Source organism: Chrysemys picta, chromosome 6 (genome assembly GCF_011386835.1).
Source record: "Chrysemys picta bellii isolate R12L10 chromosome 6, ASM1138683v2, whole genome shotgun sequence".
In the NCBI taxonomy this organism is placed as follows: domain Eukaryota; kingdom Metazoa; phylum Chordata; order Testudines; family Emydidae; genus Chrysemys; species Chrysemys picta.
In genome coordinates this window covers 71,821,432-71,965,610 of record NC_088796.1, presented here as the reverse complement: position 1 = coordinate 71,965,610, position 144,179 = coordinate 71,821,432, and the positions used below count along the sequence as shown (strand labels likewise).

At 42.8% G+C, this 144,179-nt stretch overlaps 2 protein-coding genes and 1 long non-coding RNA gene across 6 annotated transcripts in view; all 3 read left to right on the top strand.

Annotated features, from left to right (window-relative positions):
* The first annotated feature begins 35,078 nt into the window (after positions 1–35,078).
* On the top strand, positions 35,079–65,226 carry CCDC112 (coiled-coil domain containing 112). 3 transcript variants are annotated; one of them, XM_065550337.1, is made up of 11 exons: positions 42,887–42,950; positions 46,923–47,044; positions 55,418–55,539; positions 56,370–56,573; positions 56,696–56,785; positions 60,167–60,242; positions 61,184–61,574; positions 62,508–62,924; positions 63,747–63,842; positions 64,887–65,005; positions 65,083–65,226. In XM_065550337.1, the coding sequence occupies exons 4-11, from the start codon at positions 56,543–56,545 to the stop codon at positions 65,111–65,113; spliced, it is 1,251 nt and encodes a 416-aa protein (XP_065406409.1). In that variant the 5' UTR covers positions 42,887–42,950; positions 46,923–47,044; positions 55,418–55,539; positions 56,370–56,542; the 3' UTR covers positions 65,114–65,226. The 3 variants fall into 3 exon arrangements, with proteins under 3 accessions (XP_005300186.2, XP_005300185.2, XP_065406409.1); XM_005300129.5 differs by lacking the exons at positions 42,887–42,950; positions 56,370–56,573 and adding an exon at positions 35,079–35,125; XM_005300128.4 differs by lacking the exon at positions 56,370–56,573 and having other exon boundaries at positions 42,804–42,950.
* Positions 65,227–68,329: 3,103 nt separating this feature from the next.
* PGGT1B (protein geranylgeranyltransferase type I subunit beta) lies at positions 68,330–131,251 on the top strand. 2 transcript variants are annotated; one of them, XM_005300127.5, is made up of 9 exons: positions 68,330–68,571; positions 76,647–76,765; positions 95,505–95,572; positions 104,064–104,215; positions 115,931–116,063; positions 122,690–122,735; positions 125,213–125,397; positions 125,690–125,798; positions 130,141–131,251. In XM_005300127.5, exons 1-9 carry the CDS (start codon positions 68,438–68,440, stop codon positions 130,320–130,322), a joined length of 1,128 nt encoding a protein of 375 aa, XP_005300184.1. In that variant the 5' UTR covers positions 68,330–68,437; the 3' UTR covers positions 130,323–131,251. The 2 variants fall into 2 exon arrangements, with proteins under 2 accessions (XP_005300184.1, XP_065406410.1); XM_065550338.1 differs by lacking the exons at positions 68,330–68,571; positions 76,647–76,765; positions 95,505–95,572 and adding an exon at positions 101,246–101,489.
* A 10,855-nt stretch (positions 131,252–142,106) lies between these two features.
* LOC135972395 (uncharacterized) overlaps positions 142,107–144,179 on the top strand; it is a 2,614-nt gene continuing 541 nt past the window's right edge. Inside the window, exons 1-2 of the long non-coding RNA XR_010588833.1 lie at positions 142,107–142,246; positions 142,858–144,179. The exon at positions 142,858–144,179 is cut by the window's right edge and continues 541 nt beyond it. This is a non-coding gene — a long non-coding RNA (uncharacterized LOC135972395). The remainder of the gene's footprint in view (positions 142,247–142,857) is intronic.

Sequence of the window (144,179 nt, the reverse complement as noted above, 5' to 3'; positions counted from 1 at the left end):
CAACCCAGCACCATAAAAGGTAATTGGTGTGCTCTGGAAAACGTGAAAATGGTGACAAAATTATAGTACAGAGCATAATTGTAGAATGTAACAGAGCAAGTTTTCATGACACTTTAATAGCTGAGGGAACAGTTTGCTCCTTCCCCGGCAATCCCCCACTTATTGTGTCTCCTGTAATTTTTCGGGTGCTTCAGAATCCTTTCACACTGCTGTCAGAGATGTGCTCATTATGCTGCCTTCATCTCATTTCACTCAAAATAAAAAATTAAAAACCTTGCTCAAATGTGTGATAAGAGAGGTTGCTTTTCCAGTGGTACCTGTCGGTAATTATTAATGAATTAAACCAACTCAGCACTTTGGATACGCTGAGTAGAGGGTATTGATTTCTCTGCCTAGCTGCAGTAGGTATGACCTCTTCTCTACTGACTGCAGAGAGTTGGCTAGTATACACAGCAGAGTACATCACATGCTGCAGAATAGTGAAAAATTAATGAGGTGGTCTTTCTCTATTTAAATTTTTTTTAACTGCAGGTTAAAGTAATCCCCTGCCCACCCACTTTGTGTTGCCATTGGCTGGGTTCCCTGAGACTGTTGGTAGGAGCTACTGGAAGGTTTGCTAGTATTTTAACTTGATTTGGGGGGAGGGGTATCATGTCAAAGGCACTGAGAGTAATACATAGCAGTCTTTTTTGTGTATATTCTAAGAAATTTAAATAAGTAGTTTTTCATCCCAACACAAAAGGATGTTTTACTGAAAGAATAAAGAATATCTAAATTACAACCTGATCTGCCAATCTGCGTAAGGTCTGTTCATGTAGGGAATCCGATTCACTTCAGTACGATTACTTGCATGACTAAAGATTGCTCAGTTCAGTAAGGTTCTGCAGAATTGAGTCTTGAGGTTGCGATTTCTTTAGCTATTAGTTGCTTTCCTCCCAAAGCACACAAAGTTTTTGAATGTTTGAATCACAAGTTGTAAAGATAACAGCTAATCATTTAATCTCTCTGAGCATACACCGTCTTACCTTTCTTGTGTCTCTGTGCACCGTAGTGTGGGTTGCCGGTGGGGTTTTTTTCACTGGTGTGCTGTAGAAATGAAGGACAGCTGCACTGTTTGCGAAGGTGGGCCTCTTCACATCTGATGTGGGGATCACCATGGAATAAATAGCTTTGGGTTTTATGTGATTCTTTTCTTTAATATTTTAAGGCACTTTACAATGTGATAATGAGTGAAGTAAGCTTAGTGCAAGGACTGCAAAGGCAAAACCCAAGAAGTCCTTGACAATTGAATGTGTGCTGCCTAGGACAATGTGAACTGCTTTGCTGAGTGGTGGAATGGCAGGTGGGAGGCTATGTCCTGTTTTAGCAGAATCAGTAACTATTCCTCATCTTCAAGTTGGCCTCTGCATCTTCTCACTTGTAGGCTTGTTCCTCTAAGGCAACTGAATTTTTGGGAACCTTCTAGAAGAGCAGCACGTGTTGGGACCACATGGGTCATGTTTACAGACAAATTTATAAAAGACTAGGTGGTCCCCAGCTCCTTCAGTTCCTTCCTGCTCACAGCTAATTGTGTGGATAGGGGCCTGCATTCCATGACCAAAGACGAGTGAGTTTGTTGTTGACACAAATCACCTGATATCTTGTAGCGGCATTGTAGTTTTACACAGAATAGATTATTTACACAGGCTTTGGGTAATTTTAGGTCATTTCTGTGCCATTACAGTTTAAATTCCTGGCTCCTCCTGTGATTCTGGGCTCCTCCTATCTGAACTGGACCCCAAAGATTAAGAGAAAAAGGCCAGGTTTAAGCTGTGTTTTGTGCCCTTCTGTCCTCCTGAAGTTGGACACACATTCCCACTGATTGATGTGGCTTAAAGAGGGCCTTTTTCTGGATCATTGTTCTTTGTCCCATGCCTTTACACCTTGATCCTGAAAGGACAGGCACTCTCGCCTTACGGCTTCCCCAAAGACAGAGTCTTTATGTGCCAGACCCATTCTTGGGTCAGGGTCCCATTGCCCTGCTAGAAAAGAGTAGGTCTTTGTCTGGTTTCAAATCCCCTAAAAGTAGGGAAACAGAAAACTTTGGCAGGACTGGCATCCTCCTGCAGCTCCAAGCCAGCAGAACACAGTCTGTTTCTGGGGCTTCCCTCAAGGAAACTAAATCCATTGCCTGAATCTATTAGTGCTGGGGTATCCTCAGTGCCAAGGGCTCTGAAAATCCTTGGTTCCAAGGCTGGAACTGGCTAGTGCAATTCCCTCTGTGCCAGAGATCATCTCAGCGCTGGGGAAACCTCTGGCTTAGCATGCTTTTGTCAGTGCTGAGCCTCCCTCAGATCCAAGGTGTCAGTCAGACCTGCTTGCAGGAGACTTGGTTCTACTCTCCTCTGCCCACAAGAGCATCAGCACCAGGGGATATGGTGCTGTCACATGGGAGAATGTAGAAACACCACCACCCAGGGGTGCATGGGTGGATTAGATATCTCAGTTCCAGCTTCCTGGATTCTGAAAATGTCTCTGGCTGTTCCAGTAAGGCCAATCCCTAGGGCATCCTCAACATCCCCTCCTTTAGGAGCAGTGCAGTCCTTCAGTGCCAATGCACTTCCCTGGGGCGTCCATTCTTAACTGGAGAAATTCACGAGTAGTACCTGAGTCTCCAGATGCAGGATCTTTCTGTTCTATAGTTTTTGAAGAATTCTATAGAATTCTATTGCAGGGATACTATGTCCTGCTCAATTCTACAGAATGGCTGAAAAGCCTAGAGAAATGGCTTTTATTGGATTCTATAGGACTCTCCTATAAGGGTAACTTTCAGAGCAACTGACATGTCTCCATTTGGTCCCCAAACTTGGTGAGCATTAGAATGATATATAATACAGTGGAATATGCCAGCAGCTTTATTTTTGGTGGTTGTGATCAATCACTGCTGCTCTAAATGTGTTGAGCAACCTATGCACTTAGGTCACGCTATAAACAAGTATTGGTCTCTTAGTGCTGGGATACTTTTACCTCATTACACACCCTCACTTGGTGTCTTCAATTACAGTGATGCTTCCCTGGCAAAGGTCAGCAAATAACTGCTCAGCTCAGGATGTTCACATGCTATAATTCTCCTTCAGATCCCTCCTTCCCTCCCTGTACCATGCACTGCTCAGCTCTGGATATGGGCACGTTCTAATTCTCCCCCATCTCCTCTTTTCTGCCCTTCCCAAACCAGGACTAAACATCCTCACTGTTCTTTAGTTGAGTCTGACTCCTTTGCTGCTCTATTTAAGTCCCTGCTGTAAAGGATCAGAGTGCTAGACCTTCTCAATGACATGGGTGTAATATTGTTTTAATATAGGAAAAGCAATGTGTTTTGCCCTAATCTCATCCTGAGAAATGGCAGGACTCTTTGTGCTGCAACTTTCAAAAAAAATATCAGCTTCCTTCGACCTAACTCTGTAGTGTAGATCAGGCCTTAGACATGGTGTGGGGACAGCATTGTGAAAAACAACAGAGAGGTGACAGCACCAATGAGGTTCCGCATGACCCCATGAAATCACTAAGCATTGGGCTAAGTGGTGAAACCTCAGAAAACAGCATTGTAGCTAAAGGCAATGGTTGTCAGAGGTGGCAGTACAGTGACTGGGGTGAGCGATGATAGAGGTGGAGGTATCACCCAGCTACCTCCTAACCCCAGGGATGGGAGGTGAATCAACCCAAATGCATTGCTGGACTCTGGGATTTCGCTGACCTTGGACAACAAACCATGAGTGAGGTGCAGAGGAGGGAGTGGTGTGTTAAAGGAACATTTGTCCATTGGACTTCTACACTGCACTGTGGGTGTGATGGACTGAACCCCCAACACCTGCCAGAGATGGGGAAAAAAACATTAGAGACATTCTCCAGCTGCAAGGTGATTGACCAATTGCCTCCTGACCAAAGGGGTCAGAGCTAGGGGATGAGCTGTTAGTCACCTAGGCCTTATGGGGAGCCTGAGGGAACTCAGTTTGGGGAGAGGCTGGAGAGGAGGCAGGATTCTCCTTCGGGGAAGGCCCAATGATTTGGGGCTGGCTGTGGCTAGAGAGCTGAGCCACAGAAGCAGAGCTAACTCCTGTGGTGGGCCTTTGGAACAAGAGACCAGGCAACCAGGGAGACAGCCGTGGGGTAAGAGATCAGAAAGGGGAACAGGGCACAGAAGGGACCCATAGGGAGCAGGGTAGGCTTCTGTGGGGAAGCCCTGAAATATGGCCGACAAGGAGCAGTCAGAATTCCTGGGGAATCTTGCTGGGGAGAAAGCAAGGTAAGAACTATAGGGGCCGAAGGAGCAGTGAACTTCACTGGAGCCTTAGAGGGACAGAAGAATTATTAGTTTGGGTGTCTGTTTTTGGACTTCTCGTTAGACCTTTTGTTACCCCAGAAAGGGTTGAAATTTTAAGTGATTTGGCAGAGGGCCAGGCTACAGAGGACCCCAAGAAAGACAGGCTGTTGTCAGGCCGAGGAAGGGGGCACCAGAGATGAGGATCCCTGGCAACATCGCACCCTGACACAAGGGGACATTTACACCCTTACAGTATGAAACTGAGGCAAAGGACTACTGCCCAAAAGACTGTGTGTGGGGACAGGGTGTTTACCAAGTGTTTGCGTATTTTTGAGTCATCAGGGTGTTTTCCCAAATGAATACTGTGTTTACCTCTCCCCTTAATTAATTGTTTCTTTTGTTATATATAGACTCAGCGCTTGTGAGTGGGCACATATTGTCTCTTAGAGGTGCCCAGAGTGGTGGTTCATTTTCTAAATTTTCTGGATTGGGGCTCAAGCTGGTTCTGGTCTGTAATATTAAGAGGGACCCCTAGATATTAAACCTGGCCCTTGTTGCTGTTGCCCCACATGGCAGGGTTACAGAGCTTTTACTTTTGGTCTTTCTTCCTTAGTTTCCTTCATCTACAATAGGTCATCTAGACTGACAGTCAGATCCTGAGCCCCCGTTTGTCCCCTTTTCATCATGCCCAAGGGCTTGTCTACACTTGGAAACTTACTGGAATAGCTATTCCAGAGTAATTACTCTAGAATAGTTATTTTAGTGGACCATGTGGACACTCCAATTCCAGAATAAGTGTGTTCACACAGGGGTTACACTGAAATAACTATTCTGGAGTAATTACTATTTCAAAGTGTAGACAAGCCCTAAATGAGTAGCTCAGGAATTCTCCACCATGGGGGGGATCCCTGGCTCTATGCCTCTCACTCCCGGAATAAGGGGACTTCGTAAGGGAAGAGAAATGGGCAGAATGCTGATGCACCACAGCAATCCCCAGCTGACATAATTGCTCCCTGGGGGTTACCACTAGCCAACATAACATGTTCCAAGGGCCAAACAGGCCCCTAGCAGCCCTGGAGACTGGAAAAGCATAAGGTTTGTGTACAGCCACTATTCCCACCCTTTTACTTTGAATGTGGAAGAACAGCAAGAAAGTACATATTTGCATTTCTTCGCTTGTTTATATATAAAACAAGCAACAAAGCTAAGAGCATAACAAAGGTTTTACTGTGCTATGCAAAGCAGAGCAAAAGACAAAATTATCCTTGCTGCCTTCCTGAAAGGGAGTAACCAATTTCCTCCTCTCTCTCTCTCACTATTGGCATGAGAAATTCCAGATCTCAGCATCTTCTTTTGCCAACAGCTGGAAAGTCTCATAGATTTCGGTTTCTGCAATGCAAACAGGAATAGGCCTGAGTATAAGGGTTTCTTTTATTGTTTTTGAGGTTGTTGGATAGTGCTTTAATATTTTCCCTACAATATCATTAATCTCCTGACTAACAACCCAAATACAATTTCCTTCTGATTATTGATGGGCTTGAAGTAAACCTCCAGTTTAAAATATAGTAACTCCTCACTTAACGTTGTAGTTATGTTCCTAAAAAATGTGGCTTTAAGCGAAAGATGTTAAGCGAATCCAATTTCCCCATAAGAGTTAATGTAAATGGGGGGGAGGGTTAAGTTCCAGGGAAATTGTTTTTTGCCAGACAAAAGGCATTATGTACATTTTAAACAAGCAATTTAATACAGGTATTAAACAGCCTGGCAGCCCCCTATCAGCTCCCCTACGCCCCCCCCCCCACATGCCTCCTGCCCGCTGGCAGACCCCACGGATCAGCGCCTTCCCCCTGCTTCCCCTGCCTCCTGCCTGCAGCAATCAGCTGTCTTGCAGCATTCAGGAGGTTGTGGGGAGGAGCGAGGATGCAGCACGCAGCCTTCCCCCTCCCTCCCCAGCCTCCTGAATGCCGCAAGACAGCTGATTGCTGCAGGCAGGAGGCAGGGGAGGGAGGTGGGAAGGCATTGATCGGCGGGTTCTGCCGGTGGGCAGGAGGCGCTGGGGGAGGGGGGGGCGTAGGGGAGCTGATAGGGGGGCTGCCAGCCATGGACAAAGCTGGCAGCCAAACGACATTATAGCGAAGCATTGCACAACTTTAAACGAGCATGTTCTGTAATGGAGCAGGGATGTAACATCAAAACAGTGTTAAGCGAGAGGACGTTAAGTGGGGAGTTACTGTATAAGCAGACTTTTCGGGTGTTTGGAATCCAAAGGTAGCTCTAGATGTGAGCCTGAGAGGAGATAACTCTTGCTAGGATCATACTCAAGGTTTGCAAATTGTCTTAGTGGACAAACAACACCCCCAGGTCTAACACCCCTGTAAATTTTAGGGGGGGTTGAAATTGGGTTCTGAATTTTTCATCTTAGGTCCATCTTGACTTTTGATTTTTTGGGTGTGTGAGTTTGTATTTTTAGACCTGTTCACTTCAACAACAGAATAGGCACTTTGAATAGTAAAATGATAAAGGAGAATTGGTTTAGCTTTTTACAACACAAGTTGTCTTTGTTCTCTGTTTCCTTGGATACTGGAGAGTCCATATCATAGTGTATTTATGGCTGAACTAACTATCTATTTCATTATAATTACTGGTACACGAATGAAAAATTTTCCAGCAATTGAATAGCATTTTGCTTTGTTAATAGTCTGATTTGAGGAAGGTTCAAGAATGCATTGGCTGTAATCTCAAACTGAAATCTCCTAGGAAGGATCAGATCAGAGTTGAGGGACCAGCTGAAGGACTTAGCAGGATCATGACCTAAGTACACAAATGCATGCATGTTCTTCCTTTACTCCTGGAGAGTTCTGAAAAATCTGTCCCAGTGTTCCTAGACTCTCTTTAGTTAGTTATTATGAATATTCTCCCAAAATAGAGAGAGTACTGAAGAGTCACACATTTTTGGTAATGAGCTGAAGAGGACTGGTTTATCCACAGTCTCTACAGAAACCATTGGATAAGCTTCAGATGGTTTTGTTTTCATCTGAGTAAAAGTGATAGGACTGGTCTAAAAAAATCTGGTAAGTACTTTTCATGCTTTCCAAAGAGTTCTTTAGTCTTTCAGAATTTTCCCCCGGGTCTCTACATTTCATATCCTTTCCCTCCATCATCATATCATGAGAATAAAGTAATAGCAATTAATAACTTCTTACACTTATATAACATCTGTCATCTGAAAGGATCACAAAGTGCTTTAGGAATTAAATATGGGCTTCACTTACTACCAAAAACAGGTATGAGGGGGACATAGGAGGAGGCAGCAGCTATTTAACAGTGCACCGCAAAATTTAGAATGAGAAATGAAAACTATCACGCTGAAAGCCACCAAAACACACGTTCTGAAAAGTCAGCATCAGATCACACCATTGTTAACTGAGAAGATGTTTGAGCTGGAGGAAAAACAACATAGGATGAATGAGAATGGCTTGGAGACTGAAGAACATAGGAGAGAGTATAAAGAACTGAGCAGACAGATCCAAAGGCAGACTAGATGAGACAAGAGTGAATACAGCAGGGCAAATTGTGCAGAACTTGAGAATTACAAAGAGAAAAATAATACAAAAGGTATGTTCACAGTGGCCAAACTTCTTACCAAAAAGTTTTCCCTGTGATTGAACATAATAAAAGATTATGATGGCAGAGTCCTCACTGAAAGTGATGATATCAAATGCTGGTGGAGAATTATTATGCCAATCTGTATGCCTCATCTGAAGAGCCATTCATAATACACAAAAACAGAAAGGAGAGTATGGAGCTGGAGCTATCAAACCTGCCAGAGGAACGGATGCAGGCTATGATGAAAATGAAGTCTGGGAAAGCACCAGAGTAGATAATGTACCTGTAGAATTGCTAAAAGTGATTGTTGACTGTGGTATTGATCTCGTGGAAAACATGCAACGATGTATGAATGACTAGAAATTGGCCAGACAACTGGCTGAAAGGAAACTTTCTACCCTCACCAAAGAAGGGAGACGTAACAGTGTAAACAATCATAAGATCTCCCTGTATCACATGTGAATGAAGTGCTGCACTACATAGTCCATAATCACATAAAGTGATTGATAGAAGTGGAACTACCACCACAACAAGCTGGTCTCAGAGAGAGATGAGGCACACATGGGGATTCCAAAACATCTTATTGAACACATTGCAAGTGTCTATTATCCACAACAGACAAGAGTGAGAACAAACCACTCACTGTCACCTGCTGGGAAGGGTGTGAGACAAGGCTGTATTCTGTCCCCAAATCTTTTCAACATGAAAACAGAATTTATTATGGGACAAGCCCTGGAAGATTTTGATAAAGTGGAAGGAGCTGGGATTTCCACTGGTGGACAGCTCTTAACTAACCTCAGATATGCTGATGCCACCACACTCTTTACTACAATCTCTGATGCAATGCAACCAGTGCTAGTCTGTAAAAACCATTAGTGAGGAATATGGACAATCCCTGAATGTGGTGAAAACAAAATGCATGCTCATTGATGTGATTATCAAACAGGATGCGAGCAGACATCATTAACAACAGTCAATCTATAGAGGCAGTAGATGAATTGAATTATCTGGGATCAATCATATCCAACCAAGGAGTCTGTGCCAAAGAAATTGGAAGACTAGAGATGGCTTGCTCAGCCTTGGCCTCCTTTCTGAATGTTTGGAAAAATGGAGGCGTCTTGAATTGCACAACGCTTCAGCTTGTGAAGCTTAATTTTTTCTATAGCGAACTATGGATATGAATCATAGGAAATTAATGCTGCGGTTAAGAAAATTTAAACCTTTGAGATGTGGTGCTGGTGAAGACTCTTGTGTATGTCCTGGATGGAAAAGAAGATGAATGCTTATGTTAGAAATATTGGAGAGAAGCAGACCCTGCTGTGGGAAATCAACGGGCACAGAGTTGGACATAACCTTGAGAAAGTTGCCAGAGAAAGAATGGTGATAGGTCATCATAGTAGGGGATACCCAGTGAGGACATGGATAGATGGTGTGTAGCAGATCACTGGAAGGTCAACTGCTGAGTGCTCAGTCAGCAATGGATTGAGAAGGCTTCCAAAAATTCTGCTATGATGTCCTCAATATTCAGACATGAATAAATGGATTTTATTTACTTACTATTTAAATTCCAGCAGCCAGGAATAGGCAGAGAACAGTAGGTTTGCATCCATGGCCCCTCTTCCCCCAAGAATGCACCAACATTGTAATTTTTGTCATGTGGGGATCCAGTTACACTAGGAAGAAGTTCCCTAGTGAATCAGTTATGATAGCCTTATAGCCCCTTTACACTGGCAGAGTGTGAGTAAAGGGGCCATGGGAAACCCTCTGAGCACTGCCTTAAAGCTAACCAGCCAGATTTTCTGAAGCCCTCTTTATTGAAAGATGTCAAGTGTTTGTATGAATCATGGGGTTGCACTGTCCTAGAATACAGATTATTGTATAAAAGAGCATGGCCACTTCAGTGGAAAGAGTATTTTTTATTATCGCTTTTGCAGAATGCCCCAGAAGCTGTAACGACAGTCAGGATCCTGTTGTGCTAGATGCTGTACAAATGTATAGTAAGAGACTGTCCCTGCACCCAGAAGTTTGCTTAAGGAGGATGATTACTAATCAGAGAATAGATCCAGTGTAATTCCTTTGAAGGGCTTATTTCATAACTAAATGTAGGCTATTTAAATGGCACACCTGGTGTTTTCTGCAAAGCAATTCCATCTTTTTAGGAGTTAATTGGTGTTTGCTAGCATAAGTTTCCCACTGTGTGGACCTTTGTTCACTTCAGACCACTTCTTTGTTCTGTTTATTGTATTTAAACTAATCAATTTTACTACATTTTAAAATGTTTTAATGCATCATGCTATTTACTAATGAAACAGAAGTGACTATTTCCCCACACAGAGTATTCTATGAGTTCTTATAATTGGGCTGATCACTAAATTGGCATGCTTCTCGTTCCACTCTGGTGTTGCTAATTTGGCGATTCTGCACTGCTTATGAGCATTTTCAGTTCCAGACTGGAACAGGACTTTGCTACGCAGTGTATGCTTCACATGAGCTGTGGACTCTGTGCAAAACAACTGAAACCTTAACATTGTGCCAGAACTGAAACTCAGTATGGTTTTCGACTGCTTGGCAATGTCACACTTGGAACAATGACATTTTCATTTGTACAAGTACCCTTTACATAAATATGCTTGGTCCAGAGGCATGTGTGTGCGCACACACACACACACACGTGCACACATATACACACACACACCACCACACGCACACAGATCAGCCATGCCTTGGAATATTTACAAGCTAGAGCATTGTATTTATTCATGAAAGCCCAACTCTCACTTTTCTGAAAAAGTCACAGAAATATTCCTGGCCAGAAACGAACAAATCCAAGTTGCAGAACAAACCTAAAGAAACCATCATGGTTCTTTTGTGCAAAGACAGTGTTTAAGTTGACTCCTCAACAATGAAATAAAATATAGATAGGGATTCTATCCATGATTTCAGCATTAAAACTATACTGGAATGTAGCAGTAGCCTTTCAGGCAACTTCAAGAGAAGTCTGAGAAGGAGCAAATTACACTAATTTAGCCTGCTGACAGTGGAAATGATCCGTATGTGTTCACATCTAAGAGGAAATGCAAGACTTTCCAAATAACTCAGGCTACATCTACACTACAGGGGGGAGTCGATTTAAGATACGCAAATTCAGCTACGTGAATAGCGTAGCTGAATTCGACGTATCGCAGCCGACTTACCCCGCTGTGAGGACGGCGGCAAAATCGACCTTTACGGCTTCCTGTCGACAGCGCTTACTCCCACCTCCGCTGGTGGAGTAAGAGCGTCGATTCGGGGATCGATTGTCGCGTCCCAACGGGACGCGATAAATCGATCCCCGAGAGGTCGATTTCTACTCGCCGATTCAGGCGGGTAGTGTAGACCTAGCCTCAGATGATCACCAGAGTGATAAAATGTGGTCCTCTGCTGAGAGCATAATCTGGCATGTATGTGAGCTCCCAAAATGCCTGGTTTGCCTAGTCAGCAGCAGACTTGCCCCTGAATAATGTGGGTACAATGTCCATTTTTGAGCTCCTCAAAGTTTTCGCTGACACTTCAGCTAAACATCCATATTCTCTAGGCTGAGAACAGTCCATTACCCAGAGACTGTTCTCAGTGGTAGCAGATGACAGAACAAGGAATAATGGTCTCAAGTTGCAGTGGGGGAGGTTTAGGTTGGATATTAGGAAAAACTTTTTCACTAGGAGGGTGGTGAAGCACCGAAATGGATTACCTAGGGTGATGGTGGGATCTCCTTCCTTAGAGGTTTTTAAGGTCAGGCTTGACGAAGCCCTGGCTGGGATGATTTAGTTGGGGATTGGTCCTGCTTTGAGCAGGGGGTTGGACTAGATGACCTCCTGAGGTCCCTTCCAACCCTGATATTCTATGATTCTATGAAATTGGTCGAATGACAGCATAATCTTTGTCACTGGCCACGAAGGAGAGTAAGCTGTGTTAAGCAAACTCCTGATGTGCTCCACTTCCTACTTCCTTTTGTCTTGTCTCTCCACACAGTTATGCAGTGTGCTATGGACTCACTTTGTGTTTGGCTCCTACTCTGCATCCCAGAAGTGGCTTATTTCAGTGGAGCTCTGTGGATATAGTTATGGTGGAAGTTGCTGAGGGGATGAACTAAATCAGCACAAGCCCAGCTGTTCAGGCCATCCTTCTTGCCGAGACAGTGGCATCCACTTTTTGGGTTGTACCAGGTCCCATGAGTCCCTCCCACAGGGTAGGAGAGGTTGCAGCCATCTGCAGTATTCCCCTGCCCTGTAGACATTTCACCCCATGGGACCTTCACTTGTTTGTTCTAGTGTAAAGGTGAATTTAGATTACTTTTTGTTTCTTCTGCAGCATTAACATAGCTACATTGCTCCTCTTACATATCTTGTAAAGAAGTTAAATAAACTAAATACTTATTCATTAAGATTTACATTTTAAATGCAAACCCACTGATTCACAAAGAGTTTTTTTCAATAGAGAGAAGCAGCTGGGCTGTCAGGATAGGGGGGAGAGGAAGAAAAGGTATAGGCATTTATATGAGTAAGAATAGCTTGAAGTCACATAGGAATAATTATTAAACTTGCAAGGAAAATCTAATATGTATGCTTTAAATTTGAGAGCATGAACTGATCACTGTCTAGTGTCAGGAAGAAATTTCCCCATGGCGTAGTAGTATTGCACAGTCTGTGACTTATGTGGGTTTTTCACCCTCCTCTGGAGTATCCAGCAAAAACCACTGTTGGAGATAGGATACTGGACTAAATTGACCATCCTTCTGTTCGGCTATTGCAGTTCTTACACTGTGTGTTCCTTTGAAACCCAAATAATACTACATCATTGACATTTGGGCTCAGAAACAGTTTCATATTCAGTACTTATGCAGATTTATGTATGTCCTTGCAAGGTAATAGCTGAAACTAGGAAGTATTATGGTCCTTTTAGTACGGCGGCTCTACTGTGTACGATCTGAAAAGTACACAGTGCTAAATACCCTTCTGCAGAGATCTTGGCATTGAACTCTTAGACACGTTATAAGACTCCAGTCCCAATGGAGTTACCCTCCTTATAATTGCAAATTACTTGACAGATATTTTTAGAATCATTATACAATATATCCCCTGTAGGAACAAAAGGGTAGAACAGTATGTTGTTTTGTGTTTAAGCTCAGATATCGACAGAAAAATTTCATTTACTTTTATTTTTTCTTCTGGTATCCTAATAAATGGGATTTCTGCTGATTTTGTGAAAAAGAAAGTAAAGTCTTCTGAATTAATAGTAAAAATACAAAACCAGGAAAGAAATTACCATAACGATAATCATTTAATGTTGTGAAGGGATCTTTCATTCTAAATTGCTTTACAAACACAGGACCCAATTCTGAGACCTCTACTCTTGTTGAGTAGTAATTAGATGCATATTCCCATTGAGGCAAATGGGACTACCCACATGAAAAAGTACTATCCAACTTGCACAGGGCAGCAGCAGCATGCCCACAAGAACCTCTTCACCCACCACTAAAATACAGCCATTTCTGAGGTAGTTTAAAAATACCCAGCAAAATAATATTTCACAAAAATTTTCCAACCAACTATAGTGTTTAAAGGCCTGATCCAACTCACATTAGACTACCACTGAACCAGGCCCTAAAAGCGCACAGCAACACTACCTAACAGTTTGAGACATGAAATGAATAATACTGGGCTTGATTTTGATCTCACTGACAAGTGTAAAAATTAGGACAAACTCTTTTGCAGTCAATGGAGTTACACCAATGTAAAACTGGTCTAGGTTAGTTCAGAATTAGGCCCCTTGTTTATAGTTGATACCCCACAGGAGACTTAGGCAGAGAGAACGGAATGTGATAATTACAATACTGAAGTAAAAATGTAAAATCTATTCAATGGAATTGTGCCTACATATGCCAGATAGTGAAATTGATCTGACCTGCATTATTTTACACCTGTTTATTCCCGTTTTTTAATAACAACTATCTGTGTTAATCTAACCTCTCCCTACTTTGAGCCACAGCAAGTCATAAATTTTACTTCAGTTAGAAACATTTTTTGGTTTGCCCTAAGGAAAGGTTCAAGGTGTCCTGCTCTATAACAATTCAGATACTCAGATTTGTAGAGACAGCTTGAGCTGCTCCCCTTTAAAAGTGAACTAGAACAAGCTTCTGGTAAAGTTCCCTTGGATATAGAAAAATACCTTTGCATGCCCTTTTTCTCTTGTAAATGGAATTGTTTCCTTGATTAAATACCTTCCCCTTCATTCTGAAAAACTAGGCAGGAAACTTGCTACCTCCCACCCTTTTTTTTCCAGCTGTTTGAAAGAGCTCAGAAGTTGTTACAGTTTCAGGCTTTTATGGTTCCTTTGAAAATACTGAACGTTGTGTAGGAGCAAAAGAAATGAGGATTCTAGTTACTTCCATTAGAACTCTTTCTGAAATGCAGCAATTCTTTTGTTCTCAGAACAGATAAACACATCATTTGTTACAGAGGTGCTGACTTTCTAATTTCCCCAGGGGAGCTCAATCCCCACTTCACCCCAGGCCCTGGCCCCACTCCACCCCTTCTCCCAAGGCCCCCAGCCCCACCCCACCTCTTCCTGCCCCATTCTGCCCTCTCCTCCCAGCGCCTTCTGCATGCCGCTGAACAGCTGATCTGCAGCAGGCGGGAGGCTCTGGGAGGGTTGGGGAGGAGCTGATCAGCTGGGTCCACCGGTACGTGGGAGGCGCTGGGTGGGGGGGAAGAGCTGGTCAGTGGGGTCACCACTATTTTTTCCCCCGTGAGTGCTCCAGCCCCATAGCACCCACGGAGTTGGCGCTTATGATTTGTTAGCAAGCTAGTTGAGTCCTGACAAAAAACAAGGGTGAAAAATCTGTAGTGGTTCAGAACAGGGTTTAAAAAGAGGAACATTCACTTCAAAATCTCCTCCCGCAGAAGTGCTTGTGAAAGCAATGTTCTTCAAAGAGTAAAGGTTTTATTTTTAGGAAGATTTGCTCTGCTTAGAATTTTAGAGCCCAAACGCCCCTTAGAGAAATAGGGGAGAAATTTTTACACAGAAATTTGGATTCTTTGACAGAGGGCCTATATTCTTTATCTGTGGGCCCGAGTCAGCTCCTGTTGAAGTCGAGGGTTTTGCTAGAGAGTTCGGTGTAAGCAGGATCAAGCCCCGGATCAGAATTTCCCATTGCTAGTCATGACTCATAGGGATTCCATCCAGTGCTTTTGATCAGATCTTTTGAATCTCAGTGCCCAGGGTGAAATCAAGTGATAATTGTATGTATTTGATTGTCTCCTTGTCCTTCACCCTCTAATGTTGATTTTCTGCCTTGGCCCCTGTAATTGCCTGCATGGGCAGACCTCCTGCTCCTTTACAGAGCCCTGTTGTCTGCATGGAAGCAGGGAGCTGCACATATGCAACAAGTTAGATTGTAAGTTCCTAAGGGCAGTGAGTGGGTCTTCCTTTGAATAGTGCAGAGGTGGGCAAACTACGGGCCACGGGCCACGTTCAGGCCTGTGGGACCCTCCTGCCCGGCCCCTGAGCTCCTGCCCCGGAAGGCTAGCCCCCGGTCCCTTTCCTGCTGTCCCCCTCCCCCACAGCCTCAGCTCGCTCCGCCGCCGGTGCAATGCTCTGGGTGGCAGGGCTGTGAGCTCCTGGAGCAGTGCAGCTGCAGAGCCCAGCCTGACCCGGTGCTCTGTGTTGCGCAGTGGCATGGCTGGCTCCAGCCGGGTGGCGCGGCTCCCTGTCCTGGTGCTCTGGGCAGCGCGGCTGTAGCGCTGCTGGCCACCAGTGCTCCAGGCAGCGTGGTAAGGAGCTGGGGGGGAGGGGGTTGGAGAGAGGGCAAAGGAGTTCGGGGTGGTGGCCGGGGGGGGTAGATAGCGGTCGGGGCGGTCAGAGGGCGGGGACCACAGGAGTTGAATGGGGGCAGTAGTCCCGGGGGGAGGGGCAGTCAGGAATGAGAGGTGGGTTGGATGGGGCAGTCTGGGGCAGGGGTTCTGGGGGCAGTCAGGGGAAAGGGACTGGGGGGGTGGATGGGGCAGGGGTCCGGGGGGGCCGTCAGGGGGTGAGAAGCAAGGGGGGGTCAGATAGGGGTCGGGGGCTGGGCCACACCTGGCTGTTTGGGGAGGCACAGCCTCCCCTAACCGGCCCTCCATACAATTTCTGAAACCTGATGCAGCCCTTAGGCTGGAAAGTTTGCCCACCCCTGGAATAGTGCCTAACACAATGGGGCTCTGATCCTGATTAGGGTCTGTAGTCACTATTGCAATGCAGATTATCACAATAATAAGAGTGCCAGTGAGTCCATTGCCTCATGAGTATGAAGGTCCAAGTGTTGACATTCACCTATGCCTTTATATTTTACAAATTATTCCACTCCAAGAAGTATTGAGACCACTTGATAAGGAAAAAGGCTCTGAATAGTCAAGGGTGATTTTAAATAAGGGCTAATTTAAAGAATATCTGTTAAAAGTATAAATTGGACCACACTGCTTTGTGCCGCAAAGTGAAAGCTGCTTAGAAGTATAATGAGGCAGCTGTTTATCAAGAATGGAATAAACCTTACTGGGCTCCAGATGGTAAAATAGAAACTGAATCTCTTTCTGTTAAAGACATATATGTGTTAAATAACTAAATACCATTCACAACACACATTACAAGACAATGGAGCCCTCATTTATGAACATCTGTTAAAAGAATAGACCTGTAAGAATATATCTGTCAAGTTTATGTTCTTAGCACATTTCCACTCTATTTATCAGTTTTGACAACTATTTCAGGCCATTTGTTGGCCAGAGCCATGTGTCTCTGGGCAGTCATTGTACTAGTTACAGATTCCAACAGCAACCCAAAGGATTCTACTCTTGAATTGCTTAGCTTATACAGTCCAATTTTTGATTCTTTTATTCCCTAGGCAGTTAAAAATAACAAGAAGACTTTAACTGGATTTGTTCCTACCTTTAGTGTCTTTCTGATCAACATAAGAACCTGATCCTGAAAATCCTCCCTCCTATAAACTCTCCATTTGAAATCAGTGGAACTACTCGTGTGTGTTTGCGGGCTCTGGCCCTAGCACTTGCTGGCAACAGTGCCTCTACATTGTGGTAGGTTATCATTTTTCATGGGGGCAGTTTCTTACCACTAGCCTTTGCCTTCCTTTTCTTCCTTTGGAAACCCTTCAGAAGTCTCATGCATTACCATTAATGGATTTTCCACACAGTATCCAGAGGTGCTTATATTTTCACTGTGGTGGGAGCCCTTACCTTGTCTGTCCCATAAACTATCTCATATGACCTTAATACCAGGGATAAACTAGTTTTTTTGAGCCAGAAGTTAACATGTATTTTAAAGCTGTAACAGTATAAAAAATAAAATAGAAGTTAGAGCAATAGTTTCCGCTGCTTTCTGGTACGGCTATAGTTCATGGGTAGGAATCATTACATTGATTTTTGTTTTGAAATCATGGTTTAATGGGTAAGCTCTGATCTTATTATCCTTCCAAGAAAGTTTCAAAAAGACTTTTAATATGTGGACTTGAAACAAAGCCAAGAAAATAAAACATTCAGGCCTAACAAAACAGGGAAGGTGGACAACAACACTGAACTTGCCTATTCATACAACTATTATATACTTAGTCCCATATTCAGAGTGTATGATATCCTTGGAGAGGTGGTGCACATAAACTGGAGAACATTGTCTCCTATACCATATTAGGATGTTATATAATAATTAATAATAAACCTCACCCTGCTATTGGAGATGTGTGACAGGATCCCCGGGGTACAATCTGGAACTCGGGTACTGCTGTGCCCCCTTAACTCTCCAGCCTGGGCTGTCTCTCTCAATGCTTTGCTAGTGACAAGCAGCAAACCCCTCCAGGCACTGTCACTTAGCCCAACAGCCTGTAGAGCCCCACACTCATCTAAATTGCATGAATGCTCCCTGACCCACTCACAAATCACACAGAGAAAAGCATCAGCAAATCTCCCTAGCCCCCTGCCTTGCACCCTAGAACTGTACCGTCTTGCCCTGGTCAGAAGCCTGACCAGTATACGTTTATTACCCAGTCATCCCTTCCCTCGATGTGGAGAGGACACACGCTAGCCTTTGTAAACTGAGATGAGATTTACCTAGCATTTCAACCAGAACACACTGTTTTAGATAAAATATAGAACAGATCTATTAACTACAGAAAGATAGATTTTAAATGATTATAAGAGGTATGCACAAAAGTTCAGAGATAGTTACCAAAGAAAATAAAAGGTAAGCACACAGTCTAAATCTTAAACCTTATTAGAATGGACAGTATTTGGATCAAGCAGTTTTCTCACCCTAGTAGATGTTATAGTTCTTAATACATGAACTTCCCCGTTGAACTGAGGAGACTGGTCCCAGGCTTAAGTCTTTGTCTTCCCAGCATTCTTGTTGCTTCCAGCATAGGTGGGTAGGAGAAAGGAGACAGTGGCATCATGTTTTGACTATTTTATATCCTCCTATCCTATGTTTGATATGATCTCCTTTTATATCCTGGAAAACACTAAGCTAGATATGTCCTGGTGGGCTTTGCTGAGTCACAGAGTTGAGCAATCCCTCACTGTGTGATGCTCGCATAACTCTCTTACAGAATTGTAGATCCCTAGTTTACAACTCCCCTTCTGATTAATGGTTGTTTAACACCTGCCTGGTTGTGGATCACCTCCTGTGTTGTTACTGGAGAAGGAGCAGTGGGAGACTCTCAAACTTACAACATATTTCAATAGCAACCATACCGCAAAATCTCATAACTTCATACACACAAATAATTATATGACGGGGTGGATATGGAGCTGCTTATGCAGAGTGTATGATATCCTCAGAGAGGTGAGCACATAAACTGGGGAACACTGTTTCCTATACCAGGGGTTCTCAACATTTTTCCTTCTGAGCCTAGCCTCCGCCCAACATGCTCTAAAAATTCCGCGGCCCACCTGTGCCACAACAACTGTTTTTCAGTAGATTAAAAGCCAGGGCTGGCATTAGGGGGTATCAAGTGGAGCAGTTGCCCAGGGCCTCACACCACAGGGGCTAAGTTGCTCTGACTTTAGCTTCAGCCTGGGGAGGAAGGGCTTGAGCTTTGGCTTCAGGCCCAAGGAGCACGGCTTGGGATTTGGCTTTCTGCCCTGGGCCCCAGTGAGTCTAACGCTGACCCTGCTCGCTGGTTTATTTTGATGGACCCTCTGAAACCTGCTTGCGGCCCCCAGATCCCTAGTTGAGAACCACTGCTCTATACAATATTAGGATGTTATTAATTAATAATATACCCTACCAGTTTGCTATTGAAGATCCAAGGACTTATTTTGCAACTTTAAATTGTTTATTTTGGTCTTTATAAAGACTTATACAATATCAGGGTTGGAAGAGACCTCAGGAGGTCATCTAGTCCAACCCCCTGTTCAAAGCAGGACTAATCCCCAGACAGATTTTTGCCCCAAATCCCTAAATGGCCCCCTCAAAGATTGAACTCACAACCCTGGGTTTAGCAGGCCAATGCTCAAACCACTAAGCTATCCCTCCCCATTTTAAGAGACAAAATCTATTATGGATTTTATTTTGTTAATATGCCATGGGCAATTATGAAGGTAATGGGAGGTAAGCCTCCTAATTCAGTATGTACCAAAGTGCTTGCAGACTAGCTTAAATATACTTAGGGTAGCCTGCATATGGCATGAACATGTTTCTTGTCTGCATAATTTTTTGAGTAGTTATGCTGAAAATGTATAAAAATCTGTAATACTGCTATTGCTCTGTCACTGTCATTTGGACATGTCAGAGGAGATGCTTCAAAGGAAAATGCATGTTTAACTGCTTCACACTGACAGTTTTGGTGAGTCCACTACTAATTCTGATCTTCATGCTAGTGGAATGTATTATTGTACAGGGACTAGTGCCCACTAGAGCTTGGCCTATGTAAGATATAAGCTCTACTACTACTGCTAATAGTCAAGGGGAAATCTTTTATAGTTCAAATGGTAGAGCCTTTGGTTTTGGAACAAAACAGCCTAAGTTGATTCTACCTTCCATGGTGCAGGCTTGTGCAATAGGTGACAACTATGATGCAGCCACAGATTTGTTGCAATGGGAAAATTGAGCAGCTGGTATGCAAGAATTAAAATATCCATTAAGGACTCTTTTGCTCATGATAATATCTATTAACATCTAAGTTCCCCCCCACCCCCCCAAAAAAACCTGCCATTTCTGAGTCTGACTAAGATTTAAAATAGTAAAGAAAATGCCTTACTTTTATTCCAATATAATCCTCAATAACTCTTGGCACTGCATAGCTGACATTCTGTGGACAATATATCTGTTACACATGTATAACAGCTGCTTCTCTTTGAGGCAACATCCAAAATTTTATTCCTCACAAGATCAGAATCTATATAATAAAAGTTATCTGGATTTAATCATTTGGTATATCATAATCACTGTCTTTCTTTGAACTCCATGGCTGCTCTGTAAAATAATCTTTCTCCTCTGTACTTTAATCTTCATATTTTGTCTCTTCTTGTATTCCCCTTTCCACTCCTGTAATGCACTGATATACAAGTGAAATAAATCATGTGCAGTTTTGTAAAGTTCCTTGTTATATCTATTATGCACTCAGGTGCTCAGCTACAATGATAGCGCCAAAACCTTGATAATGACTCAAATCTCAAACCAAACCTTATCCAAAAAGGACCATCTTAAGAGCCTGCATATTTTGTTCTTTGAATAGCTTACTCCTACTTTTTTAATATAGGAAGTGAAATATATTTGAAGAGTCACATGATCTGTCATTTAAGGGCCAAACTTTCAAGCTGCGGAGTTGGTGTTCCCCAAAGCCTGCCGAGTATTGACCTCCGCCCCCCCAGAGACTATGTGTGTATAATTTAGATGAGTTCAGCAAAATCTGATAGATGTGTCGGATCCAGCAATTGCCATAAAAACCAGGCAGCACACAGCAGAAAGAAACAATTAGACCTGCTGTGTGTTGCACTGGCTGTTAATAACACAAGCAGTTCCTACTTTTTCTACCTGTACCCCGTACACAGGTTGCAGGAAGAAGCAGGTGGTGTAGGAGTTAAGGATGGCCAGAAAACAAGAATTGTGTTTCGTTAAATGTTTTGAGTTTTCCAAATGTTTTTGTTCTGCATCAGAACAAAACCAAGACCTTTTGAAAAATGTTGAGAGAGAGAGGTGATGGAATGGTAGTCTCTCTTTATACATATCCTGGGCCTAAGAAACCATTCTATCCAAATTTTTTTTTTTTTTACTAGCTCTACTAGGAGCTGCTATTCCAGCTCAACCACACTGAAAGAACCCCTATTGGAGTGATTGTCCCAGGTCCAGGTATGCACACTTTAGAAGTACTTTGTGTTAGCTGTGTTGTGGAAAGCAGGCACAGCACAGACCAGGATCTCACCCATTTAGTACAATTTCGTTTCACCTTTATTGGGAAGACTACCCTCAATTATGGAAACATTTTTTCTGTCCGTTGGGTGGTTGCTTAAGGTGGATTTACTGTAGTGAGAAATATAGCCTGATTTGATATCACTACAGAACACCTTCTGACCAAACCCTAGCTGTTACTAATCTGCCACAACATCAGCTAGGTAAGTGGAAAGGATGTGAAAAAGCTTGATGTTTGTGTATTTTGGTTGGCAATAATTCTTCTATATTAATTCTCAGGAGCTGCACTGAGGAGACACAGACAATCAGCGTAGATTCCCTTGCTGCTGATTTCCCCTAATTGCCAATCGTGACCCCAGCAGATGGCTTTGTTTTTCTTCAGAAATACCTCTGGGATATTTATAAAGATCTCAGTCATTCTTCCAGGGGACAATAAAACTCAGGTTGAAATAAGATAAAATACCTTTCTTGAATTTTTATTAATTTTTCACATCTTCAAACGATAGCTGAATGCTACCCTCTGTAAAAATACAGATTAAAAATTTAAACTATCCCCTCCACAGGGCTTGTAATGTACAGCAACAGACCAGATGGATTAGAACAAGAGGGTGGGCAGACAATAATTGATTTGGATTTTAGTAAGGTACATTACTACAGAGGAAGCTCATAGGGACATAACCTTGTTGTATAACATCCAGGTAGAGAAAATAAAGGAATGATAGATAAGCTTATTATCAATGGTATTAAATCAGAATGGTCAGATGTACCCAAGAGGGGTCCCTTAAGGATTTCTATTGGGACTGGTGTTATGCAATGTACTCATTAATAACTTGGGGCACAACCTTGCAAATATTTATTGCATGTGCATAACTTTACTTATGTTAGTGATGGGGACTACTCAAGTGAATAAAGTTAACTGCGTGTGTAAGTGGTTGCAGGATCCAGCCTTTGGTATAGACTATAAATTTGACAACAATTAAATTTGTAGCTATAAAGCCTGGCAGCATAGGGAAAAAAAGATGGCTCTGCATAGTTTGAAAATTTGTCAGACTAATTTGTGAGAGGATATTTGGGGTGTGCTATTTGGGGACACACAATTCCATGCAGTTTTGCTCATGCAGTAAATTGTAAATGCAGCTGGTGGGGAAGAAACAGAGTGCACAGGAATAACCTGGTCGTTAGAAGTCTAAATTATAATGCATTGTGCTCACAAAGAGGATAGATTGAGACTAGTGTGGAAAGGAGTTCCCCAAACCCTGAGCTGCAGGTGAGCTGTGCTCTTCCTGGGGATGTCCAGCCATCTGGCTGCTTCCCATCATATAGTAGATCAACTTCAGGACTGTTCTATTTTGCACCAGCTGCTTATATCCCTAACCCAACCCTTTGGCAGTCAGTGCATAGGGATGCCCCAGACAAGCTAGCTTTTCCCCAGCCACATCCTCTGCATCATCAGCCAGGGAAGAAGGAACTCATAGGAGCCACTATGGTAGCTCTGTGCCACCTGAGGATCCCCCAACATAGGGTAAATCCTCCAGGGCCTGTTCAAGTGGCTTTAAGGCATGACACAAAGCAGCCTTACTTACAGGAAGATCTGACTTCAGGTCTTTAATGTAAAGATGTGTAAGATAATGGGACAGATTCACTACCACACTCCGTTCCTTTTGTGCCAATTGGGTGATGCAGAAAGAGTGGAAACCACCCATATTCCCCCAGCTGGGGACTCTCCAAGCATAGGAGATCCTCAGTGGGTTCAGAGCCATCATAGTCTACAAGTACCTACATATTTAATAATGGGTTGTTCAGTCTAGTAGAGAAATATATAACGCAATCCAATGGCTGGAAGATGAAGCTAAAGAAATTTATACTGGAAATAATGCAAACATTTTTAACCAGTGGGGGATTCTCCATCACTGACCATTTTAAAATCAAGATTGGATGTTTTTCTAAAAGATCTGCTTTAAGAATTATTTTGGGGAGTTCTGTGGCCAGACGAGATAATCACAATAGTCTCTTCTGGTCTTGGAATCCATGAATCTGAAGCCTGCAAGCGGCTCTAAACTAAACTGGGGCTGGGGCAGAGAATCAGGATCCAATAAGCATAAAGAACAATACAGAGCATAAGTATAAATGAAGGATCCAATCATACAACCATTTGAGACGTCCCCAGGACCTAGCAAATGGCTGTTTCACGTGATAAACTTTTTAGAAATTCTTCATGTATTGGTGTTGCAGCACCAAAACAAACAATCTTACAATGCAAAAGGTAAAGTTCAAAGAAGGGCAACACAAATCCTAAATGGTCTTGAGACCCTTACTTACAGGGAGAGATTGAAGGATCTGTATTTGCTTCTCCTAGGAAAACTATATTTAATGGGAGTGGACATGATAACTCTTCTTAACTAACTGAAAGAAGATGGTATAGAAGAGGGGAGAGCATTATTCATAGTGGAATGGATTGATAAAACAAGGAGCCAAGTTGGAAAAAAATAAGAATTTGGCTTGGATATTAGGAAAAGCTTTCTGTTGAGAAGATAAGGCAGATTAGAACAGTTTGCCTAATGGTGAGGATGTTGCAGCACAATCACTAAAGGTTTCTGAGGAAAATGTTGATAGGGTAGGTCCTTTTCTGCTTGAGTTAGATTATCTGAAAGATGCTTTCCAAATCTAGGATACATTACCAAATGAAATACTGCAGTCCTCTGCCATCAGTTTAATACCCTTTTTAACATAGGCTTTAATAATGCAAGTTGTCAGTCTGAATGGTGTTTTGTTTCAGTAAGTTGTTTTATTTATACAGCATCGAGAAGGGTCTAGGTGCTCTACAACTGTGTGCCTTTGGAAACGAAAGCAGGCCTATAAGTCTAGCAGCTGGTTCAGTAGTATGTGGATACCAAGAGCTGACGTGAACAAATCAGATAACTATTTCGGGGTGGAAGGCAGGATTGGGGCAAAGGCAATTTTAATTTCTTTGTACTTCTCATGCCCCCAGGACTGCTCGGGAAGTAGTTTAGCCCTGGATGTAACTTGGAGCAGCCTGAAGGCGACTCCAAATGATGACAATTTGTGCTGGACCCCAAGGGCAGAGCACTGAAGCTATACCCCCTTTCACCACTGGCATGTCCTCACCACACCTATTATTCTAGGGAAAATGATATGGAGGGGAATAGTGCCAGCATGAGACAGTCCTCAGTTATCGACGTAGAAGAACATTAAAACCCTTTTGTGCTGCCAAAACAGCACAAAGAGGTTCATAGTGTGAGCCTGGACCAAATCTGCAGGACCTGGTTCTTCTCTCACACAAGTGCAAATAAAATCACTCCTGATTTGAAATTGATATAAGTGAGAGAAGAATCAGACCCATAATACCTGCCACTAGAAACATCCTCATAGACTCATAGACTTTAAGGTCAGAAGGGACCATTATGATCATCTGGTCTGACCCCCTGCATGATGCAGGCCACAAAGCCGTCCCTACCCTTTCCCTTGACTCTGCTGTTGAAGTCCCTAAATCCTGTGGCTTAGAGACTAGTATTAATGGGGTGAGGACTTTTGTGTTTAATATGAATGGGAAATGTGAAAAACGGACACCTGTACAGGCCATCAAGCAGTTTCACAGACATCACCACAGACCGATTTAGCAGCTGGCTCCGTGAGTATATTGCTTTACCCTGCATTTAAACTACTAGCCTTCTGGTCTCAGTCTTTAGATTCCAGTCCACACTTGTATTCAGCTCACTACAATTAATTACTTTTATCCGCTGCAGTTCTGCTGACCCATTATCCTTGTGATTCCCTATTAACTGTCTCACCTGATTAACAGGTCCTAAAGCTGTACGGTAGAGTGCTCAACACATTTTGGCTAAAGCTATCAGTGAGCTATGCAACAGATGGCATGGTTGCTCATAGCCCCTCCCCACTCATCTCCCAAGAAATGTTTCGTAGTCAGATAGCGTCTCCTCTTACTTATGCCAGTGTAACCAGGAGTTATTCCTGATCAGGCTTAGAGTCCCTCATCTTTCCCCACTATTTGAGCAATTTTGCAGAATACCTGGTGACTGAAAATATAATTCAGTTTGCTACAACATTCTGTCAGTGCTGTGACGGGGGCAAATGAGCATACTTCACAGTTGCTGCCATGTCCTACAATGGCTTTTCAGTCACAACAAGTTTCTGCAGGTTATATAACTAACTGCTGTTGTTTCACAGAGGGTTTATGATACATGCTACTTACAATGGAGAGGCTACTGTCCACAGACTGCATGTTTGTCTGGTCCAATGTATCTTCTGCACAATGTGTTTCAGATGTGTGGCTGACAAGTAATACAGAGATACTAATCAGATAACGCAATGTCACTAAAGTAAGAGGGAAACTGCCAGCAATATTCAAAATGATTTGGTGTATTTGTATTTCAATCCACATAATCAAATAAAGTTGAGGCTCTTATTTTAAGGAGAACGACATAAATATGTAACAATAATAATGCTTAGTAATTACATAACATTTTCCATCCATAGCTTTCACAGTACTTCACAAAGAAAGGTATTTCCCTCATGGTAAAGATGGGGAGGGGTGCACACAAAGATTGTGATTTGTGCCAGATCACACAGCAATTCAATAGCATAGTTGGAGTAGCAGTCATATTTCCTATTCACTGTATTATGCTGCCTCTGCTCTATTCTAGCTACCTACAGTTCCTTATGTATTGGATATCATATTATGCATGTCAAGGAAAGATGCTCCTCCAGTGTAGGCTGAGGTATTTGGTACATCTTGATGCTCTCTTCATTTCCACTGAAAACATCAACTTGACACACAACTCTTTTTGCGACATTCGGGGGCTAGCCAAAAGTGCTTTGTTGGCCTGAGTTCATTTTCTGCTTTGAAAGGGACACATCTCTGACATAAGAAAAAAATAGTGAGAACATAGTCTTGTTATTGGAGTTGATTTGGCTCAAGAATACTCGTTGAATGTGGCATTAATTCACCCAAACAATTTGTAAGATAGACCCTCAAGGACTATACATTGGCAAAGGTCCACTAAGGACAATGGAGTGACACAGATTGACACCCATAGAGGATCTGGCTCACTATTTTTCATCCGTGTCTATGCTGGAGAAAATTGGTGTTTCCAGTTCCGATTCAGATACCTGAAATGCTTGTCGGACACTTACAGTATGTCTACACTGTGATCAGAGATATTATTGCATCTTTGGTAGGCATACCAGGGCTAGTTTTAATCTAGCTAGTGTGGCTATAAATAGCAGTGAAGACATGGTGGCACAGACCCCAGACCAAGCTAGCAATGCAAGTATGTACCTAGGATTCTGTGTGGGCTTGTACAGCCTGCACTGCTACACATTCATTGCTATTTTTAGCTCTAGCTAGATTAAAGCTAGCATGGGTATGCTTACCTAAGCTGCAATCACACCTCTGATGGCAGTGTAGACATACCCTTAGTTTCCATATACAAAAGCACTACTAATGTTTTACCTGCTTCCAGTACCAACATGAGCCACCATCTCTGACCAAAACTTTGGGATACCTCTGTCCTCCTCCAGTTCAGCTCAAACCATTTTGGTGCTGTTGTAGGCAGGAATCAGAGGTGTGGCAGCAGTACTGGTCCAGTTGGTCCTCCCACTACAATCCCATAGTGCTATCGGCCACCTTGCAATGACCACAACTGACAAGAATCCCTTATCACTTTGTATGGTTTTGGGGGCACTTATATAGGTAAATATTGTCAGCATACATTATTGCAAATAATATGCTGCCATCGTATTTTGCAAGTTCTCTCCCATGAGCCCCTGCTTCAGGAAGCTGTACTGGGAACTGTGGAATAGGCACTGTGGATAACCAAAATGCATAGATACAGCAATGGTTAGAAAGAGTGCTGTTGAGGAGCACAATGGGAAACTGAAAAGCCTGTGCTGTTCCTCTTGCTTGACCTGTTTCTTCTCATAATATTCTCTCACCTGTTTTTTTCCCCCCCTGCTCTATGTATTTTTAAATTAGGAGAATGGTGGAGCTCAAAAATTCTGCACCCTTCCTGCACTCTGTTTTCTCCATGTTCTGTTAATCACTGGCTATGGAGTCTGCTCTGGTGACACTTCTTGCAGAGGTAGCACCAAAACTCCCAAGGTCTGGAGGCAGTGCTGAGGACCTGAAAAAATCTTCCCACAATCTAATTCTTTGGTCAAAAACTTGAGATTAGGCACAGAGAGTGGGTATGCCAACAAGTTTACACAAACCAAGTTGTCAAACCTCCCATTGACTTCCTTGGGGCCATGATTTTACCCACAGAATCATTGCAGGAATTAAGTGTGTTAGGAGTGCTTAGCTGAAACATTTAACCTTGAGACAGTGTAGTCCTACCGTATAGATTTGATATCCATAAAACAATGGAGGAAGTGGATTATGTCCCCAGAGAAAACATGTACAGTTGTATTAAGAACATATCTTGCACCACAAATTGACACTAGATTCTCTGACCAAACACTCAACCTATATTAGGGCTGACGTGGGTCTGACATACCAGGGGGGACTGGGCCAACCCTGTCCTGCAACCTTGGGTGCTTTACAATGTCATGCTGTAATAGCTCCCAGCTGGGTCACTCACAAACAGCCTGAGTGTCTGCAGCCTCCCAGCTATACCCTGGCTCTCAGCAGCCTTGGTTTACTGTAGGGTGATCTCAATACACACAAGAGTCCCAGGTCTCTCCCCCCCCCCCAAAATGTACTGCCCAGCCCTCTCCTGATAGTACAAATATATTAAGCCCATTATTCCCTTAAGGGAATAAGATGCCAGTTTATTACCTTAAACAGTTACCCAAACACTTCAACTTAAAGATGTGGGGGAGATAGCTCAGTGGTTTGAGCATTGGTATGGTAAACCAGGGTTGTGAGTTCAATCCTTAAGGGGGGCCATTTGGGGATTTAGTTGGGGATGGGTCCTGCTTTGAGCAGGGGGTTGGACTAGATGATCTCCTGAGGTCCTCTCCAACCCAGATATTCTATACTGAATTAGATAAAAGAATAAAACAAGTTTATTAACTACAAAGAGAGAGATTTTAAGTTAGTACAAGTAATGAGGCATAAAAGTCAGAAATGGTAACAAGAAAAATAAAGGTAAAATGCTCACTGGTATCTACTTAAGAAACTAACTTAGTTGCAAAGCAAACTTTCTCACCACATGTTTCCAGCAAAGTTACTGACCAAACTCTTCAGTTTCCTTTTGCCATTTCAGGTGCAGAGAATGTGATAGGCGGGGGGGAAAGAAAAGGGGGCACCTTATGGATGTTTGTCCCTCCTTTCTATAATTTCAGTCCCCCTGTTGAAAAACATTTCCAGCTGAGACCCAGGAAACAGTGTCTATGTGGAAGGATGTTGCCTGATGGGGTTTTTTCCACCTGTTTGAACTTCCTCTGTTTTCTCTCTCTGCTTCATGACCCTGTTTACTGCTTAAATGAAATTAAAGCAAGCATACATTCTGTCCTTTCTTTGTTTAGGACAGACCTGACTTCTGCCTGGTCTGGCTGTAGGGTTTGAACATGTGTTAATAACATCATACAAGGAAATCTTATGACTTCACATGCAATGTTATCACACATATTTTATCAGGAGAGTACTGACCAGCAAATTATGAGTTTTCAAATGATACCTTACAAGACATACCTTGTACAAATATTATTACAGTAGTGCATAGGGTGTGCATACAGGGGTGTATTCTGTCACAATGGGATGCTGGGAACTTTTTTGCACAGACACTGGTCATGTTTTAAGATGCATTGTTTCTGGGGCATGGTGTAGTATTACAGGTAATATATCATTTGACCTAAAAGCTATTCTGTTTGATAAATGAATTATTGAACAAAATATTAGTGATAAGAAATTGCTAGCCAAACTGGGGAGTTGAGAGCTGTTGAACCTCAATATCAAAATAAATATAAATTAAATCTGGAAAATTGCCATTTACAGCCCTGATCGTTAGTAATTGCTGTTGCTATTTAGAGGTCAATCTTGGACCTGGATTTGGATAGTATGAATATTTCTTTACTATTGCTAAAAGCAGACTTTTAATTTATCGTTTCTTCTTTTGAGTTGCAAAGATTTGTATCTGTGAAGAATATTTTAAATGAAATTCACATGACTTGGTCTTTTAGACATCTTCAGAATGCATGCACAAAAACGGTTTGCTCACAATTTGCGGGTGTGGTTGCTGTGATGGTTTGCAGTCACTAATTGTGCACATCACTGATCAGTAAGTTGCCTAAGTGGTTATTTGCATGCAGATTTACTGTGATTGTAATGGAAATTATGGACACAGCAAATATGAAAAATTGGCTCCTCAGTTCCAGTCTCTACTAATTTAATCACTTTGTTATGCTCATTATGAAGCATTCTAGGAAATAGAGGAGAGAAAAATTAAAAGCATGTGATTAAAAACTTAGGACCTTATTCTGACCCCAGTGAAGTCAATGGCAAAATTCCCACTGACTTTACTGGGGGTAGGATCAGGTACTAAATCTGTGACAGAACCAGATGAATCTTTCTTTGCAGTCTGTGATATAACATTCCTAAACAGCCACATTTTCTTTGCTCTTCTTGTTAAGGTCAGCTGTTGCCTGTAAGCCATTTTCTTCACAAATTTGAAAGTAATTCTTTCTGCAGAGCACACTTTTCTAATAAATCTTTATGATGTTGCTGAGGAACTATTTTATCTATCTCTGACTTCTTGTTTATTATGTTTAGAGTTTTGCTCACAGTGATTTGAGGTGGTATGGTATCTTGCCCTTTAAATAAAAGAAGGAAGAAAGGATTCCAGACAGCCAAAACCTTTCAATTGAGAAGGCACCTCTTCTGTGAGGGTGCTTTAAAAGGGAGTCTTCTAAAGAGAAGGCACAAAGTGCATCAAGTTTGACTACTTTAGTCAGGAATGAAGACACACAGTTTTTAGAGAGTCATAGGAGCTGATAGGAGTGATGGTGAAGAAGACCTGAAGGAAACAACTGCTGAGGAAGGTGTTGAGGGTCCAACAGGACTGAGGGTCTAAGATGTGACCTATCAGATGTGCCAGTTTTAACTCCTGCAGCAGCTCAGGTTGCTGATTCAAAGAGTGTATACAAATGTGTGTGAGGGAGTGCCTCTGCTTTATTGTTTTGTTGAGACTTGGCTAAGCCTAAAGCTCTCTGTAGTTTTGCTTCAGCACTGTTTTATCCTTGGTTGCCATGCTGTTGTTAGCTCTAACATGAATCACTGTTGTTATGCAGCTCTCCTTGTGCATTGGACTTTGAAGCATTGCATTGCTTTTGGCACATTGAAAACAATTTATTTACAACTTGGAGATTTAATTTATGCTAGTTACGAAGTACTTCTCATGTTTTATTGTATACATAATACTCCATTTTTTTTCTCCTTCAGATATATTTGTAATAACTTTCTTGTTCTTTTTCTGGAGGAAGAGGAGTGAGGGGAGAGAGAGGAGCTAGAATAGTCCTGGGATTGCTTGCAAGTGAGGAGATGTAAGGAAATCTTAGAGAATGGACAGGGGGAAGGGAAGGATCAGGATGAACTAATGAAAGGCCTGATTCTGGTGTCAGTTACATGGCTGTAAACCAGGAGTGAGTGAGGCTTCAATTCAGCATTCCTTTATTCATTTGAGATCCTAGAAAGAATTTATTTATTCTGTAATTCACTTCACTTTTGATCTTCCACTTCACTTTTACTGTGAAATCCAACTTTCACTTTGGGTAAGCATAAAGCAGTTTTTGCCTGATAGAAAGACACTTCCTTTTGTGTTTAAAAATAAATAATTTTAAAAAATGAGAATAGACAGGTTGACAAAGATCTGAAAATGGTGGCCTAATTTAGTGGATATTCCTGAGGATAGTAGATGGCAGATTTATCTTATCTACCATCTAATTTCTCTAGGAATACTTGCTGAAACTAGGCCACTGTCTCCAGGCCCCTATTCGTTTTATCTGTTCTTTATAATACTTGAGCTTTTTGCAGAATGACTTTTAAGCAAAGCTGTACAAAAATGTTTCATACAAAAAGCCAACCCTGTGAAGTTTGCCATTACACAGGTAGCTGAACACATTCCCTTTTTACTAGTAGGAACCATTTCCCTAACTTGGCTTTATGTGAACATTTTCTGGAGCCAGTGGGATGGAGTGTGTTGATCTGGAGAAAGTCAAGGAGTGCCTGCAGTATAATCACTGACTAGTCTAGGGCTAATTGGAGTATGGGATTGTTTAGACACTGGCAGGACAGGACATACTCTGGGTTATGACACTGAGATGAAGGTGCAGCGCAGGGAAGGCCACCTTTGTGCCCCTAGTCATAGGGAGGTAGTTTGGTCTGCCTGAACTAATTGAAACATTAGAATGAGTAGACTAAGGCTTAGTCTCACAAAGTACTGAGTAACCATTGTAAAATGCTGAGCATCCTCAGCTCCCCTGGATTTCAATCTCGCTGTGTTGCAGGATCTGTACTGTACATATATGCGGGACATGAAACAAATTGGTCTGTGATGGATACAGTTATCAGGGGTGGCAGGTTTGTATAATGTTTGGTGGCGCACACACATACACACACCCACCCACCCACCCCTTGTAAGCCGATATATATATTTTAAAATAATGTAAAATGTGAGGGCTCTGAGGTGGGGCTGGGGATGAGGGGGTGTGGGAGGGGTGCTGGCAGAGGGTTGGGGTGAAGGCTGTGGGGTGGGGCTGGAGATGAGGGGTTCACAGTGCTGGAGGGGACTGGGGGAGAGGGTTGGGGTGTGGGCTCTGGCTGGGGGTGTGGGCCCTGGGGTGGGGCCAGGGATGAGGAGTTGGGGTGCAGGCAGGCTGCTCCTGGATGGAGCCAGAGAGGAGGACTCCCCCCCCCCCCCCACACACACACACCTACCCCTGATAGCAGCAGCGAGCTCTGGGGGAGGGGCCTCCTCTCCCCCCACCCCCAGTAGCACACTCACCTTGCACCACTGTCACTGCACATGCTCCTAGGGCCCCTCTCAGGTCCAGGAAGCCCCCTTGCCTCCCCTGTGGTGGGGGGAGGGAGGCTGCCATCACATCTGCGCCTCCTGCCCTGCTGCTGCCCCTCATTGTAGCCTCACTGGGGGGGGGGGAGGGGATGGGGCTGCTTCTGCCCAGCATGGGGCAGGAGCAGTGACTGTGGCAGGGGGGCCTGTGCTGGTGGAGAATCCTGCTGGAAAAGGGAAGGGTCCATCCGTCTGAGGCGGAAGGGCAGGGGCAGGATCAGGGTCAGCCTGCCCTGGCACTAGTGGATGGGAGGCACTAGGACCCTGCGGCGGCAGTTGATGCCGGGAGCTGGCAGAGCAGAGCGCAGTGCAGAGCGGCAGGGCAGCCGCCCACTGCCCCAGGGCGCAGGCAGGGATACTCAGGGGAGGTGCGTGGGGGCAGCAGGCAGGGCTGGGGGAGAGACTTGGCCCCAAACATTCGTGGATGCAGGCCCCCATGCCCTGAATATTGCTGGAGCATGGGCATCACGGACTCATATAACTTGCTGCCCATGACTGTTATCCAGGTCTTAGGGCTATATGTATTGCATGATCTAGCTGTCTTAGGGAAGGATCTACAGCCTTTATTAGTACAAATAGTAATTTTAAATTGGCTCCAGTGAGGAAGTGTAGTGTGTTAATATGGCATGTGAGACAACCTAACAAGTTTCAGGAATCCTGTATAAAAAACACTATTAGTGGACGAATGCTCTTTGTTATAGTGTCTGCTGCTGGACATTTGAAGGGGCTATTCTGGACAAAACAAGCAAACAATTAGTAATCAGTGTGACATTTCACGTCTTTCTCTTTCAACTATCATTTTGGAAATATGTCAAGGTCCTTCGTCATTTACAATCAACTGGCTATTTCTGTTACCATCAAAGCACCTCATATTGATTTTCCTCTGGCATTATGCCTTGCAGCAATGTTCCAGTTCTTAGTTTGCTGTTTATTACAGAAAAGCAACTTGCAACTTTTTTCCCATAGATTCCAGAAGATCCCCACAAAACCATTGCTTTGATTCCTATGAAGAAGTACTGGGAAAATGGAGTTTCCTTTGAAATACAATGGGAACCAGTTCAAAGACTTCTGGGGTACACTGGGGTGGTTCCATGTGGTACCAAATTACCAAGGATTAGTTGCACACCTATATTCAGACTCTTGTCCATTTTAAGTATTTATAAGGCATCTGATGGTGCTGGGGCATGTAGTAGCGAGGTGGGAGGGAGAAGAAAGGCAAGGAGGTTAGGGACAAGGTTTAGAACCTCTTTGTGTATTGCATATCAAGGAAACTTTAAACTCCCTCTTAGCAAACTTCCATTCAGAAATTTTCTATCCCATTTGGTTTTACATATCAGTATTTTATTATGTATATCGGAGACTGTAAAATATGTGCTGTTTGTTTCTATAAAGAAAAACTATCAGGAAATTCCATGCTGTTACAAGTGAATAGGTGTTTTTCAGATGGCATCTGGTGGGCAAACCAGAGAGACAGTTGGAATAGTAACTCCAGGAGATGTAAATCTCTTCTTCCCTTAACTCAGTATGACAGTAACCAGCTCTTAAACCTCATCTATGGTAAAGAATTGTACCATTATCAGTACTAGTTGTAACAGTGCAGTGCATCCACACTAGTGATCCTATTTTAGGTATACTTGGTGCTCAGCAAACATGCACAGTCTTCCTTGCTAGTGTTACAGGGCCTGTGGATTGTTGCCATAATTCCTGGCACAGCTCCTTGGAGCAAATGCTTATCATCTATGAATCTATAATGTATATTTACCCCTGTTCACATTTTTGTTATCCCAATGGATTCGTTGAATGGGTTTGTCCTGCCCAAGGGGCCATAAGGATTAGGGGTTATGCCCTGCTGTGACTTCACAATTGTAGATGGTAGAGGGTCACCAGCCTCCCTGGATGCTTAGGCACTCGTACAGTGAGTGCTGCCATCTCTTGGAGGTAAGGAGCTTAACTTCATTCATTAATCATAGAAGATTAGGGTTGGAAGAGACCTCAGGAAGTCATCTAGTCCAATCCCCTGCTCAAAGCAGGACCAACACTAACTAAATCATCCCAGCCAGGGCTTTGTCAATCCGGGCCTTAAAAACCTCTAAGGAAGGAGATTCCACCACCTCCCTAGGTAACTCATTCCAGTGCTTCACCAACCTCCTAGTGAAATAGTGTTTCCTAATATCGAACTTAGACCTCTCCTACTGCAACTTGAGACCATTGCTCCTTGTTCTGTCATCTGCCACCACTGAGAACAGCCGAGCTCCATCCTCTTTGGAACACCCCTTCAGATAGTTGAAGGCTGCTATCAAATCCCCCCTTACTTTTTTCTTCTGCAGACTAAATAAGCCCAGTTCCCTCTTTTTTTTTTTTTTTTTAAGTAACGTTCTGTCTTTAATTTGGGTTGACTTTTCTGGTCCTTGTTTTGTAGCTACTCTAATGGCTTACTCTTTGATCCAGAGATAGGAGTGGGTCTGGGCACTAGGTCCCCTGAGGAAGGACACCCTATCAGTCCCTTAAGCCAGCCCAGAGAGTTCCTTCCTCTCCTGCCTAATGCACTGGGGCTGTCAGGGGTTGTATCCCTCATTGGGTGCAGTAGGGCAGTGAGTGGGTGCTGGGGCAGCATGTTGAGATAAATTCATTTTCTTGGGGATATGGTGGATGGGTACATTGTTATGTAATCCCTTTTCTTTGTTCTGGTTTTAGAATATCAGATGCTGCTGAGGCAATCTTGTGACAGCTCTGCCATCCCAACATAGTAAGTATATTGTGGAGTAGCTGCTACCAAATCTTTGATTCTTTTTCCTTTGTGTTTCCAGCTTAATATTTTTTTCAAAATGCATGTTGTATTTTTTTATATGCTTGTAATGGGATCCCTAGGGTGCAGCCTGGGATCCTGGGACCATTGTACTCCCTTAACTCTCTCCAGCCTGGGCTGTCTCTCACAATGCCTTGCTAGTGACCAGCAGCAAACCCCTCCAGGTGCTGTTATCACTCAGCACAACTGCATATGGAGCCCCACACCCAGCTAGATTGCATGAATGCTCCCAGAGCCACTCAAGAATCACAGAGAGAAAGGCACCAGAGCCAAATCCCTCCAGCTCCCAGCACTGTACCTCAGGAATATATACTCTCTTGCACTGCTCAAGACGAGCAGAGCAAATTTATTAATTGGTTCACCACTTCATCAATGGAAAGTGGATATACACCATCCTTTGCAAACCTGAGCAGTTTTGCCACACACTTCATACAAACTCACTGGTAAAGATAAACAGTAAAACAAATTTATTGACTACAAAAGATAGATTTTAAGTGATTATAAGTGATAGGCAAAAACTCAGTTAGTTACCCAAATAAAATATAAGCACGCAGTCTAAACTCTCAACCCAATTAGACTGTGCAGTTTTTCACTCCACTGGATATTACAGTCCTTAATACACAGGTTTTGTCCATTAAACCTGGGCCAGTCTCCTCTGCTGGAGTGTTCAGTCTTCCCTGAGTGTCTTTGGCTTGTTTACACTGGAACTTTACAGCGCTGCAACTTTCTCGCTCAGGGGTGTGAAAAAACACCCCCCTGAGCACTGCAAGTTTCAGCGCTGTAACGTGCCAGTATAGACAGTGCACTGGTGCTGGGTAGCTATGCCCTTCGTGGAGGTGGTTTTTTTTTTTTTGTAGAGTGCTGTGCCCACACTTTAACATTGCCAGTGTAGACAAGCCCTTTGTTGCTGGCAGCATAAGTGTGGCAGGAGAAAGGCCAAGCGGGGGGCCCCTATGTTCTGTTTTATACTCTGTCCTATGTGCTTGGGGAACACAAGTCCAGGAATGTCTGGGGGGCATTGCTGAGTCTCCCTGCAATGTTGAGCAATTCCCCTGGTGTGGCCTCATGTAGGTGAGTCATTGAATTGTAGTTCCCTTGCTGAACAGTGGCTGTTGATGGTTTATTTGACACCCTGCCTGGGCGCTGGTTACTTTCCTTGCTGTTGCATCTGGGAAGCTAATATCTGGCTGATTCCCCAACTTCTAGCATGTTTTAGTGACAACCATACAACACAATTCTCATAACTGCATATGCATTAATGATATACATATATGGATAAATGACTTTCAGCAGACCATAACCTTTCCCCGATACCAGTAGCGTAGCTGGGGGGAGGGAGCAGGGGGAGCAGCTGCTCCCCCACTGAGCACAAGTGGCACCTTTTAAATTTTTTGGCGCCTTTTTAATTTTTACTCTGAACGGAGGGGCAGACATAAAAAAAGGCGCCACCCGCTGCGGCGCTTGTACTCACCGGTTGGTGCTCCAGGTGTTCGGCGGCACTTCGGCGTCGGGTCCTTCACTTGCTCCGGGTCTTCGGCAGCATTTTGGAGGCGGGTCCTTCAGTGCCAAAGTGCCGCCGAAGACCCGGAGCGAGTGAAGGACCCGCCCCTGAAGTGCCGCTGAACACCCAGAGCGCCGCCCGCTGAGTACCTTTTTTATGTCCGCCCCCCCTGGCTACGCCACTGCCTGATACTTTACAAGGCAAGCTTTATATGTAAGATCACGATTATATAAAAATGAAGAATATGGGGGTTACAGTATGCTCCCCCAAAGTACAGAATGTCACAATGTTAAAAAAATATTTTTTCATTGTGTTTTTGTGTCCTCCTTTACTACACTGAGGTTTGTTCTTGAGGATGGGAGGGGCAAAGCTGCGACCAGTTGAACATCACCTCAGATGCTCACAAGCCCACGTGCAGCCAATAGCTGAGTGGGTTGACAAGTGAGCGCTATTAATGTCAAATCTGTCACTGAAGGGAGGACTAATTGCACAATTGCAGCTGCAAAGTTTGCACTTCTTGCCTATACAGGCACTGTAACAGAGGAACCCATTAACTGTGGGATAGAATGGAGTTTGGACTTGATCAGAGTAAGTGTCCCTATATTTATCTTAGGTACTTAAATGGCCTCCATCACCCTAGTGTCTAAGCATCTTACAGTCTCGTAATGTATATATCCTCACAACAACCCTTTGAGGGAGGGAACTACGTGATCCTCATTTTAGAGATGGGAAACTGAGTCGCAGAGCAACTACCTGACTTTCCCCAGGAATCTTGGGTTTCCAAAGTCCTAGGCTAGCACCTTATCCACAACCATCCTTCTTCACCACTTGTGCACTACAGTAAACATTTTAATATGTGGACAGAAGGTGTGTTACAGGCATTTGAAGGGAGGTCAAAATGGTACAAGCAATGCCAAAAAGCTTTACTATTGATGGGACATTGTAAAGCCAAATCCTGAAGTACTTACTTAGTTTTCCATAGGAGTTTGCCTCAGTAAGGACTGAGTAAATGAACCTCAGGATCTGGTCCATTCTTCAGAAATTTGAACTACTCTAAGGCTCTCTATACTGAATTTTTTGTTTTTTAACTTCCTGCTCAGAGAAGGTCCAAATGACAATGTTAAAAATGCTGGCAGCTGAGGGAGCCTTGTCTCCTCGTCTGCACTAGCACTCCCCCTTCTGGACCTGCTACCACTTCTGGACCTGCATCAATGCTAGCAATAGCGTGTATGTTTTGTCACAAAACGGCAAAGTACAAAGCCTCATTGAAGAGGATTAAAATTCCTTTTGTCTGTTTTCTAGGCTGAATATAATGCATGTCAGGGCAGAGTGCATATCGTGAGTCACAGAAAACAAAGCAAGCCTGTTTTGATTAGACTCTGCCTACGTTACAATAGAAATCATGCTAGCAACAACTAAATATGGCTGTTGCTAGCATGGTTTCCATGACTATTCTAAACAAGGGCCTTTTCCAGTTACCCACATAATAAAACACTGTTAATATTTGGGTCCCCAGCTAGGCAAACCTTTACCTCCTGATAAGAAGTCATTTTAAAACAGAGTTTTCGGTACTGGTTTCTGCTACTGTGACTGTGCTGGGTGGTGTGTCTGGAGCACAGGTTTGTTAAAATTGCTTTAAAAAAAAAAAAGTCTCTAGACTAGATCATTACTTCATTTACAAACCTACTTTTTTATTACAATTCTGTTCCAGTCACACTGGCCAGCACAACTGAATTAGCAGAAGCCATTATTAACCCCGCCCCCAGATGAAGGTGCGGGGGTGCAAATGTGGTGTAATGCTCACCTTTGGATTCCCCCAGGCCTGGAGCTGCTGTCTGCCCTGCCATAAGTAAGAACAGTCTTAGACCTGATTTTCAGAGGTCCTAAGCACCCACATCTCCTGTTGACTTGAACTAGAGTTACAAATACTCAGTGTTTCTGGAAGTCAGGCACAAGGTATCTCAGGCTGGGCATCCAAAAACAGAGGCACCCCAAATCAGTAGCCACTTCTGAAAAGTTTGGCCTAAATATCCTCTAACTGGCAAATCCCTTTCTTCCCCCCAAACTGCCCATTCTTAAAGAATGTAAACTAACTGCAGTAGCATCGTGTGTCATGAATGCAATGTCATGCACGATACATATAAAGTAAACAGAGGGGTAGCGAATAAGATATTATCACATTTTCAGCAAGTGCATATCTTTCCTTCGTTACCACTGAAGGCCAATTCAAGCAGTCAATGGGAGTTTGCCTGAGTAAGATTTAACTAAGAGCTAAATCCTGACATCCTTACTCTTTTCTATGTGTTTAGCTGGTTAGTACTGGTTAACTAGAAGCAATTACTGCACACAAAATAAATGACACAAATTAGAACTATATCCCACCTCCAATGACTATTCAACCTTGTGATCCCCATTGGAACTGGGTCAGTAGTTCTCAACCTGTGCATAGTGATCACCCAAGAGGAGCACCAGCAAATGTCTCAAGGACTATGGAGACGGGCTGAGATGCCAGAAATACCTATGAACCACTACGTTTACCATGGCACCTCCAACTAAGTGCAGTGAGAAATAGTGCAAAGGATTCTGGGGCATATGGGGAATATATTGTGAATTGTTGTATATGGCTTTGCCTTTTGGAAATGGGTGAAAAATCATAGTATGATTGAGAGACCCCCAATAAATTGGCTTGCTGAAGCCTGATGTGTTGCACAGCTCAAGGCCTGAACTGCTCTCAATTGTTAACTCCACTAAAGGAGACCTCAGAATGGTTGATAAACCAGTGGTGGATGAAGCAAAGCAAATACAAACAAGTACTACAGGATACATCTTGTCTCTCTGATATCAGAGTAATGCAAGATACAGACAAAGAAAATTAGGAAACACTGTAATGGAAAGAATAAAGATATTTTTCAGACCACTGCAGGTAGCAGTCTATAAGAACAATCCTCAATTTACACAGATGACTATTTTCAGGTTTTGAAACATTTCCAATTCCTTGCTAATTTCTATTCAGAAGTTGATACATAAAAATCACCAACACAAAGAAATCAAATGTAATTGCAATCATAAAAAACAAAAAGGAAAAATACAGCAGGAAAATGCTCTTAAAAACATCAATTAGGCAATAAAATGTCTTCAGCATAGGCTATTTAGTTAGCATCTGTGAATGCTTTTGTGTTCTGCAGCTGGGAACAGCATCAGGTCCTGAAATCTCTTTAGCTAGCAAAACCACAATTTGAACAGATTATTTCCAGTGTGCAGAAAAATTCAGTTGACAGCTATTTAAAAGTTTAACCGGAATAAAGGATGTGAGCAAAAAAATAAGATCGTGAGAGTTTCACAAAATTTACTGAGTACATTTAAAACATTTTCTTCATCTTTGCAGCATAATAAAGGACATGCTCTGGTCTTCCTGGATCAATAAATCAATATGAAAACTTTTAAATTCACAAATAAATAGAGCTTGAGCTAGTAACAAACAAACATCTCCCAACTTCTTCAGTCATGAGATAATATGTATATATCAGCCATTTGTCTCTGGGTCCCCCTCAAAAATCTACCGGGGCTTACCCTGACTAACATCAGCCACAGACCTGTCATGAGGGGTTGAGGTGATGGGGGAGAAGAAAGTACAGGTAGTAGCATAACTTGCTGTTCTTACATTTCAGGGTTTTCTACTTATAGGGACCTAATTGCAGATTACATGGCTTTTGTACAAGTTACAAAGGAGATATTGTACATGATGGCGGCAACAGTGCAAGTCCAATAAACTACTTGAGAACCAAGTTTTCTAAAGTTTAAGGGGTAAAAAATTGAGACTTTTCCATCCTTGTATTTTCCATTTAATGTTGCCTGGTTTCATTCCTGGTTGGAGAAATTTATCTCCCCTGGATTCTTTCAGAGACTTTCAATTAGGGTTTAAGCTGCTAGTGTTACTCTGAAAGTCATCTGAGTGCAGTCACCTGATCTGTCTCCTTCCTGATACTGTCTGATTTTTTTTCTTGTTTTAAGTTCCATGACTGAGAGGCTGTCAAGGCCCAATCCTACATGGGAATGAGAAGAGGGCTCTCAACACCTTGCAGGATTGGGAAGTCAGTGTCCAGGAGAAGATTTTGTCCAAGAGAACCTCTTTTAATCATCTGGAGAATCCTCTGTATCACTGCATTTATTTTGCCATTGAAATCTCCTACTTCTCAGGCTTGGCCATCTAGCTACTATCCTCCCATTCAAGAAGTATTGGAGTTTATCAATAAACTTCTATTCCTCAATGAGCTGGAGAGGATGTTGCTGTACCAGATAATCCTTTATTACACTGTGCTATATTTTCCCAGCTGCTGGAGAAACGCACTAGAAAGTTGACCATTCTGGAGAAGTACTGAAACTACACAAGGCAGACTGTCCAATTAAGTCAAGGGGAGTCTTCCCACAGATTTCAATAGGCATTGGATCAGGCCTCTAAAGTAGTAATTGTAATGGAGTTGGCAGCAGGAATTCAGTGGTTTGACATCCTTGGAGCAATGGCAATTCAAGCAGCCTCAACTAGCCCTACCTGAACCAGCCACTGGTTTGACATTCCAAATAATTCGTATCAGAAATGAAAACAGATATAACGCAATCTCCATAGCCTTGTGTTAAACAAGTGCTGCAAAATAGTCCTCCTTTGTATGATACAACACAATGATAAGTGACAGGAGAAATATAGGGCCTTAAGTATATGGGTATTCATTACCTACTGGGGTAAGTACAGTAAGGTAGCATTCAATCAACAACACAACACCAATGCCCTTAGTCAGCAAGGGGCTGTAGTGCTGAATGTCCATGGCCACATTGCATACCTTTATTCAAAGTGTCTAAAAGCTCCACAGGGTTATTACTGATCTAGTGCAGCCAAGTTAATCACAGATGACTGTATGGCCACTGCCAATAGCCTTCAATCAACAGCAGTTGAATTACAGATGGAAAAATATAACAGGCATTGTAATCTGCAGAGAGGTTCATACAAAGATACATTTTTTCCTTCCACATCATGAGCACTAACAGCAACAGCATATTCTGACTGCAACTCTGACTCAGGTAGTTCTGTAGGAACATTTCTCTATTGTTAATCATTGCAAAGGCACAAAAAAACTGTACAAACAACTAAGCTGTAGTTGAACTCAAAAATAGATTCAATCTTTTTTTGAACTACAGCTGACCTGTGAAATAGGGAAGATGTGTCGAAAAATAGTATACTGAATATATTTTTTCAAAAAAACTAAATAGTTATTGCAAAATCCTTTCTGTATAAACCCCTTGGCTAAAATTAGCTATGCAACATTAATTTAAAGGATTACATTTTCCAAATTTGTAAATTTAACACACAATGTTAATGTAGTTTTTTTGCCAGTAAAGATCTGATCGCTGGTCCTTACTCAGGGGATGGAGGTACCTGGTGGTTAACACCAGATAAATAATCGGCTCAATTAGATTACACTCACGCTGAAGCTCTTGCATAAATTCTGCAAGACTAGTACTAAAAATGCGATCGCACCGATTGGATAAAAAGCATCTAAAAGCGCAGACAACCGCGTGGTATAATTTGACTCTTCTTAAGCAGTCCCCTAAACAGCCTGCGCTGTGCTTGTAACGGGTCAAAACGTGCCACACCGCAGACACCTGTCAACGCTGGCGTCGTGTGAGCACGGCACACGTTTGATGGGAGCCGCAGACCCCGGGCGCTGGCTATATCCGCGTAACTGGGACTTGGGAGAGAACCAGACGCACCAGGAGGGCAATGGTTGAAAGGGGCCGCAGCCCGGCCTGCGCCCCGGCTTCCGGCTGGCTCCACATGTGAGACTTGGTCAGTACCGGGCGTCTCTATGCATCCGAAGAAGTGAGGTTTTTACTCACGAAAGCTTATGCCCAAATAAATCTGTTAGTCTTTAAGGTGCCACCAGACTCTTTGTTGTTTTTGTAGATACAGACTAACACGGCTACCCCCTGATACTTGTCTCAGGTTGTGGAACGCTGACTCCCCCTGTGGGATGGGCGGAGCTTAGCCGCTCACGCCACCCCCGCTAGGAGCGCGCCGCCCGCGCACCAGAGCAAAGCCCCGCCCCCAGAACTGCGACCCTGCCCCCGCGCGTGGCCCCGCCCTGTGAAGCCCCGCCCCTAGTCCGTGTTCCTGCGACCCCGACGGCCCGCGCGTAACCCCCCTCCCCGAAGAAGGGAGTAGCGCTGGCCTCCAAGATGGCGGCCATGGTAACGGCGTCCGGGCAGCAGCAGGTAAAGGCCCGGCCGGCCACGCCGTTCCCGCCGTGCGGTGATGAGAACGGGCCCCGGGGCAGTGACTCCGCTGCGGCTCATCCTTGTCGAGGGGATTCTGGGCTGTTCCCTCCTTCCCCCCGGCCGGGAGAGAGCCAGGCAGGGAGGCCGGCCCCTGTGTCTGCCAGAGAAACAGAAAAACTGCTACAGCCCAAAGCGTGTCCCGCCGACCCGGTGCCGCCCTGGGGCCCCGCGCGCCGCCGTAGCTGGGGCGCGTGCAGCCCTGGGGGTGAAGGGAGGCGCCGCGGTCACAGCAGTACCGGGCGTTCTGTGACGTCAGGGAGCTCCTCGTGTCTTCGCGGCCGCCAGAGCGGCCACCCCGCCCCAGAGAGCGGCCGGCCCGTGGCAAAAAGCGTGAGATGATTAAAAATAATGATCCAGCCTGTCCCAGGTTTTGTCCTGGAACCGGGGCTGTGCCAGAGCCCCTCCCCCCATCAGTGCTGCACCCCAAATCACCCCGCGACCGCCTCTGCGCTTTCCCTACAAAGTGCCTGGGCCAGTTGAGGGCCTACGGAAGAGCTCTGTGGGGCACTGGAAAGCTTGTCTCTCTCCCCAACAAAAGTCGGTCTGATAAAAGCTATTACCTCACCCACCCTGTCTCTCTAATATCCTGGGACCCACATGGCTACAGCAACACTGCATATAGCTAGTTCAATCTGCTCGGGAACATTTGTGCCATGTTACCTGATTGTCCCGATGTTCATCACACTGCTATTACATGCCACAGTGATAGCCTGTTTAGAAGTACCTAAGTCAGTGGTCCCCAAACTTTTCACGGTTGTACCACCCCTTACTGCTGTTTCACACACACACACCCCCGCCCATTCCCGGGAGCTGAGGCCAGGCAGGAGCAGAGCTGCAGGAGGGGGGAGGGGGGGGGCAGACAGGAGCAAGGGGACTGTAGCTGGGAGCGGGGCTGGGGCCAGGAAAGGAGCCACAGCAAGGGCAGAGGCTGGGGGTATGGTTGGAAGCTGAGTTGGGGGCAGGGAGGGGCCAAGGCACGGTGGGGGGGCGGAGGCTGGGAGCCAGGTCCGGAGCAGAGCTGGGGCTGGGTGCCCCCCTAGGGAGGCGGAACCCACACTGATCTAAGTTGTATTCAGTGTTGTAGCAGTATTACTCCCAGGATATTAGAAAGACAAGGTGACAATATCTTTTATTGGACCAACTTCTGTATTTGGCCCAATAGAAGATATTACGTCGCCCACCTCATCTCGAAGTACCTAAAATATTTGATTCAATGTTAGTTCTTGGTTTCATCTTGCATTCTGCAGGGTTTTCCCATTATGATGTCGTTTTGTTGGCTTCCTACTGATAATCCTGACTCTGTATCTCCACTCCAGCTTTTGGATAATATAATGCAGGGGTTCTCAAACTGTGGGTCGTGACCCCTCAGGGGGTCATGAGATTATTACATGGGGGGGGTCACAAGCTGTCAGCCTCCACCCCAAACCCCACTCCGCCTCCAGCATTTATAATGGTGTTAAAGATAGAAAAACGTGTTTTTAATTTATAAGGGGGGGGGTCACATTCAGGCTTTCTGTGTGAAAGCCAGTACAAAAGTTTGAGAACCCCTACTATAGTGTAACTCACAGAACTGTAGGATTCCCACAGGTGTCACGTAGGTTTTTAATTCTACAGAGCCCAGAATCTCAGTAGTTGCTGAGTGACTAAATGTGGCATGTTGAATAAAAGTCAAGCTGGGTTCTTCTAGTGCATGATATCAGTAATAAAGGTACTGCTGACTAAATTATGCCGTCTGTGACTCCCATACCATCTCATGGTCTTCCAAACTGAGCAAATTTTATATGCAATCATGGAGACATAATAAATATGATATTACATGATGTCATTTTTATAGTTTCTGAAGAGTGGCCTCTTTAAACATATCATGGACATGGCCAAACTACATTTTAAAGTGGTTAAAAAACAAAGCTGCAGTCTAAATAGACATAGAAAATGCTTTGCTTAAAAATCCTATTATGACATAGTTTGGCATAGTACATGCTGGCTGGCCAAACCCTGTTATAATCCACTTTGATTACAGAGTGTAAACTTTTTGCTTGAGCATGGATGCTTTAAATAAACATGGTTAGATAGTGGTCAAGGAGCTGAATTTATTTTAACTTTGTTTGTTTTCAGCTTGTGATGATGCATTAGCATTCCATGCAGATGTTTCATATCGGCATGTAATGTTTGTTATTGATATTTATTTTTATAGCACCAACAATGCATTAAGCAGTTTACAGATCGATATAAGGATAGCATTCCTGCTCCAAGGCACACTCTAAATAGAGAAAATACTGGTGAAGGAAATGGGGGTTGAAAGATTGCAAGCAGAACAAAGCCAGTAAGCAGTCGGTTTAGTACACATCTTATTATTTCCATTTTCCCCCAGTTTGCATTTGTCCAACAGGAAAAAAAGTGGCAACCTTAATAGACAGAGTGAGGGGCATTTCTACCAATGTGATGCTAGTTCAGATGCTCCAATAAATACTCTTTAGCTGGAGTAGTCAGATTAATTCAACTGTGCAGCAGAGGAGACATGTATTCTCCATATATCTTAATAAGCCCCCAGCCAAATAATCTGTTTTCTTCCAGTTGCAGTGGTCATGGGGGTTTGAGTCTCCTCACCCTCCCATTAAGAAGTCATTGACTTTTAAGGACGATTTTTCCTATAGAGAACTCCTAATGCTTGTTAACCAGCTATCTTGTGCTGATTTTAGGTAGATTTAGGCCTTGGCTACACTGGCAATTCACAGCGCTGCACTTGCTGCGCTCAGGGGTGTGACAAAAACACACACCCCTGAGCGCAGCGCTGTAAAGTGCCAGTGTAATCAGCGCCTGCAGCGCTGCACTCTCGCAGCGCTGGCGGCGAGACTACACTCGCGCTTCGCAGCGCTGCTGAGGCCTGAGTCTAAGGGGGCAAAATGCTTATTCAATCACTGATCTTGGAATACTACTGAACCTGCCTATGGTAAGAGCTAAGGGCTCTTTACAACCATTACTCTAATTTAGTCTCACTTAGTCAAGTTGTCTATTAACTTAAATGGGATTACTCACATCAGTGTTTCTCAGTGTTCTTATTTACTAGTATTGCAATAGCACCTACGAGCCCCAGTCACAGACCAAGACCCTATTGTGCTAGGTGCTGTACAAACACAGAACAAAGATAGTCCCCTCCCCAAAGAGTTTACAATCTAAGTGTAAAACAAGAGACAACAAGTGAAACAGATGGGAAGGGGACACCAAGAAACAATGAGACAATGCTGGCCAGCATGATAGACAATGGTCTTAGCACATCAGCAGCCTAACTGTTGTCAACCTTTTAGTAGGCTGAGAGTGAGGATTGCAAAACTGCACACTAAATTACTAGTAGTTATGATATCAAGAATATCCAGGGTTATAACAAAAAATTTGGATGGGCTGTTAAACCTCATGCTTTGGGGTTTAAACCAATCCCCAATGATTGGAGGGATAAAACCAGGAAGAGACCAGGGGAGTGTGGGTGGGTGGAGGGGGGAGAGTATTATTCCACATTTGTGTACTGAGTGATTCTTGCATTTTCCTCTGAAGCATCTGGTACTGGTTGCTATCAGAGAGGATACTAGATGGACCCTGGTCTGATCCAGAGTGGTAGTTCCTATGACAGGCAACTACTGTTTAATTGTAGTGATATAACGTTGTATTATTGTTCGTTTTAAGAGCATATTACAAATACAATTCCCAGTTCACCACTGCATAACTCCAGCTTTACCCTGGTGTAATTCCACTAAAGTCAGTTGAATTACACAACTCAACAGCTGAGTTCAGTGTAAAACTGAAGTAACACAGTGGTAAATCACATCCACAGTATGTATTTGTCTTTTAGCTACTATGTTACTGATAATGAATAACAATAATAATAAAGAATGCCTTCTTTTGTGTTCTCTACAGAGTGACTGCTGTTTCAGTACTCCAGATTCTGGTCAACACTTTCAATTTCAGAACTGGACAGTTAAAGCTGATCAAGCTAAGAAAGCTGAATTCATAAGAACAGCAGAAAAACTAAAAAATCAGTAAGTTAAAGAATATCACCATAAACACATTCTGCATGGTATTGCTGTGGATGACAGGTTTTGAGGTGATTTAAGATTAGTAGTTGTGACTATCAGCAGGGGTTCCAGAACTGTGAGCCTCTGTGTTACCCCTCTCAGCCTCAGCAAGTGAGAGCTTTGCTGCTGCTAAGCTGTGTCTCAGGTTCCGGACACACCAGCTTGTCTGCCTTTCCAGCAAACTCTTCAGGACTCTGCCAGTCCAAACTTTACATAGCAGGTAACAGTCAGTGAACTCCAGTTCCTCAGAGACATCTTTCTATAGTGTACAGCCCCTACATACTGTAACTCACAAAACCATATCAGTTTTGCTGCTCCTTTAAAGAGACAGTACTCAGAAGGTTATTAACTTAAATGGGGTTGGCAAACCCTTTACTCCTATCACAGCACTGAGTTGGAGTATAGTAAAAGTAAAGTAACTTTATTCACAATTAGGTTTAAGTGATACAAAGTATAAGGATAGACATGGTTACAGACAAACTAAAGTAAGGTTTTAGTTTTAGAAGCATATTCTAACTTAACTAACTAGAGTCTTGATTTAAGTAGATTTCTCAACTATAGTCAGTTTCCAGAGACTTTCAAGCCCATTTCAACCCCCCTCTTTTCTCATATGTACAAGAGCTCTATCCTTTTGTAACTGCCCAGTAAAGGATACCAAAATGGCTCTCTGTCCTTGCTTATATCTATCTATCTATATATGTCCACCACGCAGCTGATGCCATGTTAATTTTTGAAGTCTCTTGCCCCCGTCAAGATAGTTAAGAGGATATCTCCCTGTGACACACCAGGATACAGTCCAGCCTAATGATTAGCTGTGTCACCCCTGCCCTCTAACCTGGGGTGCCTTTTATAATGCTTTGCTGCTGTAGCCTCCAGCCTGGACTGCTCACAAACAGTCTCCAACATTCAAGTAACTCCCAGTTATGTCTGTGTGTGTGCTGTAGCCAGCCAGCCATACCTTGGCTCTTACTAGTTTTGGTTATATTGTTGGGTGACCTCAAGACACTTCCAGTCTTAGCTTTTCGCTCAGAATGACCTCTACTGCCCACCCCTCTCCTGGACAATACCAGTTTATATGAAGTCTATTACTTCTTTAGTAGAAATAATATGCACGCAACTTGCCATCCCAAATGGAATTTCCCAGACACTTCAATTTAAACACACTGGATTAGATAAAACAATAAAATAGTTTATTAACTAGAGAGTTAGTTAATAAACAGTATTATTAAGTGAGTACAAGTAACGAGGAATAAAAATTAGAAACCGTTACAAGAAAAATAAAGATAAAACACAACTGCTGCCTAACTTAACAAACTATGATAAAGTCAAAGCAAAGTTTTCTCACCACATGATTTTAGCAGTCTTAGGTTATGTCTATACTTACCTCCGGGTTCGGCGGTAAGCAATCGATCTTCTGGTATCGATTTATCGCATCTTGTCTAGACGCGATAAATCGATCCCGGAAGTGCTCGCCGTCGACACCAGTACTCCTGCTCAGCGAGAGGAGTACGCGGAGTCGACGGGGGAGCCTGCCTGCCACGTGTGGACCCGCGGTAAGTACCTTGTAGTTCGAACTAAGATACTTCGACTTCAGCTATGTTATTCACGTAAGTTAGTGTGAACCAGCCCTTACTGACCAAACTTCTTAGGTCAGGACCGCTTCTCCCAAAATCCAACGAATGCTTCAGGTGCCATGAATGCGATTGGGGGGGAGATCTCGAGGTGTTTATCTATCCTTTTTATAGTTTCAGTCCCCCTCTTGAAAAACATTTCCAGCTAAGATTCAGGAGACAGCCTATGGGGAAGGATGTTCCCCATTGCTTTTCCTCACCTTTTTGAACTTCCTTTATCTCACCATCCTGCTGGATGACTGTTTACTGTATAAATGCAAATTAAGCAGAGCATACATTTCTTTGTCTGAGACAAACCTGTTTGCTAAGTTAGGAACATGTGTTAATAAAACCATACAGTGGAATCTTATATAGTAGAACCTCAGAGTTACGAACTTGAGTTACGAACTGACTGGTCAACCACACACCTCATTTGGAACTGTAAGTGTGCAGCCAGGCAGCAGCAGAGATAAAAGAAGAATGCAAATAGTACTGCTTTAAACATAAACTACTAAAAAAAATAAAGGGAAAGGAAAAAAACCTGACAAGGTAAAGAAACCGTTTCTGTGCTCGTTTTATTTAAATTAAGATTGTTAAAAGCAGCATTTTTCTTCTGCATAATAAAGTTTCAAAGCTGTATTAAGTCAATGTTCAGTTGTAAACTTTTGAAAGAATAACCATAATGTTTTGTTCAGTGTTATAATTCCATTTCATAGTTACAAACAACTTCCATTCCTGAGATGTTTGTAACTCTGAGGTTCTACTGTAACTTCACGTACAATGATGCCACACATATTTTACCAGGATAGTAATGAGCAGAAAATTATGAGTTTTCAAATGGTACATCACCAGGCATACTTTGAGCAATTATTATTACAATAGTGTGTAGGGTGTGGACACACAGGTACGTTCTGTCATACTCCTCCACTTGCTAGTTTATTGACTTTGCCCTTTATGTAAATGTACTTGCATTGCCTCTCCTTGCTCAATTTACACTGGAGACACTTTCAAGCAGGTGGGACCACATTCCTTTGTCTAGGGTGGAGTGATTTCAGCCTTACTTGCCAAACACATTTTAAAAATGTATGTCCAGCACATAGAATAGTAGGACTGGAAGGGACCTCGAGAGGTCTTCTAGTCCAGTTCCCTGCACTCAAGGCAGGACTAAGTATTATCTAGATCATCCCTGACAAGTGTTTCTCTAACCTGCTCTTAAAAATCTCCAATGATGGAGATTCCACAAACCTCCCTAGTCAATTTATTCCAGTGCTTAACCACCCTCACCGGAACTTTTTCCTAATGTCCAGTGTAAACCGCCCTTGCTGCAATTTAAGACCATTGCTTATTGTCCTATCCTCAGAGGTTAAAGAGAACAATTTATCTCCCTCTTCCTTGTAACAACCTTTTATGTACTTGAAAACTGTTATCATGTCCCCCCTCATCCTTCTCCAAATGTGGCACCCAGAACTGGACACAATACTTCAGTTGAGGTCTAATCAGTGTGGAGTGGAAGAATGACTTCTTGTGTTTTGCTTACAACACTCCTGCTAATACATCCCAGAGTGATGTTTGTTTTTTTTGCAAGAGTGTTACATTGTTGACTTGTATTTAGCTGGTGATCCACTATGATCCCTTTCTGCAGTATTCCTTCCTAGGCAGTCATTTCCCATTTTGTATGTGTGCAACTGATTGTTCCTTCCTACGTGGCGTACAGTAGAACTTCAGAGTTATGAACACCAGAGTTACAAACCAACCAGTCAACCACACACATCATTTGGAACCGGAAGTACACAATTAGGCAGCAGCAGAGACACGGGAAAAAAAGCAAATACAGTAGAGTACTGTATTAGAAGTAAACTACTAAAAAAAAAGGGAACGTAGAATTTTTCTTCTACATAGTAAAGCTTTAAAGCTGTATTAAGTCAATGTTCAGTTGTAAACTTTTGAAAGAACAACCATAATGTTTTGTTCGGAATTACGAACATTTCAGTGTTAAAAACAACCTCCATTTCCAAGATGTTAATAACTCTGAGGTTCCACTGTACTTTGCATTTGTCCTTATTAAATTTCATCCTATTTACTTCGGACCATTTCTCCAGTTCGTCCAGATCATTTTGAATTTTAATCCTATCCTCCAAATCACTTGCAACCCCTCCCAGCTTGGCATTGTCCGCTAACTTTATCAGTGTACTCTCTATGCCATTATCTAAGTCACTGAGGAAGATATTGAACAGAACTGGACCCAAAACTGATCCCTGCAGGACCCCACTCGATATGCCCTTCCGGCTTGACTATGAACCACTGATGATTACTCTCTGGGAACGGTTTCCAACCAGTTCTGCACCCACCTTATAGCTCCATCTAGGTTGTATTTTCCTAGTTTGTTTATGAGAAGTTCATGTGAGACAGTATCAAAAGCCTTAGTAAAGTCAAGATATACCACATCTATCACTTCCCCTTTATCCATAAGGCTTGTTACCCTGTCAAAGAAAGCTATTAGGTTGGTTTGACATGATTTGTTCTTGATAAATTCATGCTGACTGTTACTTATCGCTTTTATTTTCTAGGTGTTTGCAAATTGATTTCTTAATTATTTGCTGCATTATCTTTCCGGGTACAGAATTTAAACTGATCAGTCTGTAATTCCCTGGGTTGTCCTTATTTCCCTTTTTATAGATTGGCACTACATTTGCCCTTTTCCAGTCTTCTGGAATCTCACCCATCTTCCATGACTTTTCAAAGATAATCGCTAATGGCTCAGATATTTTCTCAGTAAGCTCCTTGAGTACTCTAGGATGTATTTCATCAGGCCTTGGTGACTAGGAAACATCTAATTTGTCTAAGTAATTTTTAACTTGTTCTTTCCATATTTTAGCCTCTGATCCTACTTGATTTTCACTGGCATTCATTAAGTTAATGTCCAATTTCTACTAAACTTTTTGGTGAAAACTGAAACAAAAAAGACATTTAGCACTTCTGCCATTTCCACATTTTCTGGTATTATTTTCCCCTCTTCATTGAGTAACGGGTCTAACCCTGTCTTTGGCTTCCTCTTGCTTCTACTGTATTTGTAGAATGTTTTCTTGCTACCCATATTTACAATTTTTCATATACTACTGTACATATACCATGCAATAATATTAATGACCAACATGTTACCAGTTTACATATGATATCTTACCAGACACTTTTTTTAATACAGATTATGACAACAGTAAGTTGGAATACAATCAGAATCAGCTGGTCACACCAGCTGAGGCTCATTGCTAGATACCCGGGAACCCTTTGTCCTCTGGGCTTGGGGTGTTCTTAGGGTCAGAGTAGTCAAAAACAATAAGGGGATGCTGTTATTGTTGGAACCCTAAAAGTTGAACTACCTTAACAGAAGCTATATTAAGAAGGTTTAATACTTAGGAATGCTTGTTGATTAATGAGGCTACTAAACAGACATAAAAACCTTCATGAACTATGAGAGAGTTGCCCATTGTTCAAATCCACCAAGGGCCAAATTCTGATCATCTTAATTACACTGAGTAATCCATTACTCCCCAAGTAGTTCCATTGAAATCAAGGTACTAAGGTGCTCCCACTATGAGTAAGGGTTTCAGACTCTGGCTGTAAGTACATTTTGTTACACTACTGACCAATCACAGTAAAGAAACAAAAATTACTTATGGATCTGTGAGACTAACAGATTTATTTGGGCATAAGCTTTTGTGGATAAAAAACCCACTTCTTCAGATGCATTTACCCACGAAAGCTTATGCCCAAATAAATCTGTTAGTCTTCAAAGTGCAACCGGACTCCTTGTTGTTTTTGTGGATACAAATTAACATGGCTACCCTCTGATACCTATGGATCTGTGTATTTAAAAAAAAAAAAAAAAAAGCCACTATCAAAGTTAGCAATTCCGAGCACCTTTAATATCTCTAAAGCATCTCATTTTCACATTCCAATCACACAGTTGTTGTAGAGCAGGGGTCTCAAACACGCGGCCCAGGGGCCGCATGCAGCCCACGGGGTTGTTTTCCGCGGCCCATGAGCTCCTCGCAGCCCCCCCCCCACCGTTTACCAAGAGCAGCTCCAGCCAGACATGCACTAGGGGAAGGGCAGTTCCCTGTTCCCGGCCAATGGGAGCTGCTGGGGGCAGTGCCTGAAGCAACAGCAACACACAGACCCCTGTGCCCCTCCTCCCCCAGGTTCTGGCCACTTCCCAGAGCGGTGCGGGAACAGGCAGGCAGGTGGCCTGCCCTGCCCCCGGAGCATGTCGGGCCGGAGCCCGCCCCCCGAGCCCCTCCAGCAGCCCAATCCCCTGCTGAACCCTGCACCCCTCCTGCAGCCCAACCCCCTGCTGTACCCCACACCCCTCCTGCACCCCACATCCCAACTCCCTGCCCTGAGCCCCACACCCCTCCTGCCCTCCCTGGGGGCAGGAAGGGGGCAGAATTGGGGTGGGGATTTCAGGGAAGGGGTTGGAATGGGGGCAGGGCCTCATGGAAGGGGTGGAGTGGGGGCGGGGCCAAGGGTGGTCCTCGGCCAATGTACTAGTCCTCATGTGGCCCTCGTGGTCATTTTAGTTTGAGACCCCTGTTGTAGAGGCATTGGGAGCACATTACTTTGGAGCAAATCTGTCCATCTACATTATAGCTCCACCTATGTATGGAACTACATTAGTGCAGCTCATCCTCCCTGCTGTCTTCCAGCATGCTGTGCTCAGCCTTTCAGTGATAGCTCTTTGTAAGGGTTGCTGGCACTGCACTATGCACCTAGATCAGTTCTCATACATTTTTAAAGTGTGAACTGCAGTCTTAGTCAACAAGATAATTTCTTTATTATCTCTGCCCTTGTTCAAGTTTACTTGGAACATCTCCCCTACTGTTCATGATCAAATAACAACCTTGTGGCAACTATATCAATTTGTCACATAGACAAGTAATAATGGGGAGGTATTTAATGTATTTTTAGCTTCTTTTAATGTGATCCAGCAGGAGGACATGAAAAGAACTGTCACTGTAAAACCAGACAGCTGACTCTGAAAGCATTCCAAGGACTTTATTTGTCTACAGAATTTGGGAACTGCTAGATGACAACCATGTTAATTTATTTTTAATCTAGTCTCCTGCAGACTAGAATTCATGTCCCAAAATGTATTTCAGTTTACCCCTGTGTTCTTTTTTCTTGGTTTAATCCGGGCATTTCCTCAGAAAACATCCATTCTCTCCTTTTCATTTGCCCAAGAACAGTATAAATGTTTTTTAGCAGGTTTTAGCTTTGCTGGGGAAACATCAGGAAAACTAAATAGGTTGCTGAACACAAATAATATTCTGTTATTGTTTTTAAATTAAATATTAAACACCAAACATAAAATATAAATGGAGCCCTGCAGGAATAGATTCCTTTGGCTCTATTATTTACAAAAACAGAAAAACAAAGTTAGAAAATAATAACACTACAACTTAAAGATATCAACTGAAAAAAATAAAAACCTTGAAACAAACATACATTACTGTAGCCACTTATACTAATTAATCTGGCCTGGGATTTGCAGCATTATCTGGGAGCAGTTTTATCAACAGCTTCGAGGCAGTAGACTTCCCCACCTCTAACTATACCTTAAATCCAAGCTTGCTATTTGCTTATGCTCAACCAACCACTGGTTTCCTTCCCTTCTATCCCCCCAGAGGACTGGTAAAATCCCTGACGTAGGTCTAATTATTGTATTTGTGCAACCCCCATCACTGTAGTAGCTCAGCACCTCCCAACTTTAATATATTTATCCTCACAACCCCCAAGTAAGGTAGGGAAATAGTGGTATCCCCATTTTACAAATTGGGAACTGAGGAATAGAGAAGCTAAATGGTTTGCCAGGGTCACACAGGGAATCCATGGTATAGCAGGAAATTGAACCCAGGTCTCCCAGTTCTTCGGCTAGTGCCCTAACCACTGGATCATCATGGCAGGGAATGTCAGAGGGGAGAGGGGGAAACTGGTTGGGCTCCTACATATGTAATGAGTTTCATCTGGTTCTAAAAATGCTTAGCCACACCCCTATGAGGTAGATTATGGATAAGTAAGACAACTTCATCTACCACTGAAGTGTGGCCACTTCTGAGGAAGAAAGTGGCATCTAACAGTTCATCGTCTATAAGGCTCATCTGATGCAGTATCTTGAGTGTAAAGAAAGTACCATAGTTATAAATTGAGGGAGAAAGTGAGACAGTTCTAAAGGATGTGAAGGACCCCAAGCCCATTAGAAATAAAATTATCATTTAGAATGATCTGTTGACGCAAAGAGCAGAATTGTACATCTGTCTGCCTTTGCTGAGTACCAGATTTCTGATTACTTCTGTCAGACTTACTGTGTGGCCTGCACTAAGCATAAATCTTGGAAAGGATGTTTCTGATTTTTTTAATTTATTGACATTTACCAACATTTACTGATAAAAATCTAATCCTTCCAAGTGATAACACACTAGTTACATGATAAATTGAAAGCAGGTATTCTGATTAATATTCCCTGTATTAAAGCCCAGTTTTTAAATTCTGTAATGATGCACTTGTCCGCAGCACTTAATGAAACTAACTTATTCAATCAAAAATAATGACCACTAATTAGAGTTAGTCTAAGTAATTTCTAAGTGGTAATGACTGTGAATTTATATTTTTAATTATTTTTCAAGTGATTTTAAAATGTGGTTTCAAAGCCAAGCAACATTTTTTTCCCCAGACTTGTGAATATAGAAAAAGACAAAAATGGTCATCTCTACAGCAAGAAGAGTGATTTCAGGGTGGAATACAGCATACTGGAAGAACTGGAACATAAAATGACTAACAACAGGAAAGCTGACAGTAGGATATTTGTTCCTTTCCTTGTCCACACTCACTCACTTAACTGGTGTATAAGCTCATAGAACAAAGCAAATTCTGATACTCGCCCATGAAAGTATTTTTGCTACTGTATATGTACTGTTTATAAGAGAGAGTGCACTATAAAAAGAACAGTATTGTGGAAGAATTAAAAATTATGAACCTAAACATAACAAGATTTAATGTAGCTTAGTTATTGTACAATAAACTTATGACAGCACCACAAAATAATCAAGGATTCTCTGTGTCTCCCACACTGATCACTTAAAAAAAGTAGATCTTTGAATATTTCAGTGTCTGGATTTGCAGAAGCATTGGAAGTGGGTCCTAGAGAATCCAGGCATTGAAATGTCCAGTTATGTATTCCAGGGCTGGTAAGGATAGATGACAGCATGAGAAGGTATGTTGGTTGCAGGGAGGACTGCAGAAGTTGGTTAACACTTTGAATGTGCCTGAAATAGAGGGTAGTACACTCAATATTGAGAAAAGACCTGATGTGTCGTTCAGGGAAGTTGACACCATCATTGGAGATAGGCATTTTCAAAAAGTCCCCAAACACAATATCTTTAAATTATTTTCTGCACTCCCAAAGATATGCTAGGTACCTCACAAAATAAGTAGACACATTACATATTCTGAAGAGCATACAAACTAACATGACCTAACATGTTAGCGTCCTACTAAACACACAAAGCAGGGAAAGGAAGGGCAAAGATAGCAATAAGATCATATTACTCAGTAAAGTTAGTACACATTTTGATGGTGCTGTTTTGTTTGTTAAGGATAGCTATTCTTTCCTCCACGTTTTATAGGCCTTATGACAGAGGTGAGTAGGAGGAATTTGAATGGGGCAAGGGAAGTGGCTAGAGTCAGAATTGGTGTTCCCAGCACAAGGGGCAGCAAGAAAGCATGGATGGCGCTGCTTCTATGAGAAGATGATGAAGACGGTATCAATACTGGCATTTTTGCTGGCATCATTGTTGGAATGGGAAGTTGTGTCAGAGAAGACATGAAAGGTGACCAGACCAGAGATGTCGGGGCTGAATGACTTAGAGGTTTGAGGGTAAAGGCAAGAAATTTCAATTTGATGTACAATTAGACTTTTAACATGACTGACTAACTTATTTTTCTTCCAAAGAAGCAAAAATCCAGCAACAACTAGCAAAAATACACAATAATGTTAAGAGACTTCAACGACAATTGAAAGATGTGAAGCCTACACCGGAATGTAAGTCTTGTTGATGGAGTTTGAAATACTTGCCTTTTATAGACAAAAGTTCAATTTTCTTGGATAATTGTCTTGCAGGGAAGGTCTCTGCTTATGCCATCAGTGCAGGCTCTGGATGTCCTTTCTCCAGTCTGCCTATCCTTCTGTGAATCTAAGAAAGGAGGGGAGTGTCAGGAAAGGCTGGAGGCTCCCTGAGATCATCTTTAGAGTGGAACCCCTTATTTTCTGTTGGCACTGGCCTGGGACCCTGGAGCCTATTGGGGGTGTGGTACCTTCTGTGCTGAAGTCCATGTCCTTCTGCTTGAATTGTACTGTAATGCCAAGTGCAATGAATATATTTTTGGGATTTAGATACAGTCGTATGCCTCTCTTCCATCAGATGGCTGAGGACGTTGAGCAAGGGCCATAGGGAATTACATTTTCAGGCCATCTGAACCAATATAAACTGGAATATTCTGTTGATAATAAAGCACACTTTGGGGATTAGATGAGTTGAAACACTTGGGGCACTGGTAATCAGAGAGACATGCATTTGTAGCTTACTAGTTCAAAAGTAGCCCAGGTTAGAGACCGAGATCTGTCACCAGCTCAAGGTTATGTAGTGCTTACATTCATTATGTTGTTGATCTGACCCAATTTCTATCTGCAAATGTCTGCATCTACCTTGGCCTCTCTGCTAAACTGTCAACAAGGATGCCAAGGATTGAAAAAACAAGAAGCTGAATGAAGGCCTTGTCTGATGAGAAATTGTACCAATTTAACTGACTGGTTTTTAAAAACAAAGCTAGTTAAATCGGTGAACTCCCTTGTGTCCACAGGGGATTGCACCATATTTAACTAACCACTTTTTAATTGTTTTACTATAGTTAAGAATATAAGAACAGTCATATTGGGTCAAACCAATGGTCTGTCTAGTCCAGTATTCTGTCTTCTGACAGTGGCCAATGCCAGGTGCTTCACAGGGAATGACCAGAACCGATAATCATCAAGTGATCTGTCCTCTGTTGCCCATTCCCAGCTTCTGGCAAACAAAGGCTAGAGACACTTCAAGAGCATGGTTTTGTATCCCTGCCCATCCTGGCTAATAGCCATTGATGGATCTATCCTCCATGAACTTATAGTCTGGGCCTTCACAATATCTTCTAGCAAAGAGTTCCACAGGTTGACTGTGCGTTGTGTGAAAAAATACTATCCTATAACTTTCTTATTAGACAAAGCCTAAGAGACTCACCCCTAGAGATTCTCTCTCCAAATCAAGACTGAGGCACATTGGCAGGGTGACATGAGATAACTGGTTCTTATGTTGGGAATCATTTAAAGATAATACAGAATGGGCCACTCTTACTCTGAAATAAGTGTATCCACACAAGGGTTTCCACTGGGTTAACTAAATCAGTTACTCCTGATGGAATTATGAGCCAAAAATTAAAAATTATGCGCACAATATTTTAAAATTCTGCAAATTTTGTCAATAAATAAATGTGGCTCCAGCATGGCAGTGGGGAGCACAGGCCATTGGCTGCATTGAGGTGGAAGATCACCATGAAGCCCCCACCTTCCCCAGTACAGGGACTTGGCAATGAGGCTGCACCTGACCCTGACACAGTGCAAGAAACACCCCAGGGCCCTGCCCCTCTGTGCCAGGCACATCAGGTGTGGGTGAACAGGCTCAGCTCAGCAGGATCCAAGTGTGAAGGGGCTTAGTGTGGGGGGGATCCAAGTTTGGGGTGAGAGGTTTCTGTGGGGCAATCTGGGTGTGGGCAGCTCAGTGGGAGATCTGGATGCACAGGGGCTCATTGTGGGGGTTCTGGGTGCAGGGGCAATGGGACTCTGCAGGGGATCAAGGTAATGGTGGTTGGGCTCAGCGGGGGGGTGTGGGGAGATGGGGCTTGGTGGGGAGGTCTGGGTCTGGCAATTTGGGCAGGGAGTCCGGGTGCTCGGGGAGCGGGGCTTGATGGGGTGTGGGTCCAGGTGCAGCTGGTTGGGGCTCAGTGGGGTGGGGCTCTGCATGTGTGGGGCTTGTCGGAAGGGTCCAGGTGTAGGGGGGTATGGTATGTCAGGATGAGGGTTCGATGGGCTTGCTTAATGGGGGAGCCCCAGCTGCTGCCAAGGGGATGCCGCATGCCAGGATCCTCTTCCCCCGTAATTCCCCTATCCCCTTTTCTTCTCCATCCCCTTCCCCTCACTCCCACATTCCCCTCCCCCTACCCTATTTCACCTCCTTTCCTTCCCCACTGCCTCCTCCACTCAGCCCCCTTCCCTCATTTCCTCCACCCCCACTTACCCAGCCCCACTGTGGGAACTCACTATTCCACAGAAAATAGGAAGGCTCCCAGAACACAGAAGGGGAGCACAACTGGCACTAGGACCCAGGAGGTTGTGTTCAGCTGCAGAGTCAGTGGAACCTGAGACCAGACCGGAGCTGGGCAGCTCTGCTTTTGCAGAAATGAGGAGGGCAGTGGCATGTAACCCCATGTGCCCCCCCATGCCTCGCCTCTGTTTGGGGGGAAATCCCCCCCACCCCCAAAAGCTGCACACATGGGAAGCATGCCGGCAGACCTGTATACCTGCTAGGAGTCCCACTGACTTCACCTGATACTGACATATCTCCACTCTTCAAGACTCCATGAGATTGTAAGGGCTCATCCTTGCACATCCTGTTGCAGGACTGAAAACAAAGGCTCTCAGTCACATTCTTTTCACCAGCATTAAGTTTCCTGGTAGAGAAGGATGAAGAGGAATAAAAGCATTTCTACTCAGAATAGAATACAATACAAATAAAGAATTCCCTTGTATCATCAGTTATTTATTAATTCATTATTGTAGCATATTTTATTTCAGGAAATCCAATTTTACCTATATCCATATTTGTCAACTAATTTAGTAAAAGCTTATTTTGCCTATTGGGGATGTGTATGAAGTAGAGGCTGTATGGGATGTATATGTTTTAAATAGAAACTGCCTGCTTTGCTATATATCTTTATTCTTCATGTTAGTTTATTAAGAAATGTCACATTTTCTTGTGTCTAGCACAGGGGTTGGCAACCTGCGGCTCCAGAGCCAGATGTAGCTCTTTGGCTGCCCCATTGTGGGCAGCTGTTTCTTGAGGAAGTGCAAGGTACAGTCTCTGTCCATTAGGCGTTTATCACAGGTGGCTCACAGCCCGGCGGCACAGCAGGGCTCTGGCCCCACGCCGCTGCCAGAAGTGGCTGGCTGCTGGCATGTCTCTGCATGCCCCTTGGGGGGAGGGAGACAGCGGGTCTCCATGCAATGCCCGCAAGCTGTTCTTCTTTGAAAGGTTGCCGACCCCTGGTTTAGTATATAAAAGCTATATTCAGCTATAGGGAAAGTGACATTTACTCCTCTTTCTGGTTTTTGTAGTCGTTGAAAAGCTCAGGGAAATGATGGAAGAAGCTGAAAATGCAATAAATGGTTTTAAAGAAGAACAGCGACTAATGTAAGTTTCTACATGCTTTTATAGTCTCGAGAGAACTGAAATCAGTCACACAAAACCAAAATAAAATATAACATAAATGTATGGTATAAATCACTCTTCCTTTTTTCCATTCTGTTTCTTTTTCTGTAATGAATAATTTATGTAAACATATATTCAAAGCAAACTTTTATGACTAGATTACCTATAGTAGTATCATTCAATAACCATATGATTATGGTGAAGGCATTCCAATAGTGGGGGTCTGGATTAGATTAAACTGATTTTTAAAGGCACATTTTTTTTCTTTTCTCTCTCCCTGTCCTCCCAATGATAGCAATATAGGAAAGGAGTATGGTTGTTTGGGTGCCCTACCTCTGCATTTCCATCAAGTTCTCTTTTAAGAGTAAACTTAACTCTGACTTTCCTGGGTTTATAATGCTTAGTTTGGGGATAATTACAAAATTTCTGTACAGTAGAACATCAGAGTTATGAACACCAGAATTACAAACTGACCAGTCAACCATACACCTCATTTGAAACCGGAAGTAGACAATCAGGTAACAGCAGAGACACTCCCTTCCCCCTCCCCAAAAAAGCAAATACAGTACAGTACTGTGTTAAATGTAAACTACTAAAAAAAGGGGAAAGCATTTTTCTTCTGCATACTAAAGTTTCAAAGCTGTATTAAATCAATGTTCAGTTGTAAACTTGAAAGAACAACCATGATGTTTTGTTCACTGTTACGAATAACCTCCATTCCCAAGGTGTTTGTAACTCAGAGGTTCTACTGTAATTTATTTTACCCTAACTTAGTGATACTTAATCTGAACTTTAGCCCCACTTTAACATAGTTTTTGTCTGGGAATTAAATAATCACAAAGTCTGTTTCAGGTGAACTCACGGGTATTGTCTGATCTTTTATTTAAAAGTCAATGTGTGTTTATGTTGGTTTTTTTACTTAGATATGAAGAGCTTATGAAGGAGGAGAAGATTTCTACTAATGAGCTCAGTGCCTTACAGAAAAAAATTGACACATGGGCACTGGGTAGTTCAGCCATAGAAAGAGTTTTCAGGTTACCATCAGGCAAGGTTCCAGTAGACAAAACACTGCAAAATCATCTACCTGAAGAAGTAGTAGAATTTGAAAGGTTCCTTCAGCAAACAGGAGGACGACAAGGAGGCTGGGATGATTATGATCATCAACACTTTTTGAAAGTATGGACAAAACATAAAGGAAAGCCATCCTATATAGAAGAAGCCCTTGAGTATCTCTCTGGAAGAACAAAAGAGGATATTCAACAGCATGAGACATGGTATCAAGAATTTCTGATTTTAGAGGAAAGAAAAAAAGAGGTAAGAGAGTTTTAAGATTCAAAGTATGTTTGTATTTTAAACAAATGTATTTCTTAAAAGCCACACACACTTTTCACCCTCTTCCATCAAGCTGTGATGGCAGACATAGTTTTTTTCCTACAGAAAACTAGTTCTCTTTAAAATTTTCACTTTGCTGGTATTGTTCTAAGGAATGATCAGCAGATGATGCTCTAAGCACACGTTGGAGTGTTGTGTGCAGTAGCTGAGCATATTACAATGATTATTAATCATGTTTGTTGTAGTCATACCTAAGAACCAACCAAGAATGGGGCCCCATTGTGCTAGACACTGTACAGATTAGTAGATAGTCTCAGCCCCAAAGAGCTTTCAGTCTAAATAGACAAGACAGATATGTGGGGGGAGGATGGGGAGAGAAGAACTAGAACAGTTGCAACACACCTTGGCTCCAATGGTTCTGAAAATAGAAATTTGGAGGAGGGTCCTGGACCTGGGTCTCCTTCGTGGTAATAGGTTAGCTGGCATAAACATTGATATTTTTTAAGCAAAAAGTTTGGTTTTACTGTTCATATATGTGTGTGTGAGATAATATAAAAATAATTGAAAAATGTTTGCACAGTGAAAGCATCTGATTTGTTAATTAATGAGCCTAATAATCATTCTGCAGCAATGTGGATGCCATAAAACTTTACATATTCAAATTATTGAAGATATTAAACTTCAAACACTGTGAGATAGGTAGATAAATAGTTGTTTCCATTTTACATGTGGGGAAACTAAGAGATAGTAAGCTACTTGCCAAGGTGAAAAAGCATCTATGTCTGGAGTTCCTACCTCCTAGTCTTGTTCTTAGATCACACCTTTCTGTCCACTGAGTCTCTCCTTTGGAAATAATTATCTTGGAAGAGTAAGATTTTATAAGAATAAGATTTTTTTCTTACTGTTCTCGTGCAGTCTATTGAAAAGTGGAAAATGAAGAAGCAACAAGAAAAACAAGAAATCTTAAAGCAAAAGCAGAAGTCAGAGAAAATGCTCAAAACAGAAAATCTTCAACAAGAAGCAGCTCAGAAGCAAAAAGCAGAGAAGGAAAGGAAAAAGCAACAAGCAGCTGTCGAAGCGTGGAAAAGACATAAAGACATAGAATTTGCAATGAAACAAGCATCTCGACTGAAAGAGGAAGAAGAGAGGGAGAAAAAGCAGCAGAAGGAACGCCAGCGCCAGTTCCAACTGAAGCTACTGCTAGAAAAGTACACTCGGCAGAAGGAGGAACAGGAGGCGCTCCAAAGACTTGAAAAGGAGAAGAGGGAGGAGGCTGAAAGGGAAGAGAGGAAGAGAATTGCTGCCGAAGAAATTTCTAAGTTTCAAGAGCGAGTGAGTAGTCACATCCCTCATTCGTGTTTCAAATCTTCTGGATGTGTGGTACAAAGTAGACATAGTATTAGAATGTGGAAGACTAGGGAGTTAATTATCAAGAACAATTATTTCAACTTTAAGAGCTATTTTTGATTCACAAACTACATCTGTATGAAGATAGCTCTGTCTGTGTCTTGGGAACAGCTCATCATTTTGTCTAAAATAATGTTCTGTTGCTTTTCCTCAGTGTTCCAATTCAGCAAGATACTTGAGCACATGTTAAAGTACAAGAGTACTCCTGTTAACTTCAGTGGGACTAGTTAACTGTTTAAAGTTAGGTATATGCTTGAGTATATTCCCGAATTGGGGCCTAGGTGGGGGACCAGTCCATTGCCAATATTTGTTTTAATTACCATTTGTTTACAAAAAATGGAAATTAAATCTTGCAAATATATAGCAGTACAATATCAAGGGTTTGTTTCCAAAAGGTAAATTTTAGAAACTGGCCCGTGTAATTTAATTGTGTGCTTTGATTTTTTTCTCTGTACTCTACCTGTGGCACACAAAGTTCCGAGTCCTGAGGACTGAAATGCTTTAGTCTTAACTACAATAATTAGGTTCCCTAGAATGGTATCTGGGTGAAATGTAATAGCCTACGTTATACAGGTCTGATTGGATTTATCAAAAGGTAACTTCTGTGCTTAAACAATATGAAATCTAGGACACATTTGGTTTCTAAAGCATTCAAAATAAATTCTGATTATATGAAAAGCCTATTGGTGCTTTATTCTTTTTGATTCCCAAAAGTGCTCAATATTTCATCCATGGTATATTTTCCAGGATCTTCATAAACTTGAAGTAAAGATTCTAGAAAAGCAGGCAAAAGAGGAGGAAAAAATAGAAAAAGAAAAAAGACTGGCAAAGTTAAGAGAGAAGGTAACTAACATATTTACTGAATTGATTGAATTGATATAATCTGATGAAACATATCTTCAAGCAAAGGGACAAAGTGGGTGAGATACCAGTAAAAAAAAAAAAGTGTTGTTATCCGGCACTTTATCAACCAGATAGCTCTATTAACTGGCATTTCTGATATCTCCCAATATCAATGTTCAATCTAGTAACCGGGACTAGTATACTGCCCAGGAGGTTATGCAGTTGCACATTCTGCACTCCTCTTTTATGCAAAAGAGGTAGAAGACAAGTAAGCAAGTTATATCAGGGATTTATTCAAAAAAGCAGCTTCTAGGGTGTGTTATAAGGTCATTACAGATTCAGCCCAATCTCCTACACCTTCTACATCTACAATGATAATAGGGTCATTATTATCAACATCAGAGGCACTGCAAGGTCCTGAAGTGCCTTCTTAATCATCAAAGAAAGATTAAATTATATTCTGTATTGTTTTAGTGTTAAGTGTATTTTTAGTAATCCCGGTGTATGCCATGTGCTGCCCATAGTGATATGTAGTGTCATATGATAACCTACTGTATAGAAAACTTAACCTGTATACACCTAAGTCCTTCAAGAAACCAACCATTCTGCAGTGCAGTACTACTACTGGATTGGTGAGTACCTGTATACTATTTTATACCTTATTCATTTTATTGTGTTCTAATTCTTTGAAAATTGGTATTCCATTGGTAATTATAACTTTCAGTTAACTGGAATTTTTGACTAACCGGCACCCCTCCATTCCCCCTATATGCCGGATAACAAAGCTTTTACTGTAATATCTTTTATTGGACAAACTTTAGAAGTTTGTCCAATAAAAGATACATCTCACACACCTTGTCTGTCTAATATCCTGGGACAGACAGGACTACAACTACACTGCATGCACTAAGCAAAGGGGCATTTAATTGTTCCTTCATTTAGCCTGAATGGGAGGCAGCTGTCACACCCAACAGCTTCAAAAGTTGGTGTGACTGCCCAACCTCTCTTCCCCGCTCTCCCTGCATAACAATATATTATTGACAGGTTGAAGTTCACGTAACCAGAGACCCATCTAGACTGTACAAACCTACCAAGGGTTGGGAGGAACACACAAAAGAGATTGGACCAACAGATGTGCAGCCACTTTTACATATTCCACATAGGTAAGAAAAAGACTTAGCTTTATATATTTTTAAAATACACTCAATGACCAGCTATTCATCCTTATTTTTCCCCATAGGGCTATCCCAACCTGGAGACAAGGGTTATAGCTGAACATCTGCATATATGAGAAGATGAATTACATACAAATAAAGTGACCAACTGGGTCCTTAGAAATTTTCATAAAACTTTTTTATGTAATAAAGAATATTGTGTATTATTACATGGGTTTCAAGTTCTGACCATTTAATTTTTTGTCATGTTAGCAGTGTATTCATTATGGTATGTATTTGATAACTGGCATATCATCCACAATTCCATAAATTTGAAAATGAAATAACAATATAAAAAGGTGACTGTAGATGTCATGGAACAACAATCAATTATATCAAAATTGCCATTCTTACACGTTATTCTAGACCCTAGACCATATATAATATAGTCACTTGGGGAAACAATGGAAGAAATAGTATTTTTAACTGACAAAAATGCTTGGTGTCAGTTCCTTCATGTTTTCTCCTACATATGCTGCATCCATAGTTAGCAACTTTTAAAAGATTGGGTTTTTTTTAATATTTGAAGAAATAAAATGTCTCACAATTTAGATGGCGTGATAATAGAATGACTAATCTATGCTGCAAACTTAATATGACTTGGATAAGGAATACTACGCTATTTGGCAAAATAAATATTTATTTTGTTTAGTTCTTGTTTTAGTAATGCTATTTTGGTTATGTGTAGTGCCTTTCATCCAAGAATCTCAAAATGCCTTACAAATGGTAGGTGTTATCTCCATTTTATAGAAGGGGAAGTTGAAGAGCAGGGCAAGTGACTTGACCTGAGCCACAATGCTAGTTAATGCTGAAGCTGGGAATAGATCTTTGGTTTCCCATTGAAGTCAGTGGGAATTGTCCATTGCTCAGCACTTCTTTAAAAAAGAATTAGGCTGTTTAGGTGCCTACATATGAAGTTAGATTCATAACTGTAGGAGCTCAGTTTTTTAAATCTTGCTCAAATCACTTTCTTACCTCTCATTCCCTTCTGCTGCACTAGTCCCATCATGATCAATGTTTGGCTTTCCTTCTTTGATGGTAAATCATACCCTACGCCTTTATAAGCTTCCTTTTAGTACCCTGGCCCTTTATTTAGTCTTCCTATTAATCACTAGTCATCTACAATCTGAACCAGACTCTTTATTTGACTGGGAACATAGTAATTTATTCTCTGTATAAGATATGAGTAGCTGATATAGCCTTTTAAATCATAGGCTTTTACAGTGATTCAAATCCTATAAATAAGATAAGGCAATTCATATATATAATATGATATCCCACTTTGCAATCTAAAAGAACTTCAGCTACTATTTTTCATCAATAAAATTTAAAAATTCCCTTTGTAAGATGGGAAACTTGTAGAAGATGTTTTCCTTGACACTGCCTGCATTCATTCCTTACTCACACAAAAACTGGAAATCACCTCTGAAAACCTCTGTTTTTCATTTGATTTATACTGTACCATACCAAAATAGATTTTTTTAAAATGCCTTGTATTCTCCTATTTCAACAGTTTGATGACTTTCTCCCTTCCTAAAGACAAATTAGGTAAACAGTTGAATAAAACCAAGTTCACAATAGGAGGTCATTTTTTTAGGACCTGAATATAAAAAGAAAATGACACATGGTATGTAGCCTTATATTCTATATCCAGCATCAATGCAGTTATAAGCATTGACTGAATACTCACAACTGGATCAGACCTGGGAGATACCTTCCCATTATGCGTCTCCAGAGGGGTAAGAAAAAGCTCTGACAAAGAACATCTAGAAAACCTTACTTGCTCAGGATCGATCTTTAGATGTATTAATGTACTTGCACTATTGCAAACAAATGATGTCACTGCTATTATTGGACCTTAGCTAAAATTAGCTCAAGCAATTTGGGGCTGTATTCTGCTTTCTTCAAGCTTTTTCCCCTTATCTCACTTTGCCGTATTTTTCTGTAGCTACTGGACAGTGCATTTCTAACCAATTATTTACTGCACCTGGTGCCCAATTAACATTTTGTCTTTATTGCTATTGGTTAGCCCAAACCTTAAATAAGATAATACTGTTATTTCCAAGATCACTACAAGTTTGACACAAACAACCTTTCGTTCTCATGATCTCATTCTTTTTGGTCGCATGCTTTGGGCCTGACTCGCATCAAAATCCACTCCGTTTAAAACCAGAATTCACCCAGTTCTAACATGGACCTATATTCTTCCTAGAGAATGAAACAAGTATCCTCCCTAGAGACTAGAGAGAAGCACATCCTAAATATTTCTGCGGGGCTTCCTGTGTGCCACTTTCAACCCTGACTTCTCATTTGGTTTATTTCACTGGAGAGGGATACATGATTATGGGCTTACCACTGATACTATAGTGTAGGGTTACCATACATCTGGATTTTCCCAGACATGTCCAGCTTTTTGGGCCTCAAATCCGCGTCCGGGGGGGAAATCCCCAAAAGCCGAACATGTCCAGGAAAATAGGGACATGCGGGGTCGGGCCGGCGGTGCTGAGCCGGTGGTGCTGGGCCGGGGGCTGGCCCAGGGCCCAAGCCGAGCCAGGCTGGAGACGCTGGGGCCGGGGCCGGCGGGAGCCGCTCGGTTGGGGGGGTAGACTGGGCCACGCCTCCTCCCCCCACCCAGCTTACCTGCTGCAGGTTTCCCACGAATCAAATGTTCGTGGGAAGCAGGGGAGGGGGTGGAATTGGGGCAGGGACTTTGGGGAAGGGGTGGAGTTGGGGCTGGGGCCCTGTGGAGTGTCCTCTTTTTGGACATTTAAAATATGGTAACCCTACTATAGTGTCTGTGCTCAGATGTAGCAGATAATATGTCATCAAATCAGATGCATCATCTACTGCAGGGGTGGGCAACCAATGGCAGGTTGCTGCCTGCCGGGGTCCCAGCAGGCAGCAGCATGCCATTAAAAATACGTCCTGGGCTGGCCTGCCCTTCTCTGCCCTGCCCCACCCCCTCCCACGGCGGCAGGGAGCAGAAGCTTGGTGCTGCTGGGTTCCTACCCCTCCTCCCTCCCGGCCGATCAGCTGATGACCCTTGCAAGGGAGGTGGTGGGCGGCGGAGGCAGAGTAGAGAAGAAGCGGGGGAAAGGGGTGTGGAATAGAGGCATAGCCCCTCCTGCTCCCTGCCGTGAGCCCCCCATGACCCAAGCCCACACACACCCCAGGCCCATGCCCTGAGCCCTGTACTCCCCTCACATACACCCAGGAGTTGCGGCGTGGGCCGGAAGTGTTGCATCCCCGAGTCACGTGATACTGAGACGTCTCGTCCTCAAGGACACGCTAGCCTCGAGATCACGTGAGCGAGCGCCGGATGTGGCTTGTGACGCACATTGTGCGCGCCGGGTGGCTGCCAGGGTGGGGAGGGCGGATAAGATGGCGGCGGAGGAGGAGGATCCGGGCATTGGGGACGAGGAGCGGCTGGATTTCCTGAAGGAGCGGCACGTGCGCTTCTTCCAGCGCTGCCTGCAGATCCTGCCCGAGAGATACTCGTCCCTGGAGACTAGCAGGTACCAGCCCCACTGGGGAGGGAGCTGCTGCTGCTCCCGCATAGGCGCCGGAGTGGAGTGGGGGGGCGTTGGGACTGTCCCGGGGCCCGTCACATCGAGGCGCTTCCAGGTCGGATTCCGCTCGTGTCCGGCTTCCAGACTGGGGGTCCCGCCCGCTCGCGTCTCGGCTACTCTGATGTCCCAGCGCTGGGGTCTGGTCTGCGACACGGTCTCTGGATCTGGCTTCCCCGTGTCCAGCTTTAGGGCAGGTCTCAGCGCAGCCGCTCCCTGCCTGGGTGCTGGACAGGCGGTTCCTAGCTGCTGTTCGGGGACAGCTCGTGCCGGGGCTCTGGGTAGCGTGCGTTGAATTGCTCTTCCTGTCCTGCGGGTGGCTGCACCAGCCTGTGATGGGAAAACGGTCGCTATTGCACGATCGTCAACGCAGCTGCCCTGCTTGTAATAACCGCGAGGAGGATGGTGTAGGTAGGGCATAGGCGTTCCTACCATTTCTGATCATGCAGGTCTGAATGTCACTGTGGTAAAATACCATTGATCTTTCTAAACGAGCATTCTTAGGAGTAAAAAGAACAAGGAGTTCTTGTGGCACCTTAGAGACTAACAAATTTATTTGAGCGTAAGCTTTTGTGGGCTAAAACCCACTTCATTGGATGCATGCAGTGGAAAATACAGTAGGAAGATATAGATAGATACACGCAGAGAGAATGTGGAAAAAATGGGTGTTGCTGTAACAAGAGTGATCAGTTACTGTGAGCTATTATCAGAAGGGGGTGGAACCTTTTGTAGTGATAGTCAGGATGGCCCCTTTCCAATAGTTCACAAGAAGTTGTGAGCAACAGCGGGGGGGGGGGGGGGGAGGAAGCATAAGTATGGGGAAATAGTTTTACTTTGTGTAATGACACATCCACTCCCAGTCTTTATTCAAGCCTAATTTAACAGTGTCTAGTTTACAAATTAATTCCAATTCAGCAGTTTCTCTTTGGAGTCTTGTTTTATATATAGTTTCTGTGTGTCTGTATTTATATATATCTTCCTACTGTATTTTCCACTGCATGCATCTGATGAAGTGGGTTTTAGCCCACAAAAGCTTATGCTCAAATAAATGTGTTAGTCTCTAAGGTGCCACAAGTACTCCTTGTTCTTTTTGCTGATACAAACTAACACGGCTACCACTCTGAAACCATTCTTACAAGTGTTAGAGGAGCGATGTGAGAGCACCTGTGAATACTAGTGTAGTTAGGGCTTCAGTTTTTACCCTCCCAAGACCATCCGGGACAAAAATAGCCAAGAGAAAGTTGGGGTAAGCAGGTGATCCTTCCAGTCCTTGTGGCTGTCGTCCTCACACTGGAAGGAGCTCCTGCCTGCTGTATGTACTTAAGGTCCCCAGGCATGCAGGCTAGATTAATTAAGTCACTTGTTTGAAAGCAATGATTTAAAACAGAAAGTAGAAAACCTTGATTTATAATCTTAGCTTTGTTTTCCATGTGTACTTTGAAGCTTTTCCTTGAGAAAATAAATTCTCATTGGTTGATATAGACATTAAGACACGTCAATTTTATTATTTACAACTAAATATAGTCATTAGACTAGTTTTGATAATTCCTTCTGCTACCCAGGAGAATGCACTATACTTGTATGTCTGTTAAAGTAACTGTAGAGCTCAACATACATTTATTCAGGTACCAAATGCAGAAATTAATTATTATGTTGAAAAATGGTGAATGATGTATTTCTTATTTACTAGATACCTAACTTTTTGATCATGCATTTGGATGGAAATTAGAATTCAATTTAAAATGCCCAAACCCAAGATTTTAAATTTTTTTTATTAGCTGAGTAAAATTTAGATTTTTTTCTTTCTACTTAATTGTTTAAATCCACATTAGAAGCTATACTCTGAAAAATTGTAGATTATTTTGATGCATGGATTCAAGTATTTGGCTAACTTGATATCAAAAATAAAGAAGACAAAAGTTGTTCTGTATGGCCGAAAGTACTGATATTTGGGGGGAAGGTAATTACTATCATTCACTCCATTATAAAGAATGGAAATTATTTAAATGTTTAATGTAGTAGGTGACACTGTGCCATTTATAAGGCTTGGTGTCAGAAGTTAAAGTGTTTTCTCCCTGACTCTGAATATAAAAAAGCAGCCATTAACTCATATAGGTTGAGGAGAGCTTATTGTTTCAGCATATTAATTTTATTTTATTTAAATTGTCAACAGATTATAGCAATTTTAGACTGTAACATAAATTATTGTAAATTTAAGACAGGTTTATTTAAAAAAAAGGTTTAAAGTTTACCCAGTCTGGCAGCAAAGAAGATCCACAGAATGCTGCTCATAGGGAAAACCAAAAATAAACAAATGGGGGAGGGGGAAGGGGAGAGACAGGAAAGTAAGATGCCTGTTGGAGTTTCAGAGCAGATAAGAGTTTTTGTTGTTTTTGTTTTTAATCTGAGATGCATACAGTGATCTATGGGTATGTGACAAAAGGGTGAAATATTCATGAAGTCCTACCTAGCGATGGAAAAGACCTAATAGGTCACATCTATCACTTTGGGGCCAATATAGAGTTGTTTATTGCTTACATTATGTTTCATAAGAACATACGAAAGACCATACTGGGTCAGACCAATGGTTCATGTAGCCCAATATTCTGTCTTCCAACAGTGGTCCATGCCAGATACTTCAGATGGAATGAACAGGATGAGGCAATTATCAAGTGATCCATCCCCCCTTTGTCCAGTCCCAGAATCTGGTAGTCAGATGCTTAGGAACACCCAGAGCATGGGGTTGCATCCCTGACTGTCTTGTCTAATAGCCTTTGATGGACTTATCCTCCATGAACTTGTCTAATTCTTTTTTTGACCACTTATACTTTTGGTCTTCACAACATTCCCTACCAGTGAGTTCCGCAGATTGAACCATGCGTTGTGTGAAGTACTTCCTTTCGTTTGTTTTAAAACTGCTATTAATTTTATTGGGTGATCTTGGGATTTTGTTATGTGAAAGGGGTAAATAACACTTCTTTATTCGATTTCTCCACACCATTCATGATTTTATAGACCTCTATCATATCCCCTCTTAGTCGTCTCTTTTCCAAGCTTGAATAGTCCCAGTCTTTTTAATCTTTCCTTATATAGAAACTCTTCCATACTGCTAATCTTTTTTGTTGCTTTTCTCTGTACCTTTTACATTTCTAACATATCTTTTTTGAGATTAGGGACTGGAACTGTATGCAGTATTCAAGGTGTGGGCATATCATGGATTTATATAGTAGCGTTATGATACTCACTATCTTAACCATGAGGAAAGGGATAGATATTCCTAACATTGTTTGCTTTTTTTTGACTGCTGCTGCACATTGAGTGGATGTTTTCCAAAAACTATGTATGATGACTCCAGGATCTCTCTTTTTTTGAGTTGTAACAGCTAATTTAGACCCCATCATTTTGTGTGTAAAGTTTGTATTCTATTTTCCAATAAGAATTACTTTGCATTTATCAACATTGAGTTTCACTTGCCATTTGGTTGCCCCATTGCCCAGTTTTGTGAGATCCCTTTGTAGCTCTTCACAGACTGCTTTGTACGTAGCTATCTTGAGTAGTTTTGTATAATGTGCAAACTTTGCCACCTCACTTTTTATCCCTTTTTCCAGATTATTTGAGTATATTGAACAGCACTGGTTCCAGTACAGATTTCTGGGGGACACAGCTGTTTACCTCTCTCCATTCTGAAAACCTACCCTTTGTTTTTCCTGTCTTTTAACCAGTTACTGATCCATGAGAGGACCTTCCCTCTTATCCCGTGATTGCTTAGTTTGCTTAAGGGTCTTTGGTGAGGGATCTTCTCAAAAACTTGTACACTATATGCATTGTATCATCCTTGTCCACATGTTTGTTTGACCATCTCAGAGAATTCTGGTGGTTTGAGTCATGATTTCCCTTTACAAAAGCTGTGTTGATTTTTCCCCCAACAAATCGTGTTTGTCTATGTATCTGATAATTCTGTTCTTTACTATAGTTTCAACCACTTTGCCTGCTACTGAAGTTAGGTTTACCGGCCTATAATTGCCTCAGGCACCTTTTTTAAAAATTGGTGTTGCATTAGCTATCCTCCAGTCATCTGGAACAGAAGCGGATTTAAATGCTGGGTTACATACCATAGGTGGTAGTGCTGCAATTTCATTTTTGAGTTTTTTCAGAACTCGTGGGTGAATACCATCTGATCCTGGTGACTTATTACTATTTATCAGCTTGATCTAAAACCTCTTCTGTTGTCGTCTCAGTCTGGGATAGTTCCTCAGATTTGTTCACTAAAAAGATATCAGAGGGGTAGCTGTGTTAGTCTGGATCTGTAAAAAGCAACAAAGAGTCCTGTGGCACCTTAAAGACCAACTTTCACCCACGAAAGCTTATGCTCCAATACATCTGTTAGTCTTTAAGGTGCCACAGGACTCTTTGTTGCTTTTCACTAAAAAAAATGGTTCAGGTGTGGGAATCTCCCTCATACATCCTCTGCAGTGAAGACAGATGCAAAGAATTCATTTAGCTTCTCCACAATGGCCTTATCTTCCTTTAATACTCTTTTAGCACTTCAGTCATCCAGTGGCCCCACTAAGTGGCAGGTTTCCTGCTTCTGATGTATTTTAAAAAAGTTGCTGCTAGTTGTCTTTTGTTAGTTGTTCTTCAAATTCTCTTTTTTGCCCTGGCTAGTTATACTTTTACACTTGAATTTCCCAATATTTGCAACTATCTGGAAGACAGATTTAGACATTATCTTTTTTTCTCCCTTCTTACCAGGCATTTCATTAATTATATAAATTGTGCAATAGATTAGTGAAGTAGTCTTTGATCTCTGCATTGAAATATAAGTGCAGGACAAAAGTGAAAATGAGTTTGAAGCTCTTAATGCTAGTGCTCAGTAGATATCTATTGATGTCACCAAAACATTGCACATCTTAAAAATAGCAAGGTTTTGTAAACCATGTTTGAGGTGTATTAGCGGAGTTGTGTTGAAACTTGCATGGAGCCTGCCTGCAATATTTTTTGATTAAGCTAGTGCTGATTTCACTTTTAGGAGCCCTCCATTTACTGGCAGTTTAGTGGTGGGAAGAATCTTTAACTGCATGGTAGCTTCTATAGAGTACTTAAATAATTAAACATAAGTAGTGTTGTGTAACTACTGTATAATGGAGCATGATATTGAAATAACAATGTTAAATCAGTTGAAGTTATCAGTTTGTAACATATTTTCAGGTATTCTAATAAACCCAAAAAGTTGGTAGCATTTTCAGGTTGAAGTTTTCAATTTAATTAAGAGCAGAGCATGTAGAGCTTGAGGCATCAAACTTCTATTTGCACACACAACCTTATGTTGCTAGTATGCTAACGTTTAGATTAATATTTTATGAATGTAGTAATTTATGAATGTTATCTAATTCTCACAGTAATCTTGTGAGTGTGGACAAAATGTTATCCCCAGGTTAGCAATGGGGGTGATGAATCAAAGGCTGTGACTTGTTCAGAGACATTGAGGGAGTCAATGTGAGAACAAAGATGAGCACTCAGATGCTGGATTCCATATTCCATGCTGAAACCACTAGACCACAATCACTTATATTTATTTTAATCTCTAGTTATTCTGTGCTGCAATAGCAATGGTAACTTTTCAGTGATAGTTTAGTAATGTAATTCTTACCATCACACCCAGTGCCATATAAGCTTGCAGAGTTCTTTTATAAGGAGAAGAGCATAAGATCTTCTGACCCTAGAGTCAAGTCAACTTAAAGTTTGTGATGCATCATGGTACTTTTCCCGTGTTGCTTGTTCAACATTTCAAATTGTCATTTTAAAAAGGTTTTTGAATTGTACTTGAAAAATATATTCTCTGTCGGTACCCGAGGACCAGGAGTTCTGAGTCTTTTGGTAATCAGTACGGACCTTTTTCTCTAATTTCAGATTGAGGCTTGATTTAAAAAAAAAAAAAAAAATGAAAGCAGGGGTCTCAAAATCAGTGTATCTGTTGGACTCCTTGATTTGTATGAGCCTCCTGACTTCACAAATTTCAGTTTGGAGGCAAATGTGTCAAACATATGTTTGACACTTGACTATAAATTGAAATGTACACAGTACCTGAAGTGGCAGGTGGAACAACAATCGCACTCTTTCTCATAATATTGCCATGTTTGTGTCAAAATGGGGATGCTATAAATGAAGTCTATAGATCAGCTTAAGTATTGGCAAAAGTTGTTTGTATTAGCTTTAGTATGAATCCTTTGTTTTTCTGTGAATTCCAGCACTTAATCTGTAAATCTATTCTGGACTTCTTCCTGGAAGTTTTAAGGCAACTGTGTACTCTAGCCTAATGCACCAGCTCCGGATTGTTCAGTTAGACCCCTTTTTGTGCTTATTTAATTGGTGTTTACACATTTCCACTACATTTCAGCTATGCACTCTCTCCTTCCATATGTACAGTCTTTAGTGTGTTCAGGTCTAATTTACAGCAAGTTCGTAGTATTTGACTTGGTATGTTCTTTATGTGCTCATGTTCATTTAGCCATGCAGCATAATGTAAAAAAGGATCTTTCAGCATTTGCCTTGTGGACAAGCGCACAGATTATCTACTGCAACATTTGTCAAGTAGGGAAAATATTGCATGCATGCCTGCCAAAACTGGATGATCTTTTAATTTAATTGAACTTAATTATTTTTGAATTTCCATTTTGTTGACTCTAAATGTTGTTTTTGCTGTGATACTGTTCACAAAGACTAGTGTGGTGGCACAGATCTAGTCATCTGAAGGTACCACTGTAAGAAGCCTTGAAGGATTAATCTTGTGCTGCTCAAAGAACTTTGCAGCTCTCTAATTAAAATGACCATTTGGCTCCATGGAAGAGTTTTCGGTGGACAGCCTGCTGTGTTGTATCTCTATATTTTGATGTGTCTTGTTAAATTGACACTACCATAGAATCCTCATTGTTCCCAAGTTAGCTTTCACTTGGTTTACTTTAGTGCAAATACATAAGATGTCTAATGTGGATGTATGGTATTCTGTGCTTGATATTTCGTGACAAGAACAAAGATGCGGTACTGTCACATGCAGCACTCTTTGAGAAAGGGAACATTGGGATAATGCTCATTTTAGCAGATATTACACGGAAGAAAGTCTTGTCTGAGCCACAGCTCAAAAATATGAATGTGACACTGCTACACTCTGTTAGCAAAACTCCTGTGGCTTTAGAAAGAATATATTTGTGTGTTCACAGGGGCTGGCTTTGTACTTGAGGTAGAAGAGTACCTATTACATTCTTGTCTCATTTCTACCTCCCTTATTCCCAGGAACCTTTTTGAATAATGGTGGTGTTTGATATGTGTTCCTTCTGTTCCTCTTGCCCTAATGTCCATTAGCTGTCCTTAACAATCCTCGGTCCATGTGCTTGTAGCAAGCCTCTAAGGGTATAGCTAAACTGCAGTTAAAAGCCCCATGGCTGGCCCATGCCAGCTGGCTCAGGCTAAGGGGCTGTTAATTGCTGTGTAGACATGTTTGGGCTCAGGCAAGAGCCTGAGCTCTAGGATGCTGGGAAGTGGGAGGGTCCCAGAGCTTGGGCTGCAGCCTGAGACCAAACACCTGCACTGCAGTTAAACAGCTCCTTAACCTGAGCCCTGCAAGCCTGAGTCAGTTGGCCCTGGCCAGCTGTGGGTGTCATTGCAGTGGAGACACGTCCTCAGAGGCTTGGCTTACCACTAGCAGGCTAGGATGCTTGATTCACTTTTTCTTTCCAATGCGAATACTTAAATATCTGGCACTTCATTAATCATACCAAAGGAAATGTGATTCATGTAATGAAGAGCCTCATTCAAGAATATAGAAATAACTAAATGTAAAAACACTGTTGCATGCATCAGGTAAAATTCCTTATGTACAACCTAGACTTCATGTGTCACACTCCTCTCAAGATCTGAAAGTTGAGGTTTGATTTATTTATTTATTTATTCCATTTTTGCATTTAATTTTGTTAACCTCCAGTGTGATATTTATGGTGGGAAGTGAAAGTCGTATCTTTTTCTTTTAGGTTGACAATTGCATTTTTCGCACTCTCTGGTCTGGATATGTTGGATTCCTTAGATGTGGTGAACAAAGATGATATAATAGAATGGATTTATTCCCTGCAGGTCCTCCCCACAGAAGACAGTGAGTGAGTTTTTAGCTTTTTTTTTATTGTTGACATTAACACCTTTATGTTGCGTCTAGATCTTGGGACTAGTGCACAGTTTTTTTTCCCCTGAAAACCCATGTAACTTTTCAGAGGTGCTGAGTACCTGCAACTCTCATTAACTTCAAATAAAAGTTGTGTGCTTATCAGCTTTTTTTTTAAAAGCCTCTTTCACCTGACTTTTCAGAAGAATCCAGTAGTTTTTAACCTTTTTCACCTATTTCAGATGAAGCCATGAAATGATTTTGAAGATATGAACAAGTAAAATTGTAGTAAACTTTAGCACTAACAGTGGGGCAGAATGATTAGTTCTGTGTGGCTTGTAAGGTTTCCTAATCAATGAAGTGTGATAGCTTATCACGTGTTCTTTTCATACTTGAACCAACTGCAGGTGTCTCCTTTTAAAGAGTTTGCAGGCTACTTCTATGAGACAGATGTGCACATCACATGCAGGGGTGGTGCTTATCAATGACTGTACTGATTTAGCAGCTAACATAGTTTATAATTTAATGTAAGCAACTACGGGTCAGTCATGTAAGAAAGCAGTGGCGCAATAATGGGAAATGAAAGATAGCAGCTGTTGAAAATGGGGTACAAAATGGGACAAGCATATTACCTCCCATTTTTTTATATATATATTTAAAAAAGTCTAGTTCTTGAAGATAACTTAGCCATTCTACCTGTTTTCATATTTTTAGAATGAACAGTACTGTCGCTGTATCCCAGGGAATAGCAGGCAACCCAATTACATTTCTGACCATGAGGACTGTTAACCTGTCTGTTGCTTTACAATGGTTAGCCATTTGTATATGTGCAAAGTGGGTATGAAATGAACTGTAGTGTTACTCCCCTCATGCTTACTTTGCACATGTGTAAATAACTACACAGGTTGCAAGATCGTGGAGATCCAAGTGCCAGGGTTATTCCTGGGCTCCATTACTGCCCTCAGTTCATGCCTGTAACACACATTGACCTACTGGTCATTACAGCTATGTAACTGAGGGAGATTTGAACTCTTTGCAGGATCAACTTCCATATATGTATGAAAAGTGAAAATATTTAGAGACTGGATTGTAAGTTCCCAAAGGCACAATTACAGACACATGCCTGTGAGGCAATGTGGTTTAGTGACAAGAAAATGGGAGACAGAAGAACTAGGTTCCTTTGCAGGCTCTAATACTGGCTCACATTGTAGTCTTGTGCAAGCCATTTAATGTCGCTGATCAGTGTTGCCATCCATAAAAAAATGGGAATATAATCTACCGTACCTTTTTTGTAGCTCTTTGGGATGCATGGATAGAAGGTGTATAGTTGCAAGTATTACTCTGCCACTCTACCTTCTAAACTATTTGATAAATCTTTCCATGGTTTTATTTATCAGTAATATAAACTGTTTCTTGTGTTTTTTAGGAATAGAATACATACTACAAATAGAATAAAATATTTACCTCTAATGTATTGTCTAGGCTTTTCATATAGCCAAATTTAACTCTCTTCTCTAAAAACAATTTTAACAAAAGCACTGAAGGGTAAGTGAGTTTTTGTTTTGCGGGGGGGTTGGTTTTTAACAAATTGACTTTCTCAACAAAGGCAAAATAACTGATTCCCAGTTTTCCACTGGAATAAAGCATTTGTTGCTCACTCTGGCAGTTCATGAACCGTTTGACCTATGCTTGCCATTTGGTCTAGCAAATGTTTTTGGCTCTGTTCCAGGACTGTTTAGTAGATTCAGGATTTTGAGCAAAGTAGTCTTTAGACCGGGGCGGGCAAACTTTTTGGTCTGAGGGCTGCATCGGATTTTGGAAATTGTATGGAGGGCTGGTTAGGGGAGGCAGTCTCTCCCCCCCCCGGGACTCCTCCCCCCCCCACACACACACACACCGCTCCCTGTCCCCAGAATCCCCACCCCTGACTGCCCCCCACTGTCCCATCCAACCCCCCTTCTCCTTCCTGATTGCCCCCGGGACCCCTGCCCCATCCAACCAGCCCTTCTCCCTGTCCCTGGAACGCCTGCCCCTGACTGCCCCCTGTCACCCCATCAAATCCCCCCTCCTTCCTGACTGCCCCCTGGGACCCCTGTCCCCATTCACCCCCCCCCCCCCCCAGCCTCCCAAATTCCCCTGCCCTCACCGTGCTGCCTGGAGCACCAGCAGCTGGCGGCGCTACAGGCCTGCCGCCCAGCTGGAGGCAGCCATGCCACCGCGCAGCACAGAGCACCAGCTCAGGCCGGGCTCTGCAGCTGCACTGCCCCAGGAGCTCGCCGCCCAGAGCATTGCGCCAGTGGCGGGGCGAGCTGAGGCTGCGGGGGAGGGGGACAGCAGGAGAGGGGCTAGGAGCTCAGGGGCCGGGTGGGAGGGTCCTGCGGGCCGGATGTAGCCCACGGGCCATAGTTTGCCCACCTCTGCTTTAGACCCTTATCTAGTGTATCCTCCACCAGCTTATTTTATTTTTAAAATGATAAAAATGCTCCTATCACTTGTCACTAAGCAAACACACATCCTTTCAGTAAGCATACACCATACTGACAGTCTCTCGATCCCTAAAATTAGACCTAAAAACTCACAGGTGAAAAGTCAACCCTTTCATAACAGGCATGAGAATAGATAGACCTGTAGTGTGCTCTCCAGCTATGCAGATTCTGGCCCTGTCTAGTCAAAGAGGAGTGCCAGAGTCAGAGGCCTTCTAAGAATGGCCAGACACCAACTCCAGTTGTTTAGCAATTCAAGATTGCTAACCAGGCTGCCTTTGAAGCAGCAGCACAATATATAAAGCCTTTTCACCTTATAGCCGATAATGGTCTATGGACATGAGCAGTTAGCAAAAAACACATCTGCGGCAATGCATTTCTATGCTGATGAGTCATGAATCTGTCTCCTCACTGTAACATTTCCATCCAGTCCCTCATCTTGATGTCTTGTCATCTTAACCCTGACAAAACAGAATTCCTTATCTTCCCTCTGACTGTCGAGAATACTGCTATCTTAACTTGTCACTCAATCCCAAATCTCAGGATTGTGTTTGACTCCTCCTTTTCCCTTGCCTCACATATCTAGGCCTTATCAAAATCCTGCCCCTCAACACCTCCAGCATCTGTCCTTTCCATTCCCACAATGAATCTCCCATACAGGCTCTTGTTCTTCACCCTTGGCTACTGCTACTGTTCATTCTCTCTGGCATCTCAAATGCACACGTTTGTACAAAATACAACTGCTAAATTCCGCTTCCTTGTCCGTTAACTTGATCCTGTAACTTCCCTCTTTGGATTTCTCTACTGACTTCTCATCTGCTAGCACATCAAATTTAAGCTTCCTGTTGCCACCTTCAAAGCTTTACAGAACTTTTCCCCTCCCTAGTCAAGCTTCATGTTATCTGTTCCCTACACACTGCTCCTATTCTTAGCCTTGTCCACTATTTGTAAACCTCTAGTATGGGTCACCTCCGTACCCTCTTGCATGAGGTCTCCCACTGCATGATACAACCTCCTTGAGCTTTTCTGTGTGGGACCCTCATTGTAAATCCCACTTCAATTCATTGAGAGCAGGAATCTTTAACTGTGTATAGATCACCTATTTTTGTCTTTTCCTATATCTGCTTTCCTTTGATTGTGAGTTGCTTGGAGCTGGGACTGTCATTGAGCATTTGAAAAGTGTTTGGCATATAAAAGGCACAGCTGTAAATAAAATTGCTCATTTGGGAAACAAATTGTAAAAAGTCACACTTATCTACGAGACTACTTTTCTGGATAATGAAGTAGGTGGATTAAAATTGTAAATAATACTAACAGAGTAACAAATTGGTATGAGTGAGTGTCCAAAATGGAAAAACTGGAGCCATTTAAAAATACAAGATAAATTGGCAGCTCTTCAAATTTTGAAATGACTCATAATATTCAGTGCATTTCAGCCAGTCAAATTGGTTTGTTTATGAAATGCAGAATAAATGAGTGGCTGAATAATGGGGCTAGAATTCTAATTATTTTATCTTCATTGATCTGTTCACTAGAATTCTGTGGTGGAATTAATGTCCGCGCTGCTTAAGAAATAAAAATAATTCCTAGTGCTTAGTCCCAGATGCCTACAGTGTAACTCAGCTGCCATCTCTTCCTTTAGCAGAGTTGTGACCACTGTTTTGATGCCCATCCTTTTCCCCGTTGGTCCAGTCTTATAACTCAGATGTAATGTCACCCCTATGGACTAATATATTTTTCCTTATGAATTCTAAACTGCCTTTTTAATGAAGTAGCTACTTTTTGAGTAAAACACAGAGCAGATTTGTTCTCAAAACAATCAAATACACCAGTCTAATTAGAGTGAAAACCCATCAAGTTGCTGCACCAAAATCCATCATATTAAAAGAAAGATCTCTGACAATTGCTTGGTTTTGTAGAAATAATGTTCCATTGCAAGGACTGAATAATTTGATGCCTCCCACTTTTTATGGGAAAGACCATTTTTTTTAAACTTCTTTATATGCTAAATGAACATTACTATATTTGTTTTCTGGAATGGCAACATTACTGTAAGGTTGACTTAAGTCTTAGTCTTGACCTTGATGTTTGTATCTTCACTACTTTCAATTTCAACTGTTATTTCCTGCTTACGCAGCATTTTCACCTTCCTGAATGAGGGCCTCTGAACAGTGTTGAAAAAAGAAATAGATAAGTTCATGGAGGATAGGACCATCAATGGCTATTAGCCAGGATGGGCAGGGATGGTCTCCCTAGCCTCTGTTTGTTTGTCAGAAGCTGGGAATGTGTGATGGGATGGATCACTTCATTACCTGTTCTGTTCATTCCCTCTGAAGCACCTGGGATTGGCCACTGTTGGAAGGCTAGTTGGCCCTTTGGTCTGATCCAGTATGGCCGTTCTTACGTTGCACTCTGTTTTGTATTAAAGGGATTTGGGTTCTATAGATGAAGGATCTGTGAAAATAGATCATGGTATTATATTTTAATTTGGAATATGGCTTTTCACATTGGCTGTGTGTTTGGTTGCATCCATGCACCAGTTCCTAAAAATGTGCCACTAGAATTTTTTTATTGAAAAAACAGGTTAGAAATCCTGTGCCCACTTACCCTTTCTGTACCAAGCTGCAATTTCAGCAGTACTTAATAATTATTCAGCTTTCTTGTGAAAATATTTATTCAATAATTACTTTTTATAAAAGTGAAATGAAATGATCTTTGCTTACAAACTGCTGCTAAACTGGTAGCAGGGCTACTAATGGAATGGGAGAAGCATTTTGAATGGTCCACGAAACAGTTCAAAAAAATGAAAACAGTAGAGAATGTTTAAAACGCTATCTACTATAGCTTTTACTAGGAACTGTTTGTCATAGTGGAAATACAAATCGCAATACTCCAATATTTTAAAATATATTTTAATGGTGTAATTGGCTATATTGCAGTAGCAATAAGCCACACCATGGTGTTCATTACAGACTAATGGTGCACTTCTTGTGTGATTCATGACATTCACTCTGCCTTCTACCTTGTTGTTAGAGAAAAGGTCCTGTGTCTGTTTGGAGAGCCTCAACACCCAGGGCTACAACCCTTGAAAGTTGTGTAACACTTCAGTTCCTTAATAGAAATTAGTATAAGCAAGCAAATTTATAGTTTACAGTAGCCTTATGGAAACGCACTAACGGAAGTTGAAGTTCATAATGAGTCCAATTTCACATTCAGATGTTTATTTTAGAAATTGACTATGTATATCCTGTTGTAGGTTCATGTGTGTCCTGCCTCTCTCCTCTTCTCTTTTTTCTCCCCCCTCACCCCGCCTCCCCCAAACTCAGAATCTTTTGCATAGCAGTGTTCAGTGGGGCTGCAGCTCCTTCTGCTCGACTGTGAGAGTAGAGTGGCCTTGGCCTCCCTCAGTTCCCTCTTAGCCAGTGCAGTTAGACAGAACCTGGACTGTGTCCGACCTGCTTCTGAATTGCCTTGAATAAAGTCTCCATTTTATTAATATCTTCCTTGATTTTGTTGGGTGTTTCCAAAAGAAGAAGAAAGCAGTTAGGACAGATGCAGGGAGACCCGTGCACATCCCTCTGTATAGTGGGATAAGGTGCTTAGCACCTGTGGCTAGCGACAGTGGACTCATAGCCCCCGATTTTAAACCCACCCTTCCTGTGATGGGTTAATATCCATCATAGATGAGCACCACAGATCCAATGGTAAGAACATTTGGTCTCTGCAAAACTCTGCTGGATTTGAAAGTGACCTAGACCAGGTGTACACTAGAAACTTTTGCTGGTATAATAATGTTGGTTGGGGTGTGATTACTTTGTTCGGGGAACTGGTATAAGCTACACTAGCACAGACTCTTGCTAGTATAGCTTATACCAAGAGGGTTTGCCAGTATAGCTATTCCGACAAACATTTTCTAGTATAGACTAAACTAGAGAGGAGATGATTCTCCTTCCCTTCTTTCTTTCCTTCTCCATTGACGGTGTGTATTGGGTTTTTTTTTGTTGAGGAGGGAATAAAGATCCTACAGTGTGAAGTAAAAGCTCAATTTCTGAACCTATACGCACGCTCTCATACTTTTAATTTAGTTTCATTACAACGATCATTTCTCATCCATCCATTTTCTTAGCTCCAGCACTGAAGAAACAGAAAAATATTCTCACACTTCTTATCAAACTGTCTGTACTAGGCTAGCTTGATTATCACTTCAAAAAAATTTTTTTTCTCTTACTTAATTGGCCTCTCAGGGTTGGTAAGACAACTCCCACCTGTTCATGCTCTCTGTATGTGTGTATATATATCTCCTCAATATATGTTCCATTCTATATGCATACGAAGAAGTGGGCAGTAGCCCACGAAAGCTTATGCTCTAATAAATTTGTTAGTCTCTAAGGTGCCACAGGTACTCCTGTTCTTTTTGCGGATACAGACTAACACGGCTGCTACTCAGAAAAATAAATATCATTGAATATGTTTGAAGTCATACTTACAACAGAGGATTCTGCTTTTATGCTTACGATTTAGTTGCCTAATTGGTAGTCACTTTGACTACTCACATCTAACCCTCTGTTGTGGTTTGGATCTAGCCCACTTGAAGTATATAGCTGGATATATGATTGATTGTTCTTCAGAATCTTAAACAGATTCTAACCCTTGGGCTTGCAAAGATTAGTTCACAACTGGAAGACTGTGAAGGCCTCGTTTATATCTAAAACTTAGTTTGACTTAGGTACATAGCTCAGAAGTGTGAAAAATTTGCATGCCCTCAGTGACCCAGTTAGGTCAACCTAGCCCCCACTATAAATGCACTTGGGTGGATGAAAGAATTCTTCTGTCAACATAGCTACCACCTGTCAGAGAGGCAGATTACCTACATAAATGGGGGGGGGGAACTCCTTCTGTCACTGTAGGCAGTGTCTACTCTGCAGTGGTAGAGTGGCACAGCTGCAGCGCCATAGTTGTGTCGCAATAGTTGATGTAGTGTAGATGTGCCCTGAGTCTCAAACAGCTCAGTGAGAACTACTCTCTTCATTTCAGTGGGGTGTATTAAGTGTCAGATTTCCAAGTTGTGTGGATTTTCAGATAAGTTAGGCACTCAATGTTTTTACTTAGCATGTGCAATTACCACAGTTATACATACATACAAAACAGGTAATTGCATGCACAAATGGCAATAAAAGGCAGAAATAGTGGTGAGAAAGTTGCCCTGCATCACTTTTTCCACTGTATGATGCTTAGTGCAACAGTCAAATAATGAACAGTTTAGTTATTACACGAGGGCTTTTTTCCTCAATATTTGTGTAAAACTCCCGTTGTCACTGGTGAGAGTTCTGGTGTGGCTCAGGGTTATGATGTGGCCCTATGTTTGTAGACTTGGCCCATAATTTAAAACATAATCTGGCCTTTTCCAAGGCAAGAGTTTGACTCCCCTGGTGTGTGTGTGTGTGTGGGGGGGGGAGTAATTGGTTCAGGGAGGGGGATAATTTGACTTAGTCTTGTCTTCTGCTCAGGTGAAAGGGATCTTTTTCCAGCTGTCTCTTGTTATGATTGTTTATAATTGGAACAGTGAGTGGTTATGAACTTCATTTTGATGATTTGTTGCTACTTTAAACTTTCAATAGGCATTCATACCATTAAAACCAAAAGTTAACACTAGATGGTGCTATTTCGTAACTACCTTTTACATTAAATGTTTCAGCTGACAACATGCAGCTTGCTAGAGTCCTTTCATGTATTTAAACACTCAAGGTAATAGCATTTCCTTGAACCACTGGTCAACACTTAAAAAATTGCAGAGACAAGGTGGATGAGGTAATATCTTTTATTGGACCAACTTCTGTTGTTGAGAGAGAAGCTTTCAAGGTACACAGAGCTCTTCTTCAGGTCTGGGAAAGGTACTTTGTCACAGCTAAATACAAAATTGAACAGATAGAATATGTGCTAACTCATGCTAAACTGAGACCATTGAAGGTCCTTTTAACGTCCCTGTTCATAGGACAAAAAGGTGGAATTAGTGAGTTACAGACAGTTGTAATAAGCTATAAATCTAGTGTTATTAAGACCATGATTTTTAGTGTCTATCAAAGTTATAAATTTAAGCTCCCAGAAATCCTGTTTCCGACAAATTGCTCTTCAGTAGTGTGTCTGGATTTTTTTTTAATATTTTTTTTAAAAATGGAATATTTCTGTCTCCTTGTTGCAAACACCCTTATTAACATCAAGGGAGAGTGGGTGAGCCCTTCTGGAATACCACCAACCTACTGCATGAGAAGAAAGTACAACTCTACAGTAACAAAATAGCAAAAGTGTTTATACAGAAGTACAGTAACTCCTCACTTCAAGTCATCACGGTTAACGTTGTTTCGTTATGTTGCTGATCAGTTAGGGAACATGCTTGTTTAAAGTTGTGTAATGCTCCCTTCTAATGTTGTTTGGCAGCCGCCTGCTTTGTCCACTGCTTGCAGGAAGAGCAGCCCATTGCAGCTAGCTGGTGGGGGCTTGGAAGCAGGGTTGACTGGCAGCCCCCGTATCAGCTCCCCGCTCCCGTAAGTTCCCTGTGCTGCAGTCGCCCAGCAGGCTATCAGTCAGCAGTTCAGCTGTCCGTCCCCCTCACTGCCATGTGCTGGTCCTGCCCTCTGCATTGGAACTGCTCCCAGAGACTCTGGCTTGCTGTGCAAAAGGGGAAAAGGGGGCTAATGTCAGGGTGTCCCCCTCCCGCTGCTCCTGTACCCTGCTTACCCCTTCTCTAAATAGAGCAGGGAGGGGACACGGACAGAGAGAAACAGAGAGAGAGAGAGCTTGGGGCAGCAGCTGCTGTCTCAACTTCCTGATCACTTAAAAAGACAATGCACTTAAGAGTGGGTCAGCTTACTTAAAGGGGCAGTGTGCATCTCTCTTCCTCTCCCCCACACGCACAAGGTGTCTGTCTGCTATGCTGTCTCCCCTCCCTCCTGTTCATGCTGCCTTGATGAGACTACATTAACAACGTGTTAACCCTTGAGGGCTCAGCCAAGTGCTAGTTCATCATTTAGCAGTAAGGCATTCCCTGGGAAATATCCTTTCCTCTTCCACTCTCAACTTCACCACCTCAACCAACCTTCACAATCATCATAGCTGTGAACAGTATTAAATTGTATAAAACGTACACTGTGTGTATATCTATATAATATATAGTTTTTCGTCTGGTGAAAAAAATTTCCCTGGAGCCTAACCCCCCCCATTTACATTAAGCGAATCCAATTTCCCCATAAGAATTAAAGTTGCATTTTTTAGGAACGTAAATACAACGTTAAGCGAGAAGTTACTATATTAGATGCATAAACTGGAAAATACCAAAAAAAATGTTGCTGTCTATTCCAGTTTAGCAATCTTCTTGTTACTTTTAGGCCTGGTCTGCACTACACATTTAGGTCGATGTAAGGCAGCTTACGTCAACCTAATTATGTCAGTGTATACATTACAGCCTTGTCCTGCTAATGTCAGTTCCCTACTACATCTACATAATAACTCCTCCACGAGAGGCGTAGGGCTTATATTGGGGTATGTCTTCACTAGCAATGAAGTGAAGACATACCCCAATATAACGGCAGCACTTTAACGTGGCTGTGTAGTCACGGTACCAGCGCTGGGAGAGCTCTTCCCCAGCACTATTTAAAAAAAAAACAAAAAACACCTCCACAAGGGGAGTAGCTCCCAGCACTGGGAGCATGGCTCCCACCGCTGGTGCACTGTCTACACTGCCACTTTACAGCACTGAAACTTGCAGCGCTCGGGGGTGTTTTTTCACACCCTGAGTGATAAAGTTGCAGCGCTGTAAAGTGGCAGTGTAGACAAGATCTTGATGTATTTAGGGCAACAGAGTACTGTTACTTACTTTGCCGGTCGGCTGTTTTGTCAATTTCATAGCTGCCATGTTGGAGCCGTGAAATTGACAAAGCCAGGCAGCTAGATCCTGGCTGCCCATGGCTCCCCACTCCCAGCCAGGCTACTGCCCTGAGGCTCCATGCTCAGGAAGACGAGAAGTCCTGGGCAGCTCATCTCCTCCCTCTTTCTTCCCCTCCTCCCCACCCCCCCACCCCCCCACCTTCGCCCCCTGGCTTGGAGCAGGGAGCAGAGAACCTGGACAGGCTGCTGGGGTCCTGGCAGGCAGCTGTGTGGAGCTGAGAGCCCTGGCTCTTAGCCCCCCACGTCAGTCGGTGGAAGTGCTCCTGGTGAGGACATGCACCGTTGGCAGAAGGAGAGTGGTGTGGCCATCAGCCACGTCAGTAATTACTGTGGTGGCTGTAAGTCAACCTAACATAAATTGACATTGTTTGTAATGTAGACATGCCCTTAGTTATAGTAGGTTAGAAATTCACAAAAAGGTGATTTTCATGTTGGTATCTCTGTCAGATTTGCTGTGTGAACCTCTTTTCAAGGATTTATTATTGGGTCATTGTGATGGTTTGAGGAATCTATCTACATATGATTAACGGTAAGATTGTCATGGAAGTCTGTTTCTGTGACTTTCAGAGACCTGAAGAACAGACAGTTGGTTTGGTAACAGTGGAGTCGTTTAACTGTGGGACCAGCCAAGGTCAGAGAAAGTTAAGTGAACTAGAGAGGGAAAGAGGCTCCTTATTTCTGAAGAGAAACCTTAAGTTTCAGAAGAAGGGTCCTGGACATCCCAGAGGCATCTGCCCAAGCCCAAAGACCTGTTCAGAGTGGTGAGCAAACTGAGACAGGGAAAATAAGTGTTTATTATTTTGTCTAGAGAAAATAACAGAATGCCACTAGCCGTCACCTTCAGCCCCCAGCTAAAACCTCTCCAGCGCATCATCAAAGATCTACAACCTATCCTGACAGATGATCCCTCACTCTCACAGATCTTGGGAGACAGACCTCTCCTTGCTTACAGACAGCCCCTTAACCTGAAGCAAATACTCACCAGCAACCACACACTACAGAACAAAAACACTACCCCAGGAACCTATCCTTGCAACAAAGCCTGATGCCAACTCTGTGCACATATCTATTCAAGTAACACCATCCAAGGACCTAATCACATCAGCCACGCCATCAGGGGCTCGTTCACCTGCACATCTACCAATGTGATACATGCCATCATGTGCCAGCAATGCCCCTCTGCCATGTACATTGGCCAAACTGGACAGTCTCTACACAAAAGAATAAATGGATGCAAATCTGATATCAGGAATCATAACAGTCAAATACAAGTAGGAGAGCACTTCAACCTCTCTGGTCACTCAGTAACCGACTTAAAGGTGGCAATTTTGCAACAGAAAAGCTTCAAAAACAGACTCCAACGAGAAACTGCTGAACTTGAATTAATATGCAAGCTAGATACCATCAATTTAGGCTTAAATAGAAACTGGGAATGGCTGAGCCATTACACACATTGAATCTATTTCCCCATGTTAAGTATCCTCACACCTTCTTGTCAAACAGTCTGAAATGGACTATCTTGATTATCACTAGAAAAGTTTTGTTGTTTTTTTTTTCTCCTGCTGATAACAGCTCATCTTAATTAATTAGCCTCTTAGAGTTGGTAGGGTAACTAACCACCTTTTCATGTTCTGTGTGTATATATAAAAAAATAAATATCCTCACTATATATTCCATTCTATGCACACGAAAGCTTATGCTCAAATAAATGTGTTAATCTCTAAGGTGCCACAAGTACTCCTTGTTCTTTTTGTGGATACAGACTAACACGGCTGCTACTCTGAAACCTGTATTTCTCATGCTGCTTAATAAAGAGTAAGTAGTGTTTAGAATCCAATGCAAAACCTGTGTCTGTTTTTTTACTGTTACATGCCCCCAGGGGCTAGGCAGTGGACCACGTCGTCTCCGTTCTCAGGAAGGGGTGCTAAACCAAGGCTGCACCCCAAGCGTGTGCCTAAACATCCCAAGTCCGAGGCAGTGCCTGGACTCTGTTCAGATTCAGGAAGCTTAAAGAGCACTCCGAGCCCTGTGAGATGGGCTCCAAACACAACAGCCTAGAGAGCATCCAGCCAGAAGGAAAGCTCTACCAGTGCTCGCTCTGTATATAACAGATGTATAAATATTTTGGTCTGGCTTGTTCACGCCAGAATTGCCCAGCTAAAAGTTAGTTGTTTTCACTTCCTTTTTCACTTCCTCTGTCAGCTTAAAACCTTCTGTTTTTAAACTCTGGAACTGCTACTTGGAATATGACTATCTAATTGCAGTATAGCTATGCAACTCTTGGAAGCATCCACATATTGGCATGAAATACAAATAGCCCTTTTACTTGGGATGACAAGATGTCTCCCTTTGGAGTTCCTTAGTCATGGGTGAGGATCACTAGAGTGCTGTCTCTCTTCCCATGGAGTGAGGGCATTACCTCTAAGCTGCTAGCCAGGAAATACCAAAACTCTGGAGTCTAGACTAGTATATTGGTCTAGTTGACCAGAAGACTCACTAAAATAAACGTCCAAAAATAAGTTAGTCTAGTAGCAACTGTGTGTTGGTTTTTTGTTTTTGTTTTCATTGAAAATTAGCTACTGGGTTCAGGATTCTGTTTCTGACATCAAACACCAAAATAGTGCAAGAAAGGAATCCGTGAACTGCATTCCCTGACAGGTAGAAGTACTGAAAGGAAGTTAGAAATTGGCATCTCTAAAAATGAATTTATTTTTAAAACCACATTTTCTTTGTTGTAGTTGTCTCAGGTCTCAGGCTAAGTGCATCACTGACCCCTCCAGGTCTCTAAGTGCAGCTCCGTTTAGGTCTCAGACATCAAGCTGTCTCAGGATGGAATCTCTCCATCTTCCCACTCTCAGACTGGGACCTAGGCTGTGATCCCAAGTGCTAACTGATCACCTCAGCAGCCCTGAGTTAATCATAGAAGTGTAGCACTGGAAGGGACCTCGAGAGGTCATCTAGTAATGTTCATTACTTGCTCCTCTGGAAGCAAAGATCAGTAGTATCCAGTGACCAGACAGCCTTCTTAAAGCAAAGTATTTATTTAGAATCTCAGAGGAAAAAGGTCTTTAAACAATAAACAGACTATAGGCACGTCTAGCTAACTTCTGGAATTTTGGGAAGGGTTCAACTGCTTCAGACATTCACATAGGACCTTTCTCTCTTCTATCTTGATTGTGAACTGTTTTTTCCAGGAACAAAACAATGCATCCCCCTTCTCTCCAAAAAGTCATTTTAACTCTTTAGTGTCTCTTTGATCTCTAGGCTCCCAATTTTGGGAAAACAGCTGTGTAACTTTGGGCTGGAGGTAGGCTATTGCCCTGTAATTGCTCCTCCAAGTATGCATTTGGAGGGAGCTGTTGCATTGCATTCCTGTTCATTTTTGCAACAGTCACCTATTAAGTTAGATCCGCATAGTCTTATGAGCATCTAATAATGTGATACACAGTAATGTCACCTCACTGACCAGGTCAGATATTTAATTTATAAAATTACATGTTAGTATTTTTAGATGATTACATTGCCACTCCATGTTTGCCACAGTAGTGCATACAGAAGAAAAGGTAGATGCTGGGGTTGGATCCTCTCCTTTAACTATTGGAACTTGTATTCAGTTTAACTGCAAAACCACCCTAGTCACAGCACATTCATAAATGCAACAAGCAACATTACTATATTTCTTTCTAAACTATAAAGGAAGAAAAGTGCCCTGTAATCATAAACCTAAGACTGTTCTTCAATGAGCAAGATGATTTTGAAATGTATTTGTAACTGTTTTAGTTTCAGTATTTTTTTCCTTAAAAAGTGGCCAACCAGTGATTCTGGTTGTGTCAGTCAGCGACAGCTGATCCTATTTATTTTTAGAAAAAATGACTTGGTAAACCAAGTTATGCTGTAGCTAATTTCTGTACATAAACTTACTCAATTTCTTTACATAAAATTACTCTAAATTTCATAGACTTTGAGAAGGCTTTTGATAACATTCACAGGAGCAGCCTATGGCGTATTCTACGGGCATTTGGAATCCCTCTCCCTATAATCAACATCAAAAGCTTTTATTTCAACTTTACATGCAGTGTTGATCACAGCAAGCTCAGTTTTAAAGTCAAAACAGTGTCATGTCTGCAATCCTCTTCAACATTGCCATCCGCTGAGTAATGCAGCATACAACAGAAGACATGCCAAGAGCCCAGGGCCATCCTTAGGCATACCCAGCATATGTGGCTGCATAGGGCACCTGAAAATTTGGGGCACCTCTGGGCCTTAGTGTCCACCCGCCTGCCTCTTCCTATCCCTGTTCTGACCCTTTCTGCAGGCTCCCAGAGCTAGCTGCTGAAGTCTGGTGACTCTTACTCTGGAGAGGATCTAGTAATTTTAAGTGAAAAAGCCTTCCAGCCTGCCAGATCTATTAGCACAACATTGAAACTGTTCAAGAACCATTCAAGTGGTAATGAAGCCATTTAACACGCATTTGTCAACCCCCATGTATATACTGTCAGTTTCTAAATTTACTGACAAAAACAGTATACTGTAAACGAGACAGGGACCAAGAGTCTTTCTCTGTTGGATCATATGAACTGGAACCATAAATTCCCTGAACATTAAATCTCACCAAATGAGGGTCAATCCATCCTCATCATCATATCCACTCATTATACCCCACACCCGAACATAGCCACTTTCTGAACTTCATACCCTCATATCTCAATGCCTGTACTTTGACCCATCAACCTTTTACCCCCCAATCAGGGATATTGCAGATTATGTATTCCTTATGCCACCCGATCTTAAACTAAACTTTGCACCCTTGATAATCTGTAGGTTGTTCCCTGATAACCAGAAACTTCTGTGTTTAAACTCTATACCGTTCACTTTTTTAACATCTTAATAAAATTTTTAAAATCTGTTTTTACTCAGAACATGTTAGTCTACAGGACCTTAGTTTAAAATTTGCTTTAAAAATATTTAATTAGTGCGTTGCTGAAGATGATAAAATCACATCCCTAAAAAACCCTTGAAGAGAGCCCTTAAAGGGACAACACCCCTTTCCTGCCAGATAGCTAGACAACTGAGTTTCCCTTTCTTTACTTCTATTTGATAAACTAGTTTTAAGAGAACCCTCTAGCAAAATCCATACCTTAGTAAGATATAAAATCCTTTGTTATGCCTAAAATCTTTGGAAATATATTTTTTAAAGTTGGTGAAATTTCATAAATGCCTATTGTTATGGAGATCACACAAAGTAAATTAGTGTTCCCTTTCATTTAAAAGCAATGAACATTGTTCTGAACACACTAAACTTCTGATGGATCTAATTTGAAATGTCTTTCAGTGAGTTAAATATGTAATAATCTGGAATGATTATTTTATGAAGGCTTAAGAGTACATTTAAAATATAAAATCAGCTTAGAAATACGGATTAAGAAAATGTAAAACAGAGAAGAGCTGCATCATGTATTCCATAATATTTAATGTTGTATTCAGCAGGACAGCTGACTTCCCCTTACTACAAAGTTTTTGCAAATAAATTTGACAAACTTCAGCGTGTATCAAAAAACCTGTGACTGACGTTTTTTATTTCCAAGTTTAGTTCTTTTAATTAGGTACCTTCTGCATGTCCATTCTTCCACTTCTGGCATGCAGTGGAAAACATGCTCCATTTTCTTTAGAAAGAAATTGCAGAAGAGTTGTTTTTGTTTTTCAAATGTCATTTGCTTCTTTTGGGTTCAGGGATTTTGCTGGAAGGGGGTGATCAAGGAGGGAAGAGAGAAGGGAGACAGTGGGGAGAGGGTGGGGTCTGGGCAGAGCAGAGGTGGAGTATGGGCGGGGCCACAGGTGGGCTGGCGAGCTACCCTCCCCAAGCGGCAGCTTCACCCCACTGCCCATGATGGCAGATAAGAGCAGGTCGGCTCCCGCACACCCAGTACGCACTTCAATCTCCTTAGGCAGGGGCCATATTCATAGAGCCGAATGCATCGGTGCTGCGCATTCTGTGTGAGGGAGAGGGTATGGGGCTCTCTGCTGGGAACTGAGACTCTCCACCACCGTGAGGTGGGCCGAGCGGCTCAGTATCCTTTACTGCCTCGTCCCTCCCCCCACCCCACTCCACTCCACCCATGGACTGCCATCAGGCAAGGGGCACCAGTTTAATAATACTGCGTACGGCCCCATAAATCCTAAGGATGACCCTGCAAGAGGCATTAAATAGACACCCTTCTCATCCCTTGAAGACCTGGACTTCGCAGAGGATCTCGCTCTCCTATCACATACCCAACACCCTATACAAGAAAAAACAACTCGACTCAACACATTCAGCCAGCAAATTGGACTGAAAATCAACCGCAGTAGAATAGGTATCATGACCTTTACTATTGCCTCACCATCACCAGTATAGATAGAGGATTATGTTCTCACCAATGTAGAAACATTCGTATACTTGGGCAGCACCATCAGCCAGGACAGTGGAACAATCCAGGACATCTGGAACAAAATCAGTAAAGCCAGGAACACCTTCAGGAGCTTAAGTACAGTCTGGAAATTATCAACATACAAAACCAAACTCAAGATTTATCAGAGCTGTATGCTTTCAACATTACTTTATAGTGCAGAATGCTAGGGAATGAGAAAGCATGACATGTCCAAACAGTGTTCATTCCATACAACTTGCCTTGGAAAAATCCTCTGTATCTTTTGGCCCAGAACAATCTCAAATTAAGATCTATTGACACAGTGCAGCCAAGAAGATCTGAGCACCATCGTTGCCAGGAGACATTGGAGATGGATTGGTCATGTGCTTTGGATGGAAACTGATTCCATCACCAGAGTAGCAATAAGATGGACACCTGAAGACAAGCAAAAACGAAGCTGCCCACAAACAACATAGCGAAGAGCTGTGGAAGCCAAGCTGAAAAACCTGTGGCACAGCTGGGGAACCATTGAAAGACTTGCCAGAAACAGTCAGGAGTGGAGGAGTTTTGTCACTGCCTTAAACACCAGAGGCATAATGGGTAATGAATTTCTGTAGCCGCATGATCTTGTGTCATAACCACATCCTCATTCTCCTCTTCCCTCGTTGTTTCACACTTGTTGCATCTGGTCTAAAATTGAATTGTAAAACTCTTTGGGCTGGGGACTCTCTTGCTACTTGCTTATACAGGGGCCCAGCACAATGGGGCCTTCACTGCAGTGCTGAGAAACTAGATCTAGGGACCTTTCTCTTAAAGAAACTTGTATCAGTGTAGTTACTGGTAAGTTTCTACTGTAGACATGACACACACATATAAAGTGGGGCCTCGACTGGTAAATCACACCAGTGTAAGATGCCTCTGTATCTGTGCACAGTTCATCTGTATTAGATTCTTATGGCTTGCTGTGTAACTACATTGTCTAGTTACAGAGCAGCAGCCGTGTTAGTCTGTTATTGTCTAGTTAGTTTCTCCAATCAGGACTGGCTAGGACTTTAGATCAGAGCTAAGGGTATAACAGCAAAATTAAGGGGGCTTAAGAGCACCTAGTTGAGGGGAATTAGAACACTAACTATAGCCTTTCATCTCTAGAAGCCCTTGAGTCAAGCCAGCTATGTTATTGCAGCTCAGAGAGGCATATTTGAGCTGTGTAGAGGCCCTGTGCTGTGCTTGACTTTTGATTGTGTGTGGTATGCAGTCATATGTCCTAAGTACTAAGAGATCCTGAAGATCAACACAATATAAAACCTGTGAATAAGAGTTTCACATTTGAATGATTGCCAAGTGAGCAATTTTCTCTTATAAAAGCTTCTCATGATTTTGGAGGAGAGAGATAAGCAATGCTGTTATTAAATCTTGTAACCTTTCAGGCTATTTTAATTTCTTAGATCATATCCTGTGTGGTTTAACATAATGAGCCTATCTACCATCATTATGAAATGGCTAAAAAATCAGTACCCACTTAAAACCATAGTAGTTGACTCTGGTTTGCAGTTGATCTTAAACAGTCTTGGTGGATGGAAATCTAGAGGAAAACAACCTGTTTATACTATGTTTTTCCAACTAGGCAATTTCCTCTTCCAAAACAATGGAGGAAATTTCAACTAGCACAAAATATATTTCAGCCAGGTGAAGCATCTTTGGTCCTTGGCACGAAGATCGTTCTGAAAGAACTTCTATTCCCTGAAATAATATGCTGAGATTGCCAATGTACTGAAAAGATAAAAGCAAGCTATGGTAATGTTTTGAATTATGTTGAATTAACATGTCTGGATCCTATCCAAAGAGTAATAATTTTAAATGGCTGTTTCAACAGAGTAAATGAGGTGTTTTTTCCCCTCCTAGGATCAAATTTAAATCGCTGTGGCTTCCGAGGATCTTCATATTTGGGGGTGCCATTCAATCCATCCAAGGTTAGTTGGCTGTGTGTGTGTGTGTGTGTGTGTGTGTGCGCGCGCATGAGAGAGAGAGACAATCCCTGTAATAACTAGTAAATGATCTTGTGGCTTCTTGAGCATAACTACATAACCATGATGTGAATCTGAAGTGACTATAGAACCAGGAATCTTTTAAAGAAATTAATATTTAATTGTTTGCACTTACATAGTTTAAAAAAAAAAACACTATACCCCCACACAGTACTGTTTCTCTATTTACAAATGGTGATGAAGGAACGGTATATAGGTTGTGGATTGCCCAAACTACACAACAAATTGTCAATGCTTGGAAAATGGGAGTTCCTAATTGCAATCCACTGGACCTTACTGGGTAAAAATCTTCTCTGGTCCAAGAACTACATGTGGCCCCTGTCCAGAAAAAGCGGAATTCCGCATGGCAGAGGAGATACTCAGTATTTCTGTGTTCAACCTCAGGACACCGGAATCTTACTCAAATATGGGTGAGACCCTACTCACATCTGTTGTTGTGGGGGGGACATGAATGGGATTGAGGATCAAGGGGATGGGAAATGTGGGGAATAGCAGAGCCATTGCTTTTAATGATGGGAAACTGGAAGTGAACAGAGGCTGCTGAAGATGATTTGATAGGCTTCAAAGATACAAATAGAGTGGTAAGCTGAACAGGGAGAGGCAGCAGAAGGCAGGGGATTTATGCAGCATCTGGGAGGGTGGTGAAGACAAGTCAGTTGCTGCTATTATGTGGGAAATGGAATGTAGTTTCAGGTAGGGGACAAATTCCAGCCAAGAATCTGGATGGGGAGAGAAGGGTCAGAGGATTTTATGCGGGTTTGAACCTGGGAGGAGAGGGTGGGCATCTATGCACAGGAGTTGATTGACACTGGAGCAACAACTTACCTGCTCCTTTTGCATAGCAGATCAGCCCAGGCAGCAGAGCAGTTTCCTGCTTGGGTGCACAGAGTGGCACCCTTTGTTTTTTGTAATTTACATCCACAGTATCCATTCAGCAAAGCTAAAGAACTGTGAAGGGGAGTTAATGCATCTCTGCACTAGGCACTGCATTCGCAGCGTAATCTTCATTTCTTGGTTTGCTGTGGATCTGCCCCCTTTTTACACCATAGCTTGTGTGTGCATCATTTTACTCTAACATTGCAATAATCAGATGAATTTGTCACCTGTTATGATTGGCATTAGCCTCAGTCATAATCCACTACATACTGAACTGTTACGCAGCCTTGTGGGGAAAAAAATTAGTCTCTGTAACACTCTTACAGAAATAAACATAGCCGAGAGTCTGTAATTTTTAAGAGTTCTTGTTAAAATCTTATTAACCTTTAAATATGTAAATAACCATCCAAAACCTGAGTAAGGTTGTAAACACATCTTTGGTCTGATACTGTAAGCCAGTCTTCTGATTATATGGTGATTTTGAAGAACTTGATGGCTATCCCACAGCACTAGTGCAACATTGAGTGAGTGGACTCCTCCACCATAGGGGTGGCTACTAAATGACTGTATCATTCATAATATTGAAATAAAACTTTGAACAATTTAATGCAGTACATTAAATCAGGACATGCGTCATTGGGCGACTCATTTATGCCCAAATCCTCTCTCCTGCACAAAGCTTGAGGAACTGGGCTTAGCAAAAAGGATATAAAGTGCTGAATATGGTTACAGGGTGTCACCATTTCACTAGTGCTTTTTCATTTTGATGCATCTGTTCAAACAGCACACAATTTAAGACGTGGATCTTCTCTTGTCAGGAAATTAGTTGCTGCCCAATACACTGTCCTATGCTCTCATAATTTAGCCTGTAGAAAGGGGCCAGGGGGTAATCTGTAAAAGTCAGCTAATATGCATTCTTTAGTTTAAAAACTATTCATATATCAGCACATTTTTACATTCATGCATCAATACATTCTCTACTGCCTTTGGTGAAAAGGAATTGGATCTGCCTTGGTTAGAATTGATACCGTATTTTCCGGCGTATAAGACGACTGGGCGTATAAGACGACCCCCAACTTTTCCAGTTAAAATATAGAGTTTGGGATATACTCGCCGTATAAGACTACCCCTCTTCCAACGCACACCAAAAAAAAATTAAAAAAACATCAGATTTGATTTCAATATGGTAATTTTAATTCAAATGCTTATGACATGCAGGTACTTAGCAGGAAAACTGTCACTTATAAACATAAGGCTGTTTGTCATCAAACATGTAAACATAAAACAGTGCAAGTGGATTAAACTTTTCCTAATTCACTCTAAAGCTGAAAGGAAGGATAAGACAATAAACCCATGGGAGCTGCCATGCTGTTTGTTTTCTAAGCTGTCAACCAAACTGGAACTGATGATGATAGGAGGAAGATAACAAACAAGAGAGAGAGAGCAAGTGCCGGGCAAGTCCCTGGCGAGTTAGCAACGCCCATCATAACTGCAAGCTACGGTATTTTTACAGGTTTTGCTGGTGTGACAGTTTCCCTTTAAAAGCCTTCAAAATCCTCCTGTTCGTCATCTGATATCATAAGTACATCAATGACATCTTGTGATACATTTGTAAGGCAGTCATCGTATGGATCGAATTCCTTATCAGATGGTGTGGTCTCAGCTTCGGCTTCCTCTTCATCTTGCCACAAGTAGTCGTCCTCCATACCATCTAATGAATTTGATATGCCACACTTCTTGAAAGACTTGATTACTGTTTCTGCATCAATATCATTCCAGGCTTTTATGACAAACTTGCACAAAACATCCAACTGTGGAGCACGCATGTTTCCTCCTTTTGTGAATGACTTTTCGCCGCTAACCATCCATTCATTCCACTGTTCTTGAATGCGATCTTTAAATGGCTTGTTTAGGCACACATCCAGTGGCTGTACCAACGATGTCAATCCTGCAGGAATAACTGCCGCATCTGTGTTTAGTCTTGCAAGCATTTGCTTGGTACTGGGAGTTAAATGAGCCCTGAACATATCCCACACCAGTAGACTACATTTTTGAATAAGTCCACCTGGTCGCCTGCTCCATACATTATCAAGCCATAGCTTTACCCCTTCTTCATCCATCCAGCCTTTTTCATTCACATGTACAAAACAACCAACAGGGAACTTGAATTTCGGCATTGTTTTTCTTTTAAAAATAATCATTGGTCTCAGTTTGGCGCCATCAGCTGTGCATCCTAGTACCACTGTAAAACTGGACTTCTCATGTCCTGTTGTTTTAATTAAAATTGTTTTTTCACCTTTTTGATGGACAGTTTTATTTCCAACCATATCAAAATTCATTGGAGTTTCATCCATATTTCCAATACTACTTAACGCATAGCCATGTTTAGTGCGCTGTTGTATTACGTATCGATGGAAACTATTTACTTTGCTATCAAGATCTGCAGGTAATTTTGGGGCAATTTTCATCTTTTGCCTCAGTACCATATTATGCCTTCCCATGAATCTAGTACACCAGGATACAGTGGCCTTAAATCTGTTGCTGTGATCTGGGTTAGATTTGGCCCACTGAAGTGCAAACAAATGTATTTTATTTCGTGTCACTACATAACCGTTTTGGCGATGCTCATTCACCATGTCTGCTACATGTTTTTCGAGTTCTGGCCAATGTGGAGTGCCTCTTCTTAATGCACACTTACCCCTTGGCATACTCTTTAATGCTTTTTCATTTGCTTTCCAGTCCCGAACCATCTTTTCTGTTACTCCATATTGTCTTGCAGCAGGGCAGTTATGTTCCATGGCAAAGTTTACAACTTTAAGTTTGAAACTGGCTTCATATTTCTTTCTTCTTGCTGGTGGAGCCATGATGGGGTTTTGACTGTTGGACATTTGTATACTGTACTGTATGTACTGGTGCTATACTGTATGAACAGGTACAGATACTGGTGCTGTACTGTATGTGGTACCCAGTATACAACAACCAGCCAATCACGGCAAGCGATGTACCTTACCGGCGATTGGCTGGTTGTTGTATACAAAGCCTGCTTGGATTGGTCAGCTCTCCCTGCCTGCCCAGCCCTCCCTGTCTCCAAGACTATCAGAGCGTTAGCGCAAACACGCCTCTTTCACCCGTCTGGCCCGCCCTTGTATCCTATTACCTCCTTCTCTGCCTCTCAGATCTCGCACATGCGCGCCTGCGCCGCTTCACTGCAGTCCTCAGGAGCGAGATCTGAGAGGCAGAGAAGGAGGTACGGTAATAGGATACAAGGGCGGGCCAGACGGGTGAAAGAGGCGTGTTTTTCTGGGCACAGCGCCGCTCTATCTCTTTTTTTCCATACCCCGGGCGTCCCGGACGCCTGCAGCTTGCTCCGCCCTTCACTTACACCTTCCCGGTGAGGCGCCCCCTCACCTCGTCATCGGGCGGGGATGTGGCCGCGGCCGTTTTTGAGCTCCCCCCACCATATGCGGCGACCGCAGATTCTCCAGTCCGGCTCGGAAGTTTCAGCACCCGCCCTATAAGACGACACCTGGCGTATAAGACGACCCCCGACTTTTGAGAAGATTTTCCTGGGTTAAAAAGTAGTCTTATACGCCAGAAAATACAGTATATAAAAAAAGTCTTAAAATATTGCCAATGCTACCTTCTTTCCTTTTCAAATAAATTAAAGTGATTTAATGAAAGAAACAAAAACTATGGAACCCTTGCCATGATGAAGCTGGCTTTAAATGATATAGAATCATAGAAATATAGGGTTGGGAGGGGCCCTCGAGGTTTAGTCCCATTCTGCTGTGCGGAGGCAGGGCACACAAAGTGGCGGCGCCAGGATCTAGCAGGGCTCCTTCCTCACCTCTGGCACAGGGGCAATGGTAGCTCCTGCGTCCCATCGAACTAGACTGAGGCTCCTATTCTGGATGTTGTGACCTGGCATGTTGGGTTGCAGTGTAGCTCAGGTTTGGCCCCCCCACCCTGTGGTGATGGCTGAGAGGCAGCTGGGTCAAACCTGAATGGTGCTGCGATCTCATGGGCCTGGCTGCAATGCCTGGAGAGGGGATCTGGGACAGGAGCTGCTGCTGCAGGGTCAGTTGTAGACTCAAAAGTCACAGACAAATGGGAGAATTACACTATCTGATTCTTTCAGTGTCGTATATAATTAGTGCTGGCATCTTTCCTCTTCTTCCTGGACTTGCAAAGTAAAACAATTTAAGCATTTTGGCTAGTCCTGTTTTTATATAATCCCATTGCATTAAAAGCTTTGGAAATTCAATGATGATTGACCTTCTTGCATGTTATATAAGCAATTGTTGCAAAGTATCATGGAACTTTTCCAAACTCTTTTCACCTGTTAATGGCTTACTTTAATCTATTTGACCAAGTTAGATTGTAAAACACTTGGAAAGAAATCTGGTTACTCTCCTAGGTTACAAGGGACACTATCAGGGCAATGTTAGCTCCAAATGTAGGTTTTGTGGAAAAAAGACTTTAACAGTCATTTATAAACTGAATATTTATTGTGATGGAGCTTGATTCTATGGTCCTAGACATTGGAATTTGATAACTCCCCTGGGTGCATATATTTGGGGTCAGAAGAGCATCATGGGCAGTGGGCTACTGAGAATAAAAGTAATTGAGAGGGGAGATCTGTTGGATGGAAGGATGTAGTCTTGTAACCTTCAGAGTTGAAGTGCCTAGAATCCTTAAAACCATGTTCTAATCCCAGCAGAGACAACTCCCTCTCGAAGTTAGATAAATAAAGTACTATGCAGTTTGCTGATTGGTGGGTGTGTAAGAGGAGATGGCAAAAACAACATCCTGTCTACTCTGCCTGGGCTTTGGACCTCTCTTCCTTTACCAGTCATCTGAGCCATGGGAGGAAGAGCAACATGGTCCTAGGTGTGGAGTTAATGCCAGGACTGGAGACTTTTTCCCTCCGCAGACATTCTCTGGGAGCAGCTGCGGCAGAAGGACAGTGAGTGAGGCCCACTATGACTTCCCATTCTGCACCTCTGTTCTACCTCAGTGGAGGGATAACCTGGAAGTTGCCAGTAAGATTGAAAGTAGGTTTGCTGGGCTGCAGCCAGAGAAGGAAGCCCTAGGATGTGCTTGCTCTGGCTACAGCCCCCCCAAACTTGCCTTCGGGGCTGCTATCAGGGAAGGAAGTGCTGGAATTTATTGAGCCCGGGTCCTGCATGCCAGGTCAGGAAGCAACCCAGAGAGCGCAAAGAGACATTGTGCAGCTCCATGGGTCCCCAGTGCCCCCACTCCATGTGGAAAGCTCCAGCATCTGGGCTTCAGCCCCACTGCTGCCCTGCCTGCTGCCTCCTCTCAGAGCCCACAGCACTGGGATTCCGGTGGGGGTGGGGGGGAAGGAGGTGTCTTCTATTGCGCAAGGAGGCAGGTGCCACAGCCTGTTACCTCCTGTATGGACTGTGGGTCCTTGACCACAAGCAGGTTTGCTGCAGCCAGGGAAGGAAGGAAGCACTGGGACAATGCCAAACCTGTACACCCAGCACCAGGGTAGGACAGAGCACAGGGAGAGCTAGTGCAGCCCCAGCACTTCTTTCCTTGATTGCAGCCCTGTAAACTTGCTTACAGCCAGGGCCTTTCTTCCCTCTTCTTCCTCTTCTCTCCCAACCCCACCCCCCAACCATCTCCCCCGAAAGTTGTTAAATGGCATGCCTGTTGGCAAAGTTTGAATCCCTTTAACGTTAAAGTAAATGGGGTGGCATTGGTTCACAGTAAAATGTTGGTATAAAGCAAAAGTTGTTGATAGTAGGATTGCTATTAAGCAGTATCCACTGTAGCTTATAAAATGCTTGGGGGAAATCCATCTAAATGAAATGTATCATAATAATAATACCTAGCTCTTATATAGTGCTTTGTCATAGATCTCACAGCATCTTATAACTGAAGTTAGACCATTACCTCCATTTTACAGACAGAGGAACAATTTATGAACTTATCTAATTCTGTTTTGAACCCAGTTAAACTTTAGGCCTTCACATCATCCCCTGGCAATGAGTTCCACAGGTTGACTATGCATTATGTGAAGTACATATCTACATTTGTTTTAAACCTGCTGCCTAATTGGGTGACCCTTAGTTCTTTTGTTAAGTGAAAGGCTAAATAACACTTCCCTGTTCACTTTTCCCATACCACTTGTGATTTTTATAGACCTCTATCATACCCCACCCTAACCACCCACCTGGACATGGCTTTTCTAAGATAAACAATTCCAGTCTTTTTAATCTCTCCTTGTATGGAAGCTGTTCCATATCCCTAGTAATTTTCGTTGCCTTCTTTGTACTTTTTCCAATCCTAATACCTTTTTTCAGATGGGGTGACCAGACCTGCATGCTGTATCAAGGCATCGGCATACCATGGATTTATGTAGTAGCATTTTGATATTTTCTGTCTTATTATCTATCCGTTTCCTAGCGGTTACTAACATCGTTAGCTTTTTTTGTCTGACGATGTATACTGAGTGGATGTTTTCAGAGAACTATCCACAATGACTCCCAAGTTCTCTTTCTTGAGTGGTAACAGCTAATTTAGTCCCCATCATTTTGTGTGTATAGTTGAGATTGTTTTCCAGTGTGGTTACTTCGCATTTACAAATTTAATTTCATCTGCCATTTGGTTACCCAATTTAGTGAAATCCCTTTGTAACTCTTCGCAGTCAGCTTTGGACTTAACTATCTTGAGTAATTTTGTATTATCTGCAAATTTTGCTATCTCACCCACCTTTCCAGGTCATTTATGAATATGTTGAACAGTATAGATCCTTGCGGGGACACCACTAATTACCTCTCTTGTGAAAACTGACCATTTCTTCCTACCCTTTGTTTCCTATCTTTTAACCAGTTACAGATCCATGAGAGGACCTTCCCTCTTATCCCATGACTGCTGAGTTTGCTTAAGTGCCTTAGGTGAGGGACCTTGTCAAAGGCTTTCTGAAAGTCCAATTCACTACATTGACTGTATCACTCTTGCCCACACGTTTGTTCATCCCCCTCAAAGAATTCTAATAGACTGGTGAGGAATGCTACAGTAGCCATGCTGACTATTCCTCCAACATATCATGTTTGTCTGTGTCTGATAATTACTGTAGTTTCAACCAGTTGCCTGGTACTGAAGTTAAGGTTACCAGTCTGTAATTTCCAGGATTGCCTCTAGAGCCTTTTTTAAATATGGGTGTTACATTAGCAACAGTCCATTCATCTGATACAGTGGCTGATTTAAGCAACAAGTTCCATATCACAGTTGGTAGTTCTGCAATTTCATATTTAAGTTTTTCTTTAAAGTATTTGTAAGCTTCTTGCTCCTCAGCAAAAGTGTTAGATGGAGCTATGCAGTTATATAGTTTCTTCAGGCATGTCTAGTCACATAAATTCCACTTCTGCAAAATGGGTGCAGAGATTAACATTATCTTTAAAATATTGTCAACGCTTTGAATTTGTAAATGTAAATCATTGAATACTTAATTGTAATTCAAGAGCTTATGAAATCAAAATAAGTTAAATGTATTTTCTTTTAATTTTAGGGTCCTGGTATATCTCATCCCTATGACAGTGGGCACATAGCAATGACATACACTGGACTATCATGCTTGGTTATTCTTGGAGATGACTTGAGTCGAGTAAATAAAGATGCCTGCTTGGCAGGACTGAGAGCTCTCCAACTGGAAGATGGAAGGTACAGGACGTTCTTTATTACAGGAGACATTGGAAATTTTTGAGGAAAATCTAACCATGGAACAAAATATACACTTCACGCCCGTAAAATATCTGTGTTATGTCTTGTCCATCTTCCAGAATTTTGTTTGCTGTGGTTGGTGTGAAAACTTTAGAATATAGGCAAGTTACTCTACTGCGGTCTTGATGCATTCCAGGACTGACTGATTTCTTGGCCCAGTGCACATCCACTATTGGAAAGTTACTGGCTGGCCTGGTGACATGATGGTAGTGCTTTGTATGGTGCCTTTCAGGAGAGCTGAAGTGAACGTTGGCACACCCTCACATTCTCTGGTTGTGTAACTCTGCGGAACACTGTCAAGGCAGCTTTCTGTGCCTTCTGGGAAGAGAGATTTGCTTAGGTCTGATGACTACTTCTCACTGACTTAGGAGTGGCACTGAGAGGATGAAAGTTAGAAGTTGAGATTCAGAGGTATAATTGGGTGGAGAAAGAGGATACTAGGGATCCCTACCATATCTGGATTCTTTTTCTGCAGTCAGTAAAGATGAACTCCATTGCATAAATGAGCATTATTGTGTTCCTCAGATCCAATAATAGATACTGAGTGATTCTGCTTGTAGTCAGTGAGAGACAATTGGTCAGCCTGCACCTCCCCCCCCCCAATCTTTTCTCCATACTCATTTCCTCCAAGCAGTACACTAACCTTTTCAGTTGCCTCCAACACAGTGAGCAAATGGCATGTGGAGCATGGGTATCTCTCTATGGTGCTGGAAACACTAGGTCTTGCTAGAAGAAAGCTCGCAGAAGTGCAATATGTGCAGTACTATGCTACAGCAAAGTTTGACTTTCTGCACAGTCTCCTCAGAATACCTTAGTCTCTAGAGATGGAATGCATCTTCTTCAGTGGTAGCTAACTCTGAAGTCAAATGTCAAAAGATTTAAATGTCATTAGGAAATATGCTTATCTGGGTGCTAATGCCAGTTATTCAGAGCTCTATCCATGCCAGGACCGCTGATCCAATTTGCAGCCTCTACTGCTGGCTGTATGCCCTGATGTCTTGTCCTATTTAGAAGGATACAGATGTTATTGGGGCCAAAATCTTTGAGCATGTCTATTTAAAAAAAAACCACAAGTAGTTTTTATTTTAAGACATGAGAAAGTTAGACACACATTCTGCTGCAGTATGTGTAACCCAAAGTTGCAGCTTAGTACATAATTGTGTGTAAACAGCTAGTTTGTCCAGTCTGAATGAGGAACATCAACGTGAATATAGCAGAGTAAATCAGACTTTCGTTTTTAATGAAATCACAAACTTCCTTACCTAATAGCTTCCCCTCAAAATGACTCTAGTTATAAATCAGAATGCTTTAGCTTAGTTACTACATTAAGTGTGTATATAATATATAAAGGGTATGTATGCATTTAAAAAAAAAACTTTCAATTTTTTATTTTTTTAGCAATATTTGTTTCAGTACTAAAAATAGTGTTTCAACATCACCCAGCAAGGTTGTTGTCTCAAGACTGATCTGCAAACAGTTCTTGTACTGGTACAAAACCTGTTCAGTTAGTGTTGTGATTTTTACAGAAATAGTTAACCAGCACAGCCCTAGAGTGGGCCATTATAGATACAAGGCACCTTGACACTAATATTTGTCTTATTTCCCCTTCCTATACAGGAATCGCTACATTGATAAAACACCTCTGTAGCAATATAATTTCAGCTAAGATAAGGGGATTCTACTGCTTGAAATTACACTGATGTAATTAAAGCTGTGCAACTTTTGTGTGTAAACAAACCCTTAGTGGCTGCTGCTGTTTCAGTGATCTTCTCTAGCTGAGAACATGTTACAGCCAACGCACTGTAGAACTAAAAATATTGGCTTTCCTGTTAGAAAGCACTGCATATCTGTGTAAAACTTGTTTTAAAGTAAGCACTATTCTTAAACTGTTCATTTATTGTTGAGTGAAGAATAGTTCAAGTTAAGAAGACTGTTTGTTTTTATGTTCTATGTTTTGCGATTCCCAGTTGGTCTTTAGTGGGAATGTAGATTGATTCCTTATGGTAGCTCTTTTGAGTGATTGATTTTTAAAGACCGTGAAAAGCATAATTAACGTGTTTTGGTGATTCCTTTCCTTGTAATTAGAAGAGATGCAAGAGACCCAGTGTACAAACTCAAGTTTTTCTAATAAAACTCTTCAACAGACTGAGATTTTTGAACAGTATGTGGGGCTCTCAGGCTCTTAAATAATTTTTTAGGTTGTCTGGAGAACTAACCATACTTAAAAAGAAGAACAGGAGTACTTGTGGCACCTTAGAGACTAACAAATTTATTAGAGCATTTGTTAGTCTCTAAGGTGCCACAAGTACTCCTGTTCTTCTTTTTGCGGATACAGACTAATACGGCTGTTACTCTGTAACCATACTTAGGCACTGTTAAGTCAACCAATTACTTGCTTTTTTTCTGCTTCCAGAAAAGGTGGAGCAGAAAAAATTAATCCTATTACAGAAAGCATAAATATTAGATGATGTCAGCATAACCTTCAGTTGCTGTCTGGCCACCCCCAAGCTGCTAAATTCTAAAAATGAATGCCAGGCATTAATTGAATTCCCTCTCTGTGGATCCAGTTGTGTTGATCCACAGTAATATATATCAGCCAAAAAGACTCTGACCCCCAGAAATACCATCTGTAAGATTGAATGAAGCCAATAATTTTGTTTATGAAAACAGAACAGTCTCTTCTGAGCCTTTTTTTCATGACAGGTATTTGGGAGTTCTAGACCCAACTTTTAAAGATATAGCAAAAATCCAAGCATTGTGTACTACATTAGAACATGAAACTTAAGAACTTAAGCTGTTTTCTTCTAGAAACCAGAGGTGCCCTTTAGAAATACCCAAGATTTTTTTTTTCTGAAGACCATCATAATGTTGGTAGGTCTTCATAAGCCTGAGTTTTGTTCCAGATTCAGTCAGGATAGCCTACTGAAAGCTCACATGGTGAAATAACTCTTGCTATCTATGCACTTTAAAATGTATTTGAAATTCAGTACAGTCTTAGTTAACTATGATGTTAATTGAAGAAATGTAAGAGGTAATAGGGCTTGCTCTGTCTTTAAAGTAGCCCACATTCTGCTATAAGACTGACTTAATAATCTGAACTTAATATGTTAAACTAAATGTGTATCTAAAGAGGTGTTTGTGGGGGTTTTTTTGTTTTTTTTTTTTTTTTTTTTTAAATTAAGCCAGAATAGAAAGGCACAGGGGTGCACAGGAAATGTTGGGTAGAAGACTGTATAGAAAAAACACCAGAGCTGGTTACGTGTAGAGCTCTGATCTGTGATTTTATTACCTTCTTCTTCGAGTGCTTGCTCATATCCATTCCATTAGGTGTGTGCGCGCCGCGTGCACGATCGTCGGAAGATTTTTACCCTAGCAACACCGGCGGGTCGGCTGTGGAGCCCCCTAGAGTGGCGCCTTCATGGCGCTGAATATATACCCCAGCCGACCCGGCGCCCCCTCAGTTCCTTCTTACCGCCCCTGACGGTCGTTGGAACTGTGGAGCGCTGCTTAGCTGTTCTCCACTTTCCCTAGCTTATCTTGTTGTATCATAGTTGTAGTTATAGTTATAGTCTTAGAGTTTGTTGTAAGTTAGTTAAGTAGTTTTAAAGTTGTTCTAAATAGTCCAGGGGATTAAGGGGGTCGTCTCCCCCCTTTCTCCCCCGGCCGCGGGGCCGGGCTCATGCCCAACGCTCCCGGCTTCAAGCTGTGCGCCTCCTGCGCTAAACCTATGCCCACGAGCGACCCGCACGAATCCTGTCTGAAGTGCCTGGGAGAGTCACACCAGACAGACAAGTGTAAAATCTGTAAGGCCTTCCGTCCGAGAACCAAGAAGGAGCGGGACTTTCGGCTCAGGCAACTTCTGATGGAGGCGGCTCTTAGCCCGGACGCTCCTTCTACGAGCAAGGCCCCGGCACCTAGCACCTCGGTGCGCAGTGCCCCGGCGGCACCGGCTGCGACGACCACGCGAGTGGCGTCAGACAAGCCTCCCCGGCACCGGACCTCGTCGGCACCGCAGACACAGCAAGTGCCTCGGCGCCGGTCCTTATCCCCAGGGCATAAAAAAGCCCATAAGACGGGGACATCAGTGCCGAAGACGCCAGCTCCCCCAGTGTCGGGGGTAGAGCCGCGTCCACCGGTGGAGCAACGAAAACAGGTGCCTCCGGCACCGTCGACTCCGGCGCCGAGGCCGTTGAGTCCGGTGCAAATAGCGTCTCCCCCCAGGCCGGCGGTGATACAGTGCCTCCCGTCGACTCCAGAGACCTTCGCGGCGGCGAGAGACTTAATAGCTCTCACGGAGCCGGCACCGCCTCAACCACCGGCACCGACTGCACCGTTGACTCGCCCGGTCCAGTCGAGGGGGAAACCTGCCTTGATGCGCCCGCCATCACAAGGGCTGGAACCTCGGCACCGATCCAGGTCCCGAAGCAGGTCCCCACGCCGCTCGCAGTCCCGGCACCGAATATCGTCTCGGCACCGGTCGTACTCGCGGCCAAGATCTTCTTCGCGGCACCGCTCTTCGTCTCGGCACCGATATGATCGTCGGCACCGATCAACGTCGAGACGTAGTTCTCGGCACCGCTACGGTCGACGCTCGACGTCGAGGGGTCGCTCCCGGCACCGGGCATACTCCAGGTCCTCGTCGAGGTCCAGATCCGACTCCCGGCACCGACGAGGTCATCGGCACCGGTCGCGGTCCCGGCACCGATCGCCGGCACCGCGCAGAGATAGATCATCTCCGGACCGGCACCGTGCGGCACCGCAGCCCACCGGGATGGTTTCATCTCTCTCGGCACCGCCATGGCCGTCTAGATCGGTGTCTCGTTCCTCGGAGGACCTGTCGAGATCGGCATACCCCCCTCAAGGGCACGCCGAGGAACAAAATTTCGGCCACTGGCAAGAGATGGCAGAGGACCACTCTCATGGACCATCTCACTGGTCGTTTTGGACCCCGTGGGCGTACCACCAAGAGCAAGGGGCTCCAATACCATCGACCTCTCGCTCGGGTCACTCGGTCAGAAGGGCCCCAGAATCCACCATCTCTCGGCCTCCGCCAGGAGGCATGGAGGCTTCGGTGTCCACGCCACCCGACACCAGGGACCCAAGTGCAGGTGATGCCCCGGCCCAAGAGCAGGGGGATCAGGACCCCCCCTTGGATCCAGTGCCACCGGAGGCATCCTCTTCCTCCTCTCCGGATGAGGCAGTGGCGGGCACTTCCTGTACGGGTCCCCCTCCGATAGATCTTCGGGCTCACCAGGATCTCCTGCGTAGGATGGCCCGTAATATGGACCTACAGGTGGAGGAGATAGTGGAGGTTCACGACCCGATCGTGAATATCCTTGGAGCAGATGCCCCATCGAGGGTGGCGTTACCTCTGATCCGCACGATCCAAACAAATGCGGATACGATATGGCAAACTCCTGCCTCCATTCCACCCACAGCGAGAGGGGTGGAAAGAAAATACTTTGTCCCGTCTAAGGACTGTGGGTACTTGTATACCCACCCCCAACCGTGTTCACTGGTGGTGGAATCAGTGAATGCACGAGAGCGCCACGGCCAGCAGGCTGCAGCGCCTAAATCAAAAGAGGCTAAGCGGCTCGATCTGTTTGGCCGCAAGGTTTACTCAGCCGGAGGGCTACAACTTAGAGCGGCGAACCAACAGGCGCTACTGAGCCGCTACAATTTCAACTCCTGGAACTCTATGGGGAAGTTTAAGGAGTTGATTCCCCAAGAGTCCAGGGAGGAGTTTGGAGCCATGGTAGAGGAGGGCAAGAAGGTGGCTCGGACCTCCTTGCAAGCCTCCTTGGACATTGCAGACTCAGCGGCGAGGACCCTGGCTTCGGGTGTCGCTATGCGCAGGATCTCCTGGCTTCAGGTTTCGGGTTTGCCTCCGGAGCTGCAGCAAACCCTACAAGATCTGCCTTTTGAGGGTCATGGATTGTTCTCAGATAAGACGGACTCTCGCCTGCAGAGCCTCAAGGACTCGAGAACAATCATGCGCTCCCTGGGGATGCATGTTGTGGGCCCCCAGCGCAGGCCGTTTAGGCCGCAGCCTCAGCGCTTCTACCCCCCCCCCGCCTCGTCAGAGACAGGACTCGGCCCGGAGGCGAGGGCGAGGTGGTAGAAGAAGGTGGACCGGCCCTCAACCTGGCCAGAACCAGGGGCCACCTAGACCACCTTCAGGCCCCAGGCAGAACTTTTGAAGGTGCGGTCGAGGACGGCGCCCCAGTCATCCCCCAGGATCCAGCCCCCTCCTTTCGGGATCGCCTCTCCCACTTCCACCGTGCTTGGTCCCTTATAACTTCGGACCGTTGGGTCCTCCGCACGGTGGAGAGGGGATACGCTATCCAGTTTTCTTCATTTCCCCCCTCCTCCCCCCCTTCCCCGTCCCTCTTCAGGGACCCTTCTCACGAGCAACTTCTTATACAGGAAGTCTCTACGCTCCTCGCCATGGGGGCCATAGAGGAGGTTCCAGTGGATTTAAGGGGCAGGGGATTCTATTCCCGTTACTTCCTCATCCCCAAGTCCAAAGGAGGTCTGCGACCCATCTTGGACTTGCGCGGACTCAACAAATTCGTAGTAAAGTTGAAGTTCCGCATGGTCTCTCTGGGGGCCATTATCCCTTCCCTCGATCCTGGAGACTGGTTTGCCGCCCTCGACATGAAAGACGCATACTTTCACATTGCTATTTACCCGCCTCACAGACGCTTCCTCCGATTCGTGGTAAACAGGGTGCACTACCAATTTGCAGTCCTTCCCTTCGGCCTATCTTCGGCCCCACGGGTCTTCACGAAATGTATGGCTGTCGTGGCAGCGTACCTTCGTCGGCAAGGGATACAGGTGTTCCCGTACCTAGACGACTGGCTGGTACGCGGTCGCACCAAGGAACAAGTTCGCGATCACGTCCACATAATAGTGCGCACATTCAACAAGTTGGGTATCCTACTCAACAAGGACAAATCCACTCTAGAACCTACCCAGAGAATAGAATTCATCGGTGCGGTTCTAGACTCCAGACGCGCACAAGCCATCCTGCCAGACAATCGCTTTTGCACCATCACGAGCCTCATCCAAGGACTCAAGGCCTTCCCAACTACCACGGTGAGGTCGTGCCTTACCCTGCTGGGTCACATGGCTTCCTGCACGTACGTAACCAGGCATGCCAGACTTCGGCTTCGCCCACTCCAGACCTGGGTGTCATCAATATACCACCCACATCGGGACAGCCTGAATATGGTGGTCACAATCCCGAACTCGGTCCTGACCTCCCTCACATGGTGGCTAGATCACAATGTGGTTTGCGAAGGGATGCCGTTTCACGCCCCACAACCCTCTCTGCACCTGGTCACAGACGCTTCATCTCTGGGTTGGGGCGCCCATCTCAACGAGCACCATACCCAGAGCCTGTGGACTGCACCTCAGCTAGCCCTACACATCAATGTTCGGGAACTGATGGCGGTGCGCCTGGCGTGCCAGGCATTTCTCAATCTCCTACGGGGCCGCTGTGTGTTAGTTCTCACCTACAACACCACGGCCATGTTTTACATCAACAAGCAAGGAGGAGCACGTTCGTCAATTCTATGCCAAGAGGCCATTCGCCTGTGGGACTTCTGCATCGCCCACTCAATCCATCTCACGGCATCGTTCCTCCCTGGAGTCCAGAACACTTTAGCGGACCGACTCAGCAGGTCCTTTCAAACGCACGAGTGGTCTATCCGTCCGGACATCATACATTCCGTCTTCCAGAAGTGGGGGTTTCCCCAGATAGACCTGTTTGCATCTCGAGACAACAGGAAGTGCCACGTGTTCTGCTCCCTGCAAGGTCGAGCCCCAGGCTCCCTCTCGGATGCGTTTCTCCTTCCCTGGAAAGACCACCTGTTTTATGCCTTCCCTCCGTTTCCTCTGGTCCACAAGGTACTGCTCAAATTGCGCAGAGACCAGGCACAGGTAATTCTGGTCGCTCCAGCGTGGCCGAGACAACATTGGTACACCACGCTGCTGGAACTCTCGGTTCAGACACCGATCCCGCTTCCGTTGTATCCGGATCTCATCACGCAGAACCACGGCCGGCTGCGTCACCCCGACCTGCAATCACTCCACCTCACGGCGTGGATGCTCCATGGTTCACCCAGGCAGAGCAACAGTGTTCACACTCTGTCCAACAGATTCTGCGGAGCAGTAGGAAGCCTTCAACACGGACCACATACTTGGCCAAGTGGAAGCGGTTCTCCTGTTGGTGCGAACAACGAGCCACGTCCCCATTGCACGCACCTATTCCTCTTATTTTGGAATATCTCCTCTCCCTAAAACAGCAAGGGTTGGCGATATCTTCAATTAGAGTTCACCTGGCCGCTATATCGGCCTTCCATCCAGGGGAACTCGCGTCCTCGGTATTCTCTAACCCGATGGTCGTTAGATTCCTCAAGGGCTTAGACCGGATGTACCCACAACAACGTCAGCCCGTTCCGACGTGGGACCTCAACCTGGTTCTCTCCAAGCTCACAGGTCCTCCATTCGAGCCACTGGCCACCTGTTCACTTCTGTACCTGTCCTGGAAGGCAGCCTTCCTCGTAGCCATCACCTCAGCAAGGCGCGTTTCTGAACTCAGGGCGCTTACATCCGAGCCCCCTTACACAGTTTTCCACAAGGATAAAGTGCAGCTTCGTCCACATCCTGCCTTTCTCCCTAAAGTGGTTTCTCCATTTCATATCAACCAGGATATATTTCTCCCGGTTTTTCACCCTAAACCACATGCTACTCGCCAGGATCAACGTTTGCATTCCCTGGACGTGCGAAGGGCCCTGGCCTTCTATATTGACCGCACAAAGCACTTTAGAAAGACGACGCAACTCTTCGTTGCAGTGGCCGACCGAATGAAAGGATCACCGGTCTCCTCACAACGCCTATCCTCCTGGATTACGTCTTGCATCCGGACTTGCTACGACCTGGCAGGTGTCTCAGTACCACACCTCACCGCTCACTCCACGAGGGCCCAAGCTTCCTCGACGGCTTTCCTGGCGCAAGTTCCGATCCAGGACATTTGTAGAGCTGCGGTTTGGTCGTCAGTCCACACGTTTACGGCTCACTATGCACTAGTGCAGCAGTCCAGGGACGATGCTGCCTTCGGATCAGCAGTTTTGCACACAGCAATGTCTCACTCCGACCCCACCACCTAAGTTGGGCTTGGGAGTCACCTAATGGAATGGATATGAGCAAGCACTCGAAGAAGAAAAGACGGTTACTCACCGTTGTAACTGTTGTTCTTCGAGATGTGTTGCTCATATCCATTCCAAACCCGCCCTCCATCCCCACTGTCGGAGTAGCCGGCAAGAAGGAACTGAGGGGGCGCCGGGTCGGCTGGGGTATATATTCAGCGCCATGAAGGCGCCACTCTAGGGGGCTCCACAGCCGACCCGCCGGTGTTGCTAGGGTAAAAATCTTCCGACGATCGTGCACGCGGCGCGCACACACCTAATGGAATGGATATGAGCAACACATCTCGAAGAACAACAGTTACAACGGTGAGTAACCGTCTTTTCTGTCTGTGAATCCATTGTTAGACCTTGTAGAAATTTGTGTGTAGCACTTCCCTAGAGGTCCTGCTGTCAATCTTTGAAGAGAGTATGTTCCTTCATGAATGAACTGCCCTGGGATCTTGACTGTAAAAACATCCCTTCCATTTCTGAATCCTCGGTTTGTCCAGGTTATTTGCATTAGTACCCCAGCAAATCTGACCATAAGTGGAATCTGTTTTGACTGCAGTGCAAGGGAAGTTAGCAATTGACCTCTAAATCACTTGGTAACTAAAGGAGAATATTTCCTATCTGGTGGTCAGTTTTGGAGGAGAGAATTGCCCCAATTTGACAGTTGAATTCTAGCCAAGGGAGCCCATCCATACTATTAAAATATAGCAAGAGGCAAATAGGATATTGCCTAACGGACACTCCCCATTCTTTGGAGTTGGAACCATTAAATATAGCAGCTTCTTAAGGAAGCAGAGCTGGTCTAATACAGAGGGATTAAAACTTAAATAACATTCATCTCAACTCCCAAATTTCTCTGTAAAAATCAGCATTGGAAATGAAAACGTAACCTGAATGGTCTTTATAAAGTATACAGTAGCAAGAGAAGTGCATGTAATTTGTTAGAAACTGGTAGGTTCTAACTGGTTGTGCTGTTATGATTCCCATTCATAGTATTAAAATCCAGGTTCTAAGTATTTAGTCTATTTGTAAAGCCATATATATACTAAACTATTTGAATAATTGTTGCTTAGCAGTGAAAATTATACATGTACCCTCTCAAATTAACTGTTTTACACAATTCAGCTTTTGTGTGTGTGTGTATATAACCTGGATATATCAGGATTATCTAAATGCTTATTGTCCATTTTAATCGTCTAAGGATAAAATTCTAGTTCTTATCCCTCTCTAAATAAGGAAATTGGATTGACAGACTAATGGGCTGTTAGTATAAAGAGATTAATTAGCCTACATTTTACTTAAAATAAATTGCACTGCTATTATAAATGTCTCAGATCCACACATCTGATAGACATTTGTAAAACATGGATCCCTTTACTTAGAAAAAACTAAGTTAAAAAATGTCTAGCAATTTAGGTTGGGTTTATAGCTAATGAAAAGACCTTGTTTTAGGTCACACATTCTATGTGGGTAGTTAAAAATTGAACAGACAGCAGCTTTGAGAGAGCCTATAATTAAGAGTAGGGTGTAATGGTGTTATTTCGGAAGGGACTATGATCAATTTGATTATTAAACTGAGACAGCAGTGTTAATTAAAATGGAAGTGTTGGCTTAATTTATTTTTAACTTATGAGTCAGGTGAGACTTACATGGTTATCACATGATAGGGTTCTACAAAGTTAAACCATTTTCAAGAACTCAAAATTATTAAAATACAATGCTAAATTGCTTTAATAAACTGGAAATTCCAAATTCAAAGGGGTGTATACAACAGTGTGTGATATTTCCAGAATTGAGCCTACTGTCTCGAGCAACTGACTAACATTTAATGGACTAAATGCTCAGATGTTTGTGTCAAGAAATTGCAAGTGTGCATTTGTTTGTCCAACTTAGGCACGTGAATAGCCCAGTGTGCATGCAGACATTGATTTGCACCTCAACTGGACACAGGCCTCTTGTAGTAGGGCCCAATGCAAAGGTTTATGTAGAGCTTTTAAAGACAAAAGGATGACTTTAGTACTCCAGACAGGTGATCTCGTAAGAAGCCATTTAAAAATACTTCTGCACACTTAACCTGCTTCAAATGTTTTTAAAGCTGCTAAGTATTCAAACTGCTTATATTTGAGCCAAATGAAGTCTTGTCAGGAAGCTGTAAAGCGAAGCGTTGCCGTCTTGTTTTTGAGGTTGTGAAAGCACAAAATCCAAGGCCGGTGCCTGATCTGGGCAAGCAAACTAAAATATATGGTTGGATTAGTTGCCCTTTAAAATGGGGACATAGTATTGTCCTTCTGAAGAGTACAGTTTGAAATATTTAAGGAACTTCCTCTTGAGATGAGAAGTATATGATAAACTAGCCTGGGGTGGGGGTGGGTGTGTGTGTGTGTGTGTGTGTGTGTGTGTTCATAATGTGATAGCCTTTGCAATGCATAATGAGACAAATCTGTATTTCTTTTAGTTTCTGTGCTGTGCTTGAAGGTAGCGAGAATGACATGAGATTTGTATACTGTGCTTCCTGTATTTGCTACATGCTGAACAACTGGTCAGGCATGGATACGAAGAAAGCGATAGAATATATTAGAAGAAGTATGGTGAGTTTTCCTAAGTGTGTGTTTTGTGGGGGTTTTTTTGTTTTGTTTCAATGATATTCTTCAAATCTTAAGACCGTAGGTTTTCTGCCTGCTGCAGCATGTGGCTAACACAATCACCAGCACTACTTGAATACAAGCCATAACCTTTCATATAGTCCTTTGTGTTTCCTGGTATACTGAGTTGAAAGAGGAGTAGTGGTACAGTAGTATTATAAATGTAAAAAAACCCACAAACTTTGGAGGATCCAGTGTAATCTCCCTGACGCAGTTAACGTGTGGTTTGATCTTCCTGAATAGACTGGACAGAACAACATGTAACCGTTTCTAGACTGCAACAGCCCTGGACTAAAGAAGCAGGGCTGTTCCAAAGTCTCTAAGATCATAGTTAAAACATCATTCCATCTCTCCTATACTGTAAGACAGACTTCAGTTGTTCACTGAGATTGGATACTCTCTATTGCCATGTTGCAATCAGTAGGTCCCTCGGCATGGTAGGACTTGTAACATAGACACTGAAGATGGACATTCCCAGTTTGTAACTGGGAATCCCCCCAGATGGGGATCCCATCACCCAGATGAAAAATGGGCAGTCCTCCCTTTCCTATTTTCTTTTTATAAATAGTATAAAACTAGTAGCTGAAACCCCATGCTGTCACATAGGTCTGGCAGTTGGGCCAGGTAAGCCACCATCTGTGCATTCTATCGCATTCCACCAGGGACACTGTTGCACTCAAATTAGCTGTAGAGTAATGGTGATTGGTTGAGTTGCTTCTATCAGAATGGTCTACGATATGGCATAGATATAAGCCTTGCAGTAGCTGTACGCTGCTCAGTGTAATTTGTAAATGACTGAGAACTTAGAACTGGTACTTCAGCCTCATCCTCCTGGACTTGTCAATTGCCTTTATCACAGTTGACCGTATTCCTCTTGTAATCTTGTCTTCCCTGAGCTTCTCTGACTCTCCTCTCCTTTTCTTGTACTGCTGTCATTGCTTCTTCAGCATGACCTTTGGAGGATTCTCTTCATCCCTCTACCCTCACCCCCTGCTTTCTGAAGAGTTTCCACAGTGCTCTGTCCTTGTTCCCATTCCCTCTCTGCACCTTGCCTCTGGATAATTTCATCTGCAAACACCAGTTCAGCTATTGTCTGTATTTCCTCTCCCTTTCCCTCCAGACCTGTCTTCTTCCATCCAAACTGCAATCTTGGTCTGTCTGATCTCTCCTTGTGGATGTCTGTCAACTCAAACTCAACATGGCTAAAACAGAGCTCTTAATCTTCTCACCACCACTACTTCCCTTCTCCCCACCCCCCGCCCTCTCATTACTCCTTTGTCAGTAACTGGACAACAGCACCAGCCTGCTTGTCACTTAGGCCCATAATCTGGGTGTCCTCTTCAACTTGGACCTCTTTCTAGGTCCTCACATCTGGGCTATGTCTGAAGCATGCAGATTCTTTCTAAGATATCTCTAAGATACAGCTTTTCCTATCCATCCTCACAGCTACCACTCTCATCCAGGTTCCCATCATCTCGATAACTGCAATATCCTTCTCACTGGTCTTAACTCTGCAATCTTACCTCACTTATCCATTCAGAACGGAGCTGCAAATATGATTTTCCTAGCCTGTTGCTTTAACCATGTCACTCTTCTTTACATCCCTCCGCTGCTGTCACCTCCTGTATCACCTCAAACATAAGCTATTTGTCTTCATTTGAAGGTCCTTCATGTTCTAGCCACACTTCCTGTCATTCTCTGTGAAGATATTGACTCCTGCCTCTGATCAGCCTGTGATACAAGCCTCCATTGCCCACTTGTTAAATTTTCAAATGCACAACTTTGTGCTTTCTCCCAGGCTGCCCCACACACTTGGGAGGAGCTCCCAGTAAACATCTGCAAAATTAACGCATTCTCTTCCTGTAAACTCTCCTTTTCCCTCTATAAAAAGCTTGGCCGTAGTTAGGCCACTGGTGTGCTGAGCCCACTGCCTGTCAAACTGATCAATATTGTCTCATTGTTTCCTTGTACTTCCTCAATCTGTCTGCATACACATCTGTTGTCATTTGTCTTATACTTAGATTGTGAGCTCTTTTGGGGCAGGGACCATCTTTTTGTTCTGTTTGTACAGCACCTTGCACAATGGGATCCTACTTGATAACTAAGACTCCTTTTTAAGTGCGCTTTTCTAACCCTAACAGTTTGCAAAATATTGGACCTGAAGAGCACGTCTTCCTGATTACACTTTTCCTTCCCCCACACTTGAATTATGATATCATTTTAGTAGCCAGTATTTCAAGAACCAGTAGAGCTAGAAACCAATGCTTTATAGCATCAGAAATTAAAATAAAATTAACCACTGCTATTATACTAAGACTGCTGTGTGTGGTATTGTGTAGGCTGCCAGGATGATCGATTTTCCCACCATATAAACAAGTCTTGCTGTATGTTTAATAAACAAATATAATAACCACAGTTAAATCAGCCTATAATGGGTCCGTTGCATGAAGTGTAGAATCCCTGAAAGAACATCTGCAATGTTGCTATTAAATTGAGTGCTGCAAATAACCTAAAATAAAAATATTTTATATTCAAATGTAGCCATGAAATTTATTTTTGAAGTTAATTTTATTTCAGTGTAAGACTTTCCTATCTAATTATAATGCAAGCTAAATATATCCTTGCTTTGTTTTTTTTCTTGTGAATGCCTAGCTCTATTTTTCTACAATAGTATCTTGTTTTGATAGTCCACTTATTACAAGGCAAAATAGATGGCATCATTAGTGAACTGCTGTCATACAAAGATGTGGTTTTGTTTCACTATATCTTATGTCACCATTTGCAAGTACATGAGGCCTCTTTATATATCTGAGTGCAAGTCATAGTTTATGAACTTATTTTTTTAGTAATGCAAATTGTGACATGCAACTGAGGTACAAATAACTTGTTTAAGTAGCAGTGAAATTGATTAGCTGTAATAGATATTTGGAACTGAACTCCTAAATTCTAATTCTAAAATTTCCTGTTGTCAGAATTGAGTCACAAGCTTTAAATCTCAAATTGCTACTGCAACTTGAATTGTAGAATTAAGCACATCAGAAAAGGGAAAAGTTTTTTAAGATTGAACATACTTTTCAGACTAGAACTACACTTTAGACAGTTACAGCATTAACATTGCATCTTTATAGATAATAGCTCTCTGTGTGTATTCGTTGTTGTATCTACTGCCTTTACTGACTGCAATAAGTGGATTCTTTTTATTCCTGTTCAGAACCTTTTTCTGCAGTGATGTTTCAGCTTTCCCTCGTCAGTAGAACTATCAAGTTCGGACTGCAGAATTTTTATTGTTGATGTGTAAACCTTAAAGTCCATTTTGACTTTCATATTCAGGGGTGAATTTGTGACACTGAGGGGAAAAAAATTTAGTGAACTGAACAGGGGTGATTTGGAATCACTGATGCAATAAATATAAATACACCTCTACCTCGATATAACGCTGTCCTCGGGAGCCAAAAAATCTTACTGCGTTATAGGTGAAAACACATTATATCGAACTTGCTTTGATCCACTGGCATGTGCAGCTCACCCTCCCGCCCCCCACCGGAGCACTGCTTTACCACATTATATCTGAATTTGTGTTATATCTGGGTAGAGGTATAATGCCATTTTTAATTACCCTTTAGAGTGGAGGGACAAATTAACTACTTTGATTATATCATATCTCTACAGATTGACTGACTGTGATGCAAATGGTAGGGAGTTGGAGTTAAGATTGTGTTTAATTGATTTACACATTTCCTGATTTGGATAGGATTTAATTATTAAACTTTCATACTGTAGCAATGAAGAATTCTTTTCATTATCCTTTTTAAAATAAAAAAGTAGAAAATTGAAGACATTTATTTAACAGGATCAAATCCTCAAAAAGCAACTGGTGCCTGTGTCTGTTAAAATTTCAGGCTAATTGTGCAGCTGCACATAGTGCACTATTTGGGTTGCACACTTAACTTTTCCCCAGAGCTAATTACTTTGCAGTACATAAAGCACACCACCTCCTTTTACAATTACTCTGATTAGCACTGGCGAAGTGAGTTAACTCTATAATCAGCTTGCCATTGCTTAGCAGTTAATGGGGCTTTGTAGCTTGGTAGCACATAGGGACTCCATGCTCAAAATGCACAACTAACAGCTTACGGGAACTTTGTGCTGCATGTGCTCAGTCTTCAAATGTTCATAGCAGTTGCTTAGAATCAACTTTTCCAAAGTTAGCCGAGGCCATGCTCCTGCTTAAAGTTTATTTACGTCAGATGTGAACTTTCAGAATTCATCCTTTTTAGTCCTCACTCCAAAAAAAAAGACAGTCGTCAGAATTTTTGTCCAGTGAGGAATATTACAGTTCTTAATATGAAAGCAGAAAACAGCTAATGTGTGTTCTGCGATAAAGAATATTCACCTTCAAGCAGTGACAGTCTTGAGAAGTGCTGGGCACCTGCTGTTTTGCTAGAAATAGGAATATGATAAGACAGACCACTGGTCTGATTTCCAATATACCATCTCTGATGGCGGCCCCTATTAGCTGTGTCAGAGGAAGATGTAAGAAACCCCTGGTCAACAATTACGGAATAACCTGTCTATAGTTGACGGTTATGGAATAACCTAGCCATAGGGTAGTTTGCTTCCTAATTCTGCTAGTGATTTAATTTATTCTCTGAAGTATGAGGATCTATATATAGCCTTTATTTTTGTGTGTGTGACATGCGCACACAAACGTTGGATATTCAGTATAAATATTGAATTCTTTTTTTCAATCCTATTTTAAGCACTTGGTGTCTAACAAGAGTTCCACAGGTGGTTTATGCATTTCTATGAACATTTTTCATGTTATCAATTGTAATAGTGTTGCCACTCAGTTTAATTGACTGTCTTTGTTCTTGTAGCATGGGAAGGCTTAATAAGGTAGTATCTAACTTCTGTATATTATTTATTGTTTTGTTTATACATCAGTCATGTTTCCTCTAAACAGTCCCAGACTCTGCATTTTCTTGACATATGGTTGGTTTGTCAGGGTACTGCTTGCCTGCAGATCAATCCCTGCTTTTCCCCAAAGTCCCTCTCACAACTCAAGTCTCTCATGTCCTACCTATATGTTGCTTCCCCCCCCCCCCCCCCATATCATCTCTGTTACATACAGAATGAAGATGGAGATGTCTGGACTGTGGCTTGATGGGTGCGGGGGAGTTGAGGATAAGAAGGGGAACTGATGAGTGGGAGTGTAGGCAGGGTGTTAAATGACTCATGGTATGTCTACACTGCAGTTAAAAACCTGTTGCTGGCCTGTGTCAGCTGACTCAGGCTCAGGTTAAGGGGATGTTTTATTGGGGTGTCAATGTGCAGATTCAGGCTCGAGCTGGGCTCTGGGACACTGTAAGGGGGGTGGGAGAGTCCCACAGCTCAGGCTCGAGCCTGAGCCCAAATGTCTACACCACAGTTAAACAGCCCCTTATCCTGAGCTCTGTGAGCCCGAGTCAGCTGGCACGGGACAGTTGCGGATGTTTAATTGCAGTGTAGATGTACCCTTAGCTGGTTGTTTCTTAGGTCTCCGGTAAGGGGTTACACTCTAGCAACCTTAACTTAATTAACTAAATGATTTGGGGGATGGGGGATTATACTGAAGTCTAACTGCTACTAAAATAAAACAAATTTGAGTTAAAAATCCCACAAACCAAAGCGCATTCCAGTATATGCTATTGCCATCCTTTAACTTGCTTCAGTATTGTGGCACAATGGGCAAGTAACTCCCACTGCACAGACATCCGTTGATACAGGATCATGTGAATTGGAATTCCTGGGACAATGGAGTGAGCCCGGGATGGAACATCAGCCCTTTACGCTTTGCTTTAAAACGTTTAAATCAGAATGACTAAACTATTTTTTTAAAGGTGATATGTTATAGAATAACATCAGTTTGTCCAGCAGAATGCCGATGCTTTCCCATGCTTTCCTTTTCCCTTAAGTGTAGATTGTTGTTGCAGTTTAGCACATAAGGCCTTTGTCTTCACTGCAGAATGTATTGTATTATGGGAAGGCTGTGCTGTTTACATAAACTAGTGGCCTAACCATTGCATTCTTGTACTGTAAATGACTCTTGATTTGGGAACAGACATAGACAAATAAGATGGTCTCTTGTCTTGTCTAGAGTTTTGCAGATGCTTTGGCTCCTTAAGGGGGACACAGCTCCTGCAGAATGTATTTTAAAACATCCACAGAATTGGCTTTTCCTTGCCACTTAACTTGGCACTGTAAGGCTGCATAATTATAGAACCTTAACTTTAGCATTTTAGTATATAATATTTGAAACCGAAACTTTGCGTTTTTAATTTTTTAGAAAATACCTATTTAAAAACTGCATGTGTTCAAACTGTGCTGCTTTGCTGACGGGTCAATGTGATGCTGATAACTTTTGCTCCACAGTGTATGCCTTTGAAAAGCTATTGGCCAGTTAAAACTAATTGAAATAGATGTTGTAGTTGGTGTGGTTTGTGATGCAGATCTTGCTAATAAAATGAAAAGTTACATATAATCAAAATACATGTATGAACAATCTATTTCTAAAACAGCTTTTTCTTTTTCAGTCCTATGATAATGGGCTGGCACAGGGAGCTGGACTTGAATCTCATGGTAAGTGCCTTAAAATGTTTCTCAATTCTTAAAAATGGCAGCAGTTAAATGAAACTTCTTTAAACAATGCTGGGATTCAGCATGCATGCCTCTCCTCCCTTGTTGGTATTTTGGGTTTTCAGGGAAGTGGGGTGAAGAGGAACAAATCAAAAGGTTCTCCCAGAGCATGTGGTCTTCTTTCCTTGCCATGACTGTCTCCATCCCAAGACTAGACCAAATGAGGGTCCGAAGAATTTTCTTACTCCAGTATTCTTACCTCAACAACCCTCTGATCTCCTCCCTCTTTGATCTCTGTTCTCATTCCTCACTGTGGGTCAATTGTTGCAGCACTCCTTCCTGATGATACACCCCAGTTCCACCAGCTGTGGATGTATCCTATAATCATTTCCTGTGTTGAACCACAGAGTCTGCTTGGTTGAATTTTAAAACTACGGTTAATTTTTATTAAAAAAGCAAATTGTGACTCAAGTCAGGAATTCTTAACTTGGTGTTTTTCTGGAGCATAAACGTTCCATTTATCCCTTTGCAGCAACAGACAGTGCTGGGAAAGGTAGGCACACCCTGGAGCAGCTGGATCATCCCTGATTTTGAGACTTGATTGTGTTTATATGAAGCCTACTAAATGCTAGTCGGTAGTAATCTTACTACTGGTTTTTACGTAATTGCATCCATGTTTTTCCGTGGTATGCTGAAGTTACTTTGGTGTCTCTTCTACATTTGAATGGTTAGGATGAAAGTCCGTGGGCCTGATTCTCACTGCACCAACTTCAAAGCCCCTTTACACTTCCAGTGGGGTAAAGGGATCTTAGTCTAAATGAGACTCAGGCCCCGTGTCTTATTGTATCTACAGCTTACTCAGGTTTTTCCTCAGGACTTTTTTTTTATCCTACTCAGAGGTGTGGCACAGATTCCATGTATAATTACCAGGAGTAGCGGGAATTCTGGGAGGTAATTCACCATTGTTTTGTCTACAATCATGTTTCAGAAAATCTTGCCAGTTGAGTTAGCATGGAAGTCCTAAAGAAACTGGGCTTTCCCTTCTGGTTCCAGATTTCTCTTCAACCTCAGTTTAAAATGTAAAAGAGTCACAATTTGAGAATTGTAGTGCTCTTCGTTGTTATAATACAGGGGTCCTCAAATGTTTTAATAGTGTAAACCACATCTTAACATAGATTTTTCTTATGGCCACCTCCCCATGACACCGATAGTAACTGGTTATATAGAAAAGTGATTTTAGGGATGTATTTAGTGTGGGTATGTTTTCTCTCACTGCAGTTTAGCAAGTGAAACTTAAGTAGAATCCAGTAGGAACTGGTTGCTCACCACTGCAATTTAAGAACCTCTGTTATAGCACATTTTGCTGGGGCTTCTATGAAGTGTAGCAGTGTGGAGGCTGGGAAGAGTGCAGAACTGCCAGCAGTGTGTAACTGGCTCAATCTCCAAGCCAATTAAATACACTAAGTTATCTGTAGATTACATTATGTACTCATAGATCGTTTAGTAGCCTGATTGGGAGATGTCTAGTTTGTCCAATTGAGTGTCTCCATTAAAGGAAACATAGAACTAGTATCTGCTTAATAAGCAAGTGCTGAGAGCAGTTTATAATAGGCCTACCTTTGCTGCTATGTTTTTAGTCCACTATAATTGTGGGGTCACTGAACTGATTGGGAGACATTTTAATGAGGACATTTATGTAATTGTGTAACTGCAGCAACGCATCTAGGTGATGCATCAGCATTGATTAGCTTCAGAGGGAGTACGTCTAGCCTTGTTTGGTTAGGACTGGCAGTTGGGTTGTAGATGAAACGTAGGAATCTGGGATGAGGAGGGGGTGATTTGGAGTGAGGTGGTTCAGCAGCCAGCTGTTTACAGGCCTGAAACCAGTAAATCTCCAAGTTGGAGCAGCAGCAGGAAGAAAACAGCTGTAGTAAATGTTCTGTAAGAATTAGAGGTTGGGAGGGGATACGGGACTTTTTCTTCCCCTCCCTCTTTGAAAGGGAGAGAAACTTCCACCGTGTGACTCCTAAAGTAAATCTAATCATGCATGCGAAAATTTGGTGTATTTTGACTGAAACCTTTTTTCTTGTACTGGAATGATGTGGCTCGCTCACTTGCTGAGCCTGCCTCTTTAAATTTGACACCACTGCTTCAGATTCCTGCTTCCCGTTAGATTGCTTGTGTAATGTTCCATACGCAACATTGCGTATGTCTGCAGCAGTGAGTAGTGGTGGTTTACATAAATGGGGCAGCACTGAGGCCCTCCAATTTCCATTTGTAATAGTACATGTAATACTTTGACCTCTGTGTTGGATTAAGGATCACCTTATTTGTATGGATTTTAGACTTCAGACCTTTCTGTACTCCTTTACACAGCTCTGTTTGATATTTTTTACTACTACTTGGTAGCTTGTCTGATCTTAATCAGAAGTTTTAACCTCAATGAAAAAAGGTTGCAGAAACAGAATTATTTCTTACAGGTGGCTCCACGTTCTGTGGTATCGCCTCACTGTGCTTGATGGGTAAATTGGAGGAAGTATTTTCAGAGAAAGAACTGAACAGAATAAAGAGATGGTGCATAATGAGACAACAGAATGGCTATCATGGACGGCCCAACAAACCTGTAGACACCTGCTACTCATTTTGGGTAGGAGCAACACTTAAGGTAATACAATTACTACAATATATGTATTAACCTGTTTGACTCGGTTAACCAACCTTCATCTCCTCAAGTTAGTTATATAATCAGTGCAAGTAGGCTTGATCTTTGAATTACTAAACTATTTTGATCTCTTTACATTTATGTACTGGGCTACACATGTCTGCTGCTTTCTTGCAAGAAGACAAGATACTAAAACCTACCATAACTATGCCCCCAATGCGCCACTTATAGCTGTTAAAATGGTAAAGCTTCTCTTTATGTAGGTATTTCTGTAACACTGTAACTTTTTTTCCAGCTCTTGAAAATATTCCAATATACAAATTTTGAGAAAAACAGAAATTACATCTTGTCAACTCAAGATCGTCTTGTTGGTGGATTTGCCAAGTGGCCAGATAGCCACCCAGGTAAATTTCTCAGAATCCTGATGTGTTTTGTGTTGCAAAATGTATTCCAGTGGTCCAAGAGGTGGTTCATTTTTAACACAAATAAAGGAATATTTTTAATTCTTCCCCCTCAGAAATATGTGCAACAGTAAGCCATAACACATAATTGGAAAGCTATATTTGTTTAATGTAAAGTATACATCTCCCTCTGCCCCTTCTCCTTGTTTAAAATGTCATAAATGTCTCTTTCAATAAGGGATAGTTCAATGGCAAACAACCTGTTCATATTATTTAGTATCTGAATAGTATTTCCATGCATTTAAAATCATTTTAGCTAAAGAGCATAGACTGTGTAATGGGCCTTTATCAAGGGCCCATTTATAAATATTCCCGAGCCTGTTCTTTTTAATAAACATACTAAGAGAACATCAGACAATATCGCTGAAGTCTTATGAAAAAGCTAATGCAAAAAGCTTAAAGTACTAATGGTACCTAAAACTTTTCATCTATTCGTAGGCTTGCCGAGTTCAATTTTTACTTTTTATAACTGATGGATGATTTATTTTTAAACATTTTTATTATCCATTTAAATGTTCACAAGAAATTATTCAAAATAAATTCAAGAAATTATGCAGTGAGTTTCAGACCGTGGGGAGCGTCAGACAATATTTAATGAGAGGGGTTGAGATTCCAAAAGTTAACTTTATAACCATTAGAACACAAATTGTCAACATCACATGTCAAAATATAAAAAGTCAATATCCTTGATCTTCATGCCATGTCGAGGGGGAAAAAATTACATTAATTGTCATAAGGGAAATTTGTATTCCAAATGCATTACGAATCTAAGAACAATTCCTTAACGTTTTAGGAGAAAAAACTTAATCTAACTCACAAATTGAAAAACTAGCAGGAGTCCTGTTCAGTGTGAGCCTATATGCAATTTTCACACATCGGCATCCATGTGCAGTGATCAGCGCATACAAATTCACTACATTCTCCACATTGCTTGCTTAGTGAGGGAGACATAGTTACCACAGTTACAATACAAGATACTCACTAGCAGCAAACATGTACACAGAACTATTAAAAATATAGGATAATAGTGCAACATGTTTGAGGTAATTTGTATCCCATATACATTTTTGCTATAAAATAAATCTTCATAGAATATCAGGCTTGGAAGGGACCTCAAAAGGTCATCTAGTCCAACCCCGTGCTTAAAGCAGGACCAATCCCCAACTAACTCATCCCAGCCAGGGCTTTGTCAAGCCTGACCTTAAAAACCTCTAAGGAAGGAGATTCCACCAGCTCCCTAGGTAATCCATTCCAGTGCTTCACCACCCTCCTAGTGAAAAAGTTTTTTCCTAATATCCAACCTAAACCTCCCCCACTGCAACTTGAGACCATTACTCCTTGTTCTGTCACCTGGTACCACTGAGGACAGTCTAGATCCATCCTCTTTGGAACCCCCTTCAGGTAGTTGAAAGCAGCTATCAAATCCCCCCTCATTCTTCTCTTCTGCAGACTAAACAATCAGAGTTCTCTCAGCCTCTCCTCATAAGTCGTGTGCTCCAGCCCCCTAATCATATTTGTTGCCCTCCGCTGGACTCTTTCAATTTTTCCACGTCCTTGTAGTGTGGGGCCCAAAACTGGACACAGTACTCCCAATGAGGCCTCACCAATGTCAAATAGAGGGGAATGATCACGACCCTCAATCTGCTGGCAATGCCCCTACTTATACATCCCAAAATGCCGTTAGCCTTCTTGGCAACATGGGCACACTGTTGATTCATATATCCAGCTTCTCGTCCACTGTAACCCCTAAGCCCTTTTCTGCAGAACTGCTGCCTAGCCGCCCGGTCCCTACTCTGTAGCAGTGCATGGGACCCTTCCATCCGAAGTGCAGGACTCTGCACTTGTCCTTGTTGAACCTCATCAGATTTCTTTTGGCCCAATCCTCTAATTTGTCTAGGTCCCTCTGTATCCTATCCCTACCCTCCAGCATATCTACCACTCCTCCCAGTTTAGTGTCCTCTGCAAACTTGCTGAGGGTGCAATCCTCACCATCCTCCAGATCATTAATGAAGATATTGAACAAAACCGGCCCCAAGACCGACCCTTGGGGCACTCCGCTTGATACCGGCTGCCAACTAGACATGGAGCCATTGATTACTACCTGCTGAGCCCGACGATCTAGCCAGCTTTCTATCCACTTTATAGTCCATTCATCCAGCCCATACTTCTTTAACTTGCCAGCAAGAATACTGTGGGAGACTGTATGAAAAGCTGTGTTAAAGTCAAGGAATAACACATCCACTGCTTTCCCCTCATCCACAGAGCCAGTTATCTCATCATAGAAGGCATTAGGTTAGTCAGGCATGACTTGCCCTTGGTGAATCCATGCTGACTTCCTGATCACTTTCCTCTCTAAGTGCTTCAAAATTGATTTCTTGAGGGCCTGCTCCATGATTTTTCCAGAGACTGAGGTGGGGCTGACAGGCCTGTAGTTCCCCAGATCCTCCTCCTTCCCTTTTTTAAAGATGGGCACTACATTAGCCTTTTTCCAGTCATCTGGGACCTCCCCTGATCGCCATGAGTTTTCAAAGATAATGCCCAATGGCTCTGCAATCCTATCCGCCAACTCCTTTAGAACGCTTAGATGCAGTGCATCCGGCCCCATGGACTTGTACTCGTCCAGTTTTTCTAAATAGTCCTGAACCACTTCCTCCCCATACTGTGCTGCCCAGTCCAGTAGTCTGGGAGCTGACCTTGTTTGTGAAGACAGAGGCAAAAAAAGCATTGAGTACATTTAGCTTTTTCCACATCCTCTGTCACTAGGTTGCCTCCCCCATTCAGTAAGGGGCCCACACTTACTGAAGAGGATAAAGGAAAGTTTATCCTCTTCTTGTTGCTAAACTAAAGTCTTTTTTGCTGACCTGTGTACATGTGACAAGGTTCTAAAACAGTATAGTTGGAGGGCTACTAGTTGATGAGCTATCACAACTCACAGGGTACACCATTACCCCATGAATGTGGATGAGAGTTAAATAAAATTCAACTTCTTAATTAGCTTGATAAAACATGGAGAGTGAGAATAATATGCAAACAAAACAGACCTGCAGGAAAATGTAAAGCTATTTGAATACAACAGCCTAAATTAAGATTTGGCAAGGAAGCAATGCAAATGATACTTGTTTCATCCAGTTGCTATTTTCATTGGTTGTCTTCTGCCTGTGTGCCTTATTCACAAAATATTTGTCTCTACTACAACTCCTGGCCTTCAAATGCCTTGAGATTTTTGTCATTGCTTCAAATAGAAAAAGCAGTGCACAGTTCAGGCTGTCACAGTCAGTATGTTTTGGCTGGCATTAAATTCTGCATTAGTCTGCACTGTCCTGCTCAACTTCAGAGCCTCTGGGTTAAATCTGCCATGTATGGGCAGTTAGGTGGTAGTTTGTAAAGGGATTTCAGTGAGCGTGCTTGGGGAGTTTTCCCAGGGGTGAGCGGTCACTGGCAGACACATTTTCAGTGTGGTCACCCAGAAGGAGATGTGTGTAGTGAGCATGATTCTGTCTGCACAACAATGATGCTTTATAAGGAAGCTTTCTTTTGGATATTTGGCTGGAGTATGTGCAGATACCTTTCTGAAAAAGATCAGTTTGGTAATTGTGAAATGACAATGAAACGAAAAAGGTTATGGAGCATTGATATGGCTGGAAGGGCCATATAAGAGGTATCTTTCTTCCCCAGCATTAGAGAAATCCCCCGGGATGGGCTGGTGGAGGTCTAATGGTGGTATTTGTACTTTCCAGATTCTGCCTTTTCGTAGCTGCTAGTACCAAAATACATCTTGCTGTTTTAATGAACAGTCAGCCATCACCTATGCCCTCATCTACAGAGGTAGCTGCTACTGTAACAGGAGTAATTTTTCTATGCTAAAATAATCCTCCTCTGGTTTTAGAAGGAAATATTTTTAGAGTGCCTGGGAGGGAATGCTTTAAATAAGCTCCCGACTCTCTGGCTCTTCCACATCTCTCTGGCATGACCTCTTATATGTGATCAGCTAGCTGGGAGAGTTCTTTACTGAATAAAGTAGTTGTGCTTCCTAGAATCTAGTCTTAGGACAGAAATTCCAGACCATCGCCTCCTACTCAGTGTGTGGTAGGGCTTGGTTAACTAGTATATTTTATATTTAGAATTAGATAAAGCAAAATATAACTAGGAACTTCTATTTGCCATTTATCTTTCGGGGCTTGGCTTAAAATTGGTTGGTGTTTTGGAACACAAACAGTTGAATATTACTGCATGATATACCAGGAAGCATTTACATTTTAACTAACTCCTTTACTATTGTTTCCAGATGCTTTGCATGCATACTTTGGGATCTGTGGCCTGTCATTAATGGAGGAATCTGGCATTTGCAAAGTTCACCCGGCCCTGAATGTAAGCACAAGAACCTCTGAGCGCCTTCAGCACCTCCATCAGATCTGGAAAACTAAGGACTCTAAACAGTGTTCAGATGACATGCACATCTCTACATGACTGATTTAGACTCAAGCTTAGTTTGGTAGCGTAACTGTAGCCCAGGGTTAAAAGCCATGTATAACCAATGTGCTCTTTTTAAGTGCTGGAGTCATACAATCAAATCCATGTTACTGGCATCACTTTGATAGTGAATGGCCTTTAGCCAGTTATTCTGGGATAAAAGGAAATTTCAGTTGTATAGAAGTTTGCCACTGCAGACTCCTGAAATGGCTTGTACTTCTAAGAAATCCCTTGAGGCAAATTTGTTTTCATTTGTATTTTATTTTTAAAATTTGTGCATACTGTGTCAAAGTTTATAATGGGGAAAGTGTCTTCAAAATCTGTTTACATATTCTCATACAGTATAGCACTGAACCTCACAAAGTTCTTAATGACCTTCATGTTCTACATGTTTAGGTAGAGAAACCCCTATGTTAAGTCTCAGTTGAAAGTAGATGTCAGCTTCCATAACCTTTGTAAACAAAAAATAAAATTATTTTATTCAATATAGACAGGCTTCCTAAAGTTGTGTGGCATTCTTACATTAATTCCGTAATCCCCTTGTATAGCTCAAATTAGGCAGATGTAATAGCTTAATATGAAGTATTATTCATTACCTTAACCAGAATTTAATTACATTTTTATGGCATACTACATTAACAATGGGAGGGGAAAGTAACCAGCAGAATCCTGGGGTAAAGGTACCATCTGGCAAGGTGCCATCACACAGGGTTGTTGAAGCAGAGTGCCAGAAACGTTGGTAGTGTTATACCATTCAATTATATCTTGATTTTTTTTTCAAAGATTTCTCTCCTTCAATGTCAAAGAAAAAAGTCCTGATTCTCTTTAAAATGTCTGAATATAAAGAGCAGAAAGTTGTATTTTAAAATTACTGTTTGATGCTTTTTTAAAATAGCTTTATTCCAAATAAAGTCCAATAAATTGAACATTTTCAGCCGTTTGCCAATATAATCTCTAGTTGTGTCAGAATTGAGAGGCGCAGTTGAGGTGCTGTTCTGAGTTCAAGCAAATAATTTTCTAGCCATTGAGTTTGACACAAATCGCAATTGCTTAAATTTCACAGACATACAGCAGGAAAATGCATGATACACCTAACCTTGCTATAACCTCACTGACCTGTGTATCAAAAAGCCACAAATTCTGATTTAAAAACAGATTTCCAGCTTCACTGTTCACGGAGGAGCCACTGCTGGAGGCCAAACAAGTGACATGCTCCTGATATCTGCCTAAAACTGATCCAAGAAGAGAAAATAAAGAAAACCTTGGACTCTTCATGCTGATGGAGGAGAGTGATCCTGGGGTTGGCCTTTTCAACTCATTAGAAGGGAATGGGAAGGGTAGTCCTTTTCCTTCCACATAGGGAACTGGCAATGGCCATCTTTAGTTCCTCATGGTATTGAGAAGTGCAGCAGTGGGGCATTCTAAGGTTACATCAAGCTGCTGATGAAAATGGAGGGGGGGGGTGTTGGAACTAGCTTTGCTTAAAGGCATTTCTCCCTTGTTGGAGAACCAGCTGTCAGGTTTCTCATGGCAAGAGCCCACCACTTTTCCCAACGATTGGTAGGAGCAGCAGACTTGAGCAGAGCAGCACTCTTAACTTGTTCTGAGCCAGTCGTTTTAGCGCTAGTGCTGGAAATGGGTGCAAGTGATGAAATGGCACTCCTTTTATTGGCCTGTGTGGGGAGTGACATCTCCTGCATTGACTTTGTCCCACATGACCCTAGTGCATAACCCACAAAGGGGTCTCTGATGTATGGCTGACAAGAGTCACACCTTGTGCCTGTGATCTAGCCTTGCAGTCTTTAGGGAAAATCATGGTGAAAAACCGCAAGAAATGGGACTCCAGTGAAAACAGTGAGTCCTAGCCAAATCATAACCATTTTTAAATTTTGGAAAACTGGCTCACTTCTCACAGCAAATATGCCATTTGCTTTTTTTTTTCTCCTTCAAAAACCAGCTACAGATCTAGTGAACCAGCAGTAAATATTTTAAACTATGGTAGCATGCCAGTTAAACTATTTAACACCCTCCTCTTCCCTTCCCTCACTCTACTCTTCTTCTTTTTCATCTAGACAACTTCAGCCAGATCTTTTCAGGCTGAATGTGGGCATGGCTGACAGCAGGCTTCAGTTTTTCTTGAGTTGGAATAATCAAAAAATTATTATAAAGTCACATTTGTTCCCCATTAACTCCTTTGGCTTTAAGTCCCTCAACTGTTCATGCCTTTGCCTCTCATTGAGACTAATTACTTTGATCAGTTTGAAACCTTCATCTTTTTAAACTGACAAAGATCTGTCTCTGTGCAAACAGCCAACTTGGCATTCATGACTTGTCATTCTTAATGTCCCAATCTTCTTCAAAGTTGACAAACGAGGGGCACTGAACAATCCAGTACAGCAACTGTTTGGATTCTGATTTCCAATACTATTGAAGCTAGTAGACATAAGTATAAATTTCATATTAGTGTGAATTGTTTCCTGCATTTTCTTCCTTGGTGAGCAAGTGTCTTGACTGAGAGAAAATGTTTATCCATATGAAATTCTTGAATTAATAAATGGAGAAGAAGAACCTGGAAACTCTTCTAAGATCTAATTAAAACAGTTATGTAACCAGGAGAGCAGCTGAAGATGTAGCTTGAAAGCATGACAAACAACTCTGTCCAGCTATAGTAACCCTCAACTTTTCACAGAATCTGTTTATAAACTCGTGAAGCTAAAATTCCTAAATAAGTTTATTGCATAGACACTTATGCAATAAATAGTAAGCAGACAGGTGCAATACAGGCTTGACAATGTAATAGCTTCTCCATTCTGATGGAAGCCTGCAATAATACTTGACACTTGCAGATGGTGCTGTTCAGGAGAGGAACTGAAACTGCTTTACAAGAATGTGTAGTTCTCCCCCATTTACAGATTGGGAAACTTTGGTGTGGAGAAGTTAATTTGCCCAAGATTACAAATGGCTGCCAGTTTATCAAGTACTGATAGAGGAGGTCTGCAGAACTGCCCAGTACTACTATGCCCAACTACCACAATTGAACCAGGACCTTTCATTGTTTTTGTGATGGTGGTATTCTGCACATACGAAGGAACATTTTGATTACCTTCCTAAATACAGAACTACAGCAGCCCTGCAACTAACTCCTCCTCCTCACCCTGATGGGGGGTGTGTGTGTGTGTGTTTTATTTACTAATCTTCAGCAGCTGAAAATTGCTGTCGCTGGAGTAGAGTAGTAACTTGGTAGCTGCAAGCTCTCCTCTACCAGCAATTTCAGTTTACCTCTGAGCCATACAGAAGGCCAGAGGTACTGATTTCACAGCCTGCTACAGAAATTGAAATTGCCTTCCTTAGACCAAGGAAGTTAAAACCTTTTAAAGGAATGTGAAAAATTTGAAAATTAAGGCTTCCCTGGCAACCTTAATCTTTGAATTTGTACATAGTTGGTGGAAGATGTCGTGACATAACACTGTGGAATGTTACTGTTAAATATACATGTATCCATATAATAGGAGTCCAGGAATGTCACTCTGAAATGTCTTTGGGACCATATAAAGTGGCAGAAGCAGCTACAAGCATAGTTGAGAGCTTTTTGTTCTGAATATCACCAGCTTCAATCGTTACTGGGTTTCAGGCTGTTACTGTCGAGTTTTTAAGTGCTCAGCCATTTTGACTTTATGAAATTACATTCCTTAATGTAGCTGTACAGCACAAGGGTGTAGCTATGCCATGCCAAGCGACCTAGACCATTGGGATGTCAGAGGTTGCTCAACCAATTACCACTATTATTCTATAGCTAATTTGCATGCAACAATTTCATTGTTTGAATGAGAGAGACTGCACATATGATGGATTACTTGGCCTGAATGCCACCTGCACAAATCTACCACTATAATCTCCCCAGACACAAATCAACACAGTCAGCACACATCATAACCTCGAACAGCACCCTGGAGCCTAGACTGTCTGAGTCAGTGTGGAGTTATGGAAACAACTACACGTTTGGTTCAGAGCTCTTGATTAGAATTTCTCCAGGTTCAGTCATCCCTGGGATTTGCAGTCCATTACCAGCCAGGGCCTTTTAAACTTTTTACACACATAGCTTAACAAATTACACCTGTGTGACAGCATGAGCTTTCAGCTAGTTTATAAATATGGGCTACCCAGCCTGAGGATCATGAACAGGCCAATCCAACAATTCTAATACATATGTCTATTAAGGAAATTTGACAGCTATTTTTTCAGGTCACGCTGGAAATTTCTAACAGAGTTAGATTTCAATATATATAACATAAAGAATACCTGTCCCATGCTCTCGGTAGCCTTGACAAACTAAAACACAAGCCAAGAGAGAGCAGAACCAAACCAGCCATGCTTCTCTGCACAAATGAGGATTGTACCCAAAACTGAAATAGCCCCACCTGAGATCCTATAAACCCTTTCTTCCCCTTCCTCCCTCCCTTCCTCTAAGCTACAGACTTCCATTGCAGTGTGTCCTAAAGCTACAGGTTATTTCAGATGGAAGGGCAGTGAAAATGATTTCCAAAGTCCAGGGGCCCTCATGGAGAATACCTTTCCAAAAGCTGCTTTTTACATACCTAGAGGGCTCTCTGGCTCCAGTGCCCCACATGATGTAGAATGGAGCAGTCATGCTGGGAGAGAGAGGGGGATTCCTCAGATAAGCAGCTACTCTGTGAGGTCCCCATCACTGTAACAAAGTTAATATTCAGATGTTCATGACAATATATCAACTAGGAAACATTTTCTATGAAGAAAGATGAGAATCTTGGTACATTTCTAAATGGCCACTAGGGTACTGTAATTCACACAGGAACATAATTGCTATGCTACAGTAGACCAGTTCTATTGAACTGGTTAGCTTGCCTTGGAAAAGTAGTAGTAGTAGATGCTGCAGAGAACGGTTTCATTAACCCCGTGATGGACAATAGGAAATAAGGAAGACTTCCTAAAGAGTTATTGCCTGTGCTTTTTCTCCAAATGTTGCTGTAGTTGTTCGTGTTTAAGAAAGAAAAATGAAAATGAATCTAGCCATCTTATTGTCACTGAGAGCCTAGAGTTGCTGGAAGAGCAACTGGGAGCCTTCTAGTCCTAGGAGGGCAATGGAGCATACGCTGTGGCCAGGAGCATCAGCCGTACTGTGGAGTGGGGAAGGAGTGCTAATGCATTTGGGAGTAGCCTGCACAAGGGTTTATACCCTCCTCTCCTCTGCAACCTGAGTAGCAAGCTCCCATAACTCTTCCCACCCTTTAACACGTTGGAAAACTAATGTATTGGCTTCACACCGGGAAGAAAATAATCAGTTTTATAATTAAAAAACAATATAATCTGCCATTTACAGCATGATACAAAACAAGGTGTTTCACCTCTTGGTCATACCTCACACTTTGATAGCTTATGTCACATGTTGGTTTGAAGGAGAGGGGATGGGGAGCTGGTGGAGGGTGACAATCAGATTAATGCTGGGCAAAGACAATGACTATCATTGCAGCACTTTGTATGTACTGGAAGAGACAGTGTAGGTTTTAATGAGTCCATGAATGGGGGGCAGGGTGGTGGCGGCTGTGTGTAAAAAATGTGAGCACTGGGGGGGAAAATTAGCTGGAAAGAAGGGAGCTGTTGATGATGAAGTGGTGGTGGTAGAACTTGGATTTGTTTTGAATGACATAAATATGCCCCAATAACTCTGAGTGCCACGTGTTGAACTCTTTACATTGTGGGGGGACCTTTTTATGGCATAAGTGTGCTGCATATGATGAATTTGGGCCAAGGAACATACTTACAGGGTCTCCTGCATGAGGAATGGCTAAAGGGGTATTTGAATGTGGTTTTCATTTATGGAGCATGGTGATTTATTTTCAATGCAAACATCACTGTACAAGTCACACATTCTCAGCCTTTACCAGTGGGTAATACACAAATGTATTAAGGTTAGGGGAAAGAAGGGATAGGACAGGTTCTTCCTTCTTAATGCCTCCATGTTTAATGCCTTTAAAGCTGCAGTTCTTCTCCCTCCTCCGGTGTCCCATCCCTATGGTTTTGCTGACATAGTAGTGTGCTTTGGAGCTCTCCGTAATAAGATGGTGTAGCTAATTCTCCCTGCACCTGTGTAAGGAACTACACTACAGCTAACCTTTACACTAGTGCTCTTTACCTTCTATCTGTATTCTGAAGGGAATCAACTACCCGGGGACAGGTGAGTGGCCCACACTCCTGCATTCTTGCCAGGGCCGGTGCAGGGAAGTTTCGCGCCCTAGGCAAAACTTCCACCTTGCACCCCCCCAAGCCCTGCGGCAGCTCCCCGCCCTGAGGCGCCCACCCCGTGGCAGCTCCTCCCGCCCCGGGGAGCCGTGCGGCAGCTCCCCACCCCAGCTCACCTCTGCTCTGTCTCCTCCCTGAGCACGCTGCCCCTGCTCTAATTCTCCTCCCCTCCCAGGCTTGCAGCGCCAAACAGCTGATTGGCGCCACAAGCCTGGGAGGCGGGAGAAGTGGAGCAGCAACGGCATGCTCAGGAAGGGGGTATAGCAGAGGTGAGCTGGGGTGGGGAGCCCTGCGGCAACTCCCCCCCCCCCGCCCTAAGGCACACCCCCCCCCCCCCGCAGCAGCTCCCCACCCCCCCCCCCGTCCCAGGGAGCCGTGCGGCAGCTCACCTCTGCTCCGCCTCCTCCCCGAGCACGCTGTCCCCGCTCTAATTCTCCACCCCTCCCAGGCTTGCGGCGCCAAACAGCTGATTGGCGCCACAAGCCTGGGAGGTGGAAGAAGTGGAGCGGCCGCTGTGCTGGGAGAGGGAGTCTGCGCGCTGCCAGCAGCCCAGCCCAGAAATGCTGTAAAAAAAATTTGGGGGCACCGCTTTTTGGCACCCCCAAATCTTGGCGCCTAGGCAACCGCCTAGTTTGCCTTAATGGTAGCACCGGCCCTGATTCTTGCCCTGCCTGAAGCAGCGAGGGGCTGTCTGCACACCCCCTGGCAGCCAGTCTCAGAGCCTCAGTTGACATCCCCATTCGTGTGACCAGATAGCAAGTGTAAAAAATCAGGACAAGGGGTGGGGGGTAATAGGAGCCTATATAAGACTCACTCACTCATGCCCGTCACCCCAACCGGGGTATGGGCCGCCAACCACAGATCTCCAGAGTCCTCTATCCTGGGCCATTTGCTCTAGCTGGTTCCAGGTATAGCCCATTTTAAACTCGTACATGGTCCTCATGTTCCATGTACCGATGGTAATCCTCCTGGTTGCAAGAAGGGTAATCGGCTTAGTGGCTTCCTCACGACTTTCACCACCCAGCGTCATGCGTCTTCAAGTTGAAGACCCTTCTTTTTCCAGGCTAAAAGTCTCTGTTATCTCTATTGTTGGCGTTTCTGTAGCAGGTTAATTTTTTTACGGGGTGGGGTTGCTAGCCCCACGCCCAACCCTCCTCCTTTATCCTGACTTGGGACAGGCAGATGGCCCCAAAGGACCTCTCTGGTGGAGTTCCTATATAAGAAAAAGCCCCCAAAATTGGGACTGTCCCTATAAAATCGGGACATCTGGTCACCCTACTTCCCATGTTCACACAAGAGTACTGAAAAAAGCTGTATAAACGTTGTGGCTTGGGCAGGAGTTGAGGCTCTGAAGCTCCTCCCATTCCTAGGCTGCCACTCACTGTGGAGACATACCTTGAGAGGCCAGAAGGAAATCAGTTGGTGATAGAGAATGGGGCTTTCATTGCTAAGGCTGCTAGATAGGTTTGTTTAAATAAAAAAAGAGTTGGGGGCAGGGAACATCCCTATGGTGAAGGGAAGCCTGTGCTTGACAATAAATTGGGGTTTTTGTCCATGAAGAGCTAATCCGTGTTGAACCCTGTAACACTGCCAAGATGAGTGAGACACAGACAGCGTGCAGGTGCTAGCCCCAGTAAATGGAAACTCCCCAGTGGCGGGGTTGGTGATCCTATGTCCTGATATTTTTATTTACAAACCTACGTTAAAACATTATTTTGACATAGCAGTGAGGCTATATTTAAGTTTTTCTTGTAGCCCAATCCTTTCCCTTCTGCATCCATGTCTCTGCCACACCACCCACTCCTTCCCCACAATCACAACATGCATACTATGCAGGTTTTGCAAAATGCAGCCTTTCTTCTAGGAAAGAGCGTCCAGCGTGTGGCTGTGTAATTTTATGGCAGATTCACAAAAGGGTACTCTGATATTAAAGTGACAAGGAAAACCAGGATCAGCAGAATAAAGCCAGGATAGAACTTTAGAAGGATTTTATTTTTAATCACCTAGTCCTAAATTTAGCGAAAGCAAAAGTGAATGGTTCTTATGTCTGACTGTGGTTCCGAGACAACTAAGTAAACTGGAAAATTTTTTAAATGACAGGCTTAGTTCAGCTAATTTAAAGGTGTTATGTTAGATACAGCCCTGCCTTTACATGCATTTAAAATAACCTTTATTTTAGCAAAAACCTCCCTTAAATTGTGATTTTTGTCTTACAAAAATAAAGCAATTTAAAATAACTTCTTACTCTTGCCATGACACTCCATGTTGACTGTTACATATTTTAAAAAACAATAATAAACCCCCTTGAAATGTAAACTCTCATTGTGGATGATCATCAATGTTTAAAGGCCAGATAATCTTATCTTTGTCATTTACTGTGGGTGCTTGGTCTGTCTATTCCTATACTCAGTATTTTTTAAGCTGGTCTAATTGCTGGTGGGGGTGTTCTTGCTTGGGTTTTTTTTATGCACTACTGTACTAAATGGCATCTAGGAATGAATATGTGAGTCGTATTACAAATGGGAGGGAGATGGTTTAGAAAAAAGCAACCATCTTAAAAGTACAGTGTACAGCCTGAGCGTACAGACATGAGAGCAAGTTAATCTCCTGAGGATCCGAGGCATGCAGGCTGTGCAGCATCCTCCCTAAATAGCCTCTCAAATATGCAGTTGCCCAGTGGGGCCAGAGACAGGCTGTGTCAAGAGCTGAATCTGTAGGAGGATTTTAATTCTAGTCCCAAGGCTTTCCTTTATCCACAGAGCTACAACAGGGTGGCGGTAACATTTGGCCCAGGGTTGCCTTTCAGTTTGCTATATTGAGACAGTAATGGACCACACAAACTATTAACACTACCAGGCTTGAAGTTCCTCTTTGCCTGCTGTTCCTCGCTGATGACTCCGTGCCTGGAGGATTTGTTTTCATTGTAACTCCACTAGCAAACCACTTCTATTCACGGAGCAAGGGAGCTAAAGTACAAGCAAAACCTGTAGTGTGATTGTGGACTGACTTTTTAAAAAAAAAAAGTACAGTTCTCTTACAACTATGGGACAATTTGCCAGTGTACCACACCCTCCCCCATCACACCATTTGTGAACCCCGCATTTGAGCTGGTTGGGAATTTTTGTATGCCAATTTTTCAAAAGCAAATGTTTGTGGGAACATGTCAGTGTTGATTGAACTGTCTCAGGTCCAGGATGGAATTCCTTGTGACAGAGTGCAGCCACCGAAGGTAGTCAGGAGCCCAGTGGTTAGGGACATCCCCTAGATGTGGGAGACCTAGGTTCAAGTCACAAAATCAGGGTGTTGAACCTGCTTTTTCTACAGCCCGTGTGAGGGCCCTAACCATCAGACTATCCTTGGGTGGTGGGCGCCTCACTGGAGCTCTCCTGAGCACACTCCCACAAACTGTGCTGGGTAGTTTGTTCCTACTAAAACACAGAATCCAAGGGCACATTAGGGCCAGCCATAAATCTGGCTAGGGGGCTCCTGTATAAAATATTAGGTAGGGTCCTAGCCACTTCACTCTTCTGCTATGCCTGTATGCCACTAATTGTCCATTGCTATGACAATTCCCTAGCAATCTCCTCCCTGCAACTCCTCTCCAGGTGGTAGCATGCCCTCGTGCCTACCTGTGGAATGCTGCTGGAGACCAACAGTTCCCACAGTTTCCCTTCTAAAAAAGGAAACAAAATTCTACAGCAGCTGTTGAGCAGATACCAAGTCTGGCCTGGATTCCCCTCTCGCTCATTCCATCTAGCCAGTCTGCTCTCGCTGCAGCTGGAACAGCTTTGCTAGGCGTCTGGGCTGATGCCATCCTGTGTGGCAACTTGAAGCAAATGGGCAGGTGAAGGAAGGGTTTTTTTCCCCATCAGAAGCAAGTGTCCTGATCACACTGGCTGTACTAAAAAGCTTCTTTGTCACATAGCACTGGCAGAAAAAGTTTCAGACACTGCATAGGAAATTTTGCCTTAATGACAAGAGCCTCCACTGAGATATGTAGGCCAGGTCTGCACTAGAAACTTTTGCTTTATGATTTTTTGCAACATTTCTATACTGGAAAAAAGCCTTAGTGTGGATGCAGTTATAACACCACAAAAGAGCTTTAGCCAGTATAGCTTATTTCAGTAACTGAACTGGTATAAGCTATACCAGCATAATCTTCTTTCTTCTTCTTTTTTCTTCTTCTGACATAAACTGTCTACACTAAGAGGCTTTTCCAACACAGCTACCCTGGAAAATCTTTTCTAGCATAGTCTAGGCCTGCGTAGAACACACCGCTAACATTCTGGTCCTTTAATGTTCACCTTAGTTTGCATTTGAAGCCCAGCACTTTGTCACTACTATTCAAAAACTGTACATTGTAAAAATGTCACTGACTATCAAGCAAGAGAAGCGTCTTTGCTGTTTTTTGTCCCATTCTTTAACCAATTTTAACTGCTTTGTTTTTGTGTGGTGCTATGAGTGCCCTGAAGGAACAAACCCATGCGGAGCAGTTAATGAGTCTGACCCGCACACAATCAGAAGTAACACCACTGAGCTTAGTGGAGTTACCCTAGAGTCAGCCTGAGGTAAGTCAGAGGAAAATCAGCCCCATTAAATCTGGCTCACTTGTCAGGCAAAGTTTTGTACAGGCGTTGGAAGGAAAGTTGATGGCAGAAGAACACGAGGAAGAAAAAAAAAGATCTTGGGTGGAGCAAAAGGACTGTTCAGCCACAAAGAGCGTAGCAGAAGATCGCACAGAATGGGCTACTATGATTGCAAACCTCCAGTAATGGAGATGCCTCATAAGAATATAGTCTGCCCAGTTTTATTCAATTAATATTTTTAAAAGCCCTGTATACCTGATTTTCCCTTTATACTGTCAGACTTTATAACCTAAAGCTGCCACATAAAATGGTTACATATTCATAGTATGCATGGTTACATGCTTCGGCTGGTTCCTTATAAATATATAATGGCATATTGAAAATACTGCATGAAATATTAATAGCAGTCTACATACTTAACCCATATTTCTGAAATGAACTTGTTCCCAGGGGCATGTGATACAGCACAGCAATGTCACGTGAGACAGTCTCAGAGGAAACCACAGACCATGCTTCAGTGAAGGAAAGGAGCAGCCTTTACAGTGAATTTCCTTTTCTTTTGCATCTCTAAGGTTGGAAGCCTAGAAATGGACCAAGATCAGAACAATGGATCCAGATGGTCAAAATGATCTGGATCCAAGGTTCATGGCTGACCGTTATCTAGAATAGGTTGAACCAAAATTCTGGATCCTGATGTTAGTTTTGCAGCACAAGTCCATCTTTGCTTTGAACATGTGTAAATCAGGATGGGGAGAGGAGGTGTCAGAGACTAGGTATAAGAATGTTCATGTCTAAACAGGAAACATTTATTTCTATAATGTGCCACCAGTAATATGAGGGGGTAGAAAGCACCACTGCTTATTATTATTAGCAGTACATTAGTATTACATGAACTGGAGTCCTCATTTCCAATGTTTAATGTTCTTGCTCTTTTTGCCAGTTTCCATCAGGGTGAAATTATGGGTATGTCTATGCTTACGCCGATGTATAGAATACAGACACTGCACTTCCGGTTAGCCTGGGTGTAAATAACCGAGTAGACAGTGAGGCGTGGCTTAGGTGAGTAAAGTAGCATGTCCTACACACATGAACCCCCACTCGCCTATCTACATGCCCAAGCAGTGCCTTCCACATCTACGTTGCTATTTTTAGCAGTGTAGTGTCCAGCTGCCTCACCCCAACACAACCTTTCCGCACTGCTGGAGCCTTTCACTGAAGCGTGTAGCTACACTTATAGTGTCCGTACTCTACATGTCATGGCAAGTGTAGACCTAGCCTACAAAAAATAAGCTCTTACTGCCTTCCATGGTAATTGATGTTGAAGGTTAGTTCGAGTTTGGTCCCAGGTATCCTTCTGGTTGAAACTTGCTTAGTGTCCACACATGACATACCTTCAGAAGCTGTTTGAAGTGTGTTCAACAACTGATGGCAGGTCTTGCTCATGGTCTAGACTCAACTCTGGGTGGTGATGCGACAAGTGGCTCTACTTGGCTTTCTTCTCACTATGGATGGGAAGTCCAACCCATGTCAACTGACTTGATTTAGCTGTATCCCCCATCTGTACAATATATACACATGGCATGTGACCTGCAGAAACAGGAAGTATCTACTGGTATTTATTAAGTAGACACTACATGTAGCTTATTGTCAGCATTCACTTCTCTTTGCAGCTGATCTGAACTGGACTGAACAGTGGAGCCAACTGACCCAAGATCAAAAGAAAGCCCCTAACTGTGCTATGAAGCAATATGATATCCACAGTCAGTGAGCCTATAAGCAGATTTTTAGATAAACTCCCCAAACCACACATTGCAAGATGTGCCAAGCACTCCTGGGAGAAGATTAAAGCATTGTAGAGTTGGTGCAAGAGATTCCCTGACACACTAATCATGGTTCCACTATAGAAAGATCTTTCTTTATGTCATTAACTGAATGTAATTTGGGGACTTAAAATACCAGCTAAGCTTTCCTGCATACTCAAGAGCTCCCAGCTCTTGACCTATTGTGGGAGTATAGCTGGGAACTGAGGGGATTCACATGTGAATCTACTGAGCTCCAGGACAGGTTGCTGGAGGCCCAAGTGGAACCACAACTGGAAGCAGAAGATGCAACAATGAGGTTGACAGAGAGCACTTGAAGGATGTGGAGCCTGATATTGTGCAGTGTTGTATATTCTCTAAAAAATTCTTGCACCATTTGTGTAGGAGGAGGTGGAGCCTATTATTGCTCTTGTGCTTTTCCCCAAGGGTAGGATGAAGGATTAGAGAGGAATGAGAATGAAAGAGGAGGGAGAGAGGAGGGCAAAGTGGAGTTCTGCATGATCACCTGCTGAAGATTTAAATTACTGTGGAAGTCCAGAAAGGAAGAGAGTGGGGAAATTATCTGCAGCTTCAAGGTGGATGAGAGAAGGGGTCCTTTCAGGACCCCAGTCCTGCTGCCACGGCTGATGTGCCATGTGACTTTGAGTAAAAGTCTGTTTCCTCCTTTGTAAAATGAGGATCAGAGTATCTTACTCACAGACAAGCTGCAACTTGTGAGGCTTAACTGATCTAACTATTTTAGGGTTGTATGCTGTCGCCCATCAACGTAGTGTCTGAGCGCTTTCCCTGTAAAATCAAAGTGCCCAATGGACATCCTTTACTTCATGTTTGGTGTGAAATCTCTGCTTGGAGTTGGGTTCTTGCTTTGGATTTTTTTAGATTTTTAACTAATTTTCTTTTTTTGGAGGAGTGTGGCAGGAGGGGCTTGGGTAGAAGGAGGGTGCCAGTGTTGGGGGTGTGATGTTATTAACATAAACTGTGACCGTATAAATCATTGTTGCAACCACTGTTGCAGCAAATATTGTACAAAGATTGTCATGTAAGGTGTCTATTAAAAGGTTATTATTTGCTGGTTATAATTATGCTATCTGTATGTGTGTATCATTTTTGTAGTTGAAGTTATGAATATTGGCTATGTACATGTATCTCAATGTGTTTGATTCTAAGTAGCA

Bases quoted from the DNA above. Each gene is read 5' to 3' on its own strand.
- PGGT1B (XM_005300127.5), top strand. From the start codon at position 68,438: ATGGCGGCGGAGGAGGAGGATCCGGGCATTGGGGACGAGGAGCGGCTG. The intron at 76,766-95,504 runs GTGAGTGAGTTT...TTCCCCTCCTAG, and splicing joins GGTCCTCCCCACAGAAGACA to GATCAAATTTAAATCGCTGT. The intron at 104,216-115,930 runs GTACAGGACGTT...TATTTCTTTTAG, and splicing joins CTCCAACTGGAAGATGGAAG to TTTCTGTGCTGTGCTTGAAG.
- CCDC112 (XM_005300128.4), top strand. From the start codon at position 42,915: ATGGCGGCCATGGTAACGGCGTCCGGGCAGCAGCAG. The intron at 55,540-56,695 runs GTAGGATATTTG...TTTCTTCCAAAG, and splicing joins TAACAACAGGAAAGCTGACA to AAGCAAAAATCCAGCAACAA. The intron at 65,006-65,082 runs GTAAGAAAAAGA...TTTTCCCCATAG, and splicing joins CTTTTACATATTCCACATAG to GGCTATCCCAACCTGGAGAC.